The sequence below is a fragment of the Sturnira hondurensis genome, unplaced genomic scaffold (genome assembly GCF_014824575.4).
Source record: "Sturnira hondurensis isolate 20B ecotype Veracruz unplaced genomic scaffold, ASM1482457v3 Scaffold0020237, whole genome shotgun sequence".
NCBI lineage: Eukaryota > Metazoa > Chordata > Mammalia > Chiroptera > Phyllostomidae > Sturnira > Sturnira hondurensis.
The window spans coordinates 1,385,145-1,521,351 of NW_028092868.1; the positions used below are offsets into that span (position 1 = coordinate 1,385,145).

Consider the following 136,207-nt stretch of genomic DNA (forward strand, 5'->3'; position numbering starts at 1 on the left):
AATGCCAAAGATTAAAGATAAAGAGAATCCTAAAAGCAGCAAAAGAAAAGCAACTAGTTACCTACAGGGGAGTTCCCATAGGAATGTCAGCTGATTTCTCAAAGGAAATTTGTAGGCTAGAAGGGATTGGCCAGAAATATTCAAAGTCATTAAGAGTTTTTAAAACCTATATAAAAAACTAATGACAGCAAACTTCCCCAACCTAGTGAAATAAGTAGACACACTGATTCAGGAAGTGCAGAAAGCCCCAAACAAGGTCCACACTAAGGACCTTGAACCCAAACAGGCCCACACTAAGACACATCATAATTAAAATGCAAAATGTTAAAGACAAAGAGAATTTAAACAGTAACAAAAGAGAAGCAGTTAGTTACCCACTAGGAAATTCCCATAAGACTGTCAACTGACTTCTCAATAGAAATGTTGCAGGGCAGAGGGAATGGCAAGAAATAGTTAGAGTGATAAAGAGCAAGGACCTACAACCAAGATTACTTTACCCAGCAAAGCTATCATTTAGACTCAAAGTGCATATAAAGAGCTTTCCAGACAAGAAAAAACTAAAGGAGATCATCATCACCAAACCAGTATTATATGATATGTTAAAGGGCCTTATTTAAGAAAGAATATATATATATATATATAAATAATAAAATAGCAATAAATATACTTCTATCAACAATTGAACTTAACAAAACAAACCAGTAGAACAGAAACAGATTCACAGATACAGAGAACATTTTGACAATTGCCAGATAGGAGCAGATTTGGGGAGGTGGGGATGTGGGTGTAAAAGGTGAAGGGATTAAAAAGTACTACTTGGTTGTTACAAAATAGTCATGGGGATATAAATTACAGCAGCATAAGGAATATAGTCATTAATAGTGCAATAATTATGTATGGTGTCAGATGGGTACAAGATTTATCAGGATGATCACTTATTAAGTTACATAATGTCTAATCACTAGGGTGTATACTTGAAACTAATATAATACTGTATATAAATTATAATTGAAAAGTAAAAATGATTACAAAACTGAACTAAAAAGTAAATTGTCTCTAGCTGAGCAAGGCTATTTCACCTAGTTGAGCAAGGCTATTTATTCAAGAGAAATAAACTATAATTTTCTCAGACTTCACATTCTACACTAAGTCATGAAAATTTTTGCATACTAACTTCTTTGTATTACTTTGTCACAGAATAGAGAAATTCTACCACTACCAGTCCTGGGCATGAAAGAGGGAGGCTATAACAAAGTGGGGAGGTAGTGACCAAATCATCACCTGAGATAGAGCAGGGATGGGTGGAGGAAAGTAGAGGTTAAAAACATAAGCTGTAAAGCCAGCCTACCTAGGTTCAAATCATAGTTCTCCTTAATACCTGTGCTAATGCAGGGCATGCTACTTATATTTTCTGTGTCTATTTCCTGATTGAGAATTACATGACTATTAAGCAAGTAATGGTTTATAGGGAAGCACTTGGAATAGTGTTGGCATAAAGTACTACACTCATTTTGTTTCTCCTCAGATACATGAAAAGAATATATCAAGAAAAGCAATCTCATCGTTGGAGGCCTGGGAAACTGGTACAGATAACATCTGATTATTACCTAAGGTTACTTTAGCAGCAAATAAAAAGTCTTGGTGTTATGTTGAGATTTCCATTGGATCTTCAAAAAAAGGAAAAGAAAATGTCTTAACTTGGATGAATTTCAAAAGCTAAATGAAATAGCTTAATTGTTTTATTTTTATAACATTCTGTGAAAGACAAAAACTAAATGAAAGAAATCTGATCAGTCATTACCACGGGCTACCATGTGGGTAGTCAACTGAGGAAGAGGATACCAGGCAACTTTTGAGGACTGATGGAAACATGCTGTAATATGAGCCATCCAAATTCAGGGGAAACTAACTAAGCATGGCTCCTGAATACTTCAAACATGACTAATGAGACCAAGGAATGGAACTTTTAATTTTATTCAATTACTAAAAATTTATTTTAAAAATAAAATGATAATTGATTTAGTTTTGGAAAACTTCTAATGTTTGGAATAACTTGGGTATGTGTATCTACTTTTCCAATTGTAAATTTCATGAAACAGTTCAAATATTTCATAGAAAAATTTAACATCTAAATTGACATGTACCATAAATACAAAATACACACTAAATTTCAAGGACTTAGTATAAAAAAGGGAGAAATATCTCATCAATTCATTCCATATTAAAGTGATAACATTTTGAATATATTGAGTTAAATAGAAGTGCAAGTAAAATTAATTTCACCTTTCATTCTAAAAATGTCTATATTAGACATTTTAAAATTACAAGCATAACTGTCACTAGATTTCTGTTAGACAGTGCTATTCTACATCTTGATTATCTTGGTGGTTACGTGACTGTATATATTTACCAAAACGGATATCACTCAAGACAAATACCATATGATCTCACTCATATGTGGAATGTAATGAACAAAATATAATGATGTACAACATAAAACCAAAAGCATGGATATGTGGAACAGACTGACAGATCTCTGAGGGGAGGGCGGAGGTGCGACTGGAAGAGATTAGCTAAAGAACATGTATGCATAGCCCATGGACAAAGACAACAACAGGGTGAAGGTGGGGGTGGGAATGGGTGGAGCCAGGCAAAAAAAAGGAAATGGGGGTCAAATGTAATAGTTTCAATAGTTAAAAATTTTCAAACACAAACAAAGGCCCTCATAGCAGTCATGTAAAGGATGAATTCTACCATGTGTAAATTATACTTCACAAGTATAACTTTAAAAAGTGTTTTAAAGAAAATGAAAGGTTTTTGTTGGAAAATGCTACTCAATGATGTCTGTCTCTAAAGTTCTAGTGAAGTGACCATGTTGTAAAAATGTGGAGAAGTGCAGAGAAACAGATCTGGAACTTGGATGACATTGCATTGCTGAATTTATTAACCTGGAATCACTTATCTCTGGATTTCTTCTTTTAAGAAAAGATTTCATTTATTTGTAGAGAGGGGAAGGTGGAGAGAAAGAGAGGGAGAGAAACATCAATGTATGGTTTCCTCTTGTGCTCCTCCTGCTGGAGACCTGGCCTGCAACCCAGGCATGTGCCCTGACTGGGAATCAAACTGGGGACCCTTTGGTTCGTAGATCGGCACTCAGTCCCCTGAACTACATCAACCAAGGCTATCTCTGAATTTCTTGTTATGTCAGAAAATAAATTTTCCATTGTTTAAACAATTTTTAGTTGTAGCCAGGAGCATCCTAAATATAACCAATGGACAACAGAGGTAGAAAGGTCATATTTTTCTCCACTAATGTCTTAGTACTTTTTGAGTTTTGTACCATATGACGTATCTTAATTACTAAATTTTAAAAAATTAGGGTCCATTCTCTTTAATCTAGTATTTTAGTGTTTATCAGAAAAAAAGTTGGAAAAAATCAAAATGTTCAATAATAGGAGTGATAAAATAATGGGACATCAACATGCTTGAACACTATGCAGGTATTAAAAACAATGTGACATTTGAGCTAATACAGGAACTACAAAAAGGAGCTACCCATGTGAGGATCTGAAAGGAGAATCAGGGAGCAGGTACAAAGCCTTTGAGTCAAGAAGAGGTTGGCCTTCCTAAGGAGCTACAGAATTCACCGTGGCTGGAGCAAGGTAAACAAGATCACATAGATTCGCCTATCTTATCGTGGTAAATCAGATCAGCCAGGTCACCCGAAGCTTTGCAGACTAAGTAGTTTGGTGTCCTACTAAGTTCAGTGGGAAGCCATTGGACTGTTTTAAGGAGGGGAATGTCATCATCCTCCATCTGTTTTTAAAAGATTACTCTGGCTTTTGCCTAGAGAGCATTAACATATAGGACCTAGAAATCATATCACTGAAGGAACATTGAAGAAACTGCATATTTGGCCCAATACTTAAAAAAAAATGATAGTTGTCTTGGATGGTGGATGTTTAGTTAGGGTATTGACTGACCTATTTAACAGAGAGTAAAATGATCAAAATGAATACTTCTTTTTTCTCGTGTAAAAGACAAAGTTCATAAGTGTTAGTTATCAGGGTGTGTCGATCACCCAGGAACCCACGTTTCTTCTTTTTTTTTTAAGATTTAATTTATTCATTCATTTTTTTTTTTTTTAGAGAGAGGGGACAGGAAGAAGAGAGGGAGAGAAACATCCATGTGGAAGAGAAACATTGTTGGGTTTGCCTCTCACAGTCCCAACCAGGGACCTGGCCTTCGACCAAGGTTTGTGCTTCACAGGGAATCGAACCAGCGACCTTTTTGTTTTCTAGTGGGATGACGCCCAATCAACTTAGCCACACCAGTCAGTGCTTGAGTTCCTTCTGTTTTGCTCTTCTGCCATGTCCTAGAGTGGTGCCCATGTCTGTGTGGTCAGCCAACTCATGTCTCCCGGGTAAGCAGTCGGGAAGGAGGTAGAAAACATAGTCTCTAGCTGCTCACCTCAACCCGCGGAGGGGGTGCAGCAGGGGATAAGTTGTTTCTGTTAGTAGGACTACCAGGATACTATAGTAGGGGAGTTAGGTTTCAAATTAAATGAATTTAAAGTAGCTTATTATTCTCTCATATTTCACTAAAAGCCTATTGTCAATATTTTTTTTCACTTCAGGTTTTATTTTAAAGATTTTATTTATTTATTTTAGAGAGCAGGGGAGAGCAGGAGAAAGACAGGGAGAGAAACATTGATGTGCAAGAGAAACGTCAATGGGTTGCCTCTTGCACAAGCTCAACCAGGGACCTGGCTGGCAACCCTAGCATATGCTCTGACCAGGAATTGAACCAGCAACCTTTCATTTACAGGATGACACCCAACCACTGAGATACGTCAGTGCACTTCAGGATTTTTTAAAAAGATTTTATTTATTTATTTATTTGTTTGTTTGTTTATTTATTTATTTTAGAGGGGGGAAGGGAAGGAGAAAGAGTGGGAGAGAAACATCAATGTATGGTTGCCTCTCACGTGTCCCCCACTGGGGACCTGGTCTGCAACCCAGGCATGTGCCCTGACTGAGAATCGAACTGGCGACCCTTTGCTTCACAGGCCCATGCTCAATCCACTGAGCTACACCAGCCAGGGCCCACTTCAGGTTTTAATAAACACTTTAGCATACTCTGTTCACAATTAAGTTTATGAAAATAATAATAAACCCAAGGGAAGGCACAAATCAGTCTAGACCCAAGATGATTACCACCTTTGCCAGTTACTAGAGTTATGTAAACATAACTGCTTAAACTTCAGAACAAACCTATAAAGTGGGATTACTAGGAGCTCATACTTAATATCATTACTGTAAGAATTAAAATAAAATAAAATAAGATAATAAAATAAAATAAAATGCAAGGTTTCTGGGACATAATTAGGATTCTAAAAATGTAGCCATCTTGAGTTTGGGAACTCAATCCACACATTTGGTCATCTTCAAGTATTAAATTTTTAAAAATACTATTTTGTAGAGGAAATAAAAATTAGACTACCAGGTGCAAAATAGAAGTATAAAATTTATTTAAAACCACCCACAAAGTTTTTTATAATCAGGAATGATACAATTTGCAATAATTTTTTAAAAAATCATGACAAAGATTTAAAATATAATTTTGATTACAGTATTTATTTAGCCTTCTCCTTTAAAACAATTTAAAAAAAAGAAACTTTATGCTCTAAATAAATGAGACACAAGGGAAATATAATAGACAATTTCCACAATTATCTTTACATGTATGTTTCAGTACTAGTACATTTCAATGCATTTTGCTACATAAACATGAAATCATGTACAACTGCTGTGCACCGAAATTTAGCTTAATTCGATCTTTCAAGTAACATGCAATTTCAACTTACAAGTCTTCAAGTACTACTAATAAGTGTTCCCTTGTATACAAAGCACTACTACATGTTGATCCTGAATTGAAATAATCATAATTATGATTATCTTTTTCCCTTTTACATGACGAAGTGCTTTTTCTTTAACCTGTTTCTCCTATATGTTAAGAACCAAAAGTGGATATTTGTGGAGTTTTAAAATCTTTTCCTTGCTGTTATATAGGGTATTTAACACAGTAGGACAGCAGTAGGTAGAAATAAAGTCCCCCAAAGAAGAAAATTAAAGGTGCAAAATAAATAGTAAATCCACTCCACAGAGAAAAAGTCACCTCGAGACAGGAACAGTAAGTAGTGAAATTGATAACTCTGTTGGGAATTTAGTACTATTCTATCTATTTCACCATGGTTTTGGATCCACGAGTTTTACTCCCACTGATGTCAAGCACTCAGTCTTCTTTGAACCGAGTTATTGATATGCATGCAAACCTACTGGTAGGTCATCATATAGCATCAGAGAAAATGAGGAAACTAGAAATCAACTCCTTCTCTTCTTTTAAGTAACTTTATGAGTTTCTCTTTAGGGAACACTTCATTTCTTAGTAGCCTAAAGATGACCATCCACCCATATGTCACAATGCAAAAGCTACCTTTCATTTTTACTATAAAACCATTCCTGAAAAAATATTTCTCTTGAAGCACCTATCACATTGTTATTTCATAAAAATTAAAAAAAATATGACCGTACCTATCAATAAAAAATATTTAATCTTTTTCTAAAGAGCTGCTTTTGTAAAGTCCTATGCAGTCAATCATTTTGTAGTATCACAAACAGGCATTGGTTGGGATAGGCAGTTCCTGAACTGAGTCACCAAAAGTGGAATTTGACTATCCAGGGCAGTTTGTCTGGTTTGTTCATTAGTAACCCATAATGTAGTGATAGAATAGCCAAAATATCTGACCTGTTTGTACCAATGAAGAGCTTACTAAATTTTTTACAGAGACATCTCAATTTTCTTAACTTGTTGTGCAAAGGTATGTTTAACTATTGAGACACTGTATGTAGTTAGAAACAAAATGGAACAAAAACCCAAACAAAACCAATTCAAATAAGTGGGAGACAGTACTATCATTTAGAGATGCTGACAATTTTATACTTTTACCATGAGGCCTGGGAACTAGAATAGTTTGCCCAGTATATTCTTCAAGAAACCTGCATTGCAATATAACAAATACATTAAACTTTGATAATGAATTGCTGACTGTAGTCTTTTAAAAATATTTTAAAACAAATATTACTTAGGAGGTTTCCCTCCATTTAAGGAATATATAGTCTTTCTTTACAAACGTGTTTTTATAGGGGAAAATAAAACTCAATCTAAGCCCTAATGCAGAAGACCTGGGAATTTGGGGAGACCTTAACACACAAGAAAATAGCGGGTTAAATGAAATGGAGCTATCCCCTCAGACTCACTCAAGCATGAACTCCCGGGACCTTCTGGCCCTCTGGTGTGGCCTGTGGGGCCATGAAATTGGCTCACCTCTGTTTAGGCAAGATAATAACTAAAAAGGATGCAATGGTCTGTGAAAGATTTCAAAATTTCTAGTCTTGGTTTTTCTTTTAGCTTAAATTTTTACAATGAAAGTTTTTAAAGGTTGTAGAATTTAAAAAACTCATCCTCAAAAAAACCTGCCTACATTATTTTTATTTCAGGACTATTTGTATTTGAGGTTCTTCTTTGACAAAATACTAAAGATGCAATTACTTAGAAATAGTGGAAACAAAACACTTCAGAAGCATGTTTTGCATACAAGTAGGTTTTATATCATTTTTATATCAGGTCTGAGAAAATTTTTAATTCATAATGCCAGGTCATAGTTTATAGTGCAGAAATGCATTCAGCAGCCTGCAGATACTTTTAGCACAGATGGGTTCATTAGCTGTGTGACTTGGAGCAAGCCATTAGCTATTCTTGCCAATGCACAGGTTCCTCACCAATAAGATGGGAATATCCTTTGTACAAACCTCAGTGCTGGAGAGAAAAAAATTTGCACATATAAAGCAGTTTGAGAGCCTAAGACATTATAAGGTACATATATTAATTATAATTTTTAACTATCACATTTGCTTTCCAAATGGCTTCTCATTTTGAGCTGCTGTGTTTTCAGAGAAAACTGGTGCACAGTGGGGAAAAGAAACATTAAAAGTATTGGTGTTGAGGTGGTAGAGCAATCCTGCAGGTTGCTGATAAGAACACAATTCTTCTTCATTTCTGCCCCTTACTTTCCCCCACTGAATTTAAAAGAGATTCTAATGGCTGATGTTTCCCATCTTTAAGAATTCTTTAATTATTAACACATGTCACCCCAACAAATTCAATAAAGTTTAAAAATAAAAATATTTTTTAAAACTCTTCAAATTACTTTATTTTTTAACCTTTCTCATCCAGATTATAGAATAGTTCCTATTATTGTTTACAAACGGATTCCGATGGGGTGCACTTATTTTTTTTAATTTCATTTATTTTTAGAGGGAAAGAGAAGGAGAAACAGAGGGAGAAATATCAATGTGTGGTTGCCTCTCACCCACCCCATACTGAGGACCTGGCTTGAAACCCGGGCATGCACCCTGACTGGGAATTGAACTTGTGACCCTTTGGTTCACAGCTGGCACTCAGTCTGCTGAGCAACACCACCTAGTGCCTGATGGGTTAAATTTACATTAGAAAATAAGTACCATTCACAAAACTGGACTGGGAGATAAGGAGAAAAACAATTTGAAAAATACTGTCTCTTCTGTAGATCAGATCCATTACTAAACAAGTTACTGGTAAATTAGTAAGATACATTATACGAAAATAAGAAAGCCATATAGATGCAGTAGTAGAATATTTAACTTCTTGTATAACTGTTTGTGAAACATCCCAACACTAAGTCTGGAGTCAAACACTTTTGGAACTGGGAAAGAGAACGCTCGAGGCTAACCGGTGGTCTTGTGATTGCACCTGTTCTTAAAAATGGAATTTGCCTCTAATTAAGGAGGACTGAATAAAAGCTCTTGATTTTGACCTTTTGATACTATTCCAAAAAAAATTTTGGAAACATATGAGTACATTCAGTGACACAGTACCTTCAATAAAATTAAAAGAAAAATAGTAACAGAGTTTCTGGTCAGATTAAGTTTACATCTAGCCAAATTAAGAAATCAAATTACTTTCCAGTATTGTTTTTCTAAAAATTCAAATGTTTCTGACAGCTGCAAACTTCTGTTCTGGTGAACAAGAGAAAATGCCTTTCATAAAAGCAGATAGGGACAAAAGGTTTAGTTTTAGAAAAACTATCCTTATGGTGTTAATCAAGAGTTTCCAAAGTTGCACTGAAACACGGATGCAATAAATCAGCTAATAGGTTTAACATCTCATGCCACTTCTGCCTTAGACTAAGTTTTGCTTTAATTTAGGGGACACCTATGGCTGAACAAACTAGAAAAATACTTGTGACCAAGGCAGGATGATGGGTATCACCATAAGGATTGGAAAGGACAGCCAACCAAGGGAAGATATGTTGGACTTTTTTTTCAGATTTTATTTATTTATTTTTATGTATTTTTAGACAAAGGGGAATGGAGGGACAAAGAGAAAGAAACATCATTGTGTGAAAGAGAAAGTTGCCTCTTGCATGCCCCAAACCAGGGACCCGGCCTGCAACACAGGCATGTGCCCGGACTGGGGAACCAAACCAGTGACCCTTTGGCTTGCAGCTGAGCACTCAATCCACTGAGTCACACCAGCCAGGGTGATATGTTGGATTTTTCTTTTTTTCCTTAAGCTATCTTTTTTTTAAAAAATATAATTGTTCAAGTACAGTTTTCTTTTACTCCCAGCCCAGCCCACTCCCATATATGTTGGACTTTTAAAGCTAGAAATGCTAAAGATTACAGGCTACCACAAGAGAAACGCATCGTGGAGCCCTTAAAAAAAACTGAAAAAAAGGAGGGGCAAAAAAGGGAATACTTTTGGATTACCTGAAGGAACAAACTATAAGCCTTTTGAAGCAACTAATGGTATTTGAACAGGTATCCATAAGAAGCATGGACTGAGAAAAACTCATCTAGATATTGGAGTGCAGAGAATTTGTTTGGAGAGTTCAATGTGGACAGAAAGAATGATGTCCTGGGTACAAGCCAGTTTCACCATCTCCAAAATGAAAAGAGGAATATAGTCTCTATATATTCTAAGAAAACTCACACATTCAGCTTCTGACAATGGACACAGATTCCTTCTGAATCAAATTCCAGAACCTCGGATGGCATTATTTCCTAATCCTGTTAGATGGCAGCTCCACATAGAGTATACTTGGGTTTGGATAAATGCAGACTGTGAGGAATCAGGGCACTGAATATATCCCTGGTGAAGGGTGCCATACTACTGATGATGAGGTTACAGATTCAATACACTTATGGGCAAGTTTAGCAGCTGTGCTCAGTAAGACAGTTTTCTAATATGTTGACAGCCACATTAACATAAACTAGGCAGGGACTTAATTGTGAGGCCAATTAGACAAGACATGTGGGTAGACATGTGGATAGACAATGGCTACATAGTATATACAATGGAAATATAATTTCCCCAATCATTTCAACCATTCAATTTTTTTAAAAAGATTTTATTTATTTACTTTTGGGGAGAGGGAAAGTGAGGGAGAAAGGGAGAGAAACATCACTGTGTGGTTGCCTCTCGCACACTCCCTGCTGGGGACCTGGCCCCAAACCCAGGCATGTGCCCTGGCTGGGAATGGAACCATGACTCTTTGGTTTGCAGGCCGGCACTCAGTATACGGAGTGACACCAGCCAGGGCTCAACCATTCAAGTTTTCATAACTCTTCATGTATGCGTGATACTTGTTCCAGGGGGGAATAAAAGCCTGTCCTGTATAGGTACTTTGATATTTATGGAAATAGCAAACAAGACTATTGCCACACTTTGTAGGATGTCTTAGCAGGCTCCCTTGATGGATAAATGTATGCTGAATTTTCCATGCAAGTTCCAAGGAGCTATGAAGGCAGAGGGATCTTGAACCTCCCAGAAAAATAACCCAAAGCCATTTTATTTTTGACTTGTACCAAAAAAAAAAAAGGTTATTTCCAATTAATAAAATACCTTATGGGTGATCAAATCAAGTGTGTTTTCCTATAGTCATTTTAACCATAAAGTGATCTTCATTCGAGTCTTTGAATTCTAATTACAAAAATAATTACACACTGACATTAAAGTCAGTTCTCTGGGGCCCAGCGATCGAACATTAGGATGTCTAAGGTGTCTTCCAGGGGGATGTGGGAGGCCACTGCTGTATTACCTTATTTCACAATTCTTGTCAGAAATTTCTACAAAAGATCAGAGCTCACAATTGTACTAAAACTAAACAAAGAAAAACAGATTTCCATGCATTAAAAAGTTGTGAAATAGAAGGTAGCTATATATTATCAAAGGTCACATACAGCTACTGATTTACTTGGCACTTCAAAAGAAATGCTGTGCCCACTATAGGGAGGTGTTGTCATGCAATGTCAAAATTTTGGCCCAGATAAAAGATTTCAATATAATGTTTAAAACTTAAATAGTTTGAGGTTTTTTTCATACATGCTATTGTGAAATAAATGATAATCAGTAGGAATCCATGGAAGTATTAACATTAGAAAGTAGCTTACTTCATATGAATTAAGCCAGTATCTCATTTACAAAAGGATGCATTCAACTAAGTATGTATTGGGGTTATGTCTTAAGCCAATTGCTTATGGATCTAATCTAGTAAAATTCTCTATTTAACAAATGAAATGATTTTATCCACATGCAGATTGCATAGAGATGTTTGAAGGTTATTTAAGATGCAAACATTTTGCTAATATGTTGCAAAAATGAACCCACAGCTATACATTTTCAGTTAGGGTCACTTCCCAATAATAGTTCAGTGATTTTCAGCCTTTTACACTTCATGGCACACATAAATTAAAATTCCACAGCACACCAAACAATATGTATTTTTTGCCAATCTAACAAAAAATAGTTATAATTTTCATTCATTCACACCAGATGGCTATTGTCATTTTTTAATTTGACAAGGTAGGGGAAAAGACCTGTACGTGAACAAGAATTAAATAAAAATTATATATAAAAAAAAAAAGGTAGGGGAAAAGACGTCCGGCATTAAATGCTTTAAAAAATCTTGCTGTGGCACACCAGTTGAAAATCGCTGATGTATTTCAATTAGGTTTATGATGATGTATTTGGTACTTTGTGGATGAACTGGAGACAATGTAGGTGAGGCTGACAAGCACAAGAAAATTTTCCATGATAGCCTAGGAGCCCATAGAAACGGGATTTTGAAAGGAAGTGTATTTTGCAGGCTTCTGCAATAGGCAGGAGTTATTCCATCATGGTTAAATTTGTAACATATTATGAACAGGTTGAGCTAACCTGGGAGTCATGTATCAATCAATTCATCATCATACCATGAACAAAGTCAGAAGACTGAAAACCCAACTTGAGTGCGACAAAAAAAGGTAAAACAAAAGTGATCACTATAGTAAAATATAATAGAGGTGGAGAAATGTTAGATAACCAGTTTTCTGAGTGAAAATGTCATTTCAAACAAATTTATTTCCTCGCTTCATGAAAAAAGAACATTTTAACAGCAGTGTAGCCAGCAGACAGTCACAATGGGGTAGAACATTACATAAGCAAGAGCTGTTAAAAATTACAGGGCACAATGGGATGGTTAAACTTATGAAAGAGTCCAACAATGCAGGAATCATGTGTGATTCCCATCATGGGGTCATTGGCTGAGCAGGGCATTCATGGTGTTAGTTACAGTAAGTGAATGGAGACATTTTTAGTTGAGACTAGATATTTTCATGTACTTGTTTTGGTTAACTGCAACTAACTTCAAAAATACCAACATTCCCTATATTGACATTGGTGCTTCAAATATAGATCATTTAGGAACTTGTTGAAAGTTGGTGACCAGACCTGAATTGCTGCAGATATATCACATGGGTTGTTTTGAAGGAAATGTGCTACTTCTTTGAAAGATACGTGTGAGAGTGTTTTCTAAGACTTTATTTTTTCAAGTTTACTGTCATGAGTGGTGATTCAAAGAAAAAAGAAGCTAGCACTTAAATTTTACAGAAATTTAGTAAGTGTTGAGTGGAAGGATGGATAGATAGGGGGATGGATAAAGGATCTTAAAGCTTTATCCACTACATATGGTGAGAAAACAATTTCTAGTGGGAGCTAAGGCCTAAAACTAAAGCGAAATATCACAAGGGTGTATTCTTGATAGTCTAGTACTAGTAATATCTTATTTAAGCAGCTGAAACAATAAACAATCACTCATTTATATACTTATAAGAAACCTTAGGCTCACAAAAATAGACATGTTTTAAAACATAAATCTAAGGCACACAAAATACTAAAACAAGTCAGTGAATTACCCAAATAGATACACATTCAAAAGCAGAAATCTACTTGTACACGATGATGGTCTACCAATGAACATTTTGTTATTTACAATCTCTTCATATTCCTTTACTTTGATTAGTCAAAGCTTGAAACTAATACTTTGCACCATATATTATTTCAATGTTATAATTTGTTTTTCTTTAGAGAGCTTGCTGGAACTGTTTGCTTTTGCACCAAAATTGTGAGTGTTAGCGGTTGTGGGCTTCCTATGGCATTTCCAGGGGAGAAGCACCATTAGCTTTTCCATACTCCCGAGGAATCTGAGACTTTAAATGTTGTAGCACCTCTGCATTTTAACAGAATCAAGTATTTCATTGTAATTTCCTCTTGTTCTAAGTGTTTACTTTGGGCAATCCAAACTTAGCATTTGTTTTGCTAAGAATCAATAAAGTAACAGAAAAAATGAGAGGGCTAAAATAAATGGGATGCCTAGGTTCCTGTTACCTAGGACATAGCAGATTATCACAGAAGATGAGTTATCAGTTTCCCAAAACCAATATACTTAGAACTATGTTGGACTAGCTCTTTTGACTAGAAGTATATATATAATATCATTTTGACTATTCATTTGGGGTGTATGATGATAATAAGGATTTATTTTCAAAATATTTCGACACAAATTTTATTCTTATTCTCTACCAGAATGACTTTAAGAACAAATCAGGCAATTTGGGATGGGTAGGGTACTTACTACTTAATTTTTATATTTTGTCACCTTAAAACTTTAGAAGCATTTGACTCTTCTAAATCCTATTATATCCCGTCTCCTTTTGGAAACACCTTTCATGGATTATATTAAGAAAGCTACAGTGAGCATAAATTTAGGTCGATGTTGCTTAATAAATCAGAAGAGACCACTATTACTTAGTTCTCAAGAGAATGATAATCAACATTGGTGATATACTTTCAAATTCCAATTTTAGAGATAATTAACAATTTTTGCACGATCTATTTTATGTAAGTAGCTAATATTTGCATGAGAAAAAACACATTAAAACCACAAACCATATGCATGATTAAAATACATATTGCAGTTAATAAGATGGAACTCTACACAGCAAGAATAAATGATTTCTCTTCTTTGCAAATATGCACAAACAATAGACAATAGGATTCTTATACTATGCTATTTCAAGTTACTTTTAAAAATAGAAAGTGCTTTTAAAATATATATGTACAATTTATGAACAGCATCCAACCATTACTAACAATAATGAATTGTTTTATACAGGAGAGAGAACTTTGAGAGAAAATATTTCATTGGTTTATTTCAAAGGAATATGCGCATTTTCTAGCAATGATTGGAAGATGTTGGAACAATGGCACCATGAAATAATAATTCAGCTTATTTTTAACTGTGTTGATGTGGTTAAGCACCAGGAGCTGTGTAGAGTTAACACTGTGAATCTTGATTTTACATCATAGCACATTACCTGTTAAAATCCTCTAAAACTGACTCTTGTTTCATAGTAAACAGACTTAATTTAAAGCACCAAACTGAGTGATTCTATCAAGATTATCACCTACCCAAAACATTTCTTTATTTAAAACTATAAAACTTTTATTTTCGCTTAAAATGTGCATTTTCTACCAATTGTCAAAATATAGTCACAGTTAAGAAATACCCACCCCCTTTTTTTAAACCTCAGCCTTCAAATGGGTGAGATGAAGATAGAGTAAACGACAACATGACTTTCTTTTAACAGCACCTTGAAAAAATACACTGCACTAGCAAAGGCATTAGAAAGAGGGGAAAAGCCTTCAGGCCCAGCGGTTATAGGGCCCTGCAACATTTGTGTAAGCGTAAGAGGTCACGGTGATAATATTATAATGGGTTGATGTTACTACTCTATGACAAGGAATTAGGCAACATTCATTCAATGCAAAGTACGCCTCGGGGGCCTTATTAATTGCTGGATCTTTTTGCTCTGCTAACTTTTTTTTTTTTTTTTTAGCTTGTTTAGCCTCATACTTAATCTTGTTTATATGATAACCGTGTTGGGGCTTATCTAGGCCTTTGTGCTGGTAGTATACAAGGGACAGGCGTGTAGGATGATTCCGGTTTGGGTGTGTGACCCCAGTTGTGGCATGAACCTCTCGCCGGGCACACTCAATCAAAACAGAGCCATGAGTAGGTGCTATCGCCAACCCACCAATGGTTTTATCTTCGATCATTTGGCCATTGTCGGACCAATACTCTTCAATGAGGGGCAATTTATCCTCATCGGGTGACTTATGGTCACCTGACAGAGGCTCATCTGACAGAGGCGCATCTGCTTCAGAATGCTGCTTATCTTCTTCCACCCCAGAGGAAGCAGGTTCAGGAGGAGAGGTGATGTCTGGGGGCTGCTGGTTTGGCTGGTTAGAAGTTAGCTGCTCAGATGGATCACTGGGAGGCTCAGAACAAGCCCCGGAATCTGACATGGGAACAGACAAGGTGGGAAGAGGACTCACTTCATGAGGCTGTGCAATTCCAGTGCCTTCCCCAGCAGCAGCACTAGCACCACTGAGTCCTGCAGATGGCATTGTGCAATGGGGATCACTATCTCTTTCTGAAAGCTTGCTTGAAACTGATGCATCGTTCGAAGCAGTCTTAGGGTCACAAGAGAAACCTGGAGGTGAATTTGAGTCTTTCACTGGGTGAGGAATGGATGGGGTCAGTGTGTTGGTTTTAATGTTGTCTGAACCTTTGAAGATAAAATTGGGTGCAGTTTCACTTGTTTCAGGTTGCAAGGTCTCATTTTTATTCCCTAAACACAGAGAAGGACACCAAATGTGAAGGTAAGTACAGAGTACTTTTGGTAATCGCTGTTTTTAAAGAGTATTTTTAAAGAGTACAAAGAATATATAATTATACACTGATAATGGTAATGTTGACCAGTTTTGTTCTATTTACTTTAAGTCAAACACACATTAAAAATGGGATGTAGTTTGGTAGCTTTTTCACCCAACTATTTTTTAAAAGAATTTCTTCACTGTCTAAATAGTCGTAAGTACACAGATTTTTCCAGAAGGATATCCACTGTGTAAGACACGAAGATACTAGAAATAACCTAATTGGCTCCAAAGTAAATATTAAAACCATACGTTGGAATATAATGCAGGTGATAATATGATGACGTATTTAACTACACAAGGATACATTTAGATGGATTTTAGATATTGCATGCTGTCATTTTTGGAAAAGTAAAACTGGTATTAGTTTATAAGTATTTCTTGGCACTCGAAAGGGTCATAACTGGCAAAGTTAATGATTACTGAAGGGAAGTTACACAAAAAATGTTAGCTGAGAAATAAGTCATTTGCAACCCTTAAGCACACATGTGTTTTAAACTTGGTCCTTTCTGACTCAATAGAGTAAGTCTTTGTTATCACACTGACCAATGTGGGCGACTGCTCTGAAATACCCGCACAAACATCACATCAAACGGAAATATTCTTGTTGAGGACATTCTCCCTGTTAGAAGTTTTAGAAACATTTTGGAAGTGCAAAAACAGTGAATTTTAGAACCAATAAGTAGAAAAAGTAAAGTAGCTATGTTTTAAAATATTCAACAATATATAGCAAACATCTAATTCAGAAGATCTGCAATCCACCCCCACACTCCGGCAATATGACCTAGAGACACATTGGTTCTCATTTCTAAAGAGGATTTATACATAGGACCCAGAGAGTGGCACGTCAGAAAGCCCAAGCTACTGTCTGTTGCTACATCTATTCTTAGGGAGGCTACGTTGTCAACAAATATAAACCATGGGAAGGGAAGATTAAAATAGTGATTCATCAAGTTGAATAAAATTTGTAAAAGATTTTATGGGTTAAGATTACATAGAGGTCAAGAGGTTGTGGGCCAAATATTGTACACATGGCTATTGATAAGCTATATATTATTTAAAAACTGGTATGTAAAGATGCTATTTATTCAGGAATGACACAAAGATGAAAATGATATGATTGTTATTTACAAGTAGCATGTAACCAGTTATATAAATCTTAAAACAAGATTTCAATATATGCCTATAAAATGAAGCTGCAGGCAAACAGGAATAATTCCCTCTGCCTTCCCTCTTCCTTATTCTTTCATTGAATCTTTTACATCATTATATAAATGTCTGAATTGTCATTTCTCTCATCTCAAAAACAACAACAAAAAAAACAAACAACTTTTCTTACAAATATAAAGACCAAAGAAGGTAAGGAATACCCTCTAAATCTAAGTTTGAATATCAGTATAAATTCATGGTGTGGTTTTTCCTTTAGGTTCCTTGGAAAAATTACTGATTTTAGATATGGAGCAGGATTATATAAGATGAGCCTGGAACATCTTGTCAGAAAAGAAGCTATCAAAGATAACTGGGGTCATGAAAAAAAATTCAGAACCAGCTTGGTGGGTTTCTACTGAGTAAAGACAGAACAATTTGAGGATTGTTTTCAGAAAGCATTTTCAAATTTAGTTCGTAAAAACCTATTTAATATGCAATGCAATATAAACTATGTTTTTCAAAAACCACAAGATCAAAATTGATACTAAATTAAAAAGAAACCGACCAGATTAGAAGATGCTTGGGAACTGACTTGCATTCTGAAAACTGATGAATAAAGACAAACAGCTAAGCATACACTTTAATTTCCGTATATGAACCATTCCTCAGAATGAACGAATATTGATAAGGGCAATGTTTCTTTTTCAAAGAAGATGAATCAACAAATGGAAAAAGAATAATAGACTTTGTTACTCCTAATAAACAACACAGAATATAAATTTACTAAAATCGCTAGGTAAAAAGCTGATAGGGAACAATATAATCAGTGAATTAGGATGACACACTTGATTTATAAATCAGGCTCAACATCAAAACAATATATACCATCAAACAGTATGCATATCCTGATGTGAAGGAACAGGAAGATAAGAATCACAGATGGTGCTCTTGCCATATTAATTTTCAAAGAAAAAAACTGAAGTTGAATTTGTCTCTACAGGACAATCGTTTCTGGTATAATGAATTAAAGGAACGAGAGAAAAGAGGAAAAAAGTAAGCTGTAAATAGAAGAAAGGTTTAAGAGACATATCAACTAAATATAATGTGTGACCTTTTTGGATACTGATTTACATTAACCAAATGTGAAAAGCAAAAGGCAACTTGGAGACAAATGAAATAATTTGAACAGTGATCAATATTAAGGCACTTTGGTTTTCTGGTTTTAGGTATTGTGGTTATAAAAATTCCTTGTCTTTCATTGACATACAGGTGAATCAATGGTTCATAGGATATGATTCCTGAAATTTCTCTTAAAGCTTTTTAAAGGGATGGGGTGTGAGTAATGGTATACATGAAATAAGAATGGCTATGTATTGAAAGAATTTTAAGCTGGGGGCATATGAGGGACGTAGGATTTCTTATGCAATTCACTCACTTTGTACATTTAAAAAAATTCTGTTTAACAACCACAACTGTATAACCTTCACTTCATTCACTTCATCTTCTTTATTGCCAACCACAAAAAGTTCTCCCATTTTTTCTGTAAGTCTACTTCTTTCATTGTCACCCCACCCTATTGAAATGAAATCTGCCATAGCAGTACCTCTAATAATAACCTGTGAATCTAATGGTGAAATAAACTCAGCCTTCATCGCACTTGACACAGGAGCAGCGGCATTTGATGTTGCTGACCACTACCTCCCTGAAACTCCGCACTCTGATTTCACTTACCTCACCAGACTCAGCATCTCTCTCATGCTGGTTCTTGTTCATCTCTAAAGCCTCTACAAAGTGAGTATTCTCAGGATTTGTCCTTGATTAAACTTCTTTTCTATCTCCTTTATAATCTCTGTAATTTCATTCATTCTCATGGCTTGAAAGGCTATCTCTATAAAAATGATATTCCTAAGTTGTATGTCCAGCTCAAACCTTTGGTCAGAACTACACTCTTCTTCAATTGCTTACCTAACATCTTAGCCTCGGTATCTGACAAAAGTGAGCTGATCTCCCTCTGTATCTTTAAAGTTCATTTTTTCTTTCCCCATTAATCATGACATGTTGGTAGCTTCTCCAGGCCAATAACACCAGGGTAAACTGTGAAACATTCTTTTTGTCCAGACTCCAAACAATCTACCAGAAATCCCATTAACTTTACCTCCGAACCATATCCAGAATCAGACATTTCCAATATCTTTCTTAGGCACACTGGTCCAAACTCCATCATCTCATCTCTACTGAGTTGTTAGGATAGCCTCTATATGATCATGGTAATTTTTTTCTTTTTTCTTTTTAAAATATGTTTTTTTTAAATACTTTATTAATTTTTTTAGAGAGAGGGGAAGGGAAGGAGAAAGAGTAGGAGAGAAACATCAATGTGTGGTTGCCTCTCATGTGTCCCCTTCTGGGAAATGGCCTGCAACCCAAGCATGTACCCTGACTGGGAATTGAGCTGGCGACCCTTTGCTTCACAGGCCTGTGCTCAATCCACTGAGCTACATCAGCCAGGGCTTAAAATATGTTTTATTGATTATGCCATTACTGTTGTGCCATTTCCCCCCTTCATTCTGTTCCACCCTGTACCTCCCTCCCTCACCATCCCCCCTTTTGTTCATGTCCATGTGTCACAAGTTCTTTAGATTCTACATTTCCCACACAATTCTTGACAGCCCCCGTCTATTTTCTACCTACTGTCTATGCTACTTATTCTCTGTACCTTCTCCCCCCCTTCTCCTCCTCCCACTCCCCTGTTGCTAACCTTCCTTGTGATCTCCATTTCTATGGTTCTGCTCCTTATCTAGCTGTCCTCTCGGTTTGCTTTTCTTTTAGGTGTGGTTGGTTTATTTTTTTTAATTTTTAAATATATTTTATTGATTATACCATTACAGTTGTTCTGTTTCCCCCTTCATTCCCCTCCAACCTGCACACCCCTCTGCCACCGTTCCCCCCTTTAGTTTATGTCCATGTGTCTCAAGTTCTTTAGATTCTATATTTCCCCTACTATTCTTGCCCTCCCCCCTATCTATTTTTTACCTACCGTCAATGCTACTGATTTTCTGTATCTTCTCCCCCCTTCTCCTCCTCCCACTCCCCTGTTGCTAACCCTCCATGTGATCTTCATTTCTATGGTTCCACTCCTGATCTAGCTGTCCTCTTGGTTTGCTTTTGTTTTAGGTGTGGTTGTTGATAACTCTGAGTTTGCTGTCCTTTCACTGTTCATATTTTTCATCTTCTTTTTCTTAGATAAGTCCCTTTAACATTTCATATAATAAGGGCTTGGTGATGATGAACTCCTTGAATTTAATCTTACCTGAGAAGCACTTTATCTGCCCTTCCTTTCTAAATGAAAGCTTTGCTGGATAGAGCAGTCTTGGATGTAGGTCTTTGGATTTCATGACTTGGAATACTTCTTCCCAGCTGCTTCTTGCCTGTAAGGTCTCTTGAGAAATCAGCTGACAGTCTGATGGGTACTCCTTTATAGGTGACTGTCCCCTTATCTCTTGCTGCTTCTAGGATTCTCTCCTTCATTTGAATCTTGGCTAATGTAATTATGATGTACCTTGGTGTGTTCCTTCTAGGGTCCAACTCCTTTGGGATTCTCTGAGCTTCCTGGATTTCCTGGAAGTCTATTTCCTTTACCAGACTGGGGAAGTTCCCCTGTATTATGTGTTCAAATAAATTTTCCACTCGCAGCTGTTCCTCTTCCCCTTCTGGTACCCCTATAATCCAGATGTTGGAACGTTTAAAGATGTCCTGGAGGTTCCTAAGCCTCTCCTCATCTTTTTGAATTCTCATTTCTTCATTCTTTTCTGGTCGGATATTTAGTTCATCCTTCTGGTCCATTCCATTGATTTGAGTCCCAGTTTCCTTTCCATCACTATTGGTTTCCTGTGCATTTCCCTTCATTTCAATTAGTTTAGCCTTCATATGTTCCTCTAATTTGTGGCTAAAATCAATCAGTTCTGTGACTATCCTGATTACCAGTGTCTTCAGTTGTGCATCTGAGAGGTTCGCTATTTCCTGTTCACTTAGAGTTATTGGCTCTGGGGCTTTGAGTACTTCTTGAGCCATATTTTAGACTGTTCATACCTGTTACGTATGAGGAGCGGAACCCTAGGTGTTCACCAGGGCCAGGCCACTCAGTTGCTGGGTTGTGATGCTGTATGTGGGGGTGGGGCCAAAGGAAAGCAATGGCACCCTTTGCTTCCTCCTGCCGCCACCTCGGAGCAAGATTCATCCCTCTGTGAATGAGCCTTGTGATTTGTCCCACTGCTCCCGAATGTGCGACCGCGGTCAGCCACTGCTGGGTTCATTGCTGGGGGCTGTGAGGTCTCACTTCTCACTCCCGCTGTCCCGAGCCCTCACTGGATCCGCACAGCACTACCCCAGATGCCTGGGCACCTGGGGTCGGGGGATCTTTCCTGCCCAACCCTGCTCCGCTGCTGGCTCTGCCCCTCTTACCAATCTGGTAGAACGGTTCATTGTTGTTGGACTTCCGTATAGTTCAATTTTCTGTTCTTTGGCTGTGTCTTTGTTCTCCAAACCTTTGTTGTATTCAAACTTGGTTGTGGGAGAAGGCACAGTGTTTCCACCTATGCCTCCATCTTGGCGGAAGTCCCTCTCTTTATGATCATGTTACTTTTCTATTCATTCCCTGCTTCACTTAAGTCTGGTTTTACCTAGTAACCAGAATGCTAGGTGTGAGCACCATCATAACCCTTTTCTCTCCTGAAATCTCCAGTAAACGTCCTCTTACTCACAATAGGACTAAAGTTTATACAGCCACGTAGAACACCCGAGATGAACTGCTCAGATCCCCTCTTACTGCTCTGATCTCATCTCCAACTAGCCTCATTTCAGGCTTGCTCTGGCCACACTGGCCTCCCTTATTGGATCAAGAATGCAAGGGAAATTCCTGCCTCCTAACTTTTAAATTTGCCATTTTCTCTGTCTGGAATGCTATTTCTCCAAAGAAAAGCACTGCAGATTCTCAATTCTTGTAGGACTTGCACAAATGCCTCACTCTTAGTGAATTCTTCAGACAACCCTGTCCAAAATGAAATTCTTTCACAGCATCATCTCCCTTCTTTTTCACAGGTACATTTCCAATATCCAGGCTACTTCAAAGTGGTGCTCAGTAATATTTGTTGAGTAGGTTACTTAAATTGATGCTAAAGGTGATCAAGGAAGACTTCAAGGAAGTGCCATTACTGCATGTATGCCAAGTAGGAGTAGGTCTGCAAAATAGATGTAGACTCCCCCCAAAAAAGTATTTTAAGCATTAATGGAAGACAATATTAAGAAATACATGAGTCACTTTTTTGTTGACTTTTGGTTTTGTTCAGAATAAAGAAATACGGTTAGTGTCTTATATGTAGTTGAACAGGCTATATATAAAACAAATGACATATAAGTATAATTAGCTACCTTAATTGATCAATTAATATCTGACATAAAGACTTTCTTTCATAATGCCTCGTTCCTAAGAGTAGCGAAGATAAAGGAGAGGAAGAATGCAGTGCAAAGCAAACTCCAAACATTGGCCAATGAAAGCTGTGCATAGAAAGTTAGCACCCTCTATAGACCTTACCTAAAGGCAACAGTGATGAAGCCTCACTGTTGTCTGTCGTCAAATTATTCTTCCGCTTGTTTCGAGGAATGCCTTTCTTCTCCCCATCCCTTGTCTTATGGGCAAGGGCCTCTGTCTTCTTCACTGCTGCTCTTTTCTTCCCAAGTCGAGGAACCGGCCGAGTGAAACGGGTTCTTTTTTTAAGGCGCCTTGTGAGGACCTCAATAGCCCCAGACTTGATCTTCTTTGTCATTTCTGAACCTGAATCAGACTCATCTTTGCCTGAAAGCATATAATTGGGTAGCACATGCAGCTGCTCATCTTCAGGAATAACACCCAATGAGCGGTTATCTTCTCGAGTTAAAGTACAAACCTGATAGGAAGAAAACATGAAATGGAAAATATAGGTCCTGCACATTCACCATAGTTATTTCTACCTTCTTACTGTTGTTATACTGCAAGGGATCTATATTCTTCTCTTATTTTTAATTGGTTACTACCATAATATTAATTTTGAGTAAATATCTTCTATACAAAGCCACCCAACATTGTTCAATTGTAGTAACTAATTTATTGTTTATAACCAGACCATTATAATATTGAGTTGATTTTATAAGTAAATGATATTTTATATTTAATGTATTTTATAATATTTTAAATATTAAGCCTTCTTTATGTTGCATTTCACCTTAACTGCCTAAGTTAAGGAACAGTTACTGAACTGTTAAGAAGATATTACTTGAAAAAAAAGAAGATATTACTTGAGCCTATTTATACCCTATTTCTTAACATTTGACTGGGAATCAAACCGGGATCGTGTGGTTCGCAGGCCCGCACTCAATCCACTGAGCTACACCAGCCAGGGCTCAGGGTGATTTTTTTAAAAGATTTTATTTATTTATTTTTAAAGAGACAGGAAGGGAGAGAGAAGGGGTGAAAAACATCAATCAGTTGCCTCTTGCACGCCCCCAACTAGGGACCTGACCAGAAGCCCAGACATGTGCCCTACACTAGGAATCCAATGGATGACTTTTCACCTTATGGAATGATGTTCAATCCACTGAGCAATGATGGTCAGGGCCAGGGCGAATTTATTTACTCAATAAATAAATTGACAGGTATTAATGAAACAAGAAAAGCACAAAAGATTAACTTTTCTAGTAGGATTTATATTATACCTGTTTTAAAAGAAATACCTAAAATATTTTATCTGGCCCTGGCTGGTGTGGCTCAGTGGATTGAGCACAGGGCTGCAAACCAAGCAACCTTGGTTCCTGGTTGGGGCACGTGCCTGGGTCACGCGCCGGTTCATAGCAGGAGAGACAACCACACATTGATGTTTCTCTCCCTCTCTCTCCTTCTCTTCCCCTATTTCTAAAAATGAATAAATAAAATCTTAAATATATTTTATCTGGATCAATTTTCTCTTTCTGTTCCATTTTGCTTCTATTACAGTTAGGAGCATATCAATAATTTTTCCAGACTTTATTTTGGATGTGAAACTGGACAAATTAAGAAAACTCTCTTTTACATAACCTATTTCTCAACTCTTTACCTTATTTTATTCATTATAGAGAAATGAAAATACAGAACCATAATATAGAAAATTTCTGACCTTTAGTCCTAATAATATTCTTTATATACTATTTTTATAAATTTCAAATGTCAATAAAGATTCATTAAAGGCACAACCAATGGTTTCATTCTTTTTTTTTTTAATTAAATTTTTATTTATTTATTTATTTATCTTTAGAGGGGAAGGAGAGAGGGAGAGAAATATCAATGTATGGTTGCTTTTCCTGCGTCCCCTGCTGGGAGTTGGCCTGTAGGGAACCAGCCTGCAACCCAGGCATGTGCCCTGACTGGGAATCGAACCGCGATCATGTGGTTCGCAGGCCTGTGCTCAATCCACTGAGCTACACCAGCCAGGGCTGGTTTCATTCTTTTTTTATCAAAAACATTTTCCTAGTGTTAACAGCTCTTTCTAAGATGACAGAAATGTTATAAAATGGAAATAAATGCAATTGTCAGATTTGATTTCCAAGATTGATAAGACTGGATGGATACAAATGATAAAGTCAAGTAGGTCTGATTTTAAAAATCTTACTATTTTCTTAATGTTTATGGTTACAGTTACCAGCAAGGCCTGGAAATACTGAAATCCAGGTCAATATTTTATTTTATTTTTTTTAAATAATGTATTTTATTGCTTATGCCATTACAGTTGCACCCTTTTCCCACCTTCATTCCCCATGAGGTCAATATTTTAAAATTGAATAAGTTTAAATTTTTATGTTAAAAATTCTCATCTTTCAATAGTAAAAATTTACTTCGATCTATTTATTTGAAAACAGGGAGGCTAAGAAGGGGACAGGATAAGACATGAGCAACATAATGAGAAAGGTCAGAGAAACGGTGGAAGAAGAATTGACAGTAGCACTTTAAGAATTCTGGTTCTTAAAGAAGGGGACATTTGGAATTATGCCATGTTTAGGTACCAAGCTCATAGCATGAATAATGAAAGCAGTGGAGAAGAGCGAGCGCTGCATGACATGGAAGAAGCACAAGCAATGACGAACCAAAATTTAGTTTGACTGTGACCTAATCAACCCTGACTACAGATATTCTGGAATGAGGCAATTCAGGTAAAATATACTAGCCAAGGAATGATGATAAATCACTCTTTTGCTAAGAGTCACCTGGGCAGATTCATAAAACTCTGACTTTTGAAAATAACACCAGTCTCAGATACTATAGTCATAATCAGTGCAGAGGAGTCATACGCAAAAAAGTTATTTTGGCTCCTTAGTCTATCTCCGACAGACTCCACTGAGCAGTGATGAATACAATTCTGCATTTCAAATCACAGGTGAGAGCCTATAGATGCATCTTATACTGGGAAAACCAAAAAATATGGCATATCACAAAAACAGAGACAATTACTCTCCATTAATTTGTTTCACAAAGTTAGAAGAAAATAATTACTTGAAGCAAACTCATTTCCCTTACCAAAAAACTACTGCAAGATTTTACCCTGGGTGTTTTACCCAATTTAAGTATCTATTGATTGACTTCACACTTATAGGGATGTGATTCTTTTCATGGCTATAAACACTGTATGCACAAAAAAATCGAAATATTCTAATAATTTTTGAATATTCATGTAACTTTATATACACTGGAGTTAAGAACCAATGTGCATTAAATAAATGATAAATTTGGCAGTTTCCTCATAAAAACACTAAAGTACATCGACAAAAAAGAAACATTACGTTACTTAACTTCTTCACTACCAATTTAATAGCACAGAAGTTGCTAAGTTACTTAACTTCTTCACTACCAGTTTGATAGCATAGAATAGTTGCTTTGAATAAGCATCTAATTTCTACCTCCCAACATACATACCATAATTAAATATATAACTCAAAAGTTTCAACAAAATAAATGTTGAAGGCTAGTTCTCTTTTTGGTTTTATTTTTTATCCTCATCAGAGGAAAAAACTTGCTGTTTTTTTTTGAAAGATTGTATTGATTTATCTTTAGAGGGGAAGGGAAGGAGAGGAGAGAAATACCAGTGTATGGTTGCATATGGTTGCATATGGTTGCCTCTCATTTCGCAGGCCTGCATTCAATCTAGTGAGCTACATCAGTCAGGGCAGGAAAAAGGTTTGTTTTGTTTTTTTTTTAAATGTATATATTTCATTGATTATACCATTACAGTTGTTCTATTCCTCCCCTTCATTCCCCTCCACCCGCACACTCCCTCCCCCACCATTCTCCCCCCCTTAGTTTATAACCATGTGTCTCAAGTTCTTTAGATCCTATATTTCCCCTACTGTTATTGCCCTCCCCCCTATCTATTTTCTACCTACCATCTATGCTATTTTCTGTACCTTCTCCCCCCTTCTCCTCCTCCCACTCCCCTGTTGCTAACCCTCTATGTGTTCTTCATTTCTATGGTTCCACTCCTGATCTAGCTTTCCTCTTGGTTTGCTTTTGTTTGAGGTGTGGTTGTTGATAACTGAGTTTGCTGTCCTTTCTCTGTTCATATTTTTCATCTTCTTTTTCTTAGATAAGTCCCTGTAGCATTTCATATAATAAGGGCTTGGTGATAATGAACTCCTTGAATTTGACCTTATCTGAGAGCACTTTATCTGTCCTTCCATTCTAAATGAAAGCTTTGCTGGATAAAGCACTCTTGGCTGTAGGTCTTTGGATTTCATGACTTGGAATACTTCTTCCCAGCTGCTTCTTGCCTGTAAGGTCTCTTTTGAGAAATCAGCTGACAGTCTGATGGGTACTCCTTTATAGGTGACTGTCCCCTTATCTCTTGCTGCTTCTAGGATTCTCTCCTTCATTTGAATCTTGGGTAATGTAATTATGATGTGCCTTGGTGTGTTCCTTCTTGGGTCCAACTTCTTTGGGGCTCTCTGAGCTTCCTGGATTTCCTAGAAGTCCATTTCCTTTGCCAGACTGGGGAAGTTCTCCTGTATTATGTGTTCAAATAAATTTTCCACTCCTGGCTGTTTCTTTACCCTTCTGGTACCCCTATAATTCAGATGTTGGAACATTTAAAGATGTCCTGGATGTTCCTAAGCCTCTCCTCATCTTTTTGAATTCTTGTTTCTTCATTCTTTTCTGGTTGGATGTTTTGTTCTTCCTTCTGATCCACTCCATTGATCTGAGTTCCAGTTTCCTTTCCATCACTATTGGCTTCCTGTGCATTTCCCTTCATTTCAATTAGTTTAGCCTTCATATGTTCCTCTAATTTGTGAGGATAATCAACCAGTTCTGTGAGCATCCTGATGACCAGTGTTTTGAACTGTGCATCTGAGAGGCTGGCTATTTCTTTTTCGCTTAGAGTTATCGGCTCTGGGGCTTTGAATTCTTCTCGAGCCATCTTTTGGCCTGTTTGTGCCTGTCATGCATCAGGATCGGAGTCCTAGGTGTTCACCAGAGCAGGGAACTCAGTCGCTGGGTTGTGATGCTGTACGTGGGGGCTGGGTCAAAGAGGAGCAATGGCGGTCCCGTCTGCCGTCTCCCGTCTGTTTCCGTAGCAGTGGCTGCCACCGTCACTGGGGCCCGCACGTTTCTCCTCACTGTGCGCGAATGTGCCGCCGCTGTCAGCCCTCCACCACTGGGTTCGCCCACTGGGGCCTGTGCGGTCCATCTCACTGTGAATATGCAGCCGAAGTCAGTCTGTCCCGCACCCTCACTGGGTCTGCGCTGCTACCCCGCTGCTACCCCAGCTGCCTGCGTTTCTGGGTCGGGGGATCTTTCCTGCCAGATCCTTCTCTGCTGCTGGCTCCGCCCTTCTTACCTCTTTGGTTGAACGGTTCTTTGTTGTTGGACTTCCGTATAGTTTAATTTTCTGTTCTTTCGCTGTGTCTTTGTTCTCCAAACCTTTGTTGTATTCAAACTTGGTTGTGGGAGAAGGCACAGTGTTTCTGCCTATGCCTCCATCTTGGCGGAAGTCCCATTCAGGTTTTTTAAGATTTTATTTATTTCTCAGCTCTGGCTGGTGCAGTTCAGTGGATTGAGCGCGGGCCTGCGAACCACATGATGGCGGTTCGATTCCCAGTCAGGGCACATGCCTGAGTTGCAGGCTAATTCCTGGTTCCTGGTTCCCAGCAGGGGATGAATGAGAGGCAACCATACATTAATATTTTTCTCTCTTTCTCCTTCCCTTCCCCTCTAAGATAAATAAATAAAATCTTTAAAAAAAATTTAAAAAAGATTTTATTTATTTCTAGAGAATGGGAAGGAAGGGAGAAAGAGAAACATCTACATATGAAAGAACAATGATTGATTGCCTCTTGCATGCCCTCAACCAGGGACCTGGCCCACTACCCAGACATGTGCACAGACCAGGAATAGACCCAACAACCCATCTGTTTGTGGGATGATGACCCACCCAATGAGACACACCAGTTAGGGTGATTCTATAACATTTTTAGAAGTACTTCAGTAATCATTTATATTAATAGTATATACATACATATGTATATATATATGTATGTACATATATATGTGTGTATATGTGCGTGTGTGTGTGTATATATATATATATATATATATGAACAGAACATACAATGATTTGTTACAAGTCCTATTTAAGGACCTCAGCCTAAGCAAATAGCAATGGATCTTTTAGAATCCAAAGCCACCCAGGTACATACCACAGTGCTTCCATCATTCATGTTGTGAATGTCCCTGTGGGAATGGGCACAGAAGTCTAGGCAAGCAGTGACCCCACAGAAAGGACGACCTTCTTTGTTGCCAAGCCGACAATCTCGGGCAACATGTTCATTGTCCACCTAAAAAATGCATTAACACACAGTTTAAGAGATAGAAAGAATCAATTTCAGTGAAATGTAAATATAATGCCATGATAAAGTTCTTAAATTAGTTATGGTTTGTAATTTCAGAGATTTTCTGAAATTAGTGTGCTATGGTACTGACTGCATAGTTTTAGTAACATTCAGGAGAGTGTGAGAACACAGGAGTGAAATTATAATTACTGTGACTGAAGGCAGGGGGAGGACACTAACACCCACTGGTTATAGAAACCAACCACTGGCGCAGCCTAAATCATTCCATTAAGGAGAAAGACTAATACAGTGCATGAATCCTGCATGTAGAGTGTTAATGTGTATAAAAAGTAAATTTAGATATGTGTGTTTATGAGCCAGAACAGAAAGTGAATTTATAAAATTTTTAAATTAAAAGCTGGAGTTTAACAGAGAGCATGTTATTCATAATGCAAATACACTAAAGATTTAAAATGAGTTCTTAAGTGGAAACATAAATTGGTATTCCTCTTTCTCTCTAAAAAAAAAAAAAAAAATTCAATGAATTACCCAAAAGGGGTACATGTATTTTCTACTTTGAGACATGATTTATAAAAATTTTCTCCCATCCTATAGTTGTGTATCCACCCCTCACTGACATATATCATGTAAGTTTAAGGTGTGCAGTACATGTATGTATTTTCAAATAATTACCACAATAAGGTTAGTTGACTTTTCAACCCCTTTATATAGTGGTAACATTTAAGATCTTTTAAAACCTTTTAAGTATATAATATAGTACTGTTGATTCACCTGCATTATATCCCAGATTTTGTGTATTTTATAGCTGGGAATATGTATTCTTTGATTAACATCTCACTACCTCCGATCAACCAATAATTACTTGATGATGTTTTTGAAGCACAGAATGTTTAAATTGATGATTATTCTTAATTTCTTTCTGTATGGCCCATTGCTAGTGTATTGAAGTACAATGATCTTTCCATATTGATTTTGTATCCAAAAGACCTTGGTGAACTCAATAGTTACTTCTAATTGTGTGTGTGTGCATGGGTACCTCAGTATTTTCTACAGGATCATACTATTGGCAGCTATTGTTAGTTTTTTGAGTAGCTTTATTATCAAAGACAGTTGGACTACTCACGTCCTTTTCTGCATCTATAGAGGTATTTTGGTTTTTGCCCTTTGTTCTACCAATATGGTATGTTACGGAATATTGATTAATTTTCATGTGTTGAACCAATCAAACATTATTGTTTTTATAAGTTTTAGAAATAATCATAATTCTGTCATGAGTATTAATTAATTTATCATAATAACACTTTAAAAATTAGATAATTTTAAAGCTATTCAATTAAAATAAACACATATCAAAGTTCAAATTGATAAGGTTTTCTGTAACAATAATTTTGTTTAACTAGAAATTCCAACCACATTTAAGAGTACCATAAGGTCCCAAAACATACCTGGTTCTGGTAAGCAACTGGAGCATACTGCTTATAAATTGGAGCTAATTCTGTGGCCAAACTTTGTAAGTTATCTTCAAGGATTTTTTCCTGTAGGACAAGACAGTCCATAAAAGTTGTTTCTTAACAACTTTTGTAGAGTGATTTAAAGGGTAAGAAAATGATACATAATCAATGCATAATTCATACTTACCCTGATGAAAGAGCTACCATAGAAAATAGCATGGATTATAGTTAAAGAAAATATATACTATTAGTGATTGTTAGGCTTTAATTTAGTTTTTTGAAACTAAAATTCTATGTTATAAGCTAAATGGTGTTAGTAGTAAGTTGCAAAACTGTTCATGCTGCTAAAAATGACAACATATTTTTTATGTAATTACTCAATGATACTAGTCACTTTAAGTAAATGAAGACAAAGTTGCTGCTGGCAAAGGGAGATGCTCAAGCAAGTAATTCTGACACAGTGCAACCACTTTTTGTAGCAGAGATAGGAGAGCAATGTACATAGGGCACACACCATGTATCAGATTCTGCACTAAGAGTTTCAAATGTAGTAAGTGGGCAACTGGTTGTCTAAAACCAGTGTGTTCTTTTCTACACCATAAAGGCTACAAGTTGAGGAAGACTTTGCGGGATGGTGAGGAACGTTAACATCGTTATGAAAATCTGAATTGATAGCCCCAGTTGGGTAGCTCTCTTGGTTAGAGCATTACCTCAATAAGCCAAGGTTGCATATTCAATCCCTGACCAGGGCACATACCAGAATTAACCAATGAATGCAAAACTAAGTGGAACAACAAATCAATGTTTCTATCTCTCTCTCTCTAAAATCAGTAAACAATTAAAAAAGAATCTGAGTTACTACTAATAACATTGTAGAAAAATAGAATTTTTCAAAAGAAAAGGGTCAGGACAAGAGTCTCTATTAAAAATGTCTCTGCTGACAGTATGAGGTCTGAGGCAGAGAACAAAGATTTCAAAAACAGTAGTTGAAAGACCACTGTGATAGTTTTTCAGGCATAATTATAATCTGAAATCAAGTCAAGCACTTGGTAAAAATGATCAGCCACATCAAAGGAAGACAGTTGAAGGGGAACAAAACAAGAATGAAGGAGGAATTTAAGAAGGTTTGGACCTTTTGGTGTCACTTGAAATTTGGTGGATACCAACCAGGAACATAGAGCAGTCCCAATCTGAGACTTATCAGATTATTATAAAAGCCAAAGCCATACAGCAATGCAAACATAAGAAGTTAGTTCTTGAGTGCTTCTAATGAGCCTCCATGTTGATAACTGTAAACCATCAGTGATAATCCATTTGGTTTCCTACTGATTTATGTTGATGCTTCCATTGAAAAAGAAATTTATATACATAGCGTCTATATCTAAATTACTCTGTTTCACTCATCTGTATATCCATTATCTGTTACTTAACGTAGATTAATAAATACAGTCAGAGTTAGGATCCTACTCTAAAAATACTTCCTATCAATACACACATTAGTTATTTTATTTATTTGAGGAAAACTGTAGAATATTTTATTGTTTTTCTAACACTTGAAATATTGGGTGGGGTGGTTTAATGGTGTTTTACTGCCAATAGAATATTATTAACTATCCAGTGTCACAAATCAGACTGTCATAAAATATCTAAAATTTTGAGTGGAAATGTTAGGGGAAAAAAAAAGGAGGCAAATAGAAACAAATCAAATAAAGATTGTATAGCTGACTATTGGTATCATTTTATGAATGTAAAGCTCATTCATATTGTAAAAACCCTGACTTTCTAATTGCTTCATTAGAATAAATGTGTGTTTCAGATATCAAGGCTTCTTCTTATCAGACCTTTTCCTCTTGGCGCTTAAGCCAACATCCCTCTGCTCTTCTTACCTATGGCTGATCTGTAGGACCATCAAATCCACATTCATGGCTACGTGTACCACAGATTACTCCTTGAGCATCAGATTTTTACTGACCTGATAATCCCCACTTAGATTCCCTAGGGAATCTCCAATGCATTGTGTAAAAACTGAATTCACAATACGTCATCTACCAACCTGGTAGTATTTCTGCATGTCCTTTTGTCAAGAAATAGCACCACTATCTAATTTTAAAAAATCTTCCCAGACCAACCACTACTTATCACTTCCTCTGTCACAACTATAATCCAAGTTACTATTAACCCTTCCCTGGTCTATTTTCCTAGCATGAGCTCATTTAGCAAAATCTACCCTGGGGCAACTGCAATCCATATTCAAAGAACAGCCATAGAAAGGTCTTTAAAAGACAAGTGTAATTATATTACCCTCCTTAAAACCCTCCAATGATCCTCCAAAATCCTGACTTTCCTTACAAGAGTGAGATTGCATACATCTCACTCTCCCTTGCCACGTACTAGCCTCCTCTCAGTTCCGGGAACCATCAATGATAAATCCTGTATCATAAGCCCTATATAAATGTTACTCATTATGAATAATATGCAAAGCAAAAATTGATGTGACAATTTATTAATTACAACAGTATCACTATGAATAAAAATTTAACTCATGTCAATATTACTAATATATTTCTTAACACACTAACAGTTTAATCATATAATATCTTGAAAGAAAACACAATGGGTTAATTTTAAGGAAGAAATGACATCACATTATTAAGTGTTTTATGTTTCTTACTACTTTTTTATACATTTCCCCCTAAGGGTTTAACATACTTCTTGTTAGACTTCTGTGATATCGTATAATCCTTTATATGCAAATAATGCTTCTCTCTCAGGTCTTTCCCTTGTTTCACTGCAATAGATGGAAACTCTAGAAAATGCTAAATAATTTTAATTACCTCTTTAAAGGGATCATAATTTATTTCATTCTAAGCTTTTTTGAAAGTTGTTATATTCATTATATTACAGATATAGTTGGATTAATTCCTGCTCTTTTCTTTTCTATTTACCCTATATCCCAAAGATTTCATAAATGGATTGTTTGCTTCTTAAATGTTTCCTTACAACTAGTTCAGAACTATAAATTCTATTAATATTCATCTAAAAAAAACTTAAACATGCACTTTATTAAGTATGCTTTTCTGACTAGAGCAGTGTTTTCCAAGCTGTGGGTCATGACTAATTAGTGGGCAAAAAAAAGCAGTTTAGTAGGTCACAACTACTATTTTAAAAAGAAATAAAACTTTACTAAGAATATTATACTACATCATAGAGATCCTTAGCAATAACTACATTGGATACTAACTTTTAATTTTTCAAATACTTCCTTTTGTTACGTGTATTAAGGCTAAGTCATCTTTTCTAATAGTTTTGTTTAAATTATTTACTTGTATATATCTGACTATACAGTGACATGTACGATAAAATGTTTACTCTTGGTCACAGCTCAAAGTTTGAAAAACACTGATCTTAGAGTTAATCAGTATCTAAATTCTTCCCATTCCAAACAAAGCATAAAACACCACCAGGCTTAGCTCTTATATGTGCCCCACCCCCACCCACTACCTATCCACCCTGGAGTTGTTAAGAGAATGGAATTACACTTATAGGTTGTTATTTTTTATTTGAAAATGTACGTGCTCAACTTATTTAAACTTAACAGTAAGGTTGACTAATTTCTTTGCTCACCATGATCATGTGTTCCGAACTCATTCGTTCCTGTCTCACGTATCTTCTTTCTGGAATACGTCCTTTAGTAATTCTTTCATAGTAGCTCTGTGGGTAGTAAACTTTCTGAGTCTTTGAGATGTTTGCAAATGCCTTTATTTATTCTTCCTACTTAGGTTGGGTATAAAATTCTAGATTCTTCTAACAATCATTCTATCCAAGAATGAGGGGAGGAGGAAGGAGCCAGGGCAAACTGGAATTTGAGTTAACGCAGACTTAACCTAGTTCATTTAGAATTCTAATTTATTTACATAAGTATATGTTTACTGTTTTGCTATTACTTATAATATTTAATTTTTTACTATTTCAAAATATTTTCAAGAAATACACTTACACATTCATTGTATAAATTCAAAAGTTAAAAAGGCACTTACATGTGCGGGAGAGCTTGGATTAATTCTAAATCTTCTAGGGCGTGAGCTTCTACCAAATTTGCAGCCATTGTAAAACATACTCCATGAACAGCCAAAGGAGAACGAAGCTCCACAAGTCTCTGGATCAACTCCTTGACATGTACAGGTGCGACTGTAAGATGGTAGTCACAAGAGAGTGAACTGATAAAGCAGGACAGTACTCCAGACAGAACATTTCAGGAGCATATAACTTTTGAAGTAGATGGCTAATAAAATGACTTTAAGACATCTGTTTTATTGCTTATTCTAGCTAAAGTACTGTTAATAACACAAAGCTAAGTGGGTGTGAAAAGAACTAACTTTTTAACTGCAATGTTTGTTCAAGATTGTAAATTCAAATAAATTGTAATAAAAGATACAAATCGGAAATACTCATAAGCTTGTTTGATTCAGGGATGGTCTCAGGAGGGAATATGAATGGCTTGGACTTTACATTGTAGATCTGCTTCCTGTCAGCAATGAAAACTACAGCATCTCACATCCTCTGTGGACTGACCTCCTCTGTCTACAAATGACATTGATACAGTCCTCTGAGGACTGAGAAGGGTCATATATTGCAGGAGACATCACTGAGTCAAAAGGAAGCCTTTATGAATGTCAAAAAAGAAAAGACAGAAAGCCTCTGTCATTTGGTAACTTGGTAATTTTATCACTGTGGAGCATTTCTGAAGCCCTCAAATAAATTCTACAGTAAGGATGACAAAGATTGGAATGAACATACAAAGATATGAAACCAGGGAACTAACACACACTCAGTTGTTCCTATTTACATAATGCATGAAACTTGCAATAGTATGTATATAATATATAATGCCTTAAAAATATAAACATGAAAACTAGACATTGGGAAGTGAGTACTCCACAGAGTGTATATATAGATAGCAACTTGTAATGTTGTGCCCCTGACCCTCTTGTTATTAGCTAAAGTTACCTCAATAAAAAATAAAAATATATTTAAAAATACTATATGAAAAAACAAAAATTTCTTTTTTAAATTTAATTCTTATTCAAGTACAGTTTTCTGTTTTATATTCCCAGCCCTGAAAAAATAAAAATTTCAAGATTAAAAAGTGTTAGTATTTTTTACTTGTGAACCTCAGGAAAAAGCCTAATATAAAATAGCACTGAATACAACAAGAAGACATACAAAAAGGATTATTCAAGAGACTATGAAGGAAAAAAAGAGAGGGAGTATAGTTCAAATATTCTGACTTCCTCTAGATCTCCTTACAAAGACAGAAGCATGTTTTAAATGAGCAAAATATTGCAATGACTTCAGAAGGGAGGAAAATCCCATTTTGCAAATGGCATAAAAGGAGTTCATTTGATATTGCAGAGGAAATTAAAGTTGCCAAAAAGGAAAATGACTTATTTAAAACATCACTGAAATAATACATGGGAATGATTGAAAAATACAGTTTAACTGCTGACAGTTATTTAAAAGTTAAACACATAGGAACTGTGAAAGACCTAAAAGAGCTTGTGTAAAATACCCAAAACAGTTGACCTCACCGAAAGGGACAAACTAGCTTACATGGCCTATGGGTTGAACACACTATTCCTGCTAATAATTCCTGAACTGAAATGAACCAGGCAAAACAATGTGGTAAACCAAAATTGAGCAACAACCTACAAAATGGATTCTTTCCCTTTAAACCCGTCCCTGAAAGACGGAAGAACTGAGATTAAAGGATTAAGAGACGAGAAGACAAAACAACTTAATCCATTCACTGTGGAGTGAGGGAAAACTAGTATAAAGAATAATATTGGGAAACAGATAATAATTGATTATGAACTATAAATTAGATAATTGTATCTGATTTTTAAAATCATAGTAAAAATTTCTGATTTTGATCATTCTAAGGGGGTTATCTAAGCGAATGTCTTAGCAAATACCTTTTGAAGTATTATTTATAGAAATGAATCTCTCCTTCCTACCATTGAGTAGCATAAATTTTAAATACATGACAGATTTGTGTTTTAATGTATTGGGTGAATTACTCTATAAATAGAGATTAAAAATGTCCACAAATACCATTCAAAATTGAGACACCAATATGATGAAAGAAAGATTTTTAAAAATTTTGCATAAGATGACGTTACAAAAGTAAAAAAGACAAGTAGTAAGCTGTTAAAAGCATTCACTAATTATACCGCAAAGGGTTTATAGTCCCCATATGTAAGAGTAGATTTCTATTAAGTGGACAATCTTTTAGAAATATGGGCTGGGATGATTATCAAGAGGGTTGACCAAAAAAACAAGCGAACAAAAAATGGCAAATAGCTCTTAACAATATAAAGAAATTCTCCCATACATAATATGAAAAACACAAAATCAAATATAAACGAATTAAACGGGCAAAAACTCAAGGGTGACAACATATTCATGGGAAAAACCCTGGGGAAACAGATATCCTCAGACATGGCTACAGGGAAGGCAAAGTGCGACAAGTCCGGACAGAGGACTTCCCTCTATGGGGAAAAAAGAGGGCTCCTCCAGATTCTTGGGGTGAATGGGATAAGATATTAAAGAAAGAAGTAATAAAAGAATATTCTAATGGAGAATATCCTAAAATTGTCTTAAGTCACTAAGAAATCATGTCTCTCTTTAAAGATATGGTCATTCTTTTTAGTTGCACAATGTTTAAAATCTTGTTCTCCCAATAGGCATAATTGGTAATTAATTAACAATTTAACATTATAGAGGTCGGAGTGTCAAAACTTTACAAAAACAGATATGATTACGTTTCATTGAGAGTGCATCTTCGGTCTGTGGGACGACCATTGTATGCCCTTAGGCTTTTGGTAAGCTCCGCATACAATTTGTCTGCCATGGGAAGAGGAATGCCATCCCACAACATGATGAGTACCACAATCACAGCTGTGGAACAGTGGTGGCCTGGCCGCTCCCGAACCAAACAGAGAACTTTCTCTTCATCGCTGCTCCTTCTTAAAACCTGCAGAAGCAGAATACATTCATTTATGGAAAAGAGAAAACCTAAAGTCAAATACAATGTATATGGCTTTCGTAGCTCTGCCATACTGCATTTTATCTTTTAAAATCACTATTTCCCAAAGCGTTGAAGCCTAGAGGACCCTTCAGTTACCTTCTTGCACATAGCTCATCACAGAGTATCCCCGGTTACTTCATTAAGAACAGGCAGGCCGGAAATCTGTGATATGTGGTTATTATTTGTAAAAGCAGGCCAAAAGCAGGCCAAAGCAGTCTGTGTTTATTTCACTGTTGATACAGTTTTGCAGACCAGACATCAGAGTATCTTGTGGAAAAGAGCCTAACTACTTTTACACAAATGTCACAACAGGACGAATCAAGCCAGATGAAAGTAAAGAAGGATTCCCAACAGGGAAAATAAATGTGAGCAAACAAATTTAGCATCTGAGGAGAGTTATGGATCTTTTCCCTGAGTGAATGGCTTACTAAATAGAATAATGAACATATAATGTTCCTGTGATTCCTTTCCATGCCATTGCCAGGATTTATCATACCCATTTTATCATGAGATTAAAGAGTCCAGCTGACACGGTGAATGTCAAACACAACGATCAATTTTGAATCTTTATCCATGTAACATGCACTATGTCATACCCACAGAGTGCTAAAAAGGCTTCAAAAGTAGTTAAAATATTGCTCAGTGGTCTTAGTATTTGTTATAAAAACAATTACATAAAAATGTTGACGCAACATGAAATTATCCACCTCTGTTTAAACCTCCCTCCCTCTATCACAAGTTTATAAGGAAGACATTGGCCACATTAATTAGTAAGTAATCAGTAACTGATAAAACTGCCAGCCCCTGGAAACAAAATTGAGCAACCAATAGCATAACATTCCACTTTTTTGGCTAAAATAGTATTACATGAACTGGAGGTGAAAGTTCTGAAGCTGTTAGTTACCCAGCAGCACTTCCTTGGGTCACTGCAGACAGTAACAACCACCACTACCAAGGAAGCCCCTGAGTAGAGTTGGTTTTAGGACCTTCTCCCTAAACACAATTATTAAATTAACATTTTTAACCTATATTTATATATTCTTTACAGGCAAATAAGAATACATTTGCTTTTTTAAAAAAAAGCTTAGATGCACAATAATATATATTGTATCAAACAAAACTATAACAATTTTCAAGTTGTCAAGGCTAAAACAGACGTATTGATCCATTCTTCAAATGCTAAAATGCTATTTATTCATCCATTGTATTTGCACTTTTGCCAACATATTTTCAAATTTCCTGCAGAGAATAGAAAATTAAGCACATGAGTATCTAAATTCAAATGTAGTTTCAATAACTTGCTGAAGTATTACTATCATGTGGATATTCGTGTCTACTCAAAATTCACACATTAAGTCCTAAATTTCAATGGTTTTGTAAATGTTACAAGGTAGAACCTTTAGGAGGTGTTGGGTCATAGGTGGAAACCTGCCACGAGTGGGATTAGTGTTCTTTTAAAGAAACCACATGGAGCTGGCTGGGCACTTCGACCACCTGAAGACAGAAAGACACGAGAGTCCTCATCTAACTATGTTGGCACACTGATACCCAACTTCCAAAGGCCATAATTGTGGCGACTAATTTCTTCTTGTTTATAAGCCACCCACTTTGGTGTTTTCTTCATAGCAGTCTCAACTGAGTAAAAGGCCTTTAAAAGACCTCTGAAGCACTGGGTGCTGTGTCTCAATGGATTGAGTGCCCACCTGCAAACCAAAGGGTAGCTCATTAGATTCCCAGGCAGGGCATATGCTTGAGTTTCATGCCAGGTCCCTAGTAGGAGAAACACGAAAGGCAATCACACATTGCTGTTTCCTCCCTCTCTATCTGCCTCCCTTCACCTCTGTCTAAAAGTAAATTCTTTAAAATAACAACAACAACAACAACAGAGAACAGATGGTGATAGCACTGGTAAACATAGCTCAATTCCTCACAACTACATCAAAATTACCAGTAAATTATTAAACAAACATCACTCAGAAGCATCAGAAATCAAGTTGAATGGAAGTCTGACTACTGAATTAAAGAAAACATATCCAACTGGTAGGAGGGATGGAAATGCAAAATGGGCTGGTCCCATACCCACATGTGGTGGATAAAAATTTTGGAGGGATATTTCATGAATGCAGAGTTCCAGTCCCATTCCAGGGCTCCAATGTCAGGGGGGGGAACTTCTGGTTCAAAACACCAGTTGGAATTGAGTTGGTGAAAGGAAATACTGGAGTCCCAAGTGTTCTTCTTAAAGAACCTACACATGGACTTACTTAGACTCACTTGCTCTGAGCTTCAGCTGTAGGCTAGCAGCTTGAAAGGTACCAGAACCATACAGGGAAGAACTGAAGTGTCTGGAAACAAGACAAGAGCTGGGAGACAGACTTATCCCAGACAGAGGGTAAAGAGACACCATTCTCCTTCTTTCTGAACCCTCCTGCCACAGAGCCACAGATCAGCTGGTGGGTGCTATTTATAAGATTCAATTAGCCTGGCTAAAACAGGAGATCCCCAAGGCTCTGTTCTACCCAACTTACAGCTGTTAACAGTGGCTTTTTCCTGTGAATGGTTGATCTTGACTCATTCTTCACAACTTCCTAAATTCTCTCCAAGAAACAACCGCTGGCCTCAGTGGTCCCTCACACCTGTACCTCCTGTTAAGTGGCCCTAGGCCTGGCACTAGCAGAATCCTACATATGTTCACACTTTGCCTTTACCTGGGACTCTCCAAGCCCAGCACAAGTAGCAGCCATCTCAGATTGCTTTATAGCTTTGGCGGGATGTCCCTAGAAAAACACAGGTGGGGGTGATTTTGGCCTGAACCACCTGGGAAACCCAAGGGCTGTGTACTCACTGGACAGCTACAGACCATGTTGAAGCACCACCATCCTGCCCCTTGCACAGCTGATCCTCCATAAAATGCTTAAGTTGCTGGCCAGTGGTCACAGACAATTCTTAGAGCTGACAGGCCCAGGTAAATCCTTCCCACTGACCTGCCAAGAGCCGCCAAGGCTCAAATACAAAAGGAGTGTGTGTACTTAGCCCACACAAAGGTTGCACTTGTAGTAGCCAGCTCGGGTGACAGGGAAGGCTGTGTCACTGGGCCCTTCAGGACACCTACTACATCAGGCCACACTACCAAGACAAGAGTCAAAGCAGCTCTACCTAATCCGTAGAAACAAATACGGGAGGCTGCCAAAATGAGGAGACAAAGAAACATGGCCGAAATAAAAGAACAGATCAAAACTATAGAAGAAATAAACCGAATAGAGTTAAGAAATTTTTTAGAGGCAGAGTTCACAACACTGACTATAAGGCTGCTCAAGGAACTTAGTGAGGACCTCGGCAACATAAAAAGAGACAGTCAGAAATGAAGGATACAATAATTGAAATAAAAAACAATGAACAGAGAAACAATAGCAGAGTGGAAGAAACTGAGAATCAAATCAGTGATATGAGTGTAAGGAAGCAAAAGCCAACCAATCAGAACAACAAAAAGAAAACAGAAACCAAAAAACAAGGACTTCACTTCATAAGGGTGCCAGAAGGAGAAGAGTGAGAAGTTGCAAATCTATTTGAAAAAATAATGAAAGAAAACTTCCCTAATCTGGTGAAGGATTTAGACGTCCAAATCCAGAGAGTCCTGAATAAGATGGATGTAAGTAGGCCCACACCAAGAAAAAATCATCATTAAAATGCCAAAGGTTAAAGATAAAGAGAGAATCTTAAAAACAACAGGAGAAAAATCAGTTACCTACAGGGGAATCCCCATAAGACTGTCAGCTGATTTTTCAAAAGAAACTTTGCAGGCTAGAAAGGATTGGCAAGAAATATTCAAAGTTATGAAAAGCAGGGACTTATATCCAAGATTGCTCTACCCAGCAAAGCTGTCATTTATAATGGAAGGGCAAATAAAGGCCTTCCCAGACAAGAAAAAACAAAAGGAGTTTATCATCACCAAACGATATATGAAATTTTAAAGGGACTTATTTAAGAAAGAGAAGATCAATACTAGGAATGATAAAATGGCAAAAATACAGATCTCTTAACAATTAAATCTAAAAAACAAACTAAACAAAAAAGGAACAGAGACAGAATCATGGATATGGAGAGCATTTTGATGGTTGTCAGATGGGAGGCAGGTATGGGTGAATGGGGGAAGAGGTGAGGGGATTAAGAAGAGCAAATAGGTACTTACAGAATAGCCACGGGGATATAATGTGCAATATAGGAATTGGAGTAGCCAAAGAACTTACCGGCATTACCCATGAACATAAACAATGATCAGGGGATCGCCTGAGGGAGTTGGGGGTGCTGGGTGCAGGTGGGGGATCAAAGTGGGGAAAATCAGGACAAGTGTAATAGCACAATCAATCAAATACTACGGAGAAAACCCCTGTATCTGTTATTTCACTCTATCTTTAAATTATTTGAATAACAGAGTTCTGGGTAGATATTGTGGTGTCTAATCTTATCTACCTCTTAAAAATTCCTAGAGACATAAAGAACAATGGCAAATATCAGGAAAAAATATTGCTGCAATTAAATTTGCAGAGAAAAATAAAGGTCTTATGCTTAACTTTGATAAGTAGTTGATAATTAACAAAATTTCAGAAGGGCCTAGTTTGAGCCAATTTGAAGAGAAGCAGTGAATCTCTTTCTAGAAAAGTCTTTCATTCTGTGCAGGGGAGAACTATTAAAATTAATTGTTCCACAGACATGAAATAAAACAATGAGTTTTCCAGTTCCAATGAGTCCTACATTGAGATACACACATAAATATCAAATAAAGCAAAGAAAGGCAAAGCCCAAGAACCAATCAGTGTTAGCAAGTGACACCTCCATTTTTCAAATTTGACCCAACTGAGAAAGAAGACAAAATTGACTATGTAAGCCTTGTTTATTGGATGACAAGTCTTTATGTCACTTGGGCCTTTCATAACAATTTGTTTCATGGTAAAGTTTGAACTTTAAAAAGGTGTTAAATGACAAATGAATGTTAACAAGTGATCCTAGACTGGATTCTATATCAGGACAAAAATTGGTTATCTTTTTCTATAAAAGACATTAGTGAATATAAAACCTAAAGATTAGATAATATTGTACCGGGATTGATAATTGGCAAGCAATCATGTTTCTCTTTCGCATGAATGTTTCCCTCTTTTTATCTCCCTTTCCTTCCATCTAAAAATAAATAAAATATTATTAAATAATAGATTTCGAAAATGTCAATGAAGAGTACCAGAAATTCTCTGCCCTATTCTTGGAACTTTTCAGTAAATCTGAAATTACTTTAAAATAATAAGAAAAGCTACGGGCAGATCTTTGGATGAAAAGTACCAACTCCTGTGATTTGAAAAATAGGGCCCTGGCTGGCGTAGTTCAGTGGATTGAGCACAGGCCTGTGAAGCAAAGGGTCGCTGGTTCAATTCCCAGTCAGGGCACATGCCTGGGTTGCAGCCGAGGTCCCCAGTGGAGAACACATGAGAGGCAACCACACATCGATGTTTCTCCCCTACTCTTTCTCCTTCCTGTCCCCTCTCTCTAAAAAGAAACACATAAAATATTTTTTAAAAAAGAAAGAAAACTAGGCCCCAGTCAGAAAAGATGTTAAGAGGAGCAAAGTATTTGTCTTTGTGTAACCTAAGGATGAACAATGGGGGAATCTTTTTAAAGGGAAAAAATTTCTTTTCAGTTAAATTCAATCTGTGGAATGATGAATATTCAATCTATATTAACATTGAGTCAACATCTTTAGTAATTAATGTGAATTAGTAGATACTTGGACTTAGACAGATAAAGCAACTAACAGCCTAGTCCAAAATACTGTTTAGATTAGGAAGATGTCATTTTGCCTAATTTTGATATGTTGAGAATTGTTTGTAATCACCTGCAAGCTGATTACGTAATAGTGTAATTGAAATTATATAAACACAAAACCGAATGTATATTGTCACATGTAATGGGGAAATATTAGGGATGCAGTTTTCTATTGTAATATTGTTTGTTGGGGGAATACATTAGCCAAACCCCCATCAACAGTTTCATTTCCCAATTTCAATTACCTGTGGTCAGCTGCAGTCTAAAAATATTAAGTGGGAAATTCCAGAAATAAAGAATTCATTAATTTTAATTGCACATCATCTTGAGAGGCATGATGACGTCTCAGGCCTTTCTTCTTAATCCAGCCTGGATTGTGAATTATCCTTTTGTTCAGAATCCTCAGGCTGTTAATGCTCCCTACCCATCAAGTCACGTGGTAGCTATCTCAGTTACGGCAATGCTTATATTCAAATATCCCTTCCTTTATGTAATAATGGCCTTCAAAAGTAAGAGCAGTGTTGCTAGCAATTCAGATATGCTCAGATCTGCAGCTGGTGGAGCGGGCAGTCCCTCATTAGCACACAGATAAACTGGGAAGAACTGGGGAGTGAGACAGACAGCCCAACCCAGAGCTCCAGCGCAGGGACTTATCTAAGAAAAAGAAGATAAAAATTATGAGCAGTAAAATGACAGCAAACCCACAGTTATTTACAACCACACCTGAACCAAAAACAAAAGCAAACTAAGCAAACAACTAGAACAGGAACAGACCACAGAAATGAAGATCATAGGGAGGGCTATATCAACAGGGGAGTGGGAGAGAGAGGGGAGGAAAGGTACAGAGAATAAGTAGCATAAATGGTAGGTAGATAACAGACAGGAGGAGGGTAAGAACAATATGGGAAATGTAGAAGCCAAAGAACTTATATTTATGACCCATGCACATGAACTAAATAAAGGGGGGAATGTGGGTGGGAGGGGGTGTTNTAAAAATTATGAGCAGTAAAATGACAGCAAACCCACAGTTATTTACAACCACACCTGAACCAAAAACAAAAGCAAACTAAGCAAACAACTAGAACAGGAACAGACCACAGAAATGAAGATCATAGGGAGGGCTATCAACAGGGGAGTGGGAGAGAGAGGGGAGGAAAGGTACAGAGAATAAGTAGCATAAATGGTAGGTAGAAAACAGACAGGAGGAGGGTAAGAACAATATGGGAAATGTAGAAGCCAAAGAACTTATATTTATGACCCATGCACATGAACTAAATAAAGGGGGGAATGTGGTTGGGAGGGGGTGTTCAGGATAGAAGGGAGTAAGGGGGGATGAGAAAACTGTAAGAGCATAATCAATAAAATATATATTTTTAAAATTCCCTTATGAAGGAACAAAGCAAGCGAGCAAAATAAAAGTAGTTCTAATGGTGCATTAGCAGACAATAGGTTTAAGTGAAGAAAAATGTTTTATAACAAAAATAGGCAGTGAAAAATGTAAGTCAGTTGAACATCAAGAGACAGCATCAACTTCTTGGCCTCTGTCTTAATTTTCATCACTAAAAAAGAAATAGGTTTTCTCACACCAGCAAGATACCACAGCCACCAAAGCAAACAGGAAGCCATGACAGCAGCTAAGCTACTCCCTTTATTACACTGACATGGTAATATACAGAGAGGTGCCAAATTTGGGCACAGAAAAAAGCAGCCCCATGGTACAGGCCAAAAACAACAAGTCAGCTATTAGGCAGAACCTCAGAGCAATGGAAAGGAACTGTCTTTGAAGATGACATTGTATGAATCCACATACAATGGTTTGAAACAATTTGGATGCCTTGACTTCCTTTACACTTCACCCCAAAACTCTGGTCCAACATCTGACCAGACCAGGCTGAACATATTCACTTGTGTGTGGTCCTACAGAGGGGACCCATCACCCGGTGCCTGATGTGAACTGCTCTGGCATAGGGGCTGTCAGGGCAGTCTGGTTGAATTCTCCTTCCTGGTCCTGCCATGACTCCAAAGGCTCCACAGTGGAGCGGAGAGTTAATAGGGTATAACGTATCCAAGAAACGATACCACTCATTCCACCAAAGGATGGGTAACAAAATAACTTGACCCTGACAAATATAAGAAAGATTACAAGAAAAAGAATAAAGCACTGTTAAGAGTAAGGGCAGGCCCTGGCTGGTGTAACTCAGTGGATTGAGCGCGAGCCTGCGAACCACACGATCGCGGTTCGGTTCCCAGTCAGGGCACATGCCTGGGTTGCAGGCCAGATCCCAGCAGGGGACTCATGAGAGGCAACCGTACTTTGATGTTTCTCTCCCTCTCTCCTTCCCTTCCCCTCGAAAGACAAGGAAATAAAATGTTTTTAAAAAGCTAGTAACGGATACCACAACAACACTATTTCTAGATACCAATTCAAATTTAAAACATACTAAAATATGTTTATTTCAGTTCTATATCCACTCACTCGACAAAAATTTATTAAGTGCTGGCAATGCACTGGACATTACTCTACACACTAACAATGAACAATACAAGAATTTTAAAAAGACCATTTGCAATAAATAAATTCTGATTAACAACATGATTTTTCAAGCATACATAATCACTTGAGACCCATTTCATTCCTTTTCACAGACATATGGAATGAATTCTTGGTTTTGTTATCAGGGTTATACTTTCGAATTGTCATTAGTAGATATCAAAATGTTCAATCGGTTGCTTAGCAACTGTGCTTTACTTAGTTCCTTATCACTGGATTTTTTTCTATCTGTGAAAGGTGCCAGATATAAATCACTATATTTCAAAATATTCTATTTAATATAAATATTGCAACAGGGAAAATAAGAAAGTAATTTTATTGCAGTTGCTCCATGGAAAATGCTAAATACTCTTCTTTCTACCCAAGAACCCTGGAAGAAGATTTGAACCAAAAGACGAATTGAGCTGAAAGTTGTTACCAAAAATCTTTAAGCTGCAGCCTTCATACATATTTCCATAAACAAAAATAGAAGCATAAACCAAAATTCTAACAGTGAAATGATTGTTATTACATTAGAGGAGGTTTCAAAGGATGGAACGTTCATCCAAAGTTCCAAAACTTAATCCACCTGCCTTGTTCTTTTACTTTTATATTTCACGAACTTTTCTGTTAATATATTCTATGAAAAACAATGTTAATGTTTAATAGCATTATTTTGTAAAATAAGATTCACAAGATGTAGTAGGTATGAGGTATTGAACAGGACTGAGTTAGATATATTTTACTAAGTCAATGCGATGTCATACACATATCGCCAGTCTCCAAGATGTCCCCAATGATCACCGCCACAGTCCCCTCCTACATGGAATAGGACTTATTTGTGTAAAAATTCACATGTCACAAAAGGCTAATGTCACAAAAGACATTGTGGCTTCGTCCATGTTATCTTTTGATTGACTCCCTCTGGGAGGAAACCAAGCTGCCATGACACGAGAAAGCACCGTAAGAAGTCTTTTAAGAAAGTGAAGCCTCTAGCACACAGCCATCCCAGAACTCCGGACTCCTGCAAATGTTAATTGATAAAAACTTCTTCTAGTTACTTGTTGCTGCTGAACAAATTACTTCATAATTTAGTAATTTTGAAGTAATTTGTTCAGCAGCAACAAGTAACTAGAGGTTTTTATCAATTACCTTTTTAGAATGTTCTTTTTAAAACACAAATCAATAGATACTAAACCACTAATTAAAATATATTACAGGCTTCGTGTTGTTTGTAAACTAAAACCCAAGTTCCTCATGACAACTCATGAAACCAGCCACACATACTCTGATTTCTAACTACTTTTTATTCTTGCCCGGTTCCACTCTCTACCTCCTCAAGTTCAAGACTCCCCTTAGATTATTAAAAATGTACTCTCTTCCATGACCTCTGCACTGTTTTCTTTCCTCAGGAATACTCCTTCCTAAAATCTTGGGGGCATTCTTCTTGCATACTCAGATCTCAGCTTCCATGTTCCCTTTCCAAAAAAAAAAAAACCAACCAAAAAACAAAAACAAAAACCAAACAAACAAAAAACAACAAACAAACTTCCCTTTCCAGAGCACCCTTCCCTGATGATCTCATTCATCATAAGAAAACCCTGGAAGGTTCCTACTAAAGACAGAGGAAGATAAGGATACTGCATATAAACCAACATAAAGTTGGAGTTAGTCTGGTAGACTAAGTGTATTAAATGAAGTAAATTAAAGGTGTAAAATTTGGAAAGGAAAATAGATGACATAATTGTACATTTCAGATACACACAAAAAATAAATTGGAAAACAAGAAATATGTAAACTCAGGAACAAAATTTTAAAAGACTCTGAAGGCCAAAAATTATTAACGAATTGAAAGGCATTAACAGGTAGGAAGGGGAGACTAAATATCAACAAAATACAAATTGCCCTGGCTGGTGTAGCTCAGCAGCTTGAGTACAGGCTGCAAACCTAAGGGTTACCAGTTCCATTCCCAGCCAAGGCACATGCCTGAGTTGTAGGCCAGGTCCCCCGTACAGGGCACATGAGAAGCAATCACACATTGATATTTCTCTCCCTCTCTTTTCCTTCTCTTCCTTGCTCTCTAAAAATTAATAAATAAAAATGTTTTTAAAAATACAAAATCACCGAATTTTCTGTGTAATATGATTCCAATAAATTACCAATAGGACTTTATTCTTGCAATAAAACAAGGTGAGTACAAACTCATATGGAAAAATAAACAAGGCAATGGTAGTCAAGAAATTTCTGAAATTTTCAAATGAGGAATTACTTTAGTCGCATATGAAAACATATTATAAAACCTAAATACTTAGAGCAGTTTGATGTAGATACAGGAGAGACTCAATAACAGATAAAAAATCTTCTAATATAAACAAATACAAATCGGTAGGAAAAAACAGACAAGATAACTGGGTAGTCAACTGGAAAAATATAAGTTGCTACTAATAAGCCACACACAAAATGAATAAGTTCAATGTCGAAAAAATGAAGTCCTTAGTTACTACAAAAAGAAAGTGGGAGAGCCCTGACTGGTGTGGCTCAGTAGTTGAGTCCCGGCCTGCGCATTAAAGGGTTGCAATTCGATTCTCTGTCAGGGCACCAGCCTGTGCGGTGGGACAGGTCCCCAGTAGGAGGTGTGTGAGAGGCAACCACATATTGATGTTTCTCTTCTTCTCCCTCCCTTCCCTTCTCTAAAAGATAAGTAAATAAAATCTTAAAAAAAAAGAAAAGAAAATGGGACAATGATTTATAAGATAGAAGTGGTAAAGATTAAAAAAAAATTAAGATACAATATACTAAAGCCATAGAAGAAAAGATGAAAAAACTCTTTCATCTTTTTAATTTAATTTAAATAACATGAAAATTAACAGATAATGACAAACTGAGGAAATCCATTTGCAACTTTTATCAATAATGGTCAGTTTCCTAAAGGAGTTCCTATCAAGTTAATGGAACACTAATGGGGGGGTCTATATATTATTTCTTACTTTAAAATATTTTCAATCAGCTTTGTTATCTTTTCCAAAAAAGTGAATAAAATAAAATGAAGATCACTGTAGCTAATAGGTTCACCAAAACTCTTACTCATGGAGGTTGACTTGTACAAGCGAGTGTTTTGAGGAAACTGAGAGGGTGCTTACCCTTCATAGCTGAGTTGAAAATAGTGTGAAAATCGGTGCATAGCATGAACAGGCCAATCTATAAAGTGAGGAAATAATAGTTTACGCCCACCAATCCCGAGCCCTACCCCAATCATTCACAGAGATTTTAGGGGAAGTTTTTAGACTTCTAGGTGGAGCATTTCACAAAATTTTATTCACCAAGCCTAGTCTCAAAATGTTTTTGTGATGGCTGGTATGACTGCAGGCCAGTTTCTTCCTGTCTAATGACTGGTAGAACTTATAATTTTTTTTTTTAATATTTTAATTATTTTCAGAAAGAGGGGAGGGAAAGGAGAGAGGGAGAGAAATATCAATGTGTGGTTGCCTCTCATGTGTCCCCCACTGGGAACTGGCCTGCAACCCAGGCATGTGCCCTGATCACGGGCATCGAACCGTGATCTTTTGCTTCACAGACCCGCGCTCAATCCACTGAGCTACACCAGCCAGGGCAGAACTTATAATTTTTTAAAAAATCTCTCTCAGAGTAAAGAAATCCAGATTTAAGAAGGCCTGGGGTGGTACAGTAGCTTTAATTGTACCATCAGGGACTCGGGCATCTGTCCTTCTCCTACCATCCTTGTACAAACCTACCACTATCAAGTCAATTAGAGGTTCCAAATGGCTGTTGGACCTCAAGTCATTAAATCCACATTCTATAAATGTTGAGGGGAAGGACATACACACAAGAGGGCATACTATATGATTCTTGTTATATGGAGTTAACTTCTCTAGGAGCTCTTTATAGCGATACAGGTCAAAATAGTACTTATCTTCACGAGGAGCTGTTGACCTGGAGGGAACACACAGAAGCCTTCTGGGATTCTAGAATGATTTATATCATTACCTGGATAGCTGTTATACAAATGAAGAACTCCTGTACACTTAAGATCTTTACATTTTATCAAATGTAAGATAAGTATCTAAACAAGGTGTATTCCACTTCTCTGAGCTTATCTGTATTTTACAGAGACTATGCTCTTCAAATAGATTGAAGCAACACAGTATCTGGTGTTCAGTGTCCAACTCTAGTTCTATTTTCAAAATGGAACAATCCATTTTGAAAAGCATGTAAATACATATTACCCAGTTAGTGACTGGGCACCCATGAGAGTTTTCCCCTCTTTTCCAATACACACTACTATTTCTGTCCTTACAACGCTTCCTTTTTGCTCATACCTGAGTACACCAATTGTCACCACTGCTACCTACAAAGGTTGAAAAGTAACCAAACCACAGTCTACTAGATTAGGTCAGATTGTGGCAATTATCTTACTTTAGGAATGCCTGGGCTCAAACCCTATCTTCATTTTGCATTTAATGTTTCTCTTTGAAGGGATATAAAAATAATGGCTTTCACCTATTCCTTTTCTAATTCCTAACAGAGTCCCTCTGTGAGTATTTAGGAGGCAGTATGTCATGTTCTTTACATATTGTCTGATCTGTAATATAAGGTAGTAGTAATTTTTATTATTTATTATTTATTGTTATCATCATCAAATTAGAGCACAGGGATATTAAATGATTCTATGGCTGAAAATTCCAAATACACTGGTTAATATCTTTATGGATGTGAATATCCTACTAAGAATGTACGTGTGGCCATGAACAGTTTTTTGACTGAGAACTTCTTAAAGAAGCTGAATCCAATACAAAATACTTACCCACTTAGCGGCCGGGCACCCGAGAGAGCTTTTCCCTTCGTTTCCGGTATACACTACTTTTTCTATCCTTATTGCTTTTCCTTTTTCCCCATACCTGAGTACAAAATAGAGTGAAATGGAAATAATCATAGTACACACTTTTAACATCTTAATATGCACAAGGTTACATTTACAGAAGTATAAAAATCAAACATTCCTCATCATTTATTTTTGTTAAACATCTAGTTTTCTGTGGCAGTTATTTTGTTGTCCAGTTGTTTCCTTCTCCTTAAAATAGCCTGGCTGCAAGACAAACAAGAAGGATGTATATGGTGTGGATAGATGTCATTTGAACTATTCTACCATTATTATATAATAATAAAAAATGAATATTTCTTAATTTAGCACAGTCTTGCGTTGTCAGTGTCTTGTTGAGTGCCCAATGGCGCGTGTGGTAACGAACTGGTTCAGCAGGGACACCAGGAAACTATTCTTTCCCTGGGCCCTAAGAAACATCCAACTCATACTCCTACGGCTTCTCCATTCACCTCATGCTGATTCCCAGAGATAACTTCCCTGCCTCGAGCCGGGTCCACAGTGACAAACGGTTTTAACAGGGAAGAAAGCACATTTCCTCACCTATTCTCCATGATTTCCCTAACAGCAGCCACAGTCGGTCCTGCCGCAAGGTGCGTATAATACGGGCCTTTATCTCTGTGTTTATCTGTGGAAGGAATAAGATTATTAGACCCAAGGTTTTACAGAGCTGTGTAGGAGCAAGGAAGAGCTAATTTTTTTTTTTCAATTCAGAGCAATGAATTTTGACACGGTTTGGGCAAACTTTCATAATTAAAGTTTAGGGCAATAGAACCTGGAATTTAACTTGTTCCTCTTCCTCTCTGCTCCTAATTTTTTCTTCACCATAAAAACCAGAGGGGCAAAAATATTCCAAGATGTGGGTCATGTTTATTCTCTTATCTCCTGCTTTAAAAAACTTATTAATAATTGCAGTGCAAAGTTAAAATTTATCCAAGAGTGATATAATTTAAAAGCATGGCCTCAGAATCCTATTGAGCCCCAAAATTGCACTGCTAAGAATTTATTCTACTCTTTGGTTACACATTATACAGTTTTAAGTCGAATGTATACAAGAATGTTCCTAATTACAATTATTTGAAATACCAAAGAAGAGAGAGAGAGAAACACCCTTAACATCTGTCAATAAGTCAAAGTTAAATAAATCAGGAGATGTCTATATAGTGGGAAACACTGAAGGTATTAAAGCAATGATAGTTAAAAACATTGAAAAATCTAAGAAACGTATAAACATTTTTCATTTTTAATTTTTTTCAATTATGGTTGACATTCAATATTATTTTGTATCAGTTTCAGGTGCATTAAAAAATTTAAGAATTCTTAAGATAAAAAAGCAAATCCCTAAAATAGTGTTTTAAAAGACTTATATTTTGTAAATTTTCAAACAAAATTAAAATCAGCATAATGTTGCCTTGGCTGGTGTGGCTCAATGGATTGAGCACTGGCCTATGAACTGGAAGGTTGAAGGTTTGACTCCCAGTCACAGCACAGGCCTGGGTTGCGGGCCATGTTCCCAGTTAAGGGTGTGTGAGAGGCCACCAATTGATATTTCTTTTGTACATGCTTCTCTCCCTCTCTTTTTCCTTCCCTTCCCCTATCTCCAAAAATAAATAAAATCCTTTTAACAATCAGTATAAGGTTAATTCGTATAGAAAAATTGGTCTTTATAGAATGAGACCTATAAGAAGACCCTTGCATCCTATTTCTGTACCATTTATATTTTTATGAATGTGAGTTACGCATATCTTAGAAAACAGTACTCTTAACTTGGTCTCTTAGAATCATGTCTAACTAGGATCACTGCGGAATGCATTTCTGGCAAGGGGGTATCCAGCTATACCAAAAGTCATTACTGAACCGTTTTGATTGGCCATCAGCTATAACTTGGGATTAAGATCTGTACCTTCTTAAGCAGCATACAGTGAAAAGATTTTAACTCACTGCTGGTGATCTGGAACCATAGTTCTTAACCAGGGTGATTTTTTCTGAGGGATCATTTGACAGTATTTTTGGTTCTGACAACTAGGTGGGTATGTGTGTGTGTGTGTGTGGAGGGCAGGAGTACCACTAAACAGCCTGCAATGCATAAGACAGTTTCCCTATGACAAAGAATTATTCTTTCTAGGTGTGGCTCAGTAGATTGAGCACTGGCTGGCCTGTGAACCAAAGGGTTGCAGGCCAGGTCCCCAGTAGGCGGGGCATCCAAACCGGTGATCCTTTGGTTCGCAGGCCAGAGCTCAACCCACCGACCCACACCAGCCAGGGCTAATGGCATTTTAAATTAGAGATCTTTTTCCCATTTATCATGATATTCAGAAAATCATTTTTACTTTTTAACTTCAGATTTTTGAAACACCAGATGGTGAAAGTTACAAACACAGGCTCTGGAGTTGGGACTGCCTGTCTTCAAATTACAGCTTCGTTGTCTACTGGTGAAAACTTCTGTGTGTCAGTTTTCCTCATTTGTAAGATGGGGATAAGAAACCCCATTTTTTGGTACAGTTGTGGAAAACACAAGTCCAGGGCATGGCACACTGTCAGACTTGCAATCAATGATCTGGAATGGATGTTATTACTATACTCTTATGTCCTCCATCCTGGAACCTCTCATTCTCCAAATTCAGCCTTACTCAGACCGTACTGCCACCCTTTCCAGACTATGAGATCCTTCTCAGAGGTGCCTGTCCTTGGCGCCTGGCACATGGAAGGCTGTCAGAACTATGTGTTGAATTATAAGTAGAAATGGAAGGATTCATCTCACAAAATCAATGTACTTTGAATAATCAAGAACTGTGAGTCATTGCTATACTTCTCAATTTTTTCTACAGCAGTTCAAAAATAATCAGAATAATATACTTTATCCTACCAAACGATCCTTTAACTACTCAATTTGGAATAAACTACCTGTTTCTAATAAAAAGCCTGAGTCTGTGATTTGGGGCATATTTTAAGAAAAAACATATAATTAAACCTACATCCGTTCGAAACAGGATATTTTACAAACTGTCCTATCATAAGTTGTATAAAAGCGGAAATAATGCGTTTCAAACAGCCAAACAAACTTTAATGACACAATCTCTTTAATCTCCTTACTTTCCAGCTACATTCAAGTAAATAAGTTTGTTCTCATATCGGAGCATTTACATGAAACTTGACCATAAAGCACTGACTAATACTACCGGCTTAAAATTAAGCTTGCATATACTTCACATATCTAGCAAACTCTCCTAAGACCTGTCTGAAAATCTACTCCAGCAAGATTTTCTCAGGGCTTTTAAAACACTGATGAAAGTTCTAGTTGTTACTTTTTGTATATTCTCTTTCAGGGATTCTTAAGGCACAATATATACAAACACATTAATTAGAAATTGGTCCACGACTCAGCTATTTCCACAAAACTATTTACTATTGTTGCTTGAACTAGGAAATCAATTATTTGTTTAATAATTTAATATTTTAAAACTGCAAATGGTTTGCAAATTCTTCAGCTGGCCAGAATTACAAATTTGGCATCCCCTTTACAGTGCAGATCATAAAAGCACTAGGTACTGGAAAAGAAATAAAGCAGTTGGCTGGGGTTATCAGTGACATGGATACTTTCTACGGTGTTGTTAGGTTGTACATATATTTTACATTATCTGTGTGCGTGTTATACGTCACAACAAAAAAATTTTAAAGCAAAACCCTTACAGGTTAAAATTCTTTTGACTACAAGAAGAATGAACTATAATAAAACATTAAGGGAATTTACTCTTATAATATGACAATAAACAACTGGAGAGACATTAAGCCTCGAGAGAAATCAGCAAACTTTCTACTTGAGAAAGTTTCCTATTGTGAGTTGAATGGCACTTACCAAGACAGTCGCAGGTCGGCAATTCAGTATCTTTTGTTGGGGACGCCCGTTTTTTTTTACGCTTAGTAACAACTTTCTTGGCATTATTTTTAGAAATTTTCTGTGCTTGGTCTACTGGGGAACATCCTGATGCTCCAACACTAGATGAACAGACGACCTCTCCAGCTTTGGAAGAAACCACTGCAATTTCACCTGAATATGCTGCATTTACATTCCTGAGAATTTGCACTGGGCCCAATAAGGTCACATGAGACATGCCCGGGAATGCTGGCAGTCTCTGATTGAGCTGGTGGTTAACACCCTGCTGCAGCTGTGTTTGGTCATTATCAGCCATCACATTAGCACACTGATTAGTTGTAGAGGAGGGCTGGAGGAAAGGATGAGCGTTCTGATTGACATTCACTGTTGGCTGTACCTGAGTAATATAAACTTGTTCTGTAAACGACTGTCCATTGGATTCTGTTTGTAACAGGGATACAGGGACAGAATCCAATGGCACAACCTCCATCATTGTTTCCTGTTGCGATTCGGGATACTGTCGCTCAATTTTTATCTGAGCTAGTGGAGGAAATAATTTCTGTTCTGATGCTGAGCTTGTTTGAATCAGTGGTTTGCATACTTTGGTTGCAGGAGCAATTGTTCCCAACTGAACAGGAAAATCATGAGGACAAAATTGACCAAATCTTTGAAATTTAGATGCCATCCAAATGTCATGTAACTTACTATACTCATTTGACAACTGCTCCTGCTTTTTCTGGTCATTTTCTTGACAACTTGTGACTGCAGGCTTCTTTTTCCGCCGATCTCTTGGTGGGGCAGGTTTTGTCTTTTTCTGGGTTGTGTTCTTCTGCTTTGTTAGGGATGAGCTTTGATTATTTTGTACACTGGAAGGTGCTTTCTGTTGTATTGAGCCCTTCTCCTGACTGTGTGTGTGCTGTACATTATACTCAACAAGGTTTGTTGTTGTACTTTCCACATTATTTTCATTTGGTTTTATGTAGTTGCATTTAATTATTGATGCAAGTTGTGTTAACTGTGTTGCAACATCTTCCTCAATTTTGCTATGAACTGTATCTTGACATAACGGATTGTCCTTTGAGTCCAACTCTTTACTGCCGGCCAGTGACTGGTTGCAGAGTCCTGGTTTATTACTTGTTGGTGGCAACTGAAGATCAATTCTACCTGGAGCAACACTTTTATGGGTGTCAAGTATAGCTGAATTTGAATTTGGTATAATAAGAAATATTGGATTTTCCACTGTTGAATATTCCAGTGACTTTGCAGATGCTTGGTTAGTAGCCGAGATGCTATTAGACTCGGAAATGATATTTTGGCCATTGATCACCACTGTGTTAAATGAACTTTGCTCTTCCAAAGATGGACACTGATGAAGGGTTTGAGGCTCCCCTTGCAAATTTGGTTCTTGGAGATCTTCTCTTACTGAACAGAGGATAGCTTTACAGCTATTAAGCAAACTAGCGGTCTTCTGCCGAGTTTCTTCATTCTTCTCTGACTTTGATGGTGAGGCATTTTCTGAAGGGGCTTCTGAAAGCTGAGTCAAGGCTTCTATAGCAACCACTTGCTCGAGTGTTAATCTCCTGTCTTTTATTAGGGATAGAAGATTTGGTTGAACTGGAGATTCGAGTTTTGGTTCATTACTTGGTAAATTTTCTAGAGATTTTGGTTGATCACTTTCACTGGGTGCACTGGTATGACCATACACGTTGAAGTTTGTAGGATCTGGAACAGTCTTGGAGTTAGAGCCAGGCTTCTGGAAGACTGACGCATTACCCTTCCCCTTCAGATGATCACAGCTTGCAGGAGTGGCAGTGGAGCTCATGGCATTGTTATGGTTTGCATTGTCTTTTGGGAGTATACAGGAATTGTTTTCAAATGCCTTGCCAAATTCTTCAATGTGGAATCTTTTAAAAGACACATTTGTTTCAGCTGGAAAATAGTATACGTTTTTAATGCCATTTCTTACAGTTTGTGCAAACAATTGTTGAGGTTCAAGGAGTTCAGTAAGTAGGACTGTCTTCCTGTCATCTTCAGAGGTTTTCGGTTTTTCAGCTTCTGTCACAACGGCCTTAACCCCGCCTTTGACTTGATCAGTTAAACGTGCTTTCTTGTTCTGTGACCACTTCTCCACTTCAATGCCTGTCATACCTTCTTCATTCCCAGTTACATTTTCAGGGGGATGTACGTTCAATTCCAATTTTCTTTTTTCCCCCTGACCATCTCTACCGTATTCCATGGAATCTGACTTGGGGCCATTTACTGGTTTGTTGTCAAAATCTCCCTGAAAGACAAACACAGCAAATATTCATATCACCCATTTAAATACTTGAATAAGAGTCATAGGGGTTTTACAATTTAAGAGAAAGTATGGGTAAAGCCCTAGAGAAAATACTATCACTTTTACATGTTCAGAGAAATCATAAAATGCCAATAAGAGGTCTGTAGAGAGAAAGAAAAAAGTGGGAACTATCAAAAAATCACGTGACTATTAGTTAATAACTAGGTATTTTTGGTATGTTTTTCCAAATATATATTTAAGATGATTTTAAATTTGTATGATTCAGTGGGCAATATTTGTATCATGATACAAATTGTACTAAAGTGGAACACACAGAAAGAAAATGTGTAAGTCATACGTGTATAACTTGTTTGATTACTACAAAATAAACACCTATGTGCCTAGATTCCAACCAAGAAACGTCCATCTAGTCATCACTCCACTGTGAAAGGGTATCCACTGCTTTGGATAGGGATGAAAGTTGGAAAATTTTATTTTAAGTAATAGGCCCTGGCTGGTGTAGCTCAGTGGATTGAACACAGGCCTGTGAACCACATGATCGAGGTTCGATTCCCATTCAGGGCACAGGCCTGGGTCACAGGCCAGTTCCCAGCAGGGGACTCACGAGAGGCAACCATACATTGATATTTCTCTCCTTCTCTCCTTCCCTTTCTCTCTAAAGATAAATAAATAAAAATTTTTAAAAAGTAATAGCCAACAAGCTAGGTAATTGATGCATGTAAAAAGCTGTTGTTTCAGCAACTTAAGGTAGGACCCACCCTGACTTTGGGAGACCATAAGCACTTTCACCTTTGTACCTCAGGAGGACTGCAAGCCATCACGATGGAGTCTGAGCTATTGTCCCCCAGGGTGAGACACACCTGCCGCCCAGGACAAGATAAAGACCATCACCAGGAGCACCTGTGCACCCTGAGAGACTTTGCAGCAGTTTCAAAATCCAACTAACTTTTCCCTGAATTCCAAACCTTTTATCTCTACTTTGTTCTCCTTATAAAAAGGGCCACTTTAAAATAGAGTGTAGAAAGGTCTGTTAGGGTACAAACACCCTGTCTTCTCAGATTGCCCGAGATCTGAGTAAAGTGCCCAGAAAGATTCAATCACTGTCTCTGCTTATTGGGTCTGGTAGGTCACAGGCAGCAAGAACGCTAGCTTTTCTACACTTTGACATCTGCATTGGCTTCTTTTGCTTATTTTTGAATTTTATACAACTGACATCCTTTCACTCAAGATTATATTTGTGAGATTCACCCATGTTGTTAGGTATACTTGTAATTCATTAATGCTTATTGCTGTATAGTAAATCGCTTAGCATACTACAATGTATTTATCTATTCTAATGTAGATGGACATTTAAGTAATTTCTAGTTTTTGGCTATTACAAGTATACGCTTATACTATTTTTTAAAAGATTTTATTTATTTTTAGAGAGGGGGGAAGGGAGGGAGAAAGGAAGAGAAACATCAATGAGAGAAAAACATCACTCAGTTGCCTTTCGAACACCCCCAAGCAAGGACGGAGCCAGCAAATCAGGCATGTGCCCTGACTAGGAATCGAACCTGTAACCTCTCACGTTATGGGATGATGCCCAACCTACCGAGCCACACCAGTCAGAGAAAGCCTATACTTTTATTACTACTGTTATCTTTTGGTGAACACATACATATATTGAGCAGAGTGAAAATGTGTGATCATAGAGTGTGTAAATATACCTGTACATCTTTAGCTTAAGTAGGTGGTGCCAAATTTTTTAAATGGTTATCAATACACCCTCCCACCAATGATTACGAGAGCTCCAACTGCACTACATTCTTATTAACCACTAGTGGTTTTTGCCTTTTCATTTTGATCATTCTGGTGAGTTGGTGGTTATGTAATCCCTTTAAAAATTTTTTACATCAAGTTCCCATGAAATAAAATTCCATCTCACCATTTAAAATTTTACATTTCACTGGGTTTTAGTATATTCACAATGTGGTGCAAAACCCAACTCTTCTTACTGCAGAATATTTTCATCATCCTCAGAGAAATCTTGCACCCACTAAGCAGTTACTCTCTACTCTCCCCTCTTATCTTCATTTTTGAAAATCTTGAAACAGTTCATCCAAAATTATACCACAAGAATTGAGAGAGTAGGGGCATATCCACTGATGTCAGGAACAAATGGAAAGAGAACTTCTATACTATGAACATTTGAACATGGCACTGGATGTTCTAATGAATGCCAAGAAGAGAGAAATATAAGTATAAAAAATTCATAGACTTCTTGTTGAATGAAGATGATACAACTGACTCCACAGAAAAACCAAGAGTATTCATTAAAAGAATGTATCAGAATTCAGAAGGGCAACACTTACTTTCAGAATGTAATACATGTAAAGCATCACCCAATTACGTAACATGACATTAAACAACCTTAGTACAAATAAACTACATCTAATATCTTCATCAGGGTATAAGTTACAGTTATATTCAGTGTATCAAATTTCATCCAAATATACAATGATCATATACACACTTTATGTATATTACATTTCAATAACTTAAAACATAAATATTCAGTTGCCCATTTTTAAAAACATACAGCAATTATATAAACATTTTAATATTAAAAAGCGGTAATTTCATAGCATAGGATAGATAAACTAACAGCCTAAACTCAACAATATTAAATAGTTTATTGCTAAAATGCTTTCATTTCCAAGCAGTGGAGGAAGTATCATCTCCTCAACAATGACAAAAGGGAAGTTTGGTCACTATCATACACCATGCAACAAAAACTCCAGATGTATTCATTTAAATATTAAAAAGCTGTAAGAAGACAATTCAGAAAGTAGGAAAAATCTTCCAAGGCAAGCATAAAAAGTCAGGCCTAAAGGAAAAGATAGCTATCTAATTTTAACAATTTTAATTTTTTCTTCTACTTTTGTCCTGCTCAATCAAGTCTCTGGCTTATACAGACACCATAATATAATGTTCATCAAATTGCTGATCACAATTCATAAATCCACATACCAATTTAGTGCTTTGTGAAAAGTTTTTTTAATAGGAAAAAAATGAGTACACTATACTTAGAAAAGATAACTACCACAGATAGCTACCTCCGTGTGTGTCAGTGTGCTGAATCATGCTGTAAAATGTATTTTTTTAAAGATTTTATTTATTTATTTACCTTTAGAGGGGAAGGAGAGCGGGAGAGAAATATCAATGTATGGTTGCCTTTTGTGCGTCCCCTGCTGGGAACTGGCCTGCAACCCAGGCATGGGCCCTGACTGGGAATCGAACCACGATCGATCCTCTGCTTCGCAGGCCTGTGCTCAATTCACTGGGCTACACCAGCCAGGGCTAAAATCTATTTGTTGATATGTATACCTGTCAAAACAGGTAGGAGCTATGTTGCCATTAAAAATTCAGAAGTCAAATGATACACCGTGAAAATATTCACATTGAAAATTCACTGTGACTTTTGTATATGTGTAAAATGTTTTAGTCAGGTTTATTAGATTATAATTTGTATACAATACAATAACCCTTTTCTGACCTGGCCTGGTTGTGGGAGAGGTGCCTGGTCAGGACACATGCAAGAATCAACCCGTGAAGGCATGAATAAGTGAAAGTGAAATAAGGCATAAATCCGTGTGTGCATGTCTCTCTCTCATCAATAAGTGAGATAACAAAAAAATATTAAAATTAATATAAAACCATCCTTTTTCTGAGCACAGCTCTGTAGTTGTTAACAAATGCACAGTTGTGCAACCACTAGCACAACCAACACAGTGAACAGCAGTACCACTCAGCAGGCTACCACATGCCTCCTTCAATGTCAATTTAATAGTTTCTGTTCTCAATGTGAAAGAGCTCCAAGAAATAAAAAAAGGGAAAAGACTCGATATCATAGTGAGTAAAGAATGGGAATACCCAATTCACTTAAGTGGAAATTAAAAGGAGCAAAACCTATTTGATTTTACTAGAAGATAAGCAAGTAAAAAGAACTTTTTCATCTATCCAAAAAGAAATAATAAAAAAGCGGAAATGCCCTGGCTGGTGTAGCTCAGTGGATTGAGCACGGGCCTGCGAACCAAGGGATTGAGGTTTGATTCCCAGTCAGGGCCCATGCCTGGGTTGCAGGCCAGTTCCCGGGGGGGAGGGGTGGGGAGATGTACAAGAAGCAACCATCCACTGATATTTCTCTCCCTCTCTCTTTCCCTTCCCCTCTAAAGAGAAGTAAATAAAATCTTTAAAAGATAATAACAAAGCAGAAATGTATGTAACCAAATTATAATGTAACTCTTTGTATATTCATACTGTGAAATAATGTGCAGGTAATTACCCTATGTATCAATCTAGTGATTGTATGGCCAGATATCTACATCAGCCCAAGTAAATAGGCCACGGGTGTGATGTTATTTTCACTTAAACACACAAATATTTGTCTAGCACTACAAAAAGCCAGTCTGATAAACCTACAATGTTAATAGCACTTACCACTATGAAACATTTTTTTTACTTGATGCTTGAAACACTATAGATATACATAGCTAAGTACACTGATGGAACTTTGATGCACACATTCCTTTAAGGAAAATATCCCAAGGTCCTTTAAGATTTAAGTGCCAAAATCATAAGGCATTCTCATTAAATGAACTTAATTAAAAATGTGACCTTTATTATTTAACTGTATCTCATATGGCCTCTTAAAAACACAAATCTATAATTACATGAAAACATGCTTTACACACTGCCAAATACTAAACCTAGACTCTAAGAAGACAATTTAACAGATTATACTTTATTAGGGGATAATGAGATTTTCTGTTCTGTATCCTCAGAAATCACCTCTGACCTCTTGCAAACACACGCGCTAACAAGATGGTTACCCTTGTTCTTGCGGCTCATAGCAGAACTTAGTTTTCACAGTGAAATTTGCCCTTCGCTGTGAAACTGAGTGACAGAGTGGACACTACCGGGGGAAAAGTCCCAGTTGAGGCCATGTCAAAAGGGAATTGGCAAAACATGAATTGTATGGTATATGACATGCATCTTCATAAAGCTGTTATCCACTTCCCCCCCAAAAAAGTGAACCAGCACAGATGAGTAAAAAAAAGCAATAGTAAAAATTTGTAAGGAGCCTTTAGTACCAAGGACCCAGTGCAGCACTCTCTCTTGCAGCCCCCACGCTTTCCTCCAGGCCTATCTCTGCGGTCGTTCCCCTCCGCTCAGAGAGCCCTGCTTTTCCCAGCAACTTGTTTCCTGAACCCCTGCAGCCCAGCTCACTCTTCTGTTCCTGGGACCTTCTAAATAAACTTTTGCTTGTATTTGAAACAAAAAAAAAGTAACACGATCTTACTTAAAAATACAACTAAATAATGTATAAACATGTATTTGTAAATATAAGTGTTGTAAAGGACAGAAACCAATATAACTGCTATGTCTGGCTAATCTGGAATACTAAGGTGAAGAACAGAAGAGAGCAATCCTGAGGAATTATGTCACCTAGGCAATAATACTACTTGTTTCCTTTTTATAAGGGATCACGTAAATAGTGATGGGGAACAGATGAGAAACCATGACTAAAATGAGGTCTACTGACCTCGTAATTCAAAGAATGTTACCTGTGTTACAATACATTCATAAACAATTCTCACTACAACCTAGAGCCAAACATTGAAAGCTGCTCAACTTGAAGAAAAATGAAAATTAAAAGGACAATAAAATAATATTTTTACTTTTCAGAATAGCAAGCATCAAAAAGTTTGACTACCTAGGCTCTTGGGGGATCTGTGGGGAATTACACTCTCAAACAGTTAACTGGTTAGATTGAAAACTGGTGCAACCCAATGGAGCACAATCTGTCAATAATCCTCAAAATCATAGATGCATGAGTGTGGGGGTATAAGAAATTATAAGGGGGAATAAATGGTAATTAAAAAATACAATAAAAACAAACTATTAAAAGATCATAAACAGTCTGATTCCCAGTGAGGCCACCTGACTGGGTTGTGGGCCAGGTCCCTGGTTTAGGAAATGTGAGAGGCAACCCATCTGTCTCTCTCCCACATTGATGTTTCTCTTCCTCTTTCCCCCTCCTTTCCCCTCCCTCTAAAAATAAGTAAATAAAATCGTTTAAAGTTATAAAATGCAACCTATCCCTTGATATAGCACTCTTACTTTTGGGAATGTATTCTAATTATGTAAAAACAGAATTGCGTATGTTTTGACAGCTTTGTGTATTTTAACAAATAACTGAAAATATCCAAGTGCCCATTTGTGGTAGACTGATCCAGCTGTGATAACTACATAAAACCTTGCAGCTAAAAGAATGAAAAATAAATGCCATTACCAATAGGTAGGATATCCACAATATATTATTAAAAATGATGTAGAACCTATATATGGAATGATTACTTTCATATGAAAAGCATAGGCAGCCTTGGGGCTGGCGTGGCTCAGTGTATGGAAGTAGGGCTGTGAACCAAAAGGCTGCCAGTTAGGCTTAGGGCATCAACCCGCAAAATCAGAGGTCACAGTTTGGGTCCCCGGTCAGGTCAGGGCACGTGCCTGGGTTGCTGGCCAGGTATCTGGTTGGGGGCGTGTGAAAAGCAACTGATAGATGTTTTTCTCCCTCTCTTCCTCTCTCTCTATAGAAACAAATAGAATCTTTAAAACTTTTTTAGAGGCATAGGGAAACTATAATAAATAATCTCAAAAAGGATATGAAAGACACCAATATGAGTGGTGGGTAGGAAAAAGTTGGAAGCAATACTTAACATTAAGGAAACAGAAAAAGCTTAGGAACCATCAGACCCAGATCTGATTAAATACTGTTTTGATATTTTGATGTCTCCTTTGACATTAAACCAAAAGTGATGAGGCCCTGTGTGGGAAGACTTCTAGGGTATTTTACGTGAAGAAAGGATGAATGCAGAATATTTTACATAGAATCAAATTGCAAACAAAGTGGAGCACAAGGAGAAGGGTGCAGAATACACACACACACACATGCATTTGCTAGTTTAAAATACTTCAGGAAGACTATGTACAACATGTTTGCCTCATAGATACTGTATACTCAGCGGTATGCTGGTAAATGTTTAACAATCAGCTTGGGAAGTGGGGCGGGGGGGTCTCTGTTTTATATTGTTGGCCAGTTTTTGTGGTGTAGACATGCCCTCCATAGCGGACTGTGAACTATTAATGTGACTGACCATTTGAGCAAGAGTTGGTTAGAAATGTGCACGATCAGTGGACTGGAATCAAAACTACTATGTGAAATAGGCTCCACGAGCTACAATATAATTTTTTAAATGCAGATTTTCTTGGCATTTAATATGCTTAGATATAGCATATTCCCAAACATCCATCTTGAATCTCAAAATATTTAACATCTAGTACCTCTAAAGAGAAGCCAATTCTCTGAAGAAAATGTTTTCAGACTATTGCAACAGTGACTGCTTTACACCAGCAATTCCCATGTACATTCTAGGAACACGAAACTCATGCCATCATCGACACTCCTTTGGCTTCTCTCCTCTCTCCCCCCGCCCCCCTCGTTTTTGCCCTCCCATCCTCTTCTTCACCCCAAAGAGTTCAAGAGTACAGTTTAAAAGATAGTAAGTAACTGAAAGTCCCCTAGTTCTTTGCCTTCTCCTCTATATTCATCTTAAGATTTATAGGTTGCTCAGGATTGCTCCTGCCCACTCTCAACCAACAGTAATGGTGAACTTCTCAGATCAGATCTGGATCCAATACTTCCGAAGTTCCCTCCATTTTCTCCTTTCTCTACATTCCTATCACCACAATACTCTTACACTACTCCTGAAGGAGCTCAAATGGCGCTGAGCAAAGAGGTACTTTATTCTGAAATGATTTTGCCCTGTGGACAGATCTGATTGTAGCCGCTCCCCACCCCCAACACACACACTCCATACTCGCTGTATTTCCTGTTCCAAGAAACAGATGCTCAGATCATAAGGAAAAATAATGCCTTTCCAAACACATTCACAGCCATGGTCCAACAAGGATGACTTTTATGTCAGTGTTTCTCAGTCTGCTATTTTTTTTCACTCCCATCCTGGGAGTCTTTTAAAATTATTTTCTCTCTAGTAGTTTTCCCCATCAAATTTTAATACAGCAAATATAGTATCTGTTTATGTACTGAGGCCCCCATGTAATATCTACTATTGTTTTACCCACCCTCACAAGAACCCATTCTTATTCATTTGAGGAAAAAGCCATCTCAAAACATAACATGCAGACCACAAGGAGCAGCCCACAAAGTATTCACGCCTACTCAGAAGTGACACTCCCAGGATCTACATTTTCAACCTGAGAACTGAGTATTCAAAAAAAATATTGGGAGAACCACTGGTGCCTCCATTAATGTTGGCTTTGAGAGGATGCGATTGCCCTGACAGGTATGGCTCAGTGGGTTGGGCATCATCCCCCAAACCGATAGGTCACTGGTTCAATTCCTGGTCAGGGCACATGCCTGGGTGGCAGGTGTGCAAGAGGGGACAGATCAATGTTTCTCTCTCACATCGATGTTTTTCTTTCTCTCTTTCTCCTACCCTCTCCCTCTCTATACAAATAAATAAGATTTTTAAAAAACATGGCACAATCATGCCCAAGACTGTCTTTTACCTCCTAAATTCCAGAGTAAGAAGCTTGGAGAAAAGCCCCTACTGTGCAACTGACCACTGGTACAGTACTCGCCATAACATTCGCTTGCTAAGAAAACCAAATTTACATCAAGAGGAGAGATGAACCAGCTGCTCACCAAATATCCACCCAGAGATTCTAAAAATTTTAACACACACATGAAAGAAGTCCCCTTTTAGGGGGGACCTGCAAAAACAGCTACCTTGTTTTGCGAGAAATTTCTAATTCAGAATTCCAGTTGTTAAATTTTCTTTTTCCTCTTTTTAGGCATAAAAAAGAAGATGTATAGTCTACTAAGTTTTGAAGCCCTAATAGTCCTGGAGTTTTCCCTATGATTTCTGTTTCTCCCATTTGTCTATAGCCACCTGGTGAGGGGGCGTTCAAAGGCCATAGGAAGGTGGGACCTGATTGGCCTGAGGTAGGGAGGAGGGTGTCTGAGGGAGTGGGTTGGTGCACCTCCGCACCTTCCCTACCTTAGTGCCATATGGCCTCATGTCCTTGTCCTGCCAGGACCCAACAGAAGCCATGACAGAGACCTCAGAAGTTCCCTCCTTCCCTGCACCGGATCCAGAATTCCTTTCTATTCTAATTTTTATAAACTCCTATCATTAACAAAAACTCCAATCTCATTTGGCCATGGGGGTCTTATAATCCAAAGTAAAAATTTTAACTTGGTGTGGGGCAAAAGAGGACGGGATACAAGGTACTAGTGTCTAATTAATCAAATCAGATCACTTCTAATAAATTCTTAAAAACACATGGATTAAGATTGATTCCAATTACTGTGTGGAAAGCATGGCTGACCTAAGAAGGACAAAACCTCTCCAGTCACAGGTCCTCTGGACCTCCTTCTCTGGAGTTATGAGACAGTATGTAGTATGTCTGATCAAAAAGACAATAAACTTTCTGACCCCAATACCTGGCTACCATCCTATCAAATTTCCCCTTCACTTAAATACCTTAAATATCTACACCCCCAGGTTATGAATTCCCAGTTGCCAAATTCAAATCACTCCTTCAATACCATAGACTGAATCTGCTGTTCTACAGACCCCAGAGAAGATTTTCAACAGGATCTCCGCCTGTCCTGGGCCTCCCTTCTCACACATCCCTGTCCCTCTCCCCAGTCTGTGGCTGTGCTACCCTGAGCCTGCCCCTTCAAGGGCTCTGAATTGAAGCCGACTGCCTTTTCATGATTGATCCCGTCCATGCCTCAAGTTAATACCTTCAACTCTGGTGTTCAGTGAATAATTTCTTATACTTCTTGCATATCTTAATTTTTTCATTTTTTAAAAAGAATGGGTGTTGCCTGAACTGTTGTGACTCAGTGGGTTGGATGTTGTCCTGCAAAGCGGAGGGTTTTAGGGTCACCAGTTAAATTACCATTCGGGGCACATGCCCGAGTTGTGGGTACCTGGGTTGGGGGCGTGCGAGGGGCAACTGATGTTTTCTCTCTCATATCCATGTTTCTCTCCTCTTTTTCCCTCCCTTCCTCTGTTGCTAAAAATAAATAAGTAAAATCTTAAAAAAAAAAAAAAAGAATGCAGGCTTTACTGGCATCCGACCAACCTTGGCTACTTGCCCAGCTCCTTATTTTACCAACCACATGGCCTACAGCAAGACCCTGCTCTGTGAAACCTCTCTGAGCCAGTTTCCTCAACCTAAACCACGACTGGTAACAGCACTTACTGAACAGGATTACTGTAAGGAGTAAATGAAACCATGCATTTACACAGATTATTAGACCTTAATATGTGTGGAAAAGAATCGTCAGGTAAAACTACATGTTAGGTAGGTTATTTTCTACTTGTCCTTCAGCGTATAATGAAAACCTAGTTACTCCATGCTCAAATCCATGATTAAGAAAAGAATACTTATTAATAGCTAGCCCTGGCTGGTGTGGCTCAGTGGATTGAGCACAGGCCTGCGAACAAAAGGGTCGCAGTTTGATTCCCGGTCAGGGCACATGTCTGGGTTGCGGGCCCATTCCTGGCAGGGGACACATGAGAAGCAACCACACATTGATGTTTCTCTCCCTCTCTCCTTCCCTTCCCCTCTAAAGATAAGGAAGGAAGGAAGGAAGGAAAGAAGGAAAGAGGTATTTATTAATAGATATTAATTTTGCAGTGAGCATTTTCTACCTGCCACACATCATTATGACCACTTTATAGAAACTATCCCTTTTGCTTTGACTACTGAGATTAGCAGCGTAAATGTCTCCATTTTTTGATGAGAAACTTTCTGATAAGGTTTTAGAAAGGTTAGTCAATGTCAAAGCAATACTCTCAGTGCCAGGACTCAGACCAGAGGTACAACAATATTATAATTTTAACTCCAAGGCAGTGATCTACAAATACTAATTTCAGCAGCAAGTAAGAAATAACATTATAATGAAGTCCATTAGTTAGTAATACTTCCTAGTGTTACTGAACTAAAAAGACCACAGATACTTAGAATTTGCAAGAACAACACAATTCCTGTGGTAGTTTCTTTTCTCAGCTGGTGGGAAGTATTGTCTTTGTGAACTCAATGGTCTGTTTTTATTTATCTGTGAGTTGTAGCAAAGCAGTATTGCTATTCAAAATATTTTCACCTTAGGTCAAATTCAATAAATGCACACTGGCTGGATCCACACAAAGTTACTAAGGAAAGTGGATAAAATTAGAACCAAACTTAAAAATCTACTTCTTGAAGATGTGGTCAGAAGTCACTGTCCATTTCCTCTCAAATGCTCCTGAGACATCAACACTCTTAATTTCTGGAAAGCCTTGATACATTTTACCTTTTACCTAAGTTTTCCTCAAAATTTTCAGTTCCATATAATTAGGAGACTATGATTCAGTGAAATCTTATTGACATTAAATAATACCCCTGCTATGAATTGCCTCATCAATTTAAAAAATTAGCCCTGGCTGGTGATTCAGTCACACTAGTTCTTCAAATACAGCTTATATTCACTTGTACCGTCAAGGCTCACGATAGAGGGCAAGCTCTAAATACATTAGTTGTTTTTTTTTTAATGACATTAAAATGCTCAAAGATTTCAGAAGATTTGTCCCATGACAAATCTCGTCATTAAGTCCTGTCTGGAATGCTCCTATGATGATGAAATACTCGAGGAACTTGCCTCACCTAATTCCATCCAACAGGCAATAGATAACTAGTTCTCTCATGATCCTGCAAGAGACCAATAAAAGTTCATGTTTTCAGTTCCTTCCATATTGCCCATTGCCCTTAGTTCACTAGTTTGTTCCTCCAATTTCCCCCTATTTAGGCTTTCTAAAAACATGAGCTCCAAGAATTTGGAAAATTTTATTCAGCACTTAGCTGGTGGTGATATGCACAGAAGTAATTACACATTCCTAAATGAAACAGAGTATTCCACAAAGTTTTAAGCCCTATAAAAAATTTTTGTAAGACCCATAAAATTTTTCTTTCCCCATTAGCTATATCCTTGCTTTCAGCCTACACTTGCTGATGAGTCCCACAGCAAAACAAGATCTTTCTCCTAAACTTCAGACTCAGTCATCCGGCAACTGGACATCTTCACCCAGCAATTAAAACTCAGTCATGTCCAAAATTAACTAGTTGCTGCTTCTCTAAGCCTATTTGAACCTGAAAACCTACCTAAGAAGCCATAAGTCTTCTGTGGTACCTCATCTGTTCTAGAGACAATCTCAGCCTCGAACTTCAGCCATGTCTTTCTTAAAGCCTCTCCCATTCAGCCTGCGTTCCCCATTCCTACTGCTTCTTCCTCAGTGCATTTATTCCACAAATGTTTCAAGGTACCGGAACCTGCTGCAGGCATGGCTAACAGTAAAGGTGCCGACGCTCATGGACAACCCATTCTCATGGTTGTTAAGAGAAAAAGAAACTAATAAAATAAATTTTAATCTATTTCTATTAAAGCCATCATGACAAAAATACTATTCCAACATTTAATATAAAAAGGTATCTGAGATATTGAACTTTTAAAATAAAGTCTATGAAATTCACACATAGTAAATCTCAGTTAGAGCTAAATTTTGGATGGTAACCATGTAAAATGTAGTGATACCAAAATGAAGTTGTATTTAATCTTAAAATGTTCCTCTTTTACTTCAGTTTTAAATTTTGAATTAATTAAAATAAAATAAAATCACAAAGTCCGTTTCTAGTTGCACACCCAAAAGTCAAGTATTAAACAATGCAGTATTTAAGGTATTCTTTTTAAATGCAAATCTCGTTGCTTTAGGCTATATTCCACACTGCACCTGGCTAAACATCCACATCACTTTAGGTGGGTTTGGGATAACCAACATTCTAAACTAACCTTAGGTCTGAAGGTAAAAATTCTTTAAAGATTCAAAGAGCAGCCTGGTAAGGAAACCTGGGAACCATAAATTCTTAGAGCAAAAATCACATTTTTTCAGCCCAGCAAGCAGGGCCTCCAGTTCCTAGACTTGGCCAAATTTTGCCGAATGTCTCTTGCAATACCAGTATCCCCACACTAGCCTTGCTTCCCCTAGGCTGCGTTAGGCAGCCATCTTGTCTCAAGTAGAAACTTGAACAAAGAATGACTTTTGGTCATTGAACTGCCCCAAAAATACAGAGAACTAGAAGAAAGGTAATCTGTGGAATGAAGTATTTCCCAACAATCCCACATGGTAGAGTCACGTATTTCTTATCCCCCAAGCGTCCTAAGATTAAACTGAGCATTCCTTCCTTTACTATTTATTGCTGCACAGATACTTATCATGCCAACCGCACTTTGTGTGCAAACCGGAGACCTTTTGGTTCACAGTCCAGCACGCAATCCACTGGGCCACACCAGCCCGGGCTGGATGCAATGTTTTAACAAGAAACACAGGGCACCCTGAGCAGTGTGGCTCATTTGGTTGGGAGTCCTCAACCTGCACATAGGAGAGGCAACCAACTGGTCGAAGTTTCTTGCACATTGACATTTCTCTCCCTCTCTGTCTCCCTCTCTCTCTAAAAATAAATAAATAAAATATTTTTTAGGAAGAAACACAAGTCTTACACAGTGAATTTATTTGGAGAGATTTTTCCAATGCTGCTGTATTCATTTGTAAATATTATTTTAGAATAAAGTAATGGAGTCCTCTTCCTTTCTAAATGTCAATTTTCCCCATACTTGTTTTCAGAAGCTAGCTCTTCTAGAACAAGATACTTTAAATGTCAGGATTCTTTAGGAAAGTTATGTTACGTGCATTCATACTTTATTGCCTCCTGCAAAACAGTCTTTAGGACCTAGCATCACTGACTTGGTGTCAACCCCAACAAGCCTGCCGTCTTAACCAGCGCTTGAGTCTCTTGGGGGTGGCAGTGTTTTGTTTTTTAATCTAAGTCCCTTTACTGCATTACTCAATCTTGGGAAGTCAGGAAGAGAAGCCAAGAGAAGCACTTATAGGCACAGTCATAAAGTCAAGACACACTACAGACCAATACAACAACGTGATGGATTTAGTCCTTTTTCCCTCCTTTTATTTCCATAGATAACTACAATAATGGACATTTCTCCTTATCTTTTCCTTTTTAATAAAATAATTTAAAAATACTTTTAGATTTAGAGTTTTCTTTAATAAAGAAGGAATAAAAATAGATACAAGAATGTTAATGGAAGGTTTGTTGGAACTTCACTGAACTGCAAATTATTTTTAATTTTTTTAGTGCAAGAGCCTTTACTGATATTTTAAGAGTTTATTTATTTATATTTAGAGAGAGGGGAAGGGAAGGAGAGAGAGGGAGAGAAACATCAATGTGTGGTTGCCTCTCACATGCCCCATGCTGGGGACCTGGCCTGCAACCCAGGCATGTGCCCACACCGGGAACCATGACCCTTTGGTTCGCAGGCTTCCGCTCAATCCACTGAGCTACACTGGCCAGGGCAAATGTTTCAAAATTATTCAGGACTAGGTGAATTACATATAGAAAAATGTCTGTAACAATGGAATCCTAATTATCCATTAAAATAACATTTACTGAAATGGCAAAAGGAACATGAAATGGTGCTCATTACCATTAATCATCAGGAAAATGAAAATCAAACACAATGAAATATTATCTTAATGAAGTACCAGCATTATTCTCAATAGCGGAGGTAAGGAAACAACTTAAGAACTGCCTGTACACAGGAAAATGGTTTAAAAATTGTGAAACATAATGAAATATTATTCATTTTTCAAAAATAGGAAATTTTGTCATTTTCAACAGGGTGGATGAATCTGACAAGCATTGTGATAAGCAAAATATGTCGGACAAAGATAATTACTACAGGGTATCCCTATGTGTGCAGTCTTAAAAAATAAGTAAAAATCAAACTCATAGAACCAGAAAGTAGAAAAGTGATTGATAGGGGATTGGGGACATAGGGAGAGGCTAGTAACTCAGTACGTACAACTTTCAACTGTAAGAGGAATAAACTCCAAGGATCTCATATGTAACATGGTGACAATACACTGGGTAACATTGTTCTGTAGAGTTGAAATTTGCTAAGAGTAGAATGTAAATGTTCTTAGAAAAAAGAAAGGTAAGTAAATATGTGAGCAATAGGTGTCTTCATTAACTTGTTGGAGGGGACCTGTTACAATGCATGTATAGATATGACACATCCCAAATGTCACTCCTAGAAGTATATTTTATTTCTGTGTACATTTTTCTGGAATATTGTGGACCATTCTTTGCATTTGAATTCCCTTTGCTTTACGAGTGACCTTTATGGGCAATATGACAATTTAGAGTTTGTTTTATTTGTATAATCTGAAGCATTTCTTTTAGATGTTGACTATTCCATAGATATTTATCAAGATAGTAAACATTTGGTGCTGGCAGGTCTTTTGGTATTAGGTCATTTTTCTTTTTCAATCTCTTTTCCTATTAATTTAAATGACATACTCTATTTAAAATTTACTACTGATTCCCTTTATGTCTTTAAAGTAGTATCTTTAAATCAATATTTCTCAATCACAGTGGAAATTCACACTGATCCAAAAAGAAGCTAACAATAAAGTAATATGAAAAGAACCAAGCTGCAGAGAAGCAATATAGCACAATCTAATTTTTATAAAATAATAAATGTTAGTATAGTCATAGGAACATAAATCAATACATGTTATTTAGTATGGGGTTAGTTACTTTCACTTTTGGTATCACACATTCTGTAATGCTTAACTAATTTGTATAGTGAGCTCAAATACTTGTATAATAAGCATGATTATTTTTATAATCAGAATAAAAGTCAAAAGTTTTTATGCCAATGAAAAAAATGTTTTCACTACACGCTCATCACTGAATCTCCCTCCTAGGAATTTATCCTGAAGAACTATACTATGGCTTCGGTCAAAGATGGCAGCATAGGAAGAACCTGAAGTCACCTCCTCCCAGCAATACAATGAATTTACACCTACAGACAGCACTTCCTCCTGAAAGAGAACTGGGGGCTGACTGAGAAAGAAAGAGAGACCACACAGAAACAGGTCTCCCTGCAGTTTGCTCCAGCCCCAGTTTCCAGTAGTCTAACTTGGCCAGGGATTCCCCTTGGTACTCCCCTCAACTTTACCCTCAACTTGCAGTGCCTTAGATACAGCAACAGCCCCACTGTGGCTTGTCCCCAGGACTTCCACAGACTACACCTGCTTCAGCTACAGCCCCAGTGGCTTACCTCTGGGAATGCCTACAGATCACATCAGCTCCAGCTTCAGCATTAGGTTCCCGTGTGCCCCATTTCCACTCAGCTACAGGTCCAGGCTTGCCCCTCCCCACTCTTGTGGGCCAGGCACACTCCAGCTTCAGTTGGCCTACCAAGACACCCATGACACATAGTCCAAAGGGATATCTACTGTACGAGGGCACTCCTTCAAGACTAGGAGAGGCTGCCACCTCATTTAATACATGTAAACAAACACAGAGAGACAGCCAAAATGAGAAAAAAGATATATCTCACAAACGAAAGACCAGAATAACCCCCCAGAAAAAGAACTAATTGAAATAGACATAAGCAATCTATCAGATAAACAGTTCAAATCATTGGTTATAATGGTGTTCACTGATCTCAGTGAGAACTTTGACAAAGAGAAAGGAAACATAAAAAAAGGCAATAGAAAACATAAAAAAGAACCAGCCAGGAATGAAGAATACATTAGATGGAATCAACAGCAGATTAGATGCAGCAGAGAATCCAATTACTGACTTGGAAGACAAGGTACTGGAAAACACCCAAATGGAACAACAGAAAGAAAAGGGAATTTTTAAAAATGAGGATAGTGTTAGGGACCTCTGGGAAAATGTCAAGACTACCAACTTTTGAATCATAGGGGTTGCAGAAGAGAGAGAGAGAGAGAGAGAGAGAGAGAGAGAGAGAGAGAGAGAGAAGGACAGAAAACCTATTTTAAGAAATAATGGCTCAAGACTTCCGTAACCTGGTGAAGGCAGTTCCAGGAAGCATAGGGCGTCCCACACAATGTGAAAGCAAAGAGGCCCAAACCAAGACCCATCATAACGAAAATGCCAAAAGCTGAATCAACAAAGACGTTTTTTTAACTTCAAATCTGGAAACAAACAGAAACAAATGAGGTTACCTATACACCAAGGGGGTGGCAAATATATTAAAGTGGAAAAGAAAGAATCCAAGTATTTTTAGCTACAGTACTTTCACTTCTCAGTCTAAAGATACAAGGACCAAAAAGAACTATAAAGAAAATTTAAATTTGACTTAACATATTGGTAGTCTTGTTAATAATAATGTGGGTATAGTAATTCTAAAACAAGCTTATATGTATTGTACAATTGAGCAAAGCAGTATATATATTTACTTTATTTTTTAAAATTCATTTTATATATTTATTTTTAAAGAAAGGGGAAGAGAGGGAGAAGAGAGGGCGATGTGGGAGAGGAACTTTAATCGGTGGCCTCTCACATACCTCCACAGGGACCTGGCTCACAAACCCAGGCATGTGCCCTGACTGAGAATCAAACTGGCGATCTTTCAGTTCACAGACCTGAGAATCAAACTGGCGATCTTTCAGTTCACAGACCCGCACTCATTCTAGAGCCACTCCAGTCAGGGCAGGACTATACATACTGTTTAAAGGTTAAAGTTATTTTCTGTCTTTCTTCATGATCATTTATCGCCTTATCCCCTCCTCTATCTCCAACCACCCTCCCCGCCCACACCACAATCACCACACTGGTATCTGTGTCCACAAGTTCTTTCTCCCTTTTTTTTTCTTTTTTGCTCAATCCCTCCAACCTCTCAGACACCCCCCCCATCCCTCCCCAGGCTGTCAGCCTGCTGTCTGTGAGTCTGTTCGTATTTTGCTTGTGCAGTTTAGTTTGATTTGGGGGGGAACCAAACTTCTGGTGGTCAGAGAAAGGAGCTACGAATATAAACTGGTGAAAGGCAAGAATGATATGAAATGGCTGTTTTCACGAGTATGTCCACTGAAATGGCACAAGCAATGATAACCTTAGTGATATGAGCATACTTAGCTTCCATATGTTAGGTTTTAATACCATTCCCCACTAAACAGAACCAGAGGTCTTTAGCAAAATGCCTGAGTCCAGGGCTGGGGGCTGGGAGAGTAAGCTTGGACCATCTTGTGCCCAAAGAATGACAGGGGCAGAAGCCTGTCACAAGCCAGCTTGAAGGGGCTCCAACTGGCCAAATCTGGGACAGTCTGAGCATCAAAATAAGTAATAATGGTAATGAATTATACGACACCAAGTTAAACCAGAATCCATACATCCTTATTGACAGAAGTAGAGAAAGTTCGTAAAATGTTTACTAAGAAATATAGAAGAAATGATAGAATTTTAAAAATCACTATAGGGACGGGGTGTCATCCCTTACATCAAAAAGTTGCAGGTTTGATTGCACTCAGGACACATACTGAGGTTTGCAGGTTTAGTTCCTGGTTGGGTCACCTGTGGGAGGCAACTGATTGGTGTTTCTCCGTCTGTCTGTCTCTCAGTCTCTCTCTCTCCCTTCCTCTCTTTCATATCAATAAATATGCCCTGGCTGGTGTAGCTCAGTGGATTGAGCGCGGGCTTGCGATCCACACGATCGCGGTTCGATTCCCAGTCAGGGCACATGCCTGGGTTGCAGGCCAGTTCCCAGAAGGGGATACACAGGAGGCAATCATACATTGATATTTCTCTCCTGTTCTTCCCTTCCCCTCTAAAGATAAATAAATAAAAATGTAAAAATATATATATTCTCAGGTGAGGATTAAAAAAATCACCATCTGGCAACCATCACAGTAATTTGATCCAGGCAAGAGCCATTAACGTACTATAAGAGATAGAATATTCACACAACTTGAAGTAACTTCCCCACAAGTTAGTTCTTTATTACAAAGGGTCAAATAGTAACTTCACAGCAGAAACACTTGGAGGACATGTCCAGTACTTTGTGATCAAAGTTACCAGAGTCACAATCACCTGCAACCTTACAGGATCACCTGAAGAACACAGTATCACTTCTGAGATGTTCCCACCACCTATGTGTATTCTGTGTCTAATGAAGTACCAGGCAAACCCAAACTGAGGGACAGTTGATAATAACTGGCCCTGTCTCTTTGAAATGGCAAAGTGGAGAGGACAAAGACTAGTGGTCCAGATGAAGGAACACAGAAGAGACATGGCAACTGAAATGTAACAGGTGCTCTTGGATTACATACTGGACCTCAAAAATTCTTACTACAAAGGACAAGTAGGACAATGGGCAAACTCTGAATGAGGTCTGTGGGTTGTATTTTAAAAAACAACTATAGTATTAAGGATGTATAAGGAAGTGGTAAAACTTTATATAGAAGAGCAAGGAAATGATTACTCTAACTTCAGGAAAGAAATTTCCTCTCCGGGGCTGGGAGGACAATGAGGTGGCAGAGGTTCATGCACAGATATTTACGGCATTGGCAATGGTCTATCTCTAGACCAATTGACTGGTGACTCAGAGTGTTTTTGGAGCCATTCTAAACTGCACAGATCCCTTACACAAAACTCTTGTATCTATTAACTTATTATAGAACTCTAAAGAAGTTTAAAGAGCATATTACAAAACACAATTATAACATGATGCAATTTTGTATATTTCCTTATATTATTCATAAAAAGTCTGAAAAAATATAAGACAACTATTAGTATATGTGCTGCCGAAGCGAGCACAAGACAACTATTAATTCTAGGTCTATCTGGTGATTCGCGGAAATGAATTGTCCACTATCAAAATTTTTACAATTGAAGAAAGAGATAATTTTTAAGTGTTTACAATATCATCTCCTTGGATTCACGTATTATTTGAAATGAAACACCAGCACATATGTGGCCACCACTGTTTCATGTATTTCCTGTTGTGAATAAAAATACACAAGATCAAAATGAAAGCATTATATTGAATTAAAAAATTGATTAAAGGTGTAAGTCATTAAAAACATGCAGAAGAGGGCACTGTACTTTCCCACTTCCTCTTAGGAATGCCTCTGAGTGTTATAAAAAGACAAATTCAGATCTAGGACTATATTGCTTTTTAAGTCCTCATAAGCATCTTAAATATGATGGAATATAAATCCAACGAAGGAAAAGGAAGACAAGAATAAAAACAGAAACCAGAAAGAAGAAACAAGATTCTGAATCCCACAGTTCCCAAAAGCTTGTTGTTATGCAAGAAAAAAGAAAAACAATCACCAAATTCTCCCACAACTGAGGATGGGAGAGACTGATATAGATGTGAGTAAGGCTTTTAATAAAAATCAACAAAAATAACATCTGAAAATTATTTTCCAGTCTGTGAACACTGAGGATTTTTCAGCTTTGGTTCGATTTTTCTCACCTCTTTCTGATGAATTACAGAAGTTACAGCCTGACCCTAGAATGCCTCTACTCTACATCTCGCTGAAAAGTTGCCAGGTAGATTCGTGTGGCCTGTATATAAACTATTCAGATGCTTACGAAAAAAAATGAGATGACAGCCATGGAATCCAAATTTTGATAACACAAGGCTAAGACATGGAGAAGCCTCAGCAGATGTTGTACATTTGAACAATAATAATGAAGCAATTCCTACGAAGCCTATTGATATTTTACTCGCAAACCTGATTCAAACAAATCACTTTGAGAAAGACCAATCAGAGGGACTAAAAGCTGGATTAAATATGTACACAAAGGACCCTTACAGGGGGTGACCAGTACTTGGGTAGTAGAGATTCAAGTAACGTCTAAGGCCTTCTAACTCTAACAATTAATTGAAAAACACAGAAATCAGAAGTTGGGGGCCAGTAAGAAATGACACCAATGCTACAAGCTACTAAAAGGAAAAGAAAATTTTAGGGACATTCTAAGGAAACATAAAATATATAAAATAATCATTTCCCGATATATACATTTATTGGATTATGAATGCTCTAAACCCTAAATGTATAGTGTGATGATATATATCAATTATATTTCAATAAAATTAGAAAAAAATTTTTTAAATGTTTCAATAAGACCCAGCTGGTGTGGCTCAGTGGATTGAGTGACAGCCCAAGAAACAAAAGGTCATTGGTTAGATCCCCGGTCAGGTCACATGCCTAGGTTGCAGAACAGGTCCCTGGTTGGTGATGTGCAAGAGGCAACCGATCCAGCTTTCTCTTGCACACAGATGTTTCCCTCCCTTCCACAATCTCTCAAAAATAAATAAATAAAATCTAAGCCCTGGCTGGCGTTGCTTAGTGGATTGAGCGCGGGCCTGTGAACCAAAAGATCGTGGTTCGATTCCCCACCAGGGCACATGCCTGGGTTGCAGGCCAGTTCCCAGCAGGGGCCAATTCCCATCAGGGGCCAGTTCCCAGGAAGGGGTGCACCAGAGGCCACCATGCATTGATATTTCTCTCCTTCTCTCCTTCCCTTCCCTTCTAAAGATAAACAAACAAACAAACAAACAAATAAATAAATATAAAGAAAAACATTACTGTTTAAAAAAGAAAATCTAAAAAAATATTTAAAAAGCAAAAATTGGCCCTGGCTGGTGTAGCTCAGTGGATTGAGCACGGATCTGTGAAGCAGTCACTGGTTTGATTCCCAGTTAGGGCACATGCCTGGGTGGCGGGCCAGGTCCCCAGTAGGGGACACATGAGAAGCAACCATACATTGATGTTTCTCTTGCACTCTCTCCTTTCCTCCCCTCTCTCTAAAAATAAATAAATAAATAATTTTAGAAATTTGAAAAAGGTTTCAATACCAATAAAGTTTGCTATTTTTGGTATACTAAAATAAATTCTAAAACAAAAAAAATAAGTTTGCCAAAACTATTATGTAGCTTCACTGACAACCAGAAATCATGGAAATGAAAATAAGCATAAAATTCATTTTTAAAAGCGTGGATGTCGGTGGGAAAATAAATCAAGGCTGAAATTTTAAGGAAAAGGTGGTGAAAAGGAACTAAGTGGCTGTAGGCAAAAAATCATAAAACAATGTACTTGGTACTAGAAAACAACACTATTATATGAGCAAGTACAATAATCTCCCCTTTATACATCCCAAGAAAAAGTCACCTAGAGCTAAACTTATACATCATTATGTTTAGTCTTAAGAAGTAAGAACCCAGATATTTGAAACTGGTGGAATCTGTCAGCTCTGGCATTTTTTAGATTATTTGCATTTACACTCCATACACTTTACTTTCTATCTTGTCTAAAGGCTGGGTTTTACTAATCATGAGTCAGACACACCAGAGGCTAAACAATACTGATATAAAACCCTTACTACACAAGCTTTGTAGCTAAGCAGTTATGAAGTAGCCATCTGTGTTTTCTGCTTAAGCTGCTGAGAGAATCTCAAGGCTAAAAAAGACCTTTAAAAGCATGGAGTCCATCTACTGCTGCAAGGCATGAACTATTTCTGCGTTGTCTATATTAACAGTGATTCATCAACCTTTGCTTAGGCACCCAAAGTAACAACAATCTAATTACCTCCAAACAACCCAGTATATGCTGTATCTCCCCTCCCTCACCTTTCAGTCCCTCTTTTCCAATCCTTGGAAGTGACAGGGCGAGTTTTCCCTTCAACTATTGGTGACAGGTTATAGCCCACAGAATAATGGAAAGAGCTGGGAGTCCACACTGATCTAATAAATAATTAAGAGTGGAAGAAGAGGGTTGGTGCCTTCTTAAGAATTCCTATTTGTAGACAGAAATGGTAGAAATAGCAAATGACCATTTTCCAAGCACCCCATTAATAATTATTGGAAGTAAAAATAATAATCATTGGAAGAATTATCTATGTATGCTCAACTTGGTGGGTAAAAATATGATGAAAACTGAGTATTTACATAGTGTCCAAGTATCTCTCCATGAAGGACTTGTTCATCACAAAGGAAGACAATCATTTTATAGACAAGCATTCCAGCAGATAGTTAAGCCAAGTGATCAAGGTTAATTCGGTAATGAGACCTGACACAACACAATGAGAAGAACATATTGCTTCTGTGGATTCTTGCCAAACATGCATAGCTTAAGTTTAGTCATAAGGGGGCATCACACAAACTCAACCTGAGATAGTCTACCAAATAAACTGACTAGAATTTTTTAAAAGAGCCAATCAATATTGCCCTGGCTGGGTAGCTCAGTTGGTTAGAACATTGTCCCAATATCCCGAGGCTGCAGATTCAATCTCCAGTCGGGACACACAGTAGTCAGCCAATGAATGCATAACTAGGTTGAACAACAAACTGATGTTATTCTCTCTCCCCTCCTCACTCTAATATCAATAATAAGCAAAACATTTTTAAGCCTTTAAAAAAATGCAAATCTCATGAAAGACTTTTGAAACACTCGAGAGCTGTTGTGTTTTGGAAACTAAGGAGATGGAACACGTGATGGGGGATGAGGGATCCTAGATTGAATCCTACACCACACCCCAAAGAGTTCTAGTGGGAAAATTAGCCAAATTCGAATTAGGTCTTTAGACTAGTAATTACTACAGTGTCAATGTTAATGTCCTGATTTTGAATGCAGTACAACAGTGCTATAAAATGTTAACATGTAGAGATGTTAGGTAAACTGTATAAGGAAATTCTTTGCATTAGTTTTACTTGATATTAGTTGATATTATTGATATTAGTTGATATTATTGCTATCATTGATATTAGTTTTGCATTAGTTTTAGTTGATATTAGTTGATATTATTGCTATTAGTTTTGCAAGATTTTCATAAATTAGAGTTATACAATAACTAAAGAGTTATCCATATCATAACTTACAGCCCATTCCCCTTTCCCTAAGGACCTCCCCCCACCTAAGACTTTCCTGGAACTTTCAAATAGAAGGAATGGTTTTCACTATTTTCTATGTGAGGCCCATTTTCTCCTTCTTTAATTTTATATTATTTTATTTTTCAATTACAGTTTCCATCCAATATTTTTTACCAGTTTCAGGTGTACAGCATAGTGGTTAGAGAATTGGTATTTTGCAAAGTATTCCCCTTGATATTTCCAGTATTCACCTGGCACCATACACATTCATTACAGTATTGTTGACTATATTCCCTATGCTGTACTTTGCTCATTCTGCTCTTTAATTATGTTAGGGTTTGCCATTTTTATTTTAATTAGATTTTTTTGCCTTATTACATTCACATTACAGACAAAGAAAAAGAACACAGAAAACAGTAAATATACAAGAGGAAAAGCAGAGGAAAAATTCCAAGTCATCTAATCATGGGAAACTAGAATGCAATCTGCCACGTGCCTTTTTATGTACATAAGTATATTAGATTTGGTGCATTGTAGTTTTTAAAACAAAAATGAGATCTATACCATATGTCATTTTGTAATCTCTTTTTTCACTTAAAAATATATTGTTAAATCTCCCTTTCTTTAGAATGTGGTAGGTATACATAAAATATTTTCAAGACTATTCAAATGGCTCTCCAGAAAGATAGTACCAGCTCATGTACCTTTCAAAATTCATGGAAAAAAAAATTCATGTGGAAAAAGTGGAGTCTTATAATGTATGTTTTTCAAATTATTATACAGACTGACTATTTAAACATTGTTTCTTCTTTTGTGAAGTTGACCACTTAGTAATAAACTCAGTAAGCTTTTCCCTTTACTTAAATTTCCAGACACCTCTTTCATTCTCCTCACTGATTAACATCACTGATATTTACCATCTTATTCCCAAGTACATCAGCATTATGGGATGTTAATTACAAAGTTGAACTCTCTTCAGGCCAACTAGGAGTTTTTTTGCACTATTGTTAAACATCCTGAAATTCAATTTCTCCTCTCTATGTTCTATCATCCATTAATCCAAAGACTAAAGGCAAAGGGTAAAATGACAAGATAGATACAATTTCTAAAAGTCACCACCAAACCCTATAATAAAAGTATAAATAGGAGCAATAAAACCCACTCACCTCACTTTTAAATTTGTTTTCATATTGTTATTGCAAGCTAAGTAGTGCACGATGTGCAGAGTACACAACATCTCCCCAAATCTGTGTTCAGTGAAGTGTGTTTATTACTAGTTATAATGAAGAAAAACTAGAAACCAATGAATTCTCCTGAACAATACTGTTGTTCGAAAAATGTTACTTCAATTTAATGCTGTTACTATTTAGATGTAAGATATATAATATTATTCAAAAAGAAATTAAAGCAGTACAGTAACTGCTTTAATGTGATGGGGAACAATGAGCAAGACTGCTGCTAGCCCTAGAAGGACTAAATGAAAAAACTGCCAAACCAGATGTTGAAGATATGGAACAACTGAAATTCTCATAACAGCAGTGAGGTTATAAAAAGGTAATGCACTTTAAAAAAACTGTCAGATTCTTAAAGTATTAAACAGATACTACTCTCTGACTCAGCAATTTAACTCCTACTTGGATTACTCTCTTATCCAAGAGAAATAAAAATGTGTACCTATTTTAAAAAAACACCTTGTATAAGAATGTTCATAGCATCTTCATTTATAATAGCCCAACCTGGAAACAATCCTTATATCTCCACGACAAATGGATAAAGTGTGATCTATTCTTAAACTGGAAAACTACTCAGCAATAAAAAGAACAAGTAACTGACACATGAAACAACACAAATGAAACTCAAAAATTGTGATGAGTTCTAATTTCCAGCCAAGATGTAGGCATAAGTACATACCCTTTGATTCTTCATACAACCAAAAGAAGAACAACAACCAATTTAAGAAAAACACCAAGAACTATCAGACAACCAAACTGTGTGGAAGTCTAACAACCAAGGAGTTAAAGAAGAAATATTCATCTAAACTGGTAGGAGGGGAAGAGACAGAGAACCGGGCAGAGACGATGCATGGCAAGGCTGCGTCTGCAGGACCTGTGGTCCCACATGCACAGGTGGATAAACTGCGAGAAACTTCGGAGTGAACCAGACCACACTACCCAGTTTTGGGTAGTGCAGGGTAGCTCAGAGTCCCAGAGAAACTGGACTCAAGGAGGAACACACCAAGACACATCATAATTACATAACTCAAGATTAAAGATAAGGACAGTATCTTAAAAGTCACAAGAGAAAAAGAGACAGTTACCTACAAAGGAGTTCCCATAAGACCATTAGCTAATTTCTCAAAAGAAACCTTGCAGGCAAGAAGGGGCTGGGAAGAAGTATTAGAAGTCAAGAAAGGCAAGGGCCTACATCCAAGATTACTCTGCCCAGCAAAGCTACCATTTAGAATGGAAGGGCAGATAAAGTGCTTCCCAGATAAAATCAAGTTAAAGGAGTTCATCATCACCAAGCCCTTATTATATGAAATGTTAAAGGACTTACTTAATAAAAGGTAGATCAAAACTATGAACATTAAAATGACAACAAACTCACAGCTATTAACTGAACCTAAACAAAAATAAAAACCAACTAAGCAAACAGTCCCAGGAGGCAACTGATCGATGTTTCTCTCTCACATCGATGTCTCTCTCTAAATATTAGAAAACATATTCTCAGGCATAATTTAATTTTAAAATTAAGAAATTAAATACTTTTGTGTTTCAAATGATTATCAAGAAAGTATAAAAGGGAACACACAGAAAAGGAGTAATTACTTGCAAATTATACAACTGACAAAGAGCTAGAATACATAAAGTACTAAAGTCAACAATAAAATTTCAAATAACCCAAATAAAAAATGAATAGACAATTCTCCAAAAATATATAAATGGTCAATAGGCACATAAATATGTTTACTATTTTTGACCATGTGAGATACTGCTTTACCTGCTTACAAGGAGGGTTAAAATAAGAAAGAGCACAAAAAGTGTTGGCTAGAATGTAGAAAAGTTCTCGCGCTCACCTTGCTAGCGAGAATGTAAAATGGTGCAGCTACTTTGGAAAAGTTTGGCAATTCCTAAAAAGTTAAGCACAGCCCTGGCCAGGGTGGCTCAGGTGGTCGGAGTGTTGTCCTGTGAACCGAAAGGTCTCGGGCTTGCCTCCCAGTGGGGGAACTCGCCTAGATTGCAGGTTCAGTTCCTGCTGGGGGTGTGTGTGAGAGGCAACCAACTGATGTCTCTCTCTTTCTCTCTGTCTCTCTCTTACTGGTGAGTGATAGAAGCTGAACTTAAAAGTCTATTCTATATAAAATTGCATATGTAAACATTTAGAGAAAAGGCAATGTATCCTAAGGTGACAGAAATAAGATCATTAATTGCTTAGAGTGGGAGTGGATTGACTAGGACAAGGCACAAGGGGATTGGCTAGGATGACAGAAATGAATGGTGTCTTCCTATACATTCACCATAGCTGATCAAGTTATATATTTAAGATGTGAGTATTTGATTGTATATAAAATATATTTCAAAAATAATCCACTATAAAAAGAATGGGTAGACACATCTGTAAATACACACATAACATACATGTAACTATATGTAACTACAGAAACACATATAGAGAGACTGTCTGAAAGAATGTCCACAAGAGTTTTAAGTACCGCCAATGTGACAGAAAGGAGGTTGGAAAGAGTGACTATGACTATATAGGAGAACTTTTTCCTCTTCTTCATACACTTGTTTGAACTTCAAGATTGGCTTTTTTAAAATGTAATGCTTATTAAATGAGTTTATTGGATGTGTATTTCCAATACAAATAGAATCATACTCATGTTTGCATTTCCTTCCTTAGAATTAATTCCAACTACCCTCTGATGTTTCCCCTCACACTGTCCCTAGTACTCTTGCTACCATTATGATCAGCTACAGACCTCACCCAGAAGTAATTTGGCAAGTTTTGTTTCTTTCATTTATCCTGAAGGATATTTAATGTAATTTGTTATCTATCGGGTTCATAAACAAATCTTTTTCTTTTTTCTTCAAAGCTATTTGGTCTTAAATTAAGGATGTAAGTTGTTACTGATTATATTCCATTTTACTTTGTCTCTACTGAGTTTCTCTGAGTTGAGTTTCTTTCTTTTGTATTAAGTACTTGACAAGACTGGGTTGTATAGAAGATAAAAGGCAGAAAGAGCAAGATAAAGAAGGACTGAAGTCTACGTCATATTCCCTTGGCATTCTACGTCTATTGAGCCTCATCATCCTAATTATCTGCTTTTTCTTTCAACATCCCAAGTACTATACCCACATTTTACCATACAGTAACCTGAGTCCAACTAGCTCAATCAAAGTTAAGCATTTAGCTATGTGCAACTGGACATTAAATAGAGCCATAGGAATTATTTCATTTCTTGAAAAGTTTCATTCATTTAATCTTTGAAATTTAAGACATATGCCCTTTCTGTGCAAAATAACATCAAGGTGCCTTAAAGGTAACAACATACAACACAGAAAATTTAGGTTAAAATGGAGTGCATTCTAGTATTTCATTCAGGCAAGAATCATGAATGGAAAATAAACATCAAGGAGAAGTAACAGAAATCATATGAAGTTATTTCCACAGAAGATACTTAAATACAAAAGGAAAGTCCATTCGTACTGCAGCAACTTGGCAGGTATCACCTTAACAAAGTGATCAATGTTAAAAGCATATTAATGGAACCAACTGATCTGATGTACCTCTAGAATGACTCACTAAAAAACCACAGACTTGTTTCTGTGGCATTCTTGTGGACATCATAACTGAAACTTTCAAAGAATTCAGGGGGGAAATGTATTTAGACAGAGATGAAACAAACCAGAAAATTGTTAACATTTGGGTAAATTGGGTGAGTGGTGTATCATGATGCTTTGTACTGCACTTATCCAGCTTTCCTATTGCTTAATATAATTGTTTGTGAAAAAAATTTAATGAAGACCCAAAGAAATAAGTAAAAAGATATTTTCTCATTTCACAGTTGAGCATATTATACTGCTTGACCAATCTATCTGGCAACGTTTTGGAAATGAAGTCAAAATAGGAAAACACATGGTTTATATATTTTTTTGACTATGGGCAGCACATAAATTAATCTTCACAGACATTAATTAATTTTAATTTTTCAATTAAAAATTTCCCTAGACATAGTAGTAGGCAGAAGGTAGCCAGTCACACCTTATATAACTATATCATGTGTCATAATGCAAAGTGTCTTAGCAAGTGTGGCCCAGGTAACTCAGCTTCCTGATGGGCCTAACTTGTATTAGTGAAGTGATCAAATATCAAAGACTTTAAATAAACCCTGGAGAGCTGCATTAAATTTCTGATGAATATTCTAACCTGCAGTGCAGCTATTTTTATTTTTTTAGAATTTTTAAATTATTGATTTGAGGGAGGAAAATGAAACATCAGTGTGCTGTTCCACTTATTTATGCATTCATTGGTTGTTTCTTGTACGCACCCTGGCCAGGGATAGAATGCACAACCTTGGTGTATTGAGACAATGCCGTAACCAACTGAGCTACCCGACGAGGGCTACAGCTAGCTGTTTTATACTATCCATTAACTGAGAGCATAGACTATGTTTCATGGTGGAATAACAAAATTAACATTTTGAAATAGGTTTAGGTTCTAATTATTTTAATCAGAAAATAATCTTCAGAGTTTTATAAGGCTCATCACAACCCTTACTTCAAGCCAGTAATACTTCGATGTTTCCCCATAGCTCTATAAATACCACTATTTCATCTTTTTTCATTTCTTTATTTCAGTGAGGCAATAATTAAGGATGCTCTCATCCACTCCGTGCTACCAACTGGTGTATATAACAGACAGCTGAATTTCTGAGTCTACTCAACTACATTTTTTTTTCAGTGTCCCAATCTCCTCCAACTCCAAGTTTCGAACTCAACCCAGGAAGTAATGGGCAGTCTCCTACAAAGACCCCCCACGGCTAAATGTGGACTGGACAATCTACCTGAAACCTTACTGTTTCGGGGAAACCTTACTGTTTACCCGAAATTTTACTGATACTCAGATTTCTTGATCTTCAAATGAGAGGCTTTTATAAAAATGTAATAGAAAAACAAGTAGTGCTCAAACGTATCAGTCAAGAAACCGACTCAGAAATGGTGGGAAGACCAGGTAAAAGGAGACTGAAAGGAAGTGACAAGCAAATGCGAGGCATGATTTAAGGCTGGACTGGAAGCTAGATGAAGAGGAAAACAGCTACAAGGGATCTGAGTAAGAGAGAGGCCAGAGAAATGACAATTGGGAAGATTTTTACACGGACAGTGTCTCAGGTCAGATTAGGCTGAATCCATGGGAAGAGATTCCTACAGCGTGATAATTGCACTGGGCTTACACAGAACACTCTTTCCTTAAGGAGGGCATGCTGAGGTATTGACAGTTCAAATGTCACATGCTGAAAAAAGGCATGTAAATAAATGTATTTAAGGTTTTGTTTTTTCAAATAGTAGGAAAAAATTGGTCCAATTAAATGTACCCTCACGTGTGTACTGGTTTCTATAGCAAATCATTACAGAGACTAGGCAAGGCTGGTGTGATCATTTGAGAAAGCAGGTAAGTTTTCATTATACACCCAGATGTCATTATAGTAATTTCTACATTGGAGACCTAACTGACTAAAGTTAAGCCATGACATGCATTAACTCAATTATTCATTAAAATGACACTTATTAAGTTACAGGCACAAGATATTTATATTAACATACTATGCAAAACAAAGTTGAATGCTATTCTAAACTGAAAAGTATTATAATCTAATTACAGAGTAATAAGAATTTAAAATCTAAACACATAAATATTTTATAAAGGATTTTATATTAATAATTATAATGAAAACATTAATGATGATGATGATAGCTATCATTAACTGAACACCTACTATATATTGTATATATATATATATAGCTCAGTTGGCAAGAGAATCATTCTAATACACCAAGGATGTGGGTTCAATTCCCAGTAAGGGAACATACAAGAAGCAATTAATGAATGAATAAATAAGTAGAAAAACAAACCATTTTTTCTCTTTTTCTCCCCAAAATCAGTACATTAATTTTTTAATTAGGTAACCTACCTACAACCCTGCAGATTAATTATTGTTCTTCTTTTACAGATAGTGAAAATAGAGCTCAAAACGTTCATTTAAACTTCCTTAGGTCACGGTTCCTACACAGAAGTGGCAGGGCTTAGCAACAGAGCTGCGTGGCACTAAAGGTCATGCCCCTTCCTCTGGGCACTGCTGATACCACAGAGACACACCGGTTCAAAGTGAACATAAAAAGTAATCAAAGGCACTGTAATATCAAAATGTAGGGGCTCAAAAAATTTCAGATATAGTTTTCCGGAGGGAATTTAAATCTGAAGTAACTTAAAATTTATTTTAAGAAACACCCACTAGATGAATTATTTTACTTTTCTAAAGTAGAATGACTACACAAGATAGTAAGTGAACACATTTCTAAGATAAAAAACCACTTTCAGATGTTTAAGATAAATTTTTTGAGAATTTCCTTACGTATTCTTCTGTTGAATAAACTGTGTTGAACGTTTAATAACATTACTGTATCTTGTATCCTGTTTCCAATTTGTTCATACCAATCTATCATTATCTTTGTGAGTTCTAGAATTCAAACTATCAACTGTGAAATTTTTTTCTTGAGTACAATGCAAAGAAAATACACATTTTTGAAAGTACACTTAATGTTTTAGTAACATATATTATTCCTTTAAATAAAATAATATAGTTAATTGAGATGATATAACTAATTACTGTCCTAAGCGCTTCACATGTACTTTTCCAAAGATTTTATTTGTTTTTTTAGAGAGAGAAGGGAGGAAGAAAGAAAGGCAGAGAAACATCGATGTGAGAGAGAGACATCAATTGGTTGTCTCTTGTATGCCCCCAAACAGGGACCTGGCCCACAGCCCAGGCATGTGCCCTCAATGTGAATTGAATAGGAGCCTTTCCATTAATAGGACAATACCCAGCCTACTGAGCTACACCAGTCAGGTTGCACTTTACATATAATAAATTTATTGAACTCCATAACAATCCTGCAATCATGTGGCTATCTGTAAGTGTATACTATATTTAAAAATCACACAAGGTAGAAAATAGATAGGGTGGATGGCAAGAATAGTATGGAAATATAGAATCTAAAGAACTTTAAACATGTGGTCATAAACTAAAGAGGGGGGGGTGGTGGTGGCGGGGAGTGCAAGGTGGAGGGGAATGAAGGGGGGAATAGAACAACTGTAATGGCACAATCAATAAAATATATTTTAAAAAGAAAAATAAAGTGATTAAATATTAGTTGATTAAAATGTAGCATCTCTTAAAATCTACCACACACAAAATGATACATTTCCCATTCAAAAAGGACTAAAGGAGTTAATATTCAAAACTATAATGTAACTTAAAACCACAATGAGATATCACCTCACACCAGTCAGCATGACTATCATCAATAAATCAACAAACATGTGCTGGTGAGGACGTGGAGAAAGCGCCTTTTGCACTGTTGGTGGGAATGCAGCCTGGTGCAGCCACTGTAGTGAGCAGTATGGAGTTACTTCAAAAAATTAAAAATGAAACTGCCTTATAACTTAGTGATTCTACTTCTGGGAATGTATCCAAAAAATCCGGAAACACTGATTCGAAAGAATCTAAGTACCCCTATATTCACTGCAGCATTATTTACAATCAGTGAGTTTTGGAAGCAACCTTGAAATTTACACAATGAATAGTGGTCAGCCATTAAAAAGAAGATACTTTTACACACTTTGAGACAGCGTAGATGAACCTGGAGAACATTATGCTAAGTGAAATAAGTTATTCAAACAAAGACAAATACCACATGATTTCACTTGTATGTGGAATCTAATGAACAAATTGAACTCACAAGCAAAATAGAGACAGACTTATAGATGGAGAGCAGCCTGACAGCTCTGGGGAGTAGGGGTGAGGGGTGGGGAGGTTCAGCAAAAAGGCAAAAGGACTAAAGAATATAGACAACAGTGTGGTGACTGGGGGGCGGGGGCGGGTGGAGCTAGAAGAGGGCACAAGGGGATAAATGGCAATGGGACAAAATATAATAAAAGGGACCAAAAAACTATAAAGCATCACAACAGGCTTAAAACAAGATACTGTAATCTCATTCTCCTGCATAGACCATGGTCAGTAAATCTTGCAATCACATCTTTAAAAACATTATTTTAATGATATTATGAATACTGAAAAAGCATTATTAAGTGAATTATGATTTGAAAATGAATTAAGATTTTGTAAGGTTTTGTAAGTGTTGGGGAGTTACAGAGTACGGAAGGTCGTCCTCAGAAAACAGTAAGAATCCAGCACTACCAAGACACAAACACAGCGTCAGATGAGCACAAGTATTCAGGCAGTAAGGCATATGTTCTGTTCTGCTCTAGAAAGAATTCAACAGACTTGTTTTGTGGCCTAAATGAAATTTCCCTCAAGCCCATTCACACCACTTGGCTTTCATTCATTCTAATTTTCTATTTGGGATCATTCCTAGAAATTACAAAAAGGAGTCTTGAGTCACTGGAAATGTACATGCACCAATGATAAATGATTCAACTGTGTGTGAGCTGGATTAGTGTCAACCCAGCCCTGAAATCAGTCTGATCATCTCTAGGCAAAATGCTATCTTACAATTTGTTCGTATGCAAACCAGAAGCCCCACGCGTGCCTTCGAGCGTGTGAATAAACACTGATGGATGAACACGCTGCTTTCATAGTTTTTGCCAGCTTATGATATAATGAGCAAAATAAGGACCATATGTTGAATCATAACTCTAAATTATTAAATTTATGTGAGCATCCTGTAGAGATTATTTTTCCACCATATACGTAAATATATATATATTTCCCATCACATATATAAATATGCATGGTCCTGATTTGCATCACATGGTTTACCTGACACAATATTAATATATATACAAGGACCATAAATATTTCTATATATTAAGCTAGTGTCCTGTTATAAATACTCTCACCACCAACTCTGAATTTTTCTACCCAAATGTCTGTTATATTCAGAAGCCTGAGATTCATTGCCTAGGACTATGAGGGACACTATCAAAAGGCATGTTTTATGGCCTGAGTAATGATCAAGCTCAGTATATGACCCATCATTTAAACCTCCCACATGTTGCTACAAGTCATGGAATGTTACATTATAACCAGAGTTAAGAAAAGTGTATCATTTTCCCAATGATTTCTGTTACTAACTGAAACAAACTTGCAGATAAGTGCCGAAGAGAAAAATCTTTAGCAACTGGTATCTTCCTTTTTCTGTAGTTTAAGGGATTTTTAAAAATCAACAAGGTAACTCAATGACAGTGAATTTGGTACTTTTAAATACCATCAGTATATATAACAATTTATAAATGAAGGGAATATTTCTCATACGTATCAAGTGAGTTTCCCTAGATGTTTTCCCCATCTCTGCACATTTTTGGCTGCCTTCAATGCATATATGTATAGATACACTCACACACATACACAATGAAATACACTTCATAATTTGTCATTTACCCACTTGTCTTTAATTTTTGCCCACCTTTCCTCAGCACCATTTAGTCTCCTTGAAGGCAAAAACCATTGTAGCTGTACCATTTGGTATGTGGTAAAAATATATTTAATGGCTTAATAATAATGGTGTTCAGGAAAGAACATTTCTTAAGCATTTACTATGTGCCAGGCAATGAAATTAGTGCTAAATATTTTGAATGTAACTATGCCATGCAAATCAGGACCACGCATGAATGTGATTACTGTATGGTTTGATTGCCATTTTATGAACATAACTCACTGTATTTTTTATTACCATCTATCTCCCTTATTCCCTCTTCCACCTCCACCCAAAACATATTTCAAAAAGAGATATGAGCATCTCAGTGTCCTCTCTGAGTGAAACATGTCTTATGCCGCCCCCCCACCTCCCCGTCTCTCCATCATCGCTTGGTGTTCTCCATCACCACCACAAGGAAGGAGGGATGCCGTGCAGAGCAGTGCAGAAGCCAGCAGGAAGACCACTAGGTTTTTATTTTTTCTTTTCCAAATCAACTGTGGACAGTTTCCTGGTTTAATGCTCACTGACATTTCTTTATATTTGTTCACTCAGTCTTCCAAATACTACTTGAAGCTATTTTATAACCAAACAGCTAGAAAATGTCCCTTACCATCCTAGAAAGAGTATACAATCAAAAAAGGTATAAATGGGGCCCCCTCTCAGAGATTCCCCTATTTTTTAGTTTGAAATGATTTTAGATTTACAGATTAACCGCAAAAAATTATAGAATTTTACATATTTCACCAAGCCTTGCCTAATGTTACCTTCTTATGTAATCATGATTCTGGGCCTAATTCTGACCCTACCATACTGCCCCTACGGTCACTAGGGATGCTGACTGTTTTTTTCCCCCTTGAGGACCACATTCTATCTTCCACACCCTCTTACATGCCACAGAAGACTGACCAAGATATATTTCATCAGTGGGCTCCCTGTTCTTTTCACTTCTTATTGAGCTCAGCCAATGAAAGCACAAGGATGCCCTGGCTGGTGTAGCTCAGTGGATTGAGCGCGGGCCTGCGAACCACCCGATTGCGGTTGATTCCCAGTCAGGGCACGTGCCTGGGTTGCAGGCCAGTTCCCCGCAGGGGACTCACGAGAGGCAACCATACATTGATGTTTCTCTCCTCCTCTCCTTCCTTTCCTCTCTAAAAGATAAATAAATAAAATCTTTAAAAAAAGAAAAAAAGAAAGCACAAGGAACTGAAGGGCTGGCAATTTATTTCCATATGCCCTTCTCTGACCTCCTCTTTGCATAAAGATCTCTTTACCAAATGGCCACAACAAAAGCCTCGGTTCCCTCTATTCAGCTGTAACTCTTCTACCTGGTTGTCTGCTCCCAATCCCTTGTCCCTTCAGGCCTAGGAGTGGCAATAGCTCTCTGATGTCATTAGACTCATCATCTTTCCTTAGGCTGCTTACACTTTTCAAATAACCCCTTTATTACCTTCTCAATACCCCCAGTTGACCGTGCAATCTGATTGTCTCCAGAAACAAAGACTGACAATCTCACCGAAGTGATGACAGCAAAATTCACTTTCTGTAAAGGAATACATCCTTTTACCCCAACATACAAATATTTTTACATAAATGTTTTTACCAAGGGAAGTCCAAAACAAAGCCACTCAGGAGTATAATTTCAAGAATGAAGGCTTGAAATTATTTCACATCTTTATCTCATTCAAGAGTCATGGGGAGTGGCCATCTACATATGAAAATAACTCTAGTGATCATTAGTAGGGTTTGGGCAGCAACCTGGGCCTAGCACCCGTAGAGGCAGAAGCTGTGTTGATCGGCTACCCCCACCCCTCAGTCATTTGATTCTCAGAAACCATCACTTCAGCTAGAGGAAAATGGTCTCTTTGGTCCATTTGAGAAATGTGAGATCACTGTTGTCTTAAATTTTGACTTACAGTACAATGAATATAGCTTATCGACAGACAATAAATTGCTCAAAGGTAAGAAGTGTGAGATACACCGGGCAATTTTAGCCCCACAAGTGGGTTTCGTATTTATTAGTCAAAAGGTTCAGAGTTGGATGAGACAAGCTTCAGTTCAATACCCAATTTCCTTGATCAGACTCTCTTATCTATCCAACTATTTCCCCACAGATGAGGATGAAAGTTATTCGAGATACTGACAGCATCTACCTTGACAAAGAGCAAAGAACCCAGGATATCTGAAGATTTAAGAGGCCAGAGACAGAAGAAGCTGACTAATTCTCTGGTACAGTGCCAAAGACAACAGAGATTTATGCAAGGACGCCACGTTATAGCCTGTAGATCCCATCACCGCTCCCCTGACTAGCAGCCAGTGGCACAGGAAGTCCTCATTCATGAAACCTCAAACTGTAGGTTGGACTCTCCCCTCACTCTCTCTCCCAAAACGTGGCTTTAGTTTTCTTAACATCTCCTTCAGGGTTACATAATATTCTACATTAGTTCTAACTGTATCTTACACGATCAAGCGAAAAATCTCCAAGTATTTTAGCCCTTGCCTCTGTGGAGCAGAGAAACAAAGCTTTCTTAGAAGAACAAGCGATAGGAAGCCCAACAGAACATTAAATAAATAAAATATTTTGAAATGCCAACATCATGGCAAAATTCCTTTTTGAGCATTTTCCTATTCTTTTTTTCTAAACAATTTTATTTATTTGGTTTTAGAGAGAGGGAGAGAAATGTCGATGTGTGAGAGAAACATCGATTGGTTGCCTCTTGCACATGCCCCAACCACCTGTAACCCAGGAATGTGCCCTGACCAGGAAGCGATCCGGTGACCTTCCCGCTTTGCAGATGATGCTCCCCCAACTGAGCCACACCAGTCAGAGTGCATTTTCCTACTCTGGTACAACAGTGGACAACTACAGAGGAGAGTGAGCAAGAATTCGGTTCCTCTTGCTGTGGTACATGAAATTCAACCACCCACAGGTACTGACTCTTTTAAAAAGTCAGAGTCTAATGCCATGATTCAAAAAAGCAACACACAGTGTATTTATTTCTAAAATTTATTTCAGGTGATAGGACACCTATAGACTAACAAAATAAATATAGAATTAAATAGTACTCCCAAAGCCCAATTCCACTTCCTGGTGAAGGCAGGTGATTTAAGCTACCAAACTTGTCCATGCTTCTATCTAATGCCCTTATCCCTGCCTCCCACAAATTTGAGAGTCATTTATAATAGTAGAACTGAAACTATTTCTCTCTTGAATATTTTAAGACAAAACACCTAAATAGGACTTTAGGTGATATATTTGTATAGTTGAAGGGGACAGTCATTGAAGGTGGATAGATTAATTTGCAGGAAAAGAAACAGAAATGGGTTTAATTTACCCTGAAAATAATCAGTATTCTACCTGTCCAGACTAAGTGAGAATCTGTGTCAAGCAATTACATTCACTTACAGTGTCTAGTACACAGATGACTATACGGTAGATATTAAATAAGTACTTGTTGGATGATGGAAATTGTACATGGCAATGTTGTGTGCACACAGGAAACAGAAACTTGAGGAGATCAGACAAATTAGAAGGCAATACAAGGTTTGGTTCTCCATGTCAATAACACTTTCAAATACACCCTGGGAAAGAAGTAACATGAACATTTGCCACATTCATAGTCCAACATGTTTCTCTTTGAATACTAAAACTTTATTGGGAAACGAAGAGCTATAGGTTAGAATATTAAATTGCAAGTGCACGATATAATTTTCAAGGCCAGTAGTTTTATTGCCTAATGTCTTCTTGAATTAAAAAGGTTGGTTGCTCAGGTTGCTTACCTTTATAATAGCAATATACCACTTGAAACCTTTAACACATAGGCACTTATTTGCTAGACCAAAGCTAGCCTCGAACTTTTAGCAATGCCCTATGCTTTTAAATTAACCCTTTTCAATACTGTACAAAGCTCATAATATGAATTGCCAGCTTATAATCAAAATAGGTTACTACTGAATACTCATTAGGCAAACTATTGAAAATCAAGAAAACATGCATATTCCTACAGCTCGATGAATGTCAAAATTAAAGATGGTCTAATAAAAATCTGGGATTCAGCAATTGTCATTGGGCTCTAAGATTTCAATGGCTTATATATTTTAAGATGAACTGAAATCTCCGAGGACCCTTTCTTTTGGAAAGAAAAATCGCACATTTTAAAACGGTGTCTAATGGAAAGTCTATTTAAATCATAATGGACCATAGCTGTCAACTTCAAACAGTGGCTTTCTTCTTAGGAGCTCAAGTTTACACACTGGAGCTACACCATAAATGCAGATGCTACAAAGGGAGCTATGAAGGAAAATAAATTTTATTCACAGCACTTTGCACATGAACTTTTCCTTCTGCTAATCTGTGTGGAGTTGAAAATAAAGGATGCTTACATGCACATTGTGCAGCACATCAAAAAAAAAAAGCACTTTACTTGAGTGAAAATTCATTTACTGAGAATCTGGGAAAATGCACATCCACTATGCTCCAAATTTACTTCTAAGTGACAGAAAAATACTATATGAAATGGAAAAAAATTAAATATGATTTAATCAATAACTGATTACCTTTAAAACTTTGGGCTTCTTTTCCCTCTGGGGCCTCTCGTTTTCCTTTACAACCTAAAAAAAATCAAATTGCAAAATGAGCCTCCATTTAAGAGAAAAATTAACTCCCATCCCCTAAAAAATTTTGGCCATTTCTCTATAAAACTACTTATACCATTTAAAATCATCAACATGTTTGCTAAGCAGAACCTGCAGAGCTTATGTAAAATGTATACTTTAAAAGTCACTGAGAAAAAAAAAGCCTTGCATAAAGATGAAGTAGGGAAATACCCTTTTTTCCCCTTAAAGTCTGTCTTAATTAGCCTCTGCATTCTTCACGGCGAAGCCCACGAGGTAGCCATCTTGCTTGCTTCTGCAGAGGAAGCCTCTACAGTGGAACAGTTCTGCAAACTGCTTTTTGGTATTATTATCATGGTGTTTAAAGGCAGCCCTGGCCTGCCAGCACTGTAGAAGTGCTGGGCATGCCTTTTGCAAAAACAGCCCCACAAAGAGTGCAGCCAATGGCAATGCAGAGCTTAGCAACTCCAAAGTGATCTTCTCTGCCTAGCCTTCCTAGACAAAGGATCTCCTGTGCAGCTCTGCTCTCACCACAGGACACAGGCAGCCACAAGCTGCGACATGGAGTTCGCTGCAGAGGATCTGGTCGCAATGAATTCACAGGAGGCTTCAGCAAAAACAATGCACACAAATCCCCCAGGTCTCCACCATCGGATCGATGGCGGAGTCTCCCTGATTAGTAACCTCTTGGTGGCTCCGAGGGCAGGTCCATGGTGGGGGGAGAAGGGGGGGCTGTGCAGCACTGCCTCCAACATACAGAAGATATAACTGAGCTGTGGTGCCGGGGGCAGTATTTGGGCTTAATGAAATTCTGGAAGGTATTGTGCATTTTTACTTTATAAGGCAAGGCTAAATATTGGCGATATTTAAGGCAGGGAGGTTATGTGAGGACAGTGTAGGCTCAGCTGTTGGGCTGCGTGTCTCATTCCTCCGGAACCACACCTCTCCGCAGCAGGCGCTTTGCCCAGAAACACAGCAATTTGATTTCTGTCAATAAATGTCCAATGACAAAGGCGGGTTTTAAAAAAAATAATAAAGCCACTTAAAAGGAAAAGGACAGGAGAAAGACATGAAGTAGGGGGAGGAGTTTTCAAAATTCACTTGCCACTCTGTGCCTGGAGAAAAAATATTTCTCCCTCTTGCTCTGGACATTTCTGGTGACCTTCATTTCCCTCCAAAATATCTCCCTCCTACCTTCGGGACAAAGAAGCACCGTTGGCTTTGACCTCTCTGTCTATCAAGATCAACTGTCACTGAGCATCTCTCCCTAGAGATGCTAAGCAGGTTAGCCCCACGTGGACTCCGTCTGCACGTCAGACTGATACTCAGAGAGCTACCCACTTCCTAGGGACTGAAACCTGAGCCAGAGGTGAAACAGGCAGCCACCCACACTCACACACCTGGACTGTCCCTATGCCCAATGGCTGGTAGGTGCTGGGAGAGCTTGGCACCATAGCTGGAACTTGCCAGATCCTGGGAATGGCAGACCCAGAGGATTTAGCTCCCTCCCTGTGACTCTCTGGCTATGCAATAGTGGCAGTAGAGCAAGAACCAGTACAGCTGCTATGAATGAGCTGGCAAGTCTCAAGGTCACTGCCCAAATTCAATGCTGAGGCGGGTCTCAGCTTCATCACAACCACCTTGACAGCTGCACGGATCTTGGAAAGACAGCCTCAGCTCCATCCCCATACCGCCAAACTTCCAGCAGAACGTTTTCGGGATTGGTGGGTGGGCCTCCCTGGCTGCTCTGCCAAAGATGAGTTTTCCACTTGCAGTTGAATTCAGAACAGATTCCCGCAACCAGAAATCAGGATGGCCCGAAGGTCTGCATTTCGTCACCCTGGATTCCTAGCCTTTCGGCTTGCCCCAAAAGCGTGCTTTCCAATGTGGGATGGGGACTCCAACATGCATTGTGTTTCAATTTTAAACAATCTCTCCCTCATCCACCCTCAAAAACTTTAACAAATATAAGAAGCAAGCCTATGGTACCAAAACCAGTGGATTCTGACCTAACCACATCCACCAGGGCAACACGGAGCCCACACAGCCCACACTGAGAAGCTCTCTAAGGAATGAAGCAACCATGACACAGGCAGAAAAACAGGACCAAACACAGCAAGATATGGAAATGCGTGCAAGAGATTTTCTTAAAAATTGGTGCAAACTCCACATTTCTTCTTTTTCTTTGGAGATATTTTGTGATAAAATATTATAAAATTTGCCATTTTACCATTTCTAAAACCTTTTTATCTGTCCAAAACTAACAATAACTCCTCATTTGTCTTCTCCTAACCATCACTAACTTCTACTTTTCATTTCTATCAACTTGCCTATTCTAGGTACCTCATGTAAGGGGTATCTATCACACACAATCTTTTTCCTATCTTGTCTGGCTTGTTTCACTGAGCATCATGTTTTTGAGATTTATCCATGTTGCAAGATGTATCAGATTTTCATTCCTTATCAAGGATGAATATTTCATTGGGTGTATATCTACCACTTTTCATTTATGTATTCTTCTGTTGATGTACATTGGGTTGTTTCCACTTTTTGACTACTGTAAGTATTGCTACGCAAAGGGATGTGCAAGCCTGGCAGGTGGCTCAGCTGGTTGGAACAGTGTCCTGCACACCAAAAGGTTGAGGGTTCCATCTAGGTCAGGGCACACACCTAGGTTGTGGGTTTGACACCCTGTCATGGTGGGCTTTCTTTCTCTCTCTCAAGCATATTCTTAGGTCAAGTATCTATTTGAGTCTCTGCCTTAAATTCTTGAGTACACATCTGGGAATAGAAGTAATTTTATTTAATTTATGAGGAACTGCCACATCATTGTTTTAATCCTCACCCAAAGACATTTTTTTCATTGCTTTTACAAAGAGAGGGAGGGAGGGAGAGAAACACTGATGCCAGAGAGAAGCATGGATTGGTTGCCTCCCACAAGAGCCCTGACTGGGGATGACCCACAAATGTAGGTATGTGTGTGCCTTGTCTGGGAATCGAACCCACAATCTTTCAGTTACAAGACAATGCTCCAACCAACTGAGCCACACTGGCCAGGGCCCAAAACATTTTCTATAGCAGGTACACCACTTTACATCCCCATCAGCAATGTACTCAAGGGGAGCTCTGTATTTCTTAAAATGCCTTGCATTTCAGTTACAAATTATGTCTACTACTCCAATACTGAAACATAATTTTAAAACACATTTGTTTTTTAATGATTGATTTTAGAGAGATAGAGGAAAGGGGAAGAAAGAGAAACATTGATATGTTGTTCCACTTATTTATGCATTCACTAGTTGTTTCTTTTTCTTATTTTTTTTTTAATAATTGAGTTTAGAGGGAGGGAGAGAAAGAGAGAGAGACTTGTTGTACCACTTATCCACACATTCACTGGTTGCTTGTTGTATGTGGCCTGACAGGTGATCAAACCCTCCACCTTGGCACTTAGGGATAGTGGTCTTCTAACCAACTTAGCTACTAGGCTGGGGCCTAAATATAGTTTTTTAAAGGCATCAACATTTTCCCATGTTGATTGCTCAATAGTTAGTAGAGTGCCCATGATACATTAAGATATAGTTACGTATTTAAAATTAATCTCTTACCTATGTATCCACATGGTTGCCTCAATAAAATGAATAAAATCAGGATCAAAGTACTTGGTATATTGAGTATCCACGTTGGTGGAAAGTTCGTTTTTTAGAGCCCCATGAGCAGGTATTTCTACTGTATAGGATACTCACGAAGACATATAACACTGCCCTTAGCAACCTAAGCAAACACCAAACGTCTGTGTGCAATGTTCTGCAGAATGTGTAAAGCCAAAATTCATCCGAGCTAAATTATGAGGGTTAATGAAAATGACCAGAACTAACATTAATTCCAAGTATCCAACTGGTACTATACTAGGAAGCTCTGTACTTGTTTGAACACAGAATAGATTCACAATCTCTATTGTTTGTGACCATCTGTCCTATACTTGAAGATTTGAGAGTCTCAGCTCAGGGCTTAGGTGAGAATGAACTTTGATGGAGAGATTTCTAGCAGAGAAATTGGATGTCAAGAAAGCCATTTTCTTATTATCTAGTGCAAAGTGCATACAACTATATCTTGTTGCAAGTATGAGCAATTGCAAACTAAGAAACCTTACGTTATAGTTCTACCAATTCAGAACTTAGTTTGTTACTTCAATCTGTTTTTCCCACAATGGATCATGATCATTAAATTGTGTGAGCTGACAGTCAATTGTGTAATAACACAGGTGTGTTAGGTTCTTTAAAACATAAGTCATATTACAAAATGAAGTATCTTTTCTCTTAGAAAAATCATAGGATTATAATAGAACAAAAAAATCAGAATATTTAATCTAACTACTACCTTATTTCATAAACAAGCTAAGGCCAGTGTGTGCAGTGTTCCTAAAGAAGTAATGTTCCTTATCTCAGTTACACAGCAAATTAGTGCTTGGCTTGAGTCTGGTTCTAACTACTTAAGCTGCTCTCTCTACAGTTTCTCTTGGTTTTCAACACCCAGTGGTAGACATTTGTAAATATCCCAAAATAATCTTAAAAGAAATGTTTTCAGGGGAAACACTTTATGAAGTATATCATGATCTAACCACTATGTTGTACACCTGAAACTAATGCCAAATACTAATGAATATAAATTATAACTGAAAATTTTTTAATTTAAAAAAGTCTTTAAAATCACATGCCTAATTTTTAGGATGGAGAAATCTAACTCAGATTTAGAGAAAATTTGTATTTTATTTTATTTTAATTCTCACCTGAGGATCTGAGGGTATCTTTTTATTGGTTTTTAGAGAGACAGAGGAAAGGAGAGAGAGAAAAAATGTTGATGTGAGAAACATTGATTGGTTGCTTCCCATGGGCCCCTCGACTGGGGATCACCCCCACAGCCTAGGTTGGGGGTGCAGTCCCCTGACTGCAGCCGCCTGGTGTAGGGGATCATGCTCCAACCAACTGAGACACTCAGACAAGGCAAGAAGATTGGTGTCTTAGTTTTTTCTACAGATTGTATGTATTTATTTTTAGGGAGGGGGCTTGGGGAGCCGAGAAAGAGAGGGAAAGAAATGTGATGCAAGAGAGAAACATGGATCGGCTACCTTTTTCCCACACCTCAAGCAGGACCAGCTTGCCACCCAGGCATGCACCCTGCCCCAGAATGGAACCAGTGACCCTGCATGAGGCTGCCAACCAACAGACACGCCCGTGAGGGCAAGACTGGTATTTTAAATCCAACATTACATTAGGTGTGCTTTTTGAAAAATATGTTCTGTGCCTTCAGAGAAAAATTAATGGGAGCTTTCAAAATTCTACCTCTCTTCCTAAGTATAAGCAATTCTGCAACCACAAGAAACTAGACACATACAAACACCGGACTAGGAGGCATCTTCTAAATTCATCTGAAATAATTTGGTCTTCCTTAAAATTGACACCTCTGAAGTACAAAATTCTTCCAATATTAGTCACAGTCTGCCATGAAAGCCTTCTATATTTCTCCTCTTTTCTGGCCTTTTGCGGGGGGGCAGGGCCATAGTTTTTGCAGTGACAAACGTATAAAGATATTCTAGGTTCCATCTTTTACAAACTTCTCAACAATAAGAATAAGGAAAAGATAGCTCACGCTTTTCATAATTCTAATAGAGATCTTAAAATTAGTTTGGGTTATTTATCATCACATGGAGGAACCTGAAATACGAATGCTGGATATATTCCTGGTTGATTGGGTCAAGTACTGTATTTTTGCTATGTATAATGCACACCCATGTTTTTGCCCAAAACTTTCAGGGAAAAAATCTTTTGTTGTAATTCAATTTTTAATTTATTTATATTTAGATACTTGTTTTTTAAAATTATACAGGAATTTGAGCATTTATTTCTGAACATTATGGTTCAAGAAATTTTATGTAACAAATAATTACAAAACACAAGAACAGATACAAGGTATTTCGAGTTCTACCCATATATAATGAGCATCCTTACTTTTCCCTCAAAAATCTGGGCAAAACAGTGCGTATTATAATGGCAAATTTTGGTGATCACAATCTGGGCATAGCCAGCTAATCCCCTTCCACAGCCTTGCCCTGGCCTCCAGTCCCCATTTGTCCCCCTTTGTCCCCTAAGGCAGTTCTACAGTAGCACTTTGCCCTCTGGAAGCCAGGTCTGCCCCGTGTGCCCCCTCTTCCTCCAACAGTCCTGCTTGCGGCAGGTGAAAACATCTGCTCTTCACCAGCAAGAGTGAAGGAGCACTTGAAGGCAAGTTTCTCAGCAGTTGCCAAGTGCGAATCACCGACAATGAGGCGAAACATAGATAGCCCTAGAGACTAACGGGGCTAGAATATCACTTCTTTCCAATTTCAAAACAATTCCTAGTGCTAACTTGAAATTGACAGGCCTAATCCCTCGGTTTAAAGCCTAGACCCATTAATTTGGGGAGAAATTCAGTAACAGCATATACGTGGCTTTTGTCAATAACAAAGAAATCACAGAGGATGCTGTCTAGAAAAATTTCCCCTATGAAAAGCATGTGTTATGGCACCTGAATCGCACAGGTGGTTTTACTGCAGCAGTGGGCACTGGTGGCTGTCATTAACCGCGAAAACTATGTACAAATAAATAATCTAGCAAGCAATTAAAACTCATTCAATATAAAAATTGGAGGTATTCAAGCACAAAATACTTGGGGACATTGAAACCTCTCCCAAATAAATATATTATCAAGATTTCCGCCAGCATGAGGGCATGCTATTCCCATCATACCATCATAACATAATTTTACATTTATTAATTCAAAAGAATATAAAACTTTCACTTCCAGTGCTGAAAGAAGCAATAACTTGGAACAACCCTCCTGCTGAAGACAATGAGAAAAGCTACATAAAATATAAAAATATCCTGGAGGCAGGCATAGACGAGTGAAAAGTACCAGGATAGTACAGAGTTACCAGAGCAGGATTCAGAGCAGAATGAGGTCCAGAGATGGTGAAGGAGTTGGAAGTAAAAACTTAAAAATGGAGAGGAAAAGTTAAAAAGATGGTTAAAGAGAAAACATAACCTTGAAATTAAAATAGAGAAGCAGTGAAAGTGAATACTCAGAAGTGTTTAAATGTTTAATTTATTTTCAAAGTGAACCTATAAAAAATCCTTACGCATCTCTCTCCAAGTTTCACAGATGTGAAACATAGCAACAGAAACCTTAGCATAACTATCCTACTTCTTGGTCCCACACCCTTTCACCCATCAGGTTCTTCACATTTTGCTGTTGCCCCAGCTCAGAGATGTGGTGGTTAAAATGAGAACCTATCTATCATCCAAGCCAAGGGGGGTTCTAATCCCAGGTCAACTGTGTGGGCTTAGACAAATTACGTGGCCTCTCTAACCCTCAGTGTAATACTTTATGCACTGGGGAAAGAATATCTCATTCATAGGATTGTTGTAAGGATTACATGAGACAATGAGCATGTTAGTGCTTAAAACAGTACTGGGTAATTAAGTAAGTACACAATATGTGATAGTTGTTATTAACTCCTTCTGTTATCAATGCCTATTACATGCCTGTTCCATGTGTATGGTGGTCGGTATTATTCAATTCAACCCTCATTTGTTTGGCCTCTACCAAATGATGGGCACTACACAGAAAGGGAAATGAAGGGTGAGGGAAAACATTCTAGCTCCTTCAGGCAAGCCAGTGAAGCTCCCACAGAGTAAAAAGTAAAGTTCACGTGTAACTTTGAAAAACAACTCTAAAAAAAGATGAAACACAGACACCAAAGAATAGATAAAATAGAACTCATCAAAACTGAAACCTTTTGTTTCAAAGGAGATTAGAAGAGTGAAAAGACAACTCTTAGAGAGACAATGTTTGTAAAACACATTTAACAGGGGTTGAATATCCAGAACATATTAAGAACAAAAAGACAATTAACCAAAATTTAAAATGAGCAAAGGACTTTGCTAAAATCTTAGTGTTTGTACGCCCACAAAACTCCTGTTAAAACTCTAGCACCCAATGTGATGCCATTATAAGGGGGCACCTTGCAAGATGCTTAAGTTGTGAGGATGGAGCCCTGCTGAACGGGCTTAGTGCCTTATACAAAAGTGTTTCATAGAGATCCTAGCTTCTTTCATCACGTGAGGACACTGTGAGAAGGAGCAGGCTATGAACCGGGGAGAGGGTATTCACCAGAACTTGACCATGTTGGCATCTTACTCTTGGACTTCTCAGACTCTAGAACTTTGAACCAAGTACTGTTACACGCCACAACAGGGATGAATCTTGAAAACATTATACCAAGTGAGCCAGACAGCAAAGACCAATTACTGTATGATTCCATGTATATTAAATGTCCAGAAAAGGCAAATCCACAAAGACGGAAGCAGATACATAGCTGTTGCCAGGAACTAGAGGAGGAAGAATGGAGTGGCTGCTTAATTGTGCCGGGTTTCTTTTGGGGAGTGATGAAAATGCTCTAATCCCTGGCCCAGTGAGTGGCTCAGCTGGTTGGAGTCAACTGAGCCAGCCAACTTTTGGTTGGTTGGTTGGAGCATCATCCCTTGCACCAAAAAAAGGTTGTGGATTTGATCTCTGGTAGGGGCACACACAGCAGCAACTAATCAGGGTCCTTCTGTCTCCATCTCCCCTTCCTCCTCCTCCCTCCTTCTCCCACTAAAATCAATAAACATCCTTGGATGAGTATTAAAAAACAAAATGTTCTAGAATTAGTGGTGACGGTGTACAACCAACCACGTGAATATACTAAAGACCACTGAACTATATATCACTTTAAAAGTGTTTTATGCCCTGATCTGTGAGGCTCAGGTGGGTGGGCATTGTCCCACAAAGCAAAAGGTCGCAGATTCAACCTGTGGTCAGAGCACATGCCTAAGTTTCAGGTTTGGATCCTGGTTGGGGCTCACACATGAGGCAATCAGTCAATGTTTCTCTCTCTTCCCCTTCCTCGAAAAATAAATAAATAAAAAGCTATTTTTTAAAAAGTGTTTTAAGGTATATGAATTAAATTTCTATTAAAAAATAAGATTAATTGTTTAATTCTCCTTTATCAGAGTGGAAAGAGTGCCTCCTCCACTTAGTTAGCTGTGGAGAACTAAATACATTTTATTTTTTAATGTTTTACCATGTTTTTAAATGAACTTATTGGGGTGACGTTGGTTGATAAAATTATTTGTTTCAGGTGCACAATTCTATCACACACCACCCACACTCTATCGTGTGTTCACCACCCAAGTCTCTGTCCATCACCATTGATCCCCCCGCCCTCTTCTACCTGCCCTCACCCCCTTCCCCTGTGCTATCATCACCGTGCTGTTGTGCGTGTCTATAAAGTGTTTTGTTTTATTTTTGCTTAAGCCCTTCACCTTTTAAAAACATCTTTCAAAGTGGGTTTCTGCCCCAACTGATGTGGCTCCGTTGGTTGAGCGCCATCCTGCAAAGCGGAAGGCTGCCAGTTGACTCCAAGTCCGAGCACGTGCCTAGGCTGTGGACTTGGTTCCTGGTCAGGGTATAAGTGAGAGGCAACTGATTGATGTTTCTCTCTCATATCAATCTTTTTCTTCCTTCCACTCTCTCTAAAAAAACAAATAAAATTTCCTTTTTTTAAAAGAAATTTAATTTATTTTTGAGAGAGGGGGGAGGGAGAAAGAGAGAGAGAGAAACATCAATGTGTGGTTGCTTCTCACAGGTTCCCCACTGGGACCTGGCCCACAACCCAGGCATGCGCCCTGATTGGGAATCAAACTGGCAACCCTTTGGTTCCCAGGCGTACACTCAATTCATTGAGCCTCACCTATTTTTTTAAGATTCTATTTATCTATTTTGAGAGAGGGGGAAAGGGAGGGAGAAAGATCACTGTGTATTTATCTCTCATGCACCCCCCCACTGGGGACCTGGCCTGCAACCCAGGCATGTGTCCTGACTGGGAATCGAACCAGTGATCCTTTGTTTCATAGGCCAGCACTCAATTCACTGAGCCACACTAGTCTGGGCTAAACTTCTTTTCTTTTTTTAAGTGGGTTTCTATTTTCTAGTCTGCAAAATGAGAGTCCTAATTACTTGTACATCAGGCATCACTGTTAGAATCAAATATGGTAACATTAATCCCTTTAGCACAGTGTCTGTGGTTCATAGTAGACCCTCAATAAATGTTCATTTCTTTCCTTTGACAGATTTCTGTGTTTCAAGTTCAAATTTTCTTAAAAGCTTATGTACCTAATTAGCAATAAAGACATATTTCCCGGGTTATTGGTTCTTAAAGAGAGAGAAAGAGAAAGAGAGAAATTAAACATTATTCTGTTTTGTTTTTCTGATTTCATTGATTTTTGTTTAACATCTCACAGTGCATTAGAAGAGTCCCTAGAAAAAATGCAATTAGGTAAATAAAGAAGGTAATTTAATTTTTACGTTGCCTAATAGACAAATCTCCCTGCAATTCTGTATTAACTTTTAAGTAAGTTTCATACTCCTACAACTGTATTAGAAACTAACACACACTTTTCTCTCTAAGTCTAATTATTATATATCAACTCCATCCAAAATTCCATGGCTTGGATCAACTGTGACCTTGCACTGTCTTGTCCTCCTACTTTCTCCTGCCTCGATCACACCTTTTCTAAGAGAAAAGTCACCACAAATTGTGTTGTATATAACATATGATATGAAAATAAGCTGTATAGTATAAATGTGAAGAATACAACAGAAACACCAAAAGCTCTCATTACACAAGAACAAGGAAATAACTGGGCCTTGGCTAGTGTGGCTCAGTGGGCCCTGGCTGGTGTAGCTCAGTGGATTGAGTACGGGATGCGAACCAAAGGGTCAAGGATCACAGGTTAGATTCCAGGTCAGGGCACATGCCTGGGTTGTGGGCAGGATCCCCAGTATAGGGCGGGTGAGAGGCAACCACATATTGATGTTTCCCTCTCTCCCGAAAAATAAATAAATACAATCTTAAAAAGAAGTGAATATGCAAATCTCTAAAAGGATATAACAGTAACTGCCATATTTAAGTAACTATTATGTAGCAGGAACTCTGCCTGGCCCTTTATGGAGTCTCTTCTGCTAGTGGCCCTCTCGCTCCACTGGTCTGATTACAATGTTACCAATAGACCCATTTTTATACTGATGACCACATGGGAGAATACAGAAACTCTTTAGTGTAACAGTTTTTTTCCTTAATCAGTTGTCAATTTTACTCTTTCAAAGTCTTCAAAAAGTGGTGCGATTCATTTATTTGTTTTTCTTTTGGGGAGTAGAAGGCAGTGACTTACATTTCTGTGAAATCTAACAAAAGCTATTGACCATCTCCCCAGAAAAATGCATATAAAAATATGTTGCTTTTAATTCTGAGGAGATGAATCAGCCATGGGACATCTTTCCAGAAAAAAAGGACATAGAAACAATATGTGGCCTACAAATTGTGAGGAAACATATCAACAGAGTACTGCAGTCCACCCAGATTACAGCCCTCTGAGGCAGGAGTTCTATTTTTATGATTTCTGAAACATCATATGAAAGATGAGTGCTGGGATCTAGTCTTGGGAATTCTTGTCTAGTAACCAAAAATACGTGGCAAGTTTAGTGAAACTAAAGTATTAACATAATAATCAAAATTTCACAATTCTTTTTTTTCCAAAGCAGCTAAAAATACACGAAGTATTTAATATGATGAGGCTAGTATCCAGTCATTAATTAGGAGATATGCTAATGCCAAAATGCCGGCTCAATCACAATCTTTGAGAAGATATCAAGATGTGTTTACCAAAGTGAACTTAATTTCCAGGTTAGTTTCTGATTTTGGGAGAAAGAAAGGGACCTTTCTAAAATACCTGGTTTCCAAAAGTGGTAAAGATTTAGAAGTCATTTAGGCACTAACTCCATAGCAAAGTGCTAAATATTTTGGTTATGCTAATACTTTTAGTTTGAAATAAAAGACTAATGACTCCAGTATTAAAGAAATAATCTGAAACAGGAACTAAGATTTACACAAAAATATTCCCTATCATATGAAAAATGTTAAGAAACTTGAAGCATCTCACAACAAAAAAATAATTTAGTAGCTTATGTTGATTTATGCGCACATTTTAAAAAACCTTTACAAATTTCTAATGACAAAGAAAAATACTGATGATATACTGGAATAAAAAAGAAAAAGAAAAAAAATTCCCAATTGACTCGCACTATTGTTATTTTTTTATGCAGAAAAAATTCTGGAGATTTTGCTGGTGTAGCTCCGTAGATTGAGCCCAGGACTGCGAACCATGCATGAATCCCTGTCCGATTCCCAGCACATGCCTGGGTTGCAGGCCAAGTTACCAATAGGGGGTGCACAAGATGCAACCACACATTGACGTTTCTCTCTCTTTCTCCTTCCCTTACCAACCCCCTCTCTAAAAATAAATACAATATATTTTTTAAAGATTTTATTTATTTATCTTTAGAGAGGAAGAGAAGGAGAGAAGGAGAGAAATATCAATGTATGGTGGCCTCTCATGAGTCCCCTGCTGGGAACTGGCCTGCAACCCAGGCATGTGCCCTGACTGGGAATGGAACCGCGATTCTGTAGTTCGCAGGCCCACACTTAATCCACTGAGCTATGCCAGCCAGGGCTAAATACAATATTTTTAAAAAATACTGGAAACAAATATACCAACTTATTCGTGTCAGTTGCCTCTTGCTATTAGGATTATACTTTTTCATGTTTCTAAACTTTTAAAATGCAAATTATATTACTTAGATTTAATGTTTTATTACTTTTTATGTAAAAATTTAAACCACATGGAAAAATCTAAGCTCTGGCTGCATATCTCAGTTGGTTATTGCATTATTCAGATAGCCCAAGGTTGCGGGTTTGATCCCTGGTCAGGGCACATACAAGCATCAACCAATGAATGAATAAATAAATTAACAACAAAAAGATGTCTGTCTGTCTGTCTGTCTCTCTTCCCCTCCCTTTCTCTCTAAAAGTCAATAAATAAAAATTTTTTTATAAAGAAAGAGAAAATTAAGCAAAACGTTAAAGTCACATATTTTCTACCACACCCCTCCTCCATCCAAAAATATCTAATCCTCAGAGGGAAACACTGTAACAATTGGTTTGCTAGGTATCGTTCTAGAATTGTTTTTCTACATTCCATTTACAATAGAAAAATACATAATTTTGAGCTTTCATGCTCCTTCTCCTTTAGAATTCTGAGTTGTCCAAACTTTGCTTCTTGGAATAACTCAATCACAAACTCATATGGCAATAATTTTAAACATAAGCAGCAGTTAAAAAAAAAAACAACAAACATTTTCAAGCACTCTACACCCTCCTAAAAGTCTTCTATCTGAATTTCTGTTACAGATATCCTGTGATTCTAATATCTTTAGTACTTGAAAGTGACATGTATAGAATGAACTCCAAAATGTTTTAGGGTACTAGCTGCTAAGATGATATTAACTACGTATGGGATGTAATGTTTTTAAGGTCGTATTTATTTTTAGAGAGAGAGGAAGGGAGGAAAAAACCGAGGGAGGGAAATGAGAGAGAAATATCAGTGGGCTGCTTCTTGCACACCCCCAAACAGGGACCTGGCCCACAACCCTGACTTGTGCCCTGACCAGGAATCAAACCAGTGACCTCTCAGTTTGTGGGACAACACCCAACCCAATGAGCCACATGTCAGGAGTGGGATACACTTTTTTGAAGAGACTTTGGTATGTGAGAGATAGACTAAATCTTATGTTTTTGATAGGATTTCATTAATTCCTTCAGTCAGTCAGTCATTCCTTCAGCAAACATCTGTTGAGCCCATATGATGGGCTAGAACCCTCTAAATCCTGGGATTGGGCTCTAGAAGCAATTGAAACACTTTATTTCTAACTACTGCTTTTTTTGCAGAGTACTACACCCTTCTTTTAAAAAGTAACTATCAATGGGACAAAATTTAATCAGAAAAGAGCAAGACTTCTCTTTTGTTGCTTTCATAACAGACATGAAGAGCCGATGGCAACTAGCCAAGACTTTCTGGATATTCATGACTTGACCACTGAGTCTCATTGTCAAGGTAATGCTATGAATTGCTTCAATTAGTTTGATTTATTTGCTAGTTCTATCTTATTTTATTATGATAATAGCACAAAAAGACAAGATCCCTCCTCTCCTTCCTGGTAATAATTGCAGGGCATCCATCACAGAGCCACAGAGACTGCCTATTTTATAAAAAGAATGACTTACGAAGCTTTGAAACCAAACTCTGGAAACACTACTTGGGAATGAAAAACCTAGAGGCTGACCAGCGATGAGGCATGTGGAATTAAACTCCAGATCAAAATAAACATGTAGCACACTACGGTGCTCGCTATTATGTAACAGTTATCACTTGGATTACGGCGGTGCTAGACAAAGGTGTTAGCTCGTTTCACACATTCATTTCCTGAATGAGATGATATACACAAAATGGCAAGGTGAGATTACAGCCACAGTAATAAGATTCCATAAATTAACACCCATAGGTAAGAATCAATAAAGATCAGCATATAAATTATTGCTGACATAGTTGGGATTTCTGGATGCAGGGATCCTAGACCCCAAAGGCCCCTTTTCCTCCTCATGGTCAGCTCTGTGGTTAGGTACCTACTGAAGTCTCAGTAGTGATTCAAAGAGATTCCTTAAAGGCATATTTAAGGACATATAACATCTGCCCTCAATTGAAGGAGTTGGTAGCAAAAATTTGTTCCATATGCCACATACAACATATGCCAAAATGAGATCCGGCTGTGAGAGAATACCAAGTAAAGCTGTGGCTCAGAGAGGCTCGGCCCACCCCCACCCCCACTAAAATGGATAAAATAAAATATGTGTCAACCTGTTCTGAAATGACATATCTGGAACGAGACTGTTATCACATACATTACCCATAAGTTAGTGGGTAGTGAGTGGTTCAATCTGTATCACATAATATTACTTTCAGCTTTTCAAGCACAACAGAAGTAGCTACTACTATTTTTCAGGTGGAATTTGCATTAGCTAAGAAGACAGCGTGGTAGTAAAACAGCATATTTCATAGTGTTACCTAGGACTCTGCTATTTAATGTAACCAAACATGTAATAACACTTTAATATTTCTGGGGAGGAATCAAATTAACTAGAATAAATTTAAGACAGACTTTCACTTGGACAACAAACTGCTCATTTAGTCATTCAATTAATGTTAAGTGAATGTGTTATACTATACCAAAACATAAACCTAAAGAGATATAATGCAATCTCCCACCCGTAGAAGCATAGTATAAAAAGCTAGATTTTGTTTTCTTCTGTCAGTACATAGTAAAAATCATTTGTGGAAGGGTAGTCTAGCCAAAGCATCTACTCTGTGTCTTTGAAAAGCAATCCCCTCTTGCTTCATTTCTATCATTAGTTAAAAAATAGGGTAATGCATGTTTCAAAATGCTAGATTACAAATACACATGAGGAATACATAGCCAAGAGCAAATTCCTAGATGACTGAGTTATAAAGTTAGTGTTTTAATTATTTGTATTTCTAGGAGAAATAATGTGGAGATCGTTGAAATAAGCTTGGCAGAAAAATAACATTTTATCTCTTGGCCAAAAGATATCTCTGGTATGCCTCCATCTTGGCGGAAGTCTCCAATCAAAAGAAATTCAATCTTATTGTGAGAGACAAAACTGCAATTCATGACCCCCCAAAATAAGTCAAAAGTGTTTTTACTTCTCCAGGAGATTAGTAGTTAACACTATGAGAAACGGCATATGCTTTAAGGGACTAAGTACATTTTACAGAAAAAAAAATTCTAACAGCTCTGTTTCATCTAAGCACTAACAAAAAAACTCCGAAATATTAGCATTTTAAAGCTATAAATGCATTTTCTCTTTCTCACTCCAACTTTCAATAAGTAAAATAATTTTAATGTGAAGGATAAATACATAAATATATTTGCTTACCAGTCTTTAGGTATCAAAGCAAAAGGTCTTCATCAATAACAGCAGCAAATAGATATTGAAAATTATTTAAAAATATCAAAAACCTAGGAGTAAAACTAATAAAAAGACTCCACATTGAAAATTACATTATTGAAAAAATTCAATAAGGCTTACATAAACAAAAATATAGCGCATTTGTTTATCAACTATACTTCAATTTAAAATTAGTTAATTGAAAATTTAAAAATATATATACAACAGTCATCAACTGGAAGGTTCAATATCGTAAAAATGTCAAACTCTCCAAATTAATGTGTAGATTCAATGTAATTACAAGAAAGTCCTCAGCAAGGTATTTTGGTGGAAATTTACGAACTGAAAATTTTCAATTGAAATGCAAAGAACAACAATAACAACAAAACGAAATCAGCGTGGAAAAATAAAGCTGAAGGACCAGGTTGTAAGACCTGGTAAATAAAGACAATTTAGACATAAGGGCAGACAAAAAGGTCAGTAAACCAGAGTCTAGAAATAGATCCAGAAATAATTAACCACCTAATTTACGACCAAGGTGACCCGTAGTAACAGGGAAAGGATGGTCATTTCAGTAGTGGTACTGGTCAGGCAGGTACGCATGTGAAAAAGAATGAATCTTGTCTCCTACCTCACACCATACACAAAAGTCAATTCCAGATACATTGTACATCGAAATGTGGAAAGTTTTAAAAGTTAATTTTTAAAGAAGAAAACAAACGAGAACACCTTCATGACCTGGACTGGCCGAAAAAAAAAAAAAAAAAAAGGAAAATCTTTCTTAAACAGGACATAAAAAGATATCATAAAGAAGAGTACTGGTGAATTGGACTACATTAAAATTAAGAATTTCTGTTAATTAAAAAGTATAATTAAGAGAATGAAGTAGATAAAGATATCAGTAATTACATATTCAACAAAGGATTTATAGCAACAAATCATAATCCCTCACTGTGATATTTTGAAAGTCTGCCCTCAAGACAAGGATTTGAAAAGAAATTAAAGAAATACATATTTTAGAAAGAAAACAAAAGGCAGAAGAACCAACTTAACAACAAACAAAATACTTACTAGGCACTTCAAAGACAATATCTAAATGACTAACACACATGAGAAGTAGCTCAGTATCATTAGACATCAAGGAAATACAATGTAGTGATGCTACTACATGCCCAACAAAATTATTAAAGTAAAACAAGCAAAAAAATAGAGTTGGTAAGGAAGCGATGCAATGGAACTCTCAAAACCTCTGATCAGAGTCATAAGTGGAACAACTACAGCAGTCTGCTAATATCTACAAAAACTAAACCGTGCATATGCTATGATCCAGAAATTCTACTCCTAGGAATACACTCAACAGAATGCATACAAATACTCACCAAAGACATTATGATAATGTTCATAACAGCACTACTACTAGCAATATGTACTGTGCCATATACATGCAAAGGAATCCTATACAATGACAAGGAATGTCTATAACTATAAGCGACATTATATAGATAAATCTCATAAGCATAATATTAAGCAAAAATGGACTATCAGCCATTTCTTGCTCTCTTGGAATGAAGTCCCTCTGGGAGCCTGCGTTCACTGCTGCCTCTCGGTGGGAGTATCTCCTGCCGGAGTTCAGTAAAAGCACAACCTAGTACATGCTTCAGAATCAACTTTGTCAGTGGTGAGGGCAACTTTGCGGGGCATGAGGAGAGCAAGACAGAATGAGAGACTATGAATATCATCAAGTAGAGGGAACCCCTGAAGTAGAAAATAAATTAATTTTATTTATATATTATATTTATTTAATTTCCACCAGTTTGTCAGTGCTATATTAAAATTGTATCTGATATGAAGAACATAACCATTTTCCAGGGTGAGGATGGTGTGACTGTGATAAAGACTGAGAGAGAACCACTTTAACTCAATTTTGAACACATTACTGACATTCCAGTAACTATGATCACATCTATCATTAAGAGATTGCTTTCTGCCCTGGCTGGTTTGTCTCAGTGGACTGAGTGTCAGTCTGACAACCAAAAGAGTCACCTGTTCAATTCCCAGTCAGGGCACATGCCTGGGTTGTGGGCCAGGTCCTCGGGGGGGTGTGGGGGGGGTGTGGGTGTGTGGGTGTGTGTGTGTGTGTGTGTGTGTGTGAGAGGCAACCATCCATTGATGTTTCTCTCCTCCTTTCTCCCTCCCTCCCTTCCTCTCTAAAAATAAAGAAATAGAATCTTTAAAATAAATCTTGCTTTCTAAGTATCATTCTCCACTAAAAGGAACTCCCTGGGTAAGTAGCTGACTTCAGGTTTGGAGGAAGACAAACAGAAGAAAAGCCTAGAACACTTGTTTCAGAAAATAAAGACTTAATGAATGGTTGAGGAGCTCCTTGAACAAACTTGGGAAATTTTCAGCATCGAAATGAATCATGATAGCCCTGTCTGGTTGGCTCAGTGAATTGAGCCTGGGCTGCAAACCAAAGGGTCCTCGTTTCCATTCCTAGTCAGGGCACATACCTGGGTTGTAGGTCAGGTCTCCAGTAGGGGGTGCACAAGAGGCAACCACACACTGATGTTTCTCTCCCTCTCTTTCTCCCTCCCTTCCCCTCTCTCTAAAAAATAAATAAATAAAACCTTTAAAAATTAAAAAGTACTGTATTTTTCAGACTATAAGACGTACTTTTTTACCACATTTTTTGCTTTAAAATTTCCTCCCCATTTTCCTCCTCTAAAGCCTAGGTGTGTCTGGGGTCCACACCATAAGACACACCTAGGTTTTAGAGGAGAAAAACAGGATAAACAATTTTTAAGCCAAAAAAAAGGTTTTTTTTTAAGTGCATCTTATAGTCTGAAAAATACGGTAATTAAAAAAAAAATCATGATAGCCCTGTCCAGGAAGTTCAGGTAGTTAGAACACTGTCCCTATATGCCAAGGTTGCAGGTTCAGTCCTGATCAGGGCACATGTAAGAAGGACCAATAAATAAGTGGAACAAATCTCTCTCTCCGCCTCAATTTTCTCCCTCCCTCTCTTTTCTTTTCTTTCTCTAAAATAAACAAAATAAATAATGATAGTAAGGAATCATAACCTATATAATATCATAAAAACCTACAAGTTCATGTTAAAATAGTAAGTAAACAAGAAGTAAGAGCTTTTCCTTAAACTAATGCATTTAAAAGAAATAATAAAAATAGAGAATTACTATTTAACAACCATCAGGCAAAAACTACCAGCGAATGCTAAAAGCAGAGAGTGAAACTTTTGAGGGGCAAAATAAGCTGAACGTGACAAAAGTAGCGGAGTCAGAAAAGATAGAAATTGAGGAACTGTTTGAGTCCAAAAATAAAAATAAAGAGCATATTGTGTGATGCCATTGATACCAAACTCTAGGTCACATAAGCTAGTCCACAGTGATGGAAAGACCTTTTTGGCCGGAGGGGAAAGTGTGTGGGAGGTGTGGGGCAGGAAGAACCTTTTGGTAGTGACAGGCTATGACCGTGACGATTGTGGTGATAGTCACACAGTATGTACGAGTGTCATGCTTATCAATGTGTATGCTTTAGATATGTGCAATTGACTCTATATCAATTGTATCTTCATAAAGTTTTTAAAATTTGAGGAACTGTTCCAAACTAATGGAGGCCAAGAAAACATTCTTTTAGAGGAAATATGACTGAAAGCTGATGGTTAGATAATAATGGTTCAATGTTAATTTCCTAATTTTGACAATAATTTAAGAGAATATCCTTGTTTTTTTAAGAAATATACTCTTACCCTGGCTGGTCTGGCTCAGTGGATTGAGCATGGGCCTGCAACTGCTCCAGTTCAATTCCCAGTCAGGACACATGCCTAGGTTGTGGGCTAGACCCTCAGGGTGGGGTGCGCAAGAGGCAACCACACACTGATATTTCTTTCCCTTTTTTTCTCCTTCCCTGCCCCTCTCTATAAACATTAATAAATAAAATCTTAAAAAAAAAGAAATACAGTTTTTGGTATGTAGTGTTCAGGGAGTATCATGTCTGTGGCTTACTCTCAATTGGTTGTGAAAAAAATAGACAGCTGAAATAGTGAGACAGAGGGGAGATAAAAGGAGATAAAGTAACGTAAAAAAATGTTATCATTTGATTGAAAGACATACCAAATTCTCTGTATTTCTCTTGTAACTTTTCTATATATCTGAATTATGTCAAAATATAAGAACTTTTAAAAATATGTGGTGCTTGGGAGATTATGACCAAAGGGTCATTTATCTGTCACACTGACGGCACTTAACAGTGTCCACGTGTGCTTGCCAGAGCAAATTTACATAAATAAACCACACACCAACACCTACATTTATAAAGCTGATTATGTGAGCAGCGAACATATTCTCTTTTCATTTAACTAGCAAGTATGAGTCCTTATCCCTGTCCCAGCCTAAACAGGCAGTAGGGAAACAGCACCCCAATACGAAACTTGGGGAACACAAATATACAGTTATGGCACAGGGAGAGGATGAGTGAATGCGTGAAGTCTTGTCAGACAGGGAGAGAAAGCTGTACCATGAGCCTGAGCACTGAGGAAAGAAGATGCCTGATGACCTCAGGTAACCACAGGGAGCCAGGCCCTGCTGAAACTTCAGCTACAATGAGGGGAGAAGGGACAGGAAACAGAAAGAGGAGGTCAGTTGTTCCAAGATCTTACAGGTCTTATGTTCCATGCTAACAAATCTAGGTTTCATCTATAATTGGAGGGCAGCAAAAGTGTTGACCTATATTCTTTTGTTTTGTGACATGTCAGACACATAAGAACACTGAGTGGGTTTAAGTAGGAGAATCATGGGTGCAGAAAAAACTCTGAACTGCACTAAGGAGAACTTGTTCAACATACTGACTTTCCTGCTGTCTGATTCATGCAAAATTATATCCCCAGTGCACAATTCAGAGTAGAAGTGCAATAAATACTTGCCGATAAAAAAGGTAATACTGAAATTGTTCCAATAAGAGACCAAGGCCTAGAGCAGTGGCCTGGAAAATGGAGAGGTGGAAGTGCTCAGATCTTGTAGAACAAGAAAACCTAGAAGAATGAGTAGAAGGCATGAAAGATCACTAAATTTTCTATTCTTGGTGACCATGTGAAAATGGGTAAGCCACTGAACCAAGTAGCAAGGTGGGTTTCTATTTTTTTGGAGGGGAGGGGGCTGAGAAAGAGAGAAACATACATTTGTTTTTTCACTTATCCATGCACTGATTGGTTGCTTCTTGTGTGTGCCCAGACCAGGGAATGAACCTGTAACCTTGGCACCTAAGGACCAACTGAGCCACCTGGCCAGGGCATAAATAGCAAGTTTAGAAAAGAACAAAGCAAATTTGTTTATACCTATTAGAGATAGTCTATATTTGGCAGTTACAGTCTGTATTTGGTTCTATTCCCAGTCAGGGCACGTGCCTGGGTTGTGGGCCAGGTCCCCAGTGGGGAACGCATGAGAGGCAACTACACTTTGACATCTCTCTCCCTCTTTTTCTCCTTCCATTCCACTCTGTCTAAAAATAAATTTTAAAAATCTTTTTAAAAAGAATGAAATAGAAAAGGTTGATTGAATTTAAGTTCTCAACACTTTTAATCTCTTGTACCATACCTGTGTCATAATAAACACAAAATAAATATTAACTTCAACTGAGTGAGCACCAATCATAAAACACAATAAGTGACAGATATTTTAAAGATCTGAAAAGCAAATCTGAGTGTTAACCAAGCTCCGTAAAATTCTTTAAATGAAGTCTAAGTCAACCAATACTTCATACCTCAGGTTCACAAAATACAATTATGAGGACTAATGTTTAGATAGTGTAAGGAATATTAGGAGATACAGGAATCCCTAAATCAAGGAGGGGCAGCAGATGCCACCTCTCTTTGTCACCCAGGCTAGTGCACAGTGGCCATCCACAGCTGCATTCCCACTGCTCATCAGCATCAGAGCTTTGACCTACTCATCTCTGCCCTGGACTGATCCACCTCTCCAGGCAACCTGGTGGTGCCCCACTCCTGGGTGTCACCACACTGATGCCGAGCTTCGTGCAGGCACTACAGCCCGGCCCTACCGGGCTCGAGATCCCTCCTGCCTCACCCTCCAGAGAAGCTGGAGTTTTACAGGAGTACCAACTGTTTCAGGTTCCACTTCCAATTACCTTTTAACCGCAACAACCACGTGAGATAAGTACAGGAGAGAGAAATCACCTGCCAAGAATTGAGAGGGAAGCTGCAAGGAAGTTAATGAGTCTGTGCACTCTTAATTTTTTTTTAATCTGTAACTTCCAAAAAAGACACATACTTAGCCAAAATGAGGCATGATGGAAATATTTGCAAAATCACGTTTCATACAATTTCCCTTTGTCTCCATCAAATTCTATAATAAAAAAAACTATTAGTTCCACTTTCTAAGGCAAATTCTAAAAATACGCTCATGTCAATGAACAAGACATTGCAGGTAGGTGCACAAATCTTTATAGATAATTTTAAGCAACATTTTACACCACAGTAAAGAGTATGATTGATACTGAAGCAAACTGCCTACACACGGACCACTCCCCCAAGTCCCACAGGTGTCTCTACAGCCCTGGTGTTTTTACTCACCTTCGCACGCCCAGTGGCACGTGGTCTTCTTTTCAGCTCCTCGCATTTCCTCTTCTTACAGATCTGGTGGCTATTCTTTCTGTTCTGGCAGGGAGTACACTCGCCACAGTTCTTCTTCAGCAGGCAGGGCTCGCAGACTCCACATGCTTTTCGTTTCTTTCCTACCAAAGTAGGTGGCAAAGAAGTGGACGTACTGGCAGGTGACCCTGATCTAGACACCACTGCAGCGTTGATCTGGGAGCTCTCTCCTTCTGGTTTGTCGGGACCAGCCTGGGAGTACTGGACAGTTCCCTGTGAGGCATGGCCGGGTCCTATCTCAGGGGCTAAGGTCAATCCCTGAGCGTTAGCTGATAGAAAGCCTATATGAATTGGCTTCTCATTTTCTATATCACTTATAGCTATTACTGGAGCTCCCGAATTTATCTCTGAGTTTGCTGATGGTTGTGGAGTGTAACCTGAGCCCAAAGACAGAACAATCTGCATAGTGCCCTGGGGCCCGAGCACGTATGAAACAATGTTTGGGGTAGCAGGCCATTCTGGGAGAGCACTACAGGGAGCAATTGAGCTTAGAGTAGCAGGAATAAAGACAGGTGGGTCTGAGGTAGCACCCCCACCCATACCAAGAGTTTGCTGATTTAGGGTAGCACCAAAGACCACTCCTTGGACTGACTTAGCACCTGAGGTCACGGGTGGGTCTGAGGTCTCACCCGGAGCTTCTCCATGAACTGGGCCGGCACAGGGAACTTCCCACTGCTGTGGGGCAGCGCTTGAGGCCTGTCCTGAGACAGGGGTGTCGTTAGGAACTTCCTGCTGATCTGGGGTGGCTTCGACTGCCTCCACACAATCTGGTTTAGCACCAGGGGTTTCCTGTTCTGAGTCTGCCAAGATAAATTTTAAGAATGAGGTAGGATATATAGACCCACCAATAGACAGACAGTCTCTAAGGTTCATCTCAGATTTACCCTTATTGAAGCTGGAGGTAGGGCAACAATCACTTTCACTTTGGATGAGACCCAGGTTAGAATCAGATAGCTTAAGAGATTCTACTTGTGAACCCAATTCTTCTAACTCCATGCTGTTGTTCCCCTCAGAGGTAGCCCTGAGGGCTGCTCTTTGGAGCAAAGGAGCACACAGGGCGTCCTGAGCAAATATGCCAGGGGAATCACTGGTGTCATCTGATGTCTCTTCAGGAGGTAGTTCTTCATCGTGTGTCCCTTCCAGTGTCCCAGAAAGGCTCTCTGCTGCAGGCTCACTGTGAGTGGGAACATTTATTTTGGAATCCTTAGCACTTTGGGGCCAAGACTCGGTTGTCCCTTGGCTCTTCCCTGGCACTAAAGATGTATTTTGTATGTCAGTTAGATTCTCTGCATCGGCACCATCTACGGGGTCTTGGGTTGGGACAGAACCACTTGCCGAGTACTTGACTCTGGTGTGAGTAAGCACCTTATTATTACCCTTTTGTTGCTTTCCTGAATTCTTAGGAGGTGGAATTTTCTTAGGTTTGGCTACGGCCACTCGCGATTGGGAGAGTCGCCTGGTAAGAGAGCTGCTTCGGAGACTCATCTTGAACCCATCGCCAGGTAAGGACTCAGGGTTCTGAGGAAGAACCAAGGGCCTCTCTAAATCCATTCGAGCTGCTGCAGCTCTTGTCAGAGGGCTTCTGATTGCTGTGGGTGGTTTGGGTTCTGTCTTCTTTTTAACATCTGTTTCTTTAGTTACTTGGTTTGTTTTTCTAGCGCTCCCTGTTCTGATCGGTGCTACTTTTTTCTTGGCTGGCTTGGTTGTCTTATTCCATTGACTGCTTTTCTTTTTCTTTAAATGTTTCCTCTTTCGAGAGGACTTTGTGTTGCGGGTTTGAGCCATAGCTGTGGAAAAGAAAAAAGGAAAGAGCATGGGAAACAGAGTCATGGGTCTTTGGGAAAGTCTCACTTCTGAGCAGGGTCTGGATGTACCATGATTGGGCTGGCTTGCACAGGTTTTGGTCAGAAATAATAACAGAAAAACATGGGGAGCGAGCCTTTTCCCAGCACATTATCTCATTTGAAACAAAATATTTACCACCGATTATTATTTAATATTGGGGAACTGAGAATTTTCACTGCAAAAGAAAAATATAGTAAATAGGAAAAACCTAAGGTATTCTTTAAACCCTGCATTCACAATGAAGCTCCTTACTTTACTTGTGAGAACTGATTAAGTTGATGAAGTTCTCTGAGAAAAGGGATTTCTTGATACTAGAAAACCACACTGTTGTTGTGACATGGAGTGTAAAACTCAAATCTCAATCTCCACAAACTTGGGTACTGAAAAAATTATTTCTTAGTCTCTTTCCCCAGCATATCACCACACACGCAAAGAAAGGTATTGCTTGTTTGACAGCAAAGCTGGTCTAAAGCCAGAGGAAGAAGAGGCTTATATAATCCAAGAAGCGCTACTTCTTGGAGATCTAATATATTAAAACCATATTACAGCTAACAGATTTTGAGCTGTTTACGTGCACACAAAAATAGCATGAAGTCTAGGAGGCAGTACTAACAGATTAGGTCACAAGGGAAACTCACTGATCCATCAAGTATCTGCTGAGCACCTACTGTGTACAAGGAGGGCACTGTGGTTGGTGGGCAGCGCCCACACCCAGAAATGATGTGCTTCTTTTTCTTTCACCCGACTTAACCCAAAGACTGCTGGCTCTAAAATCCCTTCTATGACCAGTGGTCCCCAAAGTCTCATGATGAAAGCCTAGGCAAGGAAATTGGAAGTAAAGAGAAAATGAAATAATTAAAGCAGGAAAGGATACTAGGCAAGCAAGATAAACAAGAAAAGAGAAGAAAATGCAAGGGGCTGACCAAGAGCCATCCTCAGTTACCTTTTCATCTCCTCAGATTGCCTGCCCTGATCCACAACAAGACCAAGCTCACCATACAAAACACATCCACAGACTCTCCCCGAGATCACAGAATCAACACTCTGGGTGATCATTTGTTAGCACGTGGCAGAGCTGGGATTTGTGAGAAAGCCTGGTATCGGAGAACGGGTACCAAAAACTGGTCTGCAACCAAGTGATCAGCAGTCTGCAGCCAAATCAGGGCGGAAATTGATGCCATACAAAGATTCTCATAAAGTTGAATTGGTTCATTTTCATTAACTCCCTTTTATTCTGAAACTATGCCTTCCTGTTTTCTCCCATTGAAATATCCTTTCTTGAAAATGTAATAAAAGTCTTCTCTTTTGTCGAAAGATATGGGATAAGCTTGTTTCTTTTGTTATTACTGGGCAAAGCAAAAATTTGACAGCTCTCTGTCATTCTGAAATTTTGCTTTTGGTTTTGCTGTACTGACCGGATCCAGGTAATCCTGGGGTTCACTGGCTGGTTTAGTGGCTTGAGCTGTGTCACAAAAGCCCTGAATTTGAACCTGTGATCACCAGCTGTGTCCTTCAACGAACCACTAAACTGAGTCAAGCTTTCTGCATCTGAAATGAAACTGTTTTTGAGCTATTAATGGGCCTCTACTGGGAAAGCCTAGAGGCACTGGTTTTATCATTGTGATACCTGAGGCTGAAGGGCAAAGTGGGGTCAGAAGAAGGCCTTTGGAAGCATGCAGACCTGATTTTGGTTTCCAGCTCAGAAACATTACTAGCTGTGTAATTCTAACAAATTCCTTGGTCTCTCTATAACTTTAGTTTCCTTATGTGTAACTGGATAGGAAGCATATAATACTGGCTTCCCTGGGTTACCATGAGAACATTATGTATAAAGGTTTATTTAGCACAGGGGTGGCCTATTAGGTGTTTAATAAATGGGAGGCTTAAAAAAAGACTATAGCCCTGGCTGGTGTAGCTCAGTGGATTGAGTGCGGGCCTGCGAACCAGAGGATCGAGGTTCGATTCCCAGTCAGGGCACATGCCTGGGTTGCAGGCCGGTTCCCTGCAGGCCAACTCCCAGCAGGGGACGCACGAAAGGCAACCATACATTGATGTTTCTCTCCCTCTCTCCTTCCCCTCTAAAGATAAATAAATAAATAAAATCTTTAAAAAAAAAAAAAGACTATAATTTCTAAAATACAAAAAAATTGTAAGAGAAAATAGGCTACCTGGTAGTTATCATTATTATAGAACCAGCTTAACCCAGTCTGCCAGATCTTGCAAAGCAAAATATAGTTCTTTTGTTTCTGTTTCCACCTTACACACTGTAGACCATATGCTATAAGATCCCAAAGCATAACATTTTAGAGTCAAAGCGTTTTGCATGTAAGAAAGACATTTTAAGTAGACAGTAACGATAACATTAACCACAAGAAAAATAACATTTTGGTATATCTGTGCCAAATATAAACACTAAGCCAGAGGATAGTTCACTTGAGTTCTTGGCATCTGAGCTTACTGTTTTTCCTTTTTTTTTTTAAGTGTTTTGGCTCACACTAACTCTTTGGCTGTGAAAAATTATCAGATATTTTCTTTAAAGACCATTGCTTTTTGTACCAACATTTTTAGAAAACAAAAGCCATTCCAATTGCAATCTCCAGAAAGTCAGCGATCTTTGTTTATTTTTCAGATAATGAAAAGCAATCCATTCTATTCTCCAGAAATTCAACAATAGCAGTATTAGCTTTCTTTATCTGTTGTGTCAAGATTATATTGCTAAAAAATTATGCCCTGGATGGTGCATAATTTTGCATAATTATGCCCTGGTGTGGCTCGGTGGATTGAGCTCCTGACTGGGAAGCAAAGGGTCACTGATTAGATTCCCAGTCAGGGCACAAGCCCGGGGTGTGGGCCAGGTCCCCAGTAGAGGGCGCACAAGAGGCAATCATACACTGATGTTTCTCCCCTCTCTCTCTCCCTCCCTTTCCCCTGTCTAAAAAAATAAATCAATAAAATCATTTTTAAAGAGATCACATTGCTAAAAAAATTATTAGGAACACATTATCTAGATATTGTAATCAGCCATGAAAATTAAAATTCCTGTATGAAGGCAAGTAATCTGGGTAAACCAGAGTGTGTCACGGGATCTGGTTTTGAAAGTACTTTATAAATCAATCTCCATCTCTTATATATTCTTTTATATTTTTTAATTGAATTGCTTTAGAAATTCAGACTTGTAATTAAGATAATGTTTACCATTCAAACCTTATCTCCTGAAAAAGAGCCTAGCAAGGAAATGGAAAAAGTATGAGTAACATGGATTGGAAGATGTGGCCTCTTTAAATGGTAACTGCCTTTTTATGAGATCATTAAAGAGGCCAACGACCCCAGAAAAACCAAATTGCAGGGGAGAAACCACTGGGTACCACCAACCCAAAGGAACAGACAATCGGACACAAAATAAGGGCTCCTACAAGATTCTAATTTTATCACCCTTGGCTCTGCTAATGAAACATAACCTTTTTAAAGTGATTAACCAAGTTATCCCCAAAGCTGAACTCTAGGAGAAGAAGCAGCAAGATTTTGTTTTTGTTCTTGTTGTTTTGAAATTTTAGAGAAAAAATATTGTTTATTCTATTAAATAGGTCCATATTTAAATGTGAAATTACCTCCACAGATCTCCTTAAATTTATTTTCCTTAATGATTTGTAAATATTATTAAATGCTCTATTTTATTTTTTGTTTTTATTTATTATAGAGTATTGAAGCCCTATAAGGAAGTACATTTGCAATTGAATACTAATTCCATTTTTAATTTCTGATGAAAACTGTCATTCCAATTATTTCTCAAAATCAGTTTTACTCTACCCAGAATATATTCAAGAGCCTGAGTGCTACAGATAGCTATAGGATAACATGATCAAAGCAGAAAATAAGAGATAGGTGTCTCTGTTATTAAACTTATATTAGGCCCATGAGGGGAATCATATCTAATCAATTGTCACAATCCTCTGAGTTCTAATTTTTCTGGAAAACAAAATGAAACAAACAAACAAGATTGTGGGGCATAACATATTACATATTTAAACAATCTTTTTTACCAGAGGGCACCAAGACCCCTAACCTACAATACAAATTTTTTCCTTCTAAAATGTCCTTGTGAGATAGGGCACTGGAATGTATGAGACCCAAACATTCATTATAGGCCAAGCACAAAGAAGCCACTTAATCTGAAATATAACAGATGATACTAGCCCAAATCAGAGAATGAAAGAAGACAGAAAAGTGGCAGGAACAGGCTAGGGGGGGGGTTGCGCGAATATAATAAACGTGGCCTGTGCAAGGATCTGCTCACCATTCACATATTATTTAAACTTACCTAGCCAAACAGGTCAACAAATAGGATCAGATTTTTGCCTCAACATTATTTGAGCTTACTAAGTAATCACAGTCTTTCTCTAAACAGATTTTATTATTTTATTTTATTTTATTTTATTTTATTTTTTACAATTATTGGAGTAATCACCTTGCCTAGAAAAGGAAAAACTGACTTCCTAAATTGTAGCTGATGTCTGTAAAGGGCAATGCTGATAGCAACATGTCAAAAAAAAAAATCCTCCTCCCCTTATGTTTCTCCCTCCTTGTGGATGTCCCCAAGTCTCCTGGGCAGGTCTGGCTGAAATGAGGTAACCACCGAGCCTGCATGTCGACTTAAAATTATATTGCAATCCTTCTCACTACCAGCAGTGGCCAGAAAAGTGGTATATATTTGCATACATAGAGCTATCTGCAAAAGAAACACTGATTCATAGTCACTCCATTCAGCTCCTGAGAATGTAAAGACGACTGTCCTTGACTCAGAAATACAAGACTTAAAAACATTTCTTTTTAAAAGGCACCACCTGGCTTAATTCCTCCAAGTAAAGAAGTTCTACATCTGAAGGGAGAGGAGGTGGGCGGGTTGCTTGCTGTTCCTAGATAGTTTTCTACTACAGGAAGTGTGAGAGCCTTCAGCACGTGGAAAGGCTGTTCAAGGAATCTCACTAGAAGGCCAGCAGATTTAGTCAAAGGCTCCTTCCATATGTAAAACAACCCTGCTGCCCTGCAGAGAGCAAGGGGAAAAAAGGCCAAAAAGGGCCACAAGAGAAGGAAAGGGAGAGAAAAATGGAGAGAGAATGATCCTTCTAGAAACAAGCATAAAATACATTGGGGGGGGGGAAGAGGAAAAAGCATTAGAAAATGTCTCAAAAAGGGGAAAAAGGCCAAAAGACAGAGGAAAGGGAAGAAATGTATAGTGACGAAACGAGATTTTAAAAAGACACCTGGGTTCAAAACACTCAAGAGTAAAGGTAGAAAAACAGAGGAGGGAAACAGAAATTTAAGTTTGCAGGGAGAGAAAAGAGAGTTTCCAGTACCCAGAGAACAGAGTGGGGGAAGGGAGAGACAGACCAGATAAGAGAAAGGAACAAAGGGCAGAGACCACAGCAGACCCACACTGCTACCCACCCACTCTGGGAGACCCGAGAGTAGCGCGAGTGAACTCTCCCCTAATGGTTAGGTGGGGATCCGGAGTTCTGAGTGTGAGCTTCGCGTCTTCTCAACGAAAAAGGGACACTGTAGGCTGCTTCCCGTATAACTTGATTCTGGAATTTAAATGAAATCATAGCATGGCATTAAACACTGTCAGAGGTTGACATCCGACCTCAAGAAAATTCCTTCACTGGGGAGGGTGGGGACTTGTTTTTTAATCTGAGTAGTCAATATCAATAACAACAGAAAACGTTATGTTATCTAAGTCTTTGTAATGCGGACGATCTCCAAATATCTCCTTATCTACACACCTACATACTTGCTTGCACCCCACCCGCGTTTAGCTGTCGCCATAAATTCCTACAACCCTGGCCCAAACTGGTTAACAGGCACCTCTTCCATATTCTTTTTAACATCCTGAGGCATAGAGAAGGCAACGTTTTTATTTCCCTTGCGATCGTTGGGCGGGGGAGGGGCGAAGGATGAGCACATTTCGGTCCCTGCCGCCCGGCCGCCCACCGCGGCCGCGTTGCCGCGGCCGCCGGGGAGCGCCGCCCTCCTACCCGTCCCGGCGCGGCACGGATCGCGGCGCGCCCGGCTGACACGAGCTTGTGCACACGCTAATCGTTGCCTTGTTCAAGATCTTGAAGCACTTTTCAAACATTTGTTCATAAATTGATCATGACTCCAAAGGATTATGCAGCTCATTTTGTGCCCGACAGTGGAACCGAGGAAGGGGGGTAGAGGCACAGGAGTGACCGATGCAAGACGGTTAATTTGGGAGGACGAAGAGTTGGGGGCGGGGGACAGACTCCTACAACGAGCAAATCTGCTTTCTTGGCGATGCATTAATTTTCATGGGGTCAGAAATGCCCAACTTAGGTTTCCCATTCACGTGGAATGGTCCCTGGGACCCGCCAGGCACTTCCCTACCACTTTCTGTAGAAATGTGAGGTCCGCGCACGGGCTCTCAGGAAGCTGATCGTCGGGAGGGAGGGTGAGAGACGGAGGGGAGGGGAGGAAGAGCGGAGACGGGGAGTGGGGAGAGGGGATGAAAGGAAAAGGGGGAGAGCGCGAGAGGGGCTTAGCCAAGTCCCAGCCCAGACGCGGCTGCTGGCTGGCGAGGGCCGCCGGCGCCCCCACGCGCCCGACCTCGAGGGATGGCCCGGCGCGTGCATTGCCGCAGCCGTGGCACGGGCTCCGCACGCCTGCCGCGCTCGCCCGCACCTCGCCCGCATGGAACAACGCCTGCGGGCACTGATGCAATGGCAATGCCAGTGAGTTCAGCGACCAGGTGGCGCTTAAAAGTTTTTTGATTCTTGTTTTTTAAAAAACACCATTTCGACAAAACACTAATTCTACCCTCTATTTCCTTCTTCCCGGATCCGCACAACTCCAGGTAAAAGTTCCTGGCCAAAGTTCTGTCTCTGAAGCCCCCTCTCCGAAACACGGAGGGGGGGGGGGGCAAGGGCCAAAACGTGTTCCCAGCGAGCTGGCCCCCGCGGTATCAGCATGGGGAGGGAGAGAACATATTTGGGGTTACGCTCGAGCATAGACACCGCAGGCTCCCCGCCCGAAACACCCTAATTCTTTTCTGGTCGCACCCCGAGGCTCCCCGACCTCCGACTTTCCTCATTTGCCAGCTAGTCCGGAGACCCCTGCCAGCCACCCTTGCACTCCCCACCCCAGCCCGGTTTCCAGCGGAGCCCAGGGTCCGAGTCCCAGGCTTACCCTCTTCCCCCAGCAGATCCCGAAGTCGGGCCTCTGGAACATCGTTTCCCACCCTCGAGAAAGAGTCCCCAAGAGACGTGGCAATGGGGGTCCCTGCTGGAATCCGCCCCAGAGGACCCACAGGCTCGGAGCCCCAGCCTGTGTCCCGGTCCCTCGCAGCAGAACACCGCCCCCGGACCCCGGACCGCCTTCCGGCGCTGCTGCCGCTACCCTCTGCCAGCATCCCCACTCACCACTGACGGGCTCGGCTCAGAGAGCCGAGCGTCTCCCCAGCTGCAGCCCCGCTCCAGCCCCGCTCCAGCCCAAGCACCAGCCTTCGGGCAAACTTTCCAACTCGAGCTGGTCCCCACTACTTTAGAGCTGGGGACTCTAGCGGCTCAAGTGGCACGAGGGATGCGGGCGGGCTGGGACGGGCACCTACCGGATCCCGGCACGGTCAGGACGGCACGGTCAGGACGCGGTCAGGACTCGAGACCTCTGGGTGGGTGGCTGCCTCCCAAAGGTCTGAAGTGAAGAAGGGGCAGGTAAAGTTTCATGACTGGGGCGGGGCAGGGGCGCGTCCCAGGGGGGCCGACCCAAGACCTGAGAGGTTAGCGGCTGCGCGCACAAAGCACTAGATCGGTCTGCCCTGCCCCTCCCCTCCAGGTCAGCCCCCCCGGAGCTGCTGTGTCTCCCTAGGACAGACCTCGGGGAGTGAAGGTGGGGCTCTGCCTTCTCTGGACCCCGAACCACTGTGCAATAGACAAAACGCGAGCTGGATTTCCCCAAACTGGAGTTGGACTCCCCCCTCGACCCTTCCCCTTCCCATCCCTTTAGCCCTCCTCCCCTCTTCCAACACTTTTTTTCTCTTGAGGTCAAAGCAGAGCATTGGAGAGGGAGAGAGGTGTCTAGCCATTATCTTTTTTTGAGGGGCTCTTGGGCTGGGAGAAAAGTTGTAGGGTCTCTAAATTGAATGTTTGTAGATACATAAAGGGGTGTCAGGTCAGAGATGACACCATTGAGCAACTATCTAGGTTGCTAGCAATGGAAAACTGCCCTCAACACCAAAGGCAGAGGCGCTAGGAGAAGGTTGTCTTCTCTTGAAAGGTCACCATAACTCTCTTGATGGTTCTTTGGCCCTGTGCCTTGGTGGTGGTCTTTCTTTCTGGATGAAGAAATTAGAGGAAGAAGTAGGTTTTCAGCATTAGGAGTTATAGCCACTGGCATTATGCCAAAATTAACACTAGAGATCTTAATTTCTCCTGAAATGTGTGAGATGGCTGTTGCTTCTTCAACTAGTCAATCCTTACACAGACATGGGAATCCAGGTCTTAATGGGGTCACACTGGCAAGGAACATTGTGTTCATGGAACTATCATTCTTCTCAGGTCAAACTTCAACTGAAGAGAAAGAGTCATTCTATCATCGCCTTCTGCATCATTTTACCCCCATTCTGCACTTAAATTTTATCCTTTGTTATACTTCCTTTCACTCTTCTTTTGAGAAAGATCCTAGATTTTCAACCTTTCAATCAAATGATTGATTCATTTAAATATGCACTTATTATTGATTTTAGAGACAGGCAAGGAGAGAGAAAGATTAGAAACATCTATTTATCCTCAGCCAAAGACATGCTTATTGATTTTAGAGAAAGGGGAAGGGACAGTAGAAACATTGGTTGGTTGCCTCTCCCAGAACATGCCCCGACTGCACCCACAACCTAGGAACCCCCAACTTATCAGTTTTGCAGGGTGATACTCCAACCAGTTGAGCTACACTGGCCAGGGCTCATTGGTTGGTTTCTGTACACATCCTGACCAGACGTGGGACCTGCAACCTTGGCATATCATTGGGTAGAACCTCTAATCAACTGAGCTGCCTGGCCAGGGCCAAAAACATTTTTGACCTAGGAACTAGACATACAGCGCTAAATAAAATTTGCCTCCTACCTAGAAGGAACATACAATGAAGGTTTCCAAGCAAAACAAACTAATGACTGCCCTACTGTGTTTCCAATGCTACAGTCAGATAAGTACCTTGGTTGGAAAAGTCAGAAATGTAGCATTTGAAATCAATCTTACCTGCAAAAACAGACTCTTCTCAGTCAGCGTTTCCAAAGGCCTGATTGTAAATACCTTGTTAAAAACAATTTCCTTAGATTTAGATTAAAAGAATGTTGGGAGAATTTCAGTCAAAACTTGATTTTCATAAAGAACAAAAGCGAAAAGAATATCATGAAAAAGCAATATCCTGGCTTTTGTCAATTAATTAGAAAACTGTCCTTGGTGACACTCATTCTCTTCATTCCATAAATGTTAGCTGAGTCTGTGCTATGTACCAGGCACTGTTTTAAACTCTGGAGAAACAGCAATGAACAAATGGAAACCTCTGTGCTTGGAGTGGGAATGAGGGGACAGAAAATAAAGAAGGCAAATATGTCAGATTGCTATGGCCCAAGGGAGAGGGGAAAGCAGGAAAGGGGACCGCAGTGCTAGGGCATGTTGCAATTTGAAATACAGCAATCAGGACATTGAGTTGATCTGAACCTGGGAGTTTTTTTATGCACAGAAACCAGCAAGGGCAAGGGCCCTGAAGGGGCCCCTGTGCTGTTTCAACAGTACCTATTTGTATCTACTGTTGGAATACAACTGTTTTGCCACAGTAAAAAACTGAAACTGTCAATCAGTAAAAAGTGGAAAGATTGCTCCCACTGGCCAGTTTTGGGACAATTTGGAGTCTGGAAAAAAGAAAAATTAGCTTGGAAAAACAAATTTGGGAGTCATCAGTGTGTAGATAATTAAAGTCACCTTGGTATCTGAGTCTTAAGCACAGCAACATACGGGTCTGATATTTGTAATACAAATGGAAAGTTTGAACAAGTGACAGGAAACAATAAAATGAGATGTCTACTCAAGCAGAAGAAAGGAAAATATAATTCTTTCCAGATTTCAATATCAAAAACTAAATGTTAGGCAATTTTTCATTATCCTTACCACTACTTCTCTTCCTTAATAACAAAGCAAGAATACCTGTCTTATTTCCAATGACTGTCTAGAAAAGAGATGTGAAATACACCTGATATGGGTATTGGAAGAGTGCTTATCAAACTCCCTAAGGATATAACTCTAATTTTGTCTTGGCTGCCTTAATTACTAATTACACTGGGCAGTGCCCTAGGAAAAAAAATAAACATACTCCCTTCAAACACATACATATGCACACACACAGTATTTCTTTTCTAAAGAATATCGTTTCCATTGGCAAACGTTTAAAAATTTGGCAATACTAAGTGTTGGTGAAAAACACTTAGACACACTTATACAAAAATACAAATGGTAAAACATCTGCCCTCCCTAGTGTGGCTCAGTGGACTGAGGGCCTGTGAACCAGAGGGCCACCAGTTCGATTCCCAGTCAGGGCACATGCTTGGGTTACAAGCCAAGTTGTGCGCCCCCCATAGGGAGCGTGTGAGAGGCAACCACACACTGATGTTTCTCTCCCTCTCTTTCTCCTTCCCTTGCCCTCTCTCTAAAAATAAATAAATAAAATATTTTTAAAAAAACAACATCAAAGGAAGACACACTCATTCTCCATAAGGAAGGAGATCAAGGATGTAACATTGCAAAAAGTACGTATGGTGCCAGGTGGGTACTAGAAATATAAGAGGGTACACTTTGTAAAGTATGTGCTTATCTAACCTACTACGTTATACACTTAAAACTGATATAAAATAATACTAAATGTAAACTATGCTGTTAAAAATATTTAAAAAGGAGATCAGGGATGGATAGATAGATAAATAGAGGATATATTAGTGGTTAGGAAAGAATTAGTAGTCCCTTGGGGATCTGGCACAGCGCAATCTTCATAGTCCTGGGGGATAACAGGGGAGGCTGTGCAAGAGAAATTTGCAGTAATAGTTTAGCATTGGAAAAGATTTAATGTGGTCATTTCGGCTAGGAGTCCAGTAAAGCAAGAAAACCTTAGATTAAAAACAAACCTAGGACTTCGATCAAGATGTCAGACATGGCTCGCTTCTTCACACAACCACAACAAAACCACAACTAAAATATGAACCGACCATTGCTCAGGACTGATAGAAATGGACTTAAATGAAAGTGGGACAACTATGGAATTAAAGAAACCATATCCACCCAGACTGATCCGTCAGACTGGTTCATATCTCAGATTCCATTAAGCTGGCTAACACTATTTGATTCTCCATGGAGATCTCCAGAGACTCTACCCCACCTAACTTACTGGCTCAGTGGACCCACTCAAGCTGCTTTTCCATATTCATGGCTGGTCTTGGTTCATGCTTCACAACATCCTAAATCCTCTCATGTGAGCAGCAGCTGGCCTCAGTGAGCCCCAGGCCTGGAACTAGCAGGCTAGATTCACAGCTTGGCTTCACCTGGGAATCTCCAAGCCCAGCACAAGTAGCAGCCATCCCAGTTCACTTTATAACTCAGGCAGGGTGGCCCCAGGAAAAACACAGGTGGGGTTTGATCTTGGCCTATACCACCCAAGAAACCCCAGGGTCAGCACATCCAGTGGACAGCTACAGACCATATTGGAGAGCCACCACCACCACCCTGCCCCTGCATCGCTGGTCCTCCCCAGGGGGTTGAGGTTGGTGGTCGCTGGTCACAGCCAATCCTTGCAGCTGACTGGCCTGGGTAAATCTCTCCCAACTGATCTGCCTACAGCAACCAGGGCTCAACTACAAGATGAGGGTGTACCTGAAACCAGAAAAGACACCAGAGTTCAGGCTGCCTGTTACTACCTAACCCAATAAGCAATGATAGCAATTAAATCTTTATAGGTGCTTTATTCAGGTGGCCAGTGATCTGAAAAGATGGCAGATTCATACCCTAGGAAGCCATCTTGTCTTTTCTTTCCTGGCCAAAGTTTTTAGAGCAGGGAAAAAACAAGGTGAAATGAAGGGTTTTGAAATTCAGGGAGGGACAGGTAGAAAAAACTGCAACATTCCTGTCCTGGGCGGTTAGCTGTTCCTAGGGGCAGGTGGTTGTTTGCCCCTCCCTGAAACACAATAGCCTGGATGCCTCCACTTGTCCCCAGGCGGTGATCTTTAGCAGTGCCCTGAAGATTGGATGTTTTCCCAGGAGCCAGGGTGGGCCTTATCTGTAGTTTCTCAGAGAAAAAAACTTTAACATATACATCACTTGCTAAGCTTATAACTATTTACCTTAAACAAAAATTTTCCAACTCTTAAGTCCTTTTTTTGTGTGTGGGATCATACTCATGCCACACACAAGGCACACCTCAAGTACCCAGCTTGATTGATAGGGGAGGCTGTGCCTCTGGACCCTACAGGACACCCACTACATTAGGCCACACTACCAAGACACAGAGTCACAGCAGCTCTACCTAACATATAGAAACAAACACAGGGAGGCTGCCAAAAAAAGAGGAGAACAAAAAATATGGCCCAAATGAAAGAACAGTTCAAAACTACAGAAAAGGACCTAAATGAAATGGAGATAAGTAGTCTGTCAGATACAGAGTTCAAAATACTGGTTATAAGAATGCTCAAGGAACTTAGTGAGGACTTTAACAGCCTAAGAAAGATCCACTCAGAAACAAGTGATACACTAATTGAAATAAAGAACAGTTTATAGAAAAAAAAAAAGAACAGTTTATAGGAAACACCAGTAGAGTGGATGAAGCCAAGAATCAGATCAATGATTTGGAACATAAGGAATGAAAAACAACCAATCACAGCAACAAGAAGAAAAGAGAACCTCCCCTAAAACAAGGATAGTGTAAGCAACCTGTGGGACAACTTTAAGCAATCCAACATTTACTTTGTTTTTTTTTTTAATTGAATGACTGAGTTTTATTTTTTTTAATTTATTTATCTTTAGAGGGGAAGGGAACGAGAGAGGGAGAGAAACATCAATGTATGTTTGCCTTTCGTGTGTCCCCTGCTCGGAGTTGGCCTGCAGGGAACTGGCCTGCAACCCAGGCATGTGCCCTGACTGAGAATCGAACCGTGATCGTCTGAGTCACAAGCCCGCGCTCAATCCACTGAGCTACACCAGCCAGGGCCTCCAACATTTACTTTGTAGGGGCACCAGAAGGAGAAGAGAAACAGCAAGAAATTAGAAATCTGTTTGAAAAAGTAATGAAAGAAAATTTTCCTAACTTGGTGGAGGAAATAAACATGCACATCCAGGAATTAATGAGAGTCCCAAACAAGATGGATGCAAAGAGACCCACTCCAAGACACATCATAATTAAAATGCCAAAGGTTAAAGATAAAGAGATGGGGGGTGAGGTATAGAAGAATGGGTGAGAGGTGAGGGAATTAAATAGCACAAATAGGTAGTTACAGAATAGCCATGGAGATATAAAGTACAGTATAGGAAATGGAGTAGGCAAAGAACTTACATGACCAAGGGTTGGGGGATTACCTGAGGGAATGGGGGGTGCTGGGTGGAGGAGGGGAAAGGGGGAAAATCAGGGCAACTGTAGTAGTTACATTTCCATAAAATGTAACTCAAAAAAACCCAAAAAACCCCAAGGGAATTATGCACTGAGCAGTTAGTTACGCAGTAACTGGCATTTACAGGTCAATCTACCAGCAGAAACAGACCTAAAATCTTTTTTTCGCTCAAGTTTCTAAATTGATCCTGAAGATTGTCAAGAATACACAGGTTACATACAACACAATGGTATGCGCAAAACAAAAAATACCTCAGAGGAGGTGGAAGAAAGAGGAAATCAAATCAATATTCTGAGGGAGAAAAAAATACGATTGGTTTTAGAAGGAAGTGCAAAAATTAGGCTATCTTCACAATAGAGCATGAAGAGATGTTTTTAGATATGATGTTGAAACAAGGTATTTTATATTATAGTGTGTTTCCAAAGGAGCAGACTCCAAACCAAGAACTGTGTGAGTAGTCAAAGTGAGTCTGTTTCAGTCTGTCCCTCCGCACCCCCAACACACACACACACTTTCTATAACAAGATTAGGCCATTTTCTCCATTTGTGCCTCAGCTAATAATTTCAATGATAACTTTCCAATCTAATAATTCAAGCTGTCCGCTCCCAAACTCAACCTGGAAGCACCCACACTTGATGTCTATATCTGTATTATCCATTTTCTCAACTGCTGGCAATTGGGAAATCTGTTGGAGTTTCAACCCCCTTCAGAATCTTAAGACCTAAATCTGCCTGAGGTCTTCAGCCCCTCCCTGCCCTGCTTTACCTGAACTTTCTTCCCTGTTTTGTGGCTGTGTGTTAACGTGTGCCCTTGAGCCCACCAGGGCCTCCTTTAAATGCTACTTTATTTAAACAGCTTTTACTTCATACATTAGATTTCCTTTCTAAGCATCTTCAGTCTCTTTTCATTAGTTCCTTCCTTTCTGCTGTGTGGAGGTCTTTATTGCTTCTCAGCAATCCTTACTTTGGGAGCTTTTTAGCCTCTTCCTTACCCAGGATCTGTTCTAAGTCCTCGTTTTGCTCACCTTCAAAACTGTCCAGAGCCTAGGCTATCAAGAGAGATCTTTAAGCAATAGACTTCTTATTTACCTTGCCCTCCCTTCCTCAGCAGTACTACTTCCTTCTTTACCTGAGCTTTCTTCCCTGTTTTGCGGCTGTGTCTTAACTTGTGTCCTTGAGCTCACAAGAGCCTCCTTTAAATGCTACTTTATTTAAACAGCTTTTACTTTATTAATGAAATTTTCTTTCTAAGCATCTTCAGTCTCTTCTTTAGTTCCTTCCTCTTTCTGTGGAGAGGTCTTTGATGTTCTATCATGCTCAGGTTACCTCCTTCCCTTGACCTTGCTCTCCCATCTAAGTTTAGCCCCATTTCTCTCCATAACAAATTATATTCCTAGTTCTTTCTTCTTCCCATAACATCTACTTATCACTGAGTCCACTGACCCAATGATGGGTCAGTGAGGTTACATGACCTGAGGTTACATGACCCCAATGACCTGAGGTTACATTCATAGCACAGTTTCATTCTCCTTTATTACCTCTTCATCTTTTTTTTTTATCCTTAGTAGAGGACATGCTTATTTATTTTAGAGGGAGGGGTAGAAATAGAGAGATGGGGAGAAAAACATCGATTTGAGA

The 136,207-nt window shown here is 38.4% G+C and overlaps 1 protein-coding gene across 1 annotated transcript; it reads right to left on the reverse strand.

Annotated features, from left to right (window-relative positions):
- Window positions 1-12,050: 12,050 nt before the first annotated feature.
- TET1 (tet methylcytosine dioxygenase 1) lies at window positions 12,051-120,861 on the reverse strand. Its single transcript, XM_037029269.1, has 12 exons — window positions 119,007-120,861; window positions 103,235-103,242; window positions 96,344-96,397; window positions 54,874-57,172; window positions 51,561-51,645; window positions 50,943-51,036; window positions 37,517-37,728; window positions 34,733-34,883; window positions 30,690-30,779; window positions 29,092-29,229; window positions 22,934-23,285; window positions 12,051-16,112 (listed from the first exon to the last, which is right to left on the reverse strand). The coding sequence occupies exons 1-12, from the start codon at window positions 120,859-120,861 to the stop codon at window positions 15,124-15,126; spliced, it is 6,327 nt and encodes a 2,108-aa protein (XP_036885164.1). The 3' UTR covers window positions 12,051-15,123.
- Window positions 120,862-136,207: the final 15,346 nt, after the last annotated feature.

Excerpts from the sequence above, each read along its gene's own strand:
- TET1 (XM_037029269.1), bottom strand. The coding sequence starts at position 120,861 with ATGGCTCAAACCCGCAACACAAAGTCCTCTCGAAAGAGGAAACATTTA. Across the intron at positions 51,646-54,873 it reads GCCGACCTGCGACTGTCTTG|ATAAACACAGAGATAAAGGC; the intron begins GTAAGTGCCATT and ends TTCCTTCCACAG. Across the intron at positions 16,113-22,933 it reads TTCATCACTGTTGCCTTTAG|GGAATAAAAATGAGACCTTG; the intron begins GTAAGGTCTATA and ends CTCTGTGTTTAG.